We start from the raw sequence: 121,896 nt of genomic DNA on the forward strand, positions 1-121,896 counted from the left end.
CTTGGGTTCGATTAACTTGCTAGAGCAGCTCACATAAACATTTTACCTCCTAGATAACTGGTTTATTATGAAAGGATATAACTCAGGAACAGCCAGATGGAAGAGATTCACAGGACAAGGTATGAGGAAGGGGCTCAGGTTTTCCATGCTCTCTTGGTGCACCACTCTCCCAGCACTTCCATGTGATCACCAATCGGGAAACTCCAAATCCTGTCCTTTTGGGTTTGTTTGTTTGTTTTTGCACACCGCACAGCTTGTGGGATCTCAGTCTCCTGACCAGGGATTGGGCCACGGCAGTGAAAGCACCGAATCCTAAACGCTAGACCACCAGGGAACTTCCCCGTCCTTTGGGGGTTTTGTGGAGGCTTCGTTACATAGGCATGTCTGATGAAATCTGTGGCCATTGGCAAATAATTCAACCCCCAGTTCTTCTCCCCTCCCCAGAGGTGGAGGGGGCGTGGGGCTGAAAGTTCCAACCCACTAATTACCTGGTCTTTTCCCCTGGCAAACACCCTCCATCCTTAGGTGCTTTCCAAAAGTCACTTCATTAATATAAACTCATGTGTGGTTCAGAAGGGTTTGTTATGAGTATTAAGACACCTTTATCACTTAGGAAAGTCCAAGGGTTTTAGGAGCTCAGTGTCGGAAAGGGGCACAGGGACTGAATATATATTTCTTATTATAAATCACAAACGTCACAGTTTTCATGTTTAAGTTGTCAGGACATTAACTGGAAAACCACTCGAATGCACCTGCTACATCTCAATGAGTTCTTTACAATCAAGACTTGAGAAACAACCACAGGCAATAATATTAGGGAAGTAGAAGTGGGAGGATTACCAGTATTGATTACCTACTATGTACCAGGCACTATAAGTTCTAAATGCATTACCTCATTTATCTTTGTAACAACACAACTAAATGAGGTCAAAGACTATCAAAGGGTCAGTCAGAACAATCAACAGTGTTAAAGAACAATGACAATACGAGATATTAGAAGACCGCAACAGCCTAAGAGGATTGAGCACAGAAAGATGGTCCATGGGAAAAGCCTCAGAAAATGGATTTAAATTTTTCTTAATTTATATTTTGAATGGGTATTATATGCAAAATTCAAAAGGTACATAAGAGGGTTTTTTGTTTGTTTGTTTTATATAGTCAAAATAGTTTATCGATTGGGACCATAAGCTTTTCTTTCATAAGAGTTTTGTAATGGACATTTTTCATTTGTGTCTGCCCCACATCTTTTCTTTGTAGTTCTTCTATATTATGAATTCTCCTTTCCACAGATAGAGACAAACAAAGACAACACATATCCTAAAACCCTTTGCTGCTAGGATATAGACATGTGACTCTATTCCAACAAACCCCAAACTTAAGCAAGACTTGGGATACAGGCGAAAACTTACACACACACTATTCTCCTAATAAGTATGGCCCTGGGGCATTTGCTTTTCTGCAGGAACTGCAATGGGGATACTGGTGCTCAGCGCAGGTTTTATAGATGTTGAGCATCCCTTGGCAGCCACAGCAGGATTTCTGCTAGAACACCCCTGTGGTGTGTTTGGACATTTGTGATGTAGTTGGACACGTCTCCTGGCTGCTTTGCTTCTGACTGTATGACATGCAGGCTTTGTTTGTCGGCCCTCCCAGAAATTCTAGTTAATACTGTGCAATAATTTTTTACTGAAACTAGCTGGAATGGATTCTTTCTTTGAAACAGGTCCCAAGGTATTGGGAATCTGGGATGGACTAGGTGACCTGGTTGGATAAGAAAAGAGTAGGGATGTGATACAGGTAAAACACTGGCACCCGGTAGTAAAAGAGTCATGAAAACTATTGTAATACAAGTTAGGATGATACTGTTTCTTCCTTAGTTTAGGGAGATGCATCAATAGATTATATCTCAGGATGCCAAAATAAGAGTGAGCCCAGCCCCAGACCTCAACCTCCCCCGTTAGGCAGAATTTACAGGGCAGGAAGAAGAACCTGCCCTACATCTCCTGGGCTTCTCAAAGAAATCAAGGATGTAAAAGGGGGTCAGAGAGATGATTTGGAGAAAATGATTGAGGAGATCTTTTTTGAAGAGGCTTCTGCTCTGCTTTAAGTCCTCTCTCCTTTGGACAAAGCGGGGGTGCGGGGCGGGGTGCTAGGTGCTATCTCCCAACCTCAAGCCTAGTGAGAGAATTTCCAGTAGACCACAGGGTAAGTTATGAAATGAAGCCCCCTGCAGCTGGAAGGCATAGAGGACCAGGGTCTGACTACTGACCAAGAAAGCACAATCAAGTCATGGACTGAAGTCTAACTCCTCCATCAAAATACAGAATGTTTAGAAGGGTTAAGTGCTCTGGAGATACAGGACCCAGGAGGGCTGCTACATTGCAATCATCAGGCACTCCCGGAGTTTGCTGGCGCAGGGGATGAGATTTCCCGTAACTACATGTGGGTTAAAAAGGAGAAAGCCTTGGATCCTAATGATAGGTCTTTTTAGAAGGACGTTGGCAATAAAAGCTGAGCGTGCACTGCTGGATATCCAGGGGCTGAGGAAAGAGTTGAAAGGAACCATCCAGAATAGAGATACATCCACTGGAATCGAGGGAACTGCCGGAGAGGCGGCCTGTAGGGGGCGTCCGAAATTCCTATGCAACTGCCCTGAGAGACGAATCAGCTTGAGCATCCTACAGGCCCCCCAGGGGTCACCAGCTTTAATCATCTGCAAGGCCCAGAGAACACGAAGCCACCAGATCAAGTCATAACTCACTCGCCTCTTTCCCTCTCATCTCTACCCTACCTTCAACCTGAGAGAAAAAGAAAATGACAGCTAGCACGTAGAGGTGAAGGTAGTCAGGGAGAGCAAGAAAGGCCAGAGAAGCTGTCAGAAGTTCCATCCGGGGGTAGAGGAAGACCTTCTTCTCCTTCAACCCTGAATGAAGTTGAAAGAGTTGGTGGTAAATATAAAGTTGCATTTTGATTATATCATGAGTTGTGTTTATATTAGTCCATGGCTCCCAGTGGCAAAACACCAAAATGATCAACTATAGTCACACAGAATGAAATGCCAGTGAAAGCAAGGCTCTGGCAGGTGGAGAAGGAAGGAATAAAAAGGCTCTGAGGTGAGTCATTCCAGTTAACTGCATGATAGAATTTAAAGAAAAAAAATCACAAGCTTAGGCGTTTACATTCTCACTTCAGAGCACGGTCAGTGAATGAGAACGGTTCTGTGGCTTCCCTAAGATACTCTTGTATTTCTTGCAGGCACTGAGCGAATGCAGCTGCAAAGTCGGAGGCAGAGACGGAGTCTGAAGACCGACGAATTACAAAACAGATTGAGTTCAAGTCTCACCAGGTCTTTCAGGGCATTTATCGAGAAAAAGTGGCTCTTCCCCCGAGTACTGGAACGGACATATTTTGGAGGTGTCAGACAGCCCCAAGAATCTAAAGCCCTAGAACTCACAGAGCTTCCTGGACCAACAAAAGCAGCCCCTCCTCCCATTCTGATGAGGCTGGTCCTGTGCTGTTCAAAGACACCAGCTTCACTCGCTGGTCACCTTGCAAGGGGATGTCCTCATGGCCCACCCCTTCCTCTGTTCACTGACTCCAGACCCAAAGCTAGAGGCTGATTCTAGCACACCCTGAAATCAAAATCAGACCTAGGAAGAGAAGGCAGACACACCAAAAGCCTTGCAGGATTATGGGAAAGTATTCTGAGAGTGTTAGGAAGAGAAGGTCAGAATTTTAGATTGGATCAAGCTCATCTTACAGGTGCCCTCACCGAAAATGCTGGATACAACGTGCTAGATTAAACAACGGGAAGAGGCGTCCACTTCTTGACTGGTTGTCTGAGACTGAGTCTCAGCGGCGGCCTGTGCATGTGAGGTTCAGATGCCATACATTCCTTGATGGAGCATACAGAAGGGAATCCAAAGACTTACAGAGACAGGAATATGACAGTGGATTTATAATAGCTTTTAAAACTACTCACCCAGTTTCAGAAGAAAAATCCACTGATGAGAAGAGCATGAGCATGCCTGAAAAGTACTTGCCTTCTGTAGGCCAGGGATGATAGCAGGAGATGCCTCCATGGGAAAAGGTTTCCTGAAGGAGTAGATGTCAGCTTTAACCTTCACAGTGGGTCCACATTCCTGAAATAGGCAGAAGGCTTGGGTGTGATTCTCAGAAGGATTTGATTCTTAGGGATGGTGGAGAGTGCATAATAGATTGTAGGGTCTTTGGGGCTGAAATACATGGATACCAAAGTGTGACTAAATTTCTATAACAACAACAATAACAAAATCTAAGTCTGGGGAACAGGGTCTGATTTTTATCATGAAGATAGAGAGTCACAGTCCTTTACCCAATTCCCAGACCCAAGTCACTTAAAAGACCCTTGGAAAAAAGGGACACAAGATACTCTTTAGGAGTAACCCAGCAGGGGCAACACAGGTGTACACCAAGGTCCCCCTCCTCCACCAGGGGCACTGCGGGTGTACACCACAGGTGTACACCAAGGTCCCCCTCCTCCAGCAGGGGCACCGCGGGTATACACCAAGGTCCCCCTCCTCCAGCAGGGGCACCGCGGGTGTACACCAAGGTCCCCCTCCTCCAGCAGGGGCACCGCGGGTGTACACCAAGGTCCCCCTCCTCCAGCAGGGGCATGGCGGGTGTACACCAAGGTCCCCCTCCTCCAGCTGGGGCACAGTGGGTGTACACCAATGTCTTCCTCCTTCCCTTTAACAAATGCACTTGGAGCCACATACTAGGGTAACTGGGCCCTGGGAAAAGGGCTTGCATTGGTCTTTCAGGATTTTTATTATTATTCCCAGCTGATGCTAAGATCTGGAGGCTCTAAATGCCATTTGCGGTTCTCTGGTTGGTGTAAGGGAGTTTATGGAATACAGGTGCTAGTGGGGCTCACCCACAGCAGGACCATTTATAGTGGATCCTTGAATCCCCTCTATAGTTATTTCCTCAGTTCTTGAGTGCTTAGTTGTAGCCAAAGTACGGACAGAATAGACATACTGGGTCCCTGACCAGTGATGTGTTACAATGGTAGGAAGGGTCAAGTCAGGGGGTTAAATACACAGAAGTTGAAGTCAGACAACACGGGTTCAAATCTCAGTTACTGCTGAAGACCTTATGCAAGCTTCTTATATTCTCTTTGGCTCAATTTCCCCCATTTGTAAAATGATAGTCCTTACTTATAGCATTATTATAAAGATGAAATGAGTTAACATGTATGTACAGTGCCTGGAAAATAGTGTTTGCTATTATTACCTTCCCTGTTTTATCAAGTATATATTTATGCAGTTAACTGATTGTCTATTTTATTTCCTTCTGCTTTTCTCCTACTATGTTATATAGACTGTATTAATGATGGTTAATCTTAAAACTTAGTCCAGAGATTATAGAATAACAAGATGGGCTTGTTACTAAACTTGAGGAGGCATGCTCATTTCTCAGAAATCCTGGACTTGGAGTCAGATTCAGGGACTGCTAAGACTTTAGGGCTCTCCTTTTGGAGAGAGGGTGAGCATGTCCTCGCTTTTTTTGGAGGGGTGGGGGGGCTCATCGCGTGGCATGCGGGATCTCAGTTCCCTGACCAAGGATCGAACCCACGCTTCCTGCAATGGAAGCATGGAGTCTTAACCACTGGACCCCCAGGGAAGTCCCTGTCCTCACTTTTATAAGGAATGGTGGCATTATCTCAGGCTATGAGAAACTTCATGGCTTAAAGGTAGATTTTCTATGGATGCTTTGCTGAAAAAATATTATGACTATAGTGAATGTTCAATAATATTCATGTATAGGTATCCAGTTAGTTCTACTGAATTCTGATGGTAGTATTAAAATACAGAGTTCATGTAATAGTTACTTGTTTAATGTCATTCCAATGTGTTTTTTCCAACCCCACCAAGCAATTCTCCAGTTCTCAGCAAAGACTGACTGGGTGTCCTACAAATTTAACTCAATTCTGACACTACCTACCTGCAGATAGTGTCAGATCCTACAGGTTAAGGGCTCCATCCTATACACTGCTTCCACTTCAGATGCCAATCATGAGTCTAAGCTGTCACCTGTGCTTCTGGCTGACTAGCTATAAACCAAAGGTCCCCACTACCCCCTCCTCAGGTTTGATTAATTTACTAGAGCAGCTCACAGAACTCAGAGAAATATCTGCTTATGTTTATCATTCATTATAAAGGATATTATAAAGGATACAGATAAACAGCCAGATGAAGAGGTCCGAGCTCAGGAACCGGGGTGCACCATCCTCCTGGTATGTGAATGTATACATCAAACCAGAAGCTCATTAAATCTTGTTGTTCAACAGCTTCTATAAGGCGGAATTTTTATAAGGGGAAGGCACACCACCACATTTCCCTGTCTAGAGATCAGTGGGTAGAGCTGAAAGCTCCGACCTTCTAATCACAAGTTCTCCTGGTGACCAGCCCCATCCTGAGGCTATCTAGGGGCCCCTAAGCTACCTTATTAGTAAAAACACAGGTCTGCTCAGAAGGGCTTCCTTATGAATAACAAAAAACTCTCCTATCACTCAGGAAATTCCAAGGGTTTTAGGAGCTCTGTGCCCGTAACCAGGGATGAAGACCAAATATATATTTCTTAACATAGATCACCGTATCACATACACCCCAATGTTTATAGCAGCATTATTTACAATTGCCAAGACATGGAAGCAGGCTAAGTGTTCATCAACAGATGAATGTATAAAGGAGATGTGGTATATATATATATATATATAGTATTCCATTGTGTGTGTGTGTGTGTGTGTGTGTGTATATATATATATATATATATATATATATATACACACACACACAATGGAATACTACTCAGCCATAAAAAAGAATGAAATTTTGCCACTTGCAACAACATGCATGGACTTGGAGGGTATTATGCTAACTGAAGTAAGTCAGACAGAGAAAGACACATACTGTATGATATCACTTATGTGTGGAATCTAAAAATTAAAACAAACTAGTGAATATAACAAAAAGGAAACAGACTCACAGATATAGAGAACAAACTAGTGGTTACCAGTGGGGAGAGGTGGTGGTGGTGGGGCAAGATAGGGATAGGGGATCAAGAGGTACAAACTATTATGTATTAAAAAATAAGCTACTAGGATATATTGTACAACACAGGGGAGGTAACCAATATTTTATAATATAAATGGAGTATTACCTTTAAAAATTATAAATCACTATGTTATATACCCGTAACTTATATAATAACGTACATCAACTATACCTCAGTAAAACAAAAAATCACAATATCACAGTCATCCATTTCATTAGACTGTAAGCTCCATGAAGATCCATTTTCTCTCTTGTTCACCACAGTAACCCCAGAGCTAGTGCAGGCTTCTCTGTACATGGGATTCTCTCAATAAACATTGGCATAAATGACTTGATTTTGAATATGATAATTGTATTGTTAATTATCTATTGCTAGATAACAAATTGCTTCAGATTTAGAAACTTAATTGATGAAGCAAGTGGCCATGTTGTGAACCTCCCCCATGAAGAGGCCCACGTGGCAGAAACTGAAGGTAACTTCAACTGACAGACAGCAAGGAACCAGGGCCCTCAGTCCAACAACCCTCAAGGTGCTGAATTCTGCCAACAATCATGTGAGCTTATAAGTGGATCCTTCCCCAGTCAAACCTTGAGCTAAGATTGCAGCCCTGGCCAAGACTGATTGCAGCTTTCAGATGAGACCCTGGAGTAGAGACCCAACAAAGTCTTGCCTGGACTCCTGACTCACAGAAACTGTGAGATAATTAATGTGTGCATGTAATCACATGCATTCCATTACCTATTGATTAGAGACAAGTCACAGGACCTACCCACACTCAGAGGGAGAGAATTACACAAGAGCATGGATTCTAGGAGGCAAAGATCATTGGGGTCACCTTACAATCTGTCTGCCTCAGTGACTCACCAAATACCCTTATCAAATCAGTTAAGCTGTAGCCATTCTCTAAAGAAGGCCAGACAGTTAATGTCTATGAAATGCCAGAGGGTTCTCATTAGCTCAGCCCTTGTTACCCAAGTCCCTGCTATTGTCAAGTTACATAGGGAAGCAAAGGTCATCTTAAGATAAAAATATTCACTAATATCAAACTTGTTCCCCCTCGAAAATCACTTCTCCTCTTAATGCTAGTACATGTCCTCTTACCTCTTTTTGCCAGAGCGCCTCCTGCTAATTATGTGAGTCTGCAATGCAAATACAATCAAAATCAATTGCACGGGCACTTCAAAAGAAAATTATTTGAATTATCAGAGGCTTAGGAGAGGCCCTTGGGAAAACTGACGAAGCCCTCAAATAATTTTGTAAAAATAGTCTTATTTGGATCACGTTGGGAAATTTGAGTATGAAATATTATGTATCCGGTTGTCATACCATATTTGGAAAAATATTATGAAAAAATGTCAGCAAAATATTTTTTTTTCATTCTAAGAAAGTTGCCTAGATGCAAAATAAAGTAACCTAACCTTAAATATAAGAGAAAATCGCATAGTCCCATAATTTTATTTTTATTTGGATCTCTTGTGGCCTGGGTTCAAATCCTAGCTATGTCAATCACTAGCTGTGTGATAGGCAAGTTAATTTTTCTGTGCCTCAGATCACACATCCACAACATGGAGATGCTAGTAATAATAGTACCTAAATCACCTTGTACTTCATTTGACCCTAACGACAACCCAGGAGGCCAGTGTTGAGGCAGGTGCCCTTGACAGGGTTAATGACTGTGATTGGGTAAGATGACCAGAGGTCCCTTTTTTTGCCTCCAAAATTCTGGGCCTCAGCAGCATTAACCAGAGTGGCCAACTAATTAAGGTCAGGGGAATCCACACACTTAGGATAACTTCCTCATCTAAATGGTTTTTGAAAAAGTCCATCTAACATGAATCCACGTAAAGACCAGATGATATACTGTGCACGTCACAAGATATAAGAGCATTTAAGTAACTTTCAGAAGGTCAATAGATTAAAAGTGGTGTATTCAGAGCCAGGTGTAACTAACTCCAAAGCCCACGCTGATGCTTTTTTCATACCCTTCTCTTTGTACAGCCCCGTAGATAGCAGGATGAGCACCAGGGAAGAGTGATCCAGAATGGGAGAAATGCCCAGCGCTCAGAAAATAAGGGTCAGATCCCTAGCCAACCCCAGAAAATCACTAGCCTTGCTCCCCCACCCCCTCCTCTTCCTCAACTAACCCTTTCCTTCCTTAGCTCTCTCCTCCCTTCCCCATACCGCTTGTGTTCCTCCAGGCTGCTGCTTAAGAAGGTTTTTGAGATCTCAAGGGTAGGAAAAAAGAAACAGTCTAAATCAAAAAAGCAAATCAACATTGCACCATCTTCTAGCTGTCCTATCTGAACAGAGAGAGGAACTCAAAGCAAGCCCCAGGAGTGTTGAGTTCATTTTCAAAGCACATATAGTGTTCATTCTTAATAAACCAATGGAGTGAGACAGAATGTAGAGAGACTGAGGGAAGGGTCACTGCTTAACAGATCAATGCCACGAACAGAAGCAGCTGAGTCCACACGCGTACAAACAGATTGAGGTGCTGCATGGGTCTAGGAAGGGTCAACAGTACCTTTGGAACTTGAGGTTCCGAGCGTGAAGGAAGGTTCTGGCCTTCCCACTTGAAGCAAGTCACCGAGTCTCTTCTTCAGATGTGAGGTAGAGAATAATCAAAATCCTTAGAGGCCAAGCTGGGGATGGAAAAGAAAATGAAATGCTGAGATCCAAGTGGTGTTGCCTTGGAAAATAATCATTGTGAGGGAAGGGAAGTATTATTCCATAGCTGGTGCTGGGTACATTCTGAAGAATGAAATGAATTCCTGCCACTGTGGAAGTAGTTTGATTCCTCTTTGACTGAAACGAAAAGGACTATAGGTAACATGCTACATGGTATTTAATGGTAAGGCGTGAGAGGCAAATCTCATGAACAAAAGTACACGGAGCATTCCAAATCCTGAGGTTACATTACTCTTCTCAGTACAATGATGAAAGGGGATTAGAGAATATTTACACCCCAGAAACCTCAAAAAACAAGGAACAATAAATATCATCCAGGTGGGTCAACTATCTTAAGTTAAAAAATTCTTATCTCCGGCTTCCCTGGTGGCGCGGTGGTTGAGGGTCCGCCTGCCGAGGCAGGGGATGTGGGTTCGTGCCCCGGTCCGGGAGGATCCCACGTGCTGTGGAGCAGCTGGGCCCATGAGCCATGGCCGCTGAGGCTGTATGTCCGGAGTCTGTGCTCCGCAGCAGGAGGGGCCACAACAGTGAGAGGCCGAGGTACCGCAAAAAAAAAAAAAAATTCTTATCTCTAATAATCCTGCTCAATACAGTTTCAGTATTTAAGGGTAAAAAACTCTCCAACATAGTTAACAGTGTATTACACATTTGTTTAAACTCTTGAAAATAGAACCTTTGATCTTTAGTCTATGTCTACAAAGTTTGTAAGACATGTTTGTTACATACATTAGATTATAAATTATGTGTATTAGAATGTTACTTAAATTAGATTTTCTCACTGTCTCAGATCACATTCCCTAGAAGCAGAGCCTGAGACAGGGTTTGGGGTGCATACGGTTTAGTGAAGGAGGACTCAGGAGGAAGAGTGAGGGAGAGGAACAGGGCAGGAGGAGGAACTAAGCACGGGGAGGACCTCAGCCAGAGATGAACTTCAGGATGATTCCACGGGGAAGCACGGCAGCATAAATAGCATCACAAAGCTGATCCCACCTTGAGGCAAGGGGGTCAGCCTTTTGTACCCCGTGTCAATCAGTCACTGGCTGCTGGTTATGACCCAGGCGTCGGGAGGGGAATAGGTGTAATTCCCTGGGTGGAGTGGCTCCCTTTGGGCTGAGGGCAATTCTCTGGAGAAGGACGTATCTGTGAATGCTTAGCAGCCCAAACTCACAGTACCTGGGGGATGGATGCACGAGTCAGGAGAAGGTATGTGGCCAGTGGGCCAGCAGCATCCAGTACACTCACAACAGCTGTGAAATGAACTCACCTGCCTGCGATAAGCAACCCCATACCTAGACCCTCCCTAGCCTTCTATTAAGGAATCTTATCACTAACAATATGGTATGGATTTCTTGGGGGTCAGTCACTGGTATTGGTTTTCTCCATTTAAGCCTGTTTGAAATAAATACTTTCTCTGGTAGAGTCAAATCTAAATATAATGGGAATCTTCATTTTTCCACAGACGAAAGCAATTCAAGACGGATAAGAGTAAATAACAGGGCTTCCCTGGTGGCGCAGTGGTTGAGAGTCCGCCTGCCGACGCAGGGGACACGGGTTCGTGCCCCGGTCCGGGAGGATCCCACATGCCGTGGGGCGGCTGGGCCCGTGAGCCATGGCCGCTGGGCCTGTGCGTCCGGAGCCTGTGCTCCACAACGGGAGAGGCCGCAGCGGTGAGAGGCCCGCGTACCACCAAAAAAAAAAAAAAAAAAAGGAAATAACAATTTAAAAAATCAAACACTGGAAAACAGGAAGAAGATCTAATTAAATATGTATTATCATTCTCAAAGGAGGATGGTTTTTTAAGCCTGGATGTAAGGAAAAAATCATAAAGGAAAACATCAGCAGGTTTTACTGCATAAAAGCATAAAGCTTCTAACCATCAGGGGAAAAACAAAACCAGCTCTGCATAAACAAAATAAAAAGGTAAACAACAGGAAAGAATATTTCTGCAAATGTGAAAAGAAAATTCCTTGACAAATGATGGTTGCTAATTCAGCAAGGGTAAGATGTTCACAGCATGCTTATCGGCCAGATTCTGGAATAAAATCCCCACCCAGCAAAAGGGATTGAAAAGAGATTAAAATGTCTTTTTTTCAAGTGCCACACGTGACCAGCTATAACCTTGGGCAGCTTACTTCATTGTTTTTTATCTCAGTTTCTTTATCTTTAATATGGAGAAAATAATACTGCCTACATCTTTTTTGTTAGCATTCTTAGGGCTGCAAGAGCCAGATGTCCTACTAGGAATTAACTGTCCACACTCATAAAAAGAAGAAGTGTTAGAAAGAGAAGAAGGAGCTACAGGGGGTGACAGAGCAGAACTATTAGGGAAGAGTAAGTGGAGATGGAGTTGATAGAATCAGGGCAGCGTATCTAGCTAGGTTCCACCACGCTCTGGCATGAAACTACCTTTGGCAGAGCTAAAGCTCTACAACTTAGGCCAAGGAGTTGTTAGAGGACCCTTGATGCCCACGGAGAATTCCTTCTTACCTACTTTGAGAGAGACAAGCTCTCTTTCTTCTTCTCTGGCTCCCTTGCCATTAGGTGCTGTCATACAACCAAATTCTAGCTTATGGAGTATGAGTGGGAGTGACGTGTGCCATTTCTGGGCACACACACATCATACTCATCTATGTTCTCCATTCCTCTTCAACTGCTGGAAACTGGATGTGGTGACTTAACCTGGGCCACGCAGATGACAACAGACCCTAACACAGGGCAGAGCCACTAGGTGGAAAGAGCTTGAGTCCCAGAATTACTCTGTGCAGCAGAGCCACCTAGAATACCCACACTGGATATGTGGGATAAATTATGTGGGGTAATAATGTAAATTATTACATTTCATGAGCAGAAAACAAACTTCCTTATTCATGCCACTAAATTATTGGGTCTTGTTACAATTAAGTCTACACTCATTCAGCAATGCTGAACTAAGTCTATTGATAAATGCCACTTAAAGCCTTTCCCATGAAACACCCAAGGCACACCGGAACAGTGACCCTACCAGCAAACAGCAGGAGACAACACATGTAGGTTAAAGGCTACACAAACAATTTGAAGGCTGCTGCCCAAACATTTCCCGTCTTGGCCTGCAATAGGGGCTGGCAAACTTCTGAAAAAAAGGACAGATAGGAGATACTGTAGATGGCTTTGTGGGCCATACAGCCTCTGTTAAAACTGCTCTGCCTCTTTGTAGCACAAAGGCCATCATAGACAATACCTAAACGAATGGGCATGGCTGTGTTCCAGTAAGTGATTATTTACAAAAACAAGGTGTAGGCTGTATTTGGCCTGCAGGCCATAGTTTGCTGACTCCTGACCAGAAGGACCCCTGGAATTCCTGTTGTTAGAGGATCATTTGTTTGGCCTATACTTAGCAGAGTCTTATTAAAATGTACACATAGGCGGTAAACCAAAGCTTAAAAGGTGGCATTGTTTGCAGCCTTACATTGTACCTGATTGTCTTGAAGAAGCTATATTATAATGGGTTTGACATTCCTGATCAAGAGCCTAAAGTTAACCTTTTATAAAAATGATGGGCCTCCTATTTAATCAATTATTAACTCTTTAACTGCCCAGTTTAAAATTTTCTAGACTAGATAAGCATCAATTTAACAGGACAATATTGAAAATGCTCTTATCAATTTTATTTAGGATACTACTAGCTTTTCAAGATGGTGCCGAAAGTGAGGCAGGAAACCCCTGTCCCTCCCAAAGCTGAAGCCAAAGCAAACACTTTGAAGGCCAAGAGAACAGTGCTGAAAGGTGTCTTTAGCCACACAAAAAATGATCCACACCTCATCTACCTCCTGACAGCCCAAGGTACTGCAGCTCGAAGGCAGCCCAAATATCCTTGGAAGAGCACCCCTAGGAGAAACAAGCTTGACCACTACACCACTGTTAAGTTCCCTCTGACCACCACATCAGCCTTAAAGAAGATAGAAGACGACACACTGTGTTCTTTGTGGGTGTCAAGGCCAACAAGCACCAGATCAACCAGGCTGTGAAGAAGCTCTGTGACACTGACATGGCCAAGGTCACACCCTGATCAGGCCTGATGGAAAGAAGGCATATGTTTGACTGGCTCATGACTTTGGATGTTGCCAACAAATGGGATCATCTCAACTGAGTCCAGCTGGCTAATTCTAAATATATCTATATCTATATCCACAGATAGATATAGCTATATAATATAGATATATAAATATAGATACATATATATATATTCACCATGAAAAAAGATATCTCTAGAGAAAGTTATGATTGAGTCGTTGATTGACTCGCTGATAAGGGTACTTGAGATACATTATCTCCCATCATCACAATAGCTTCCAATGTGCCTTACCAAGGGGAACACTGAGGCTCAGAGAGGTAAGTAATTTTCTAAGATCATCCAACTGATACAGAGAGATGTGCCTAGCTTTGAAGCTTCTATTCTCATACCACCGCCCCTGGCTAGAAGAAGGAAGGGCATGGGCAGAGATTTTGATGGAAAACTAGAGGCTGGCCAGGAGAGGAGGCCACTGGGCTCTGGACCTAGAGGGATAGGCTTATGTGGTCAAGAGTATCAGGAAGCAGAAGCTTGACCACTGTGTGTTGTCAGTGGGTCATAACACGAATAACTGGCTGAATAGTCCAAGTGTGGATTGTTATAAGTACAGCACGTAGCCTACAAAGAGCAGCTATGAAATTATTACATTTACTGAGTACTTCCTATGTGATAGGCAGCATGCCAAATACTTTTCATGGACCCTATCATGTAATCTTCACAATAACCCTTTGAAGTAAGTACTATTATTATGATCTCCATTTTATAGTTCAGGAACTGAGGCACAAAGAGATTTAAGCAACTCGTCTAAGGTCAAAAGGTTTAGAAATGGCAGAGCTAATATTAATCTTGTCAGGCCTCAAAGCTCACATCTTAATCCCTTACACTATGCTGTTTCCTAAAACAGCAAATAATAAAATTTCACGCTATAATTATCCTTATCACTGTCCCTGTTCATTTCTCCAGAGAACTCTATCATAATCTGCAATGATGCATATTTTTGCTTTCTTTCTTGTCTCTTTAACTAAACAGTAAGCACTATGAAGACAGAACCCATGTCTATTTTATCCAACAGGGCCTAGTGCCTAGTACAATGCCTAGCACCTCACAGGTATTTGGTAAATTTTTGCTGAATGGATTAATGGGTAAATGATATGCCAACAGGGGAACTCAAGATGGCATAATACCTGTGCAGTGGGAAGTGGTTCTCTTCCTATTAAATGTCAAAACAAAGAAACAAACAAACAAAAAAACCAAACGAACCAGAGTTGAAACCATCATGCATTACTGGTGGGGATATAAAATGGTGTAGCTGTTTTGGAAAACAGTTTAGTGGTTCCTCAAGAAGTTAAACATAAAATTACCATATAATCCAGCAATTCCACTCCTAGGTATATACACAAAAGAATAGAAAGCAGGGACTCACACAGATACTTGTACACCAATGTTCATAGCAACATGATTCACAGTAACCAAAAGGTAGAAACAACCCAAACGTCCATGGATGGATAAACAAAATGTGGTATATACATACAGTGGACTATTATTCCACTTTAAATAGGAGTGAAATTCTGATACATACTGACAAATCTTGAAAATATTGTGCTAAGTGAAATAAGCCAGACATAGGACAAATATTGTATGATTCCACCTACATGAATAGGCCAGTTCACAGAGGCGGAAAGTAAATTAGACGTTACCAGGGGTTAAGGGAGGGTGGGTGGGGACTTTTTTTTAATAAACACAGAAATTTCAGTTTGGGATAATGAAACCATTCTGGAGATGGATAGATGTGATGGTTGCACAACAATGTGAATATACTTAGTGCCACTGAATAGTTAAAATGGTACATTTTGTGTCATGTATATTTTACCAAAGAAAAAGTCTCCACACGACAGAAGATGTGAATTTGCATTTGCCATCACGTCACTCTGAGGTCAGAGAGAATAGCAGGAGCCCTAGGGGTCCATGGGTCTCAGAGACAACAGCCTTCCTGAGGCCAGGGGTGCTGGTGTCCGCACTGCAGAGCCCAAGAGGACCAGGAGATGAGAGGGAATCTCTGGCAACACAGATGATACTTATTCTACTTGACAGTTAAATCTGAGCCTTTACTAACAGCTCCCAGGACATGCTCAGTCATTACAATACTGTCCTTGGCACCGGGAGTGGGCGTTTCAGTGCAAGGTGAATGGTAAACTGTGAAGATTCACAAGACCCTGAGGAGGAGAAAATTTCCATAGGGTGGGATGGGAACAGAGATGTTTCTTTTTTTTTCTTTTTTTTTTTTGGCAACACCATGTGGGATTTTAGTTCCCCCGACCAGGGATCGAACCCGTGCCACCTGCAGTGGAAGTGCAGAGTCTTAACCACTGGACCTCCAGGGAAGTCCCCAGAGATGTTTCTTTTAACCACCCCTGGTTTCCACCAATCCCCCAGTGAAAACGGATTGAAGGCTCACGTCAGAACCCACTGAATGAGACAGAACGTCGTCTGAGTGAGTCTTATTGATGTCAGAGACTACTGAACACTGCCCATAGTACTTTTTTGCCACTAATACCCATGCATGAATTAGCTTGCGAAGAAATAAGCAAGCTAATGACTTCCCATGACCAGAAGAAAGGTTCAGATGAATAAATTCTGTAGGGGAAAAGGACGTGGTTGGGAAGAAGAAAAGGTAGAACCAAAGTGGGCAGAGCTAGAGTAAAGCCCGAGAGAGTTGGAGGCCGGGCAGAGGAGGCCCTGAAATAACAAAAGGGATCCATGAAAGAAACCTCAGAGGGCATAGAAGTTGAGATCTTGATTCTTTCCAAACTGTAATGTTGTCCATGAAATTGAGCCATCCCTACTCCACAGACGGGTGCCCCTTCCTACCTAAACCCGGGGCCCCCGAAGGGGCCTGCAGTCATTGGTACATTTGGGCAAATATCTCTCTTGCTTTTCTGTCTCATAGATGAATATAGGTGGCACAGTGTAATGCCAAGAGGAAAATTGTCAGCACTTTGGAGCTAGTCTTGGAGATGAACGCTGCTTCTTTAACTTACTGGCTTAGAAATTACTTACCTCCCATGAGAGGCAAGTTCCTCGTCTATAGAACAGTTCAACTATTAAGGTAACACCATATGCCATGCAATAATACCTGTTAGGTAAGCAGGTAATACCTACGAGAAAATACCTGTTAAGGTAATACCTAATAGCATGACCAGCACACAGCTATATGTTCCATAGATGATCACTTTCTTCCCTCATCTGTAATTCTAGTCCTGAACTCTGCCTACCCCAAGTGAGCAGAAATTGCCAAGTTTCATTCATTGTGCTGCCTGGCTGTGAGCCATCAGAGGTCAGCGCCTCTCCTTCCTCTTGCTAGCAGTGTCACAATTTGCATCCTTTATTTTCGTGCTGCCCCTCCCCACCGCCCCCGAGGATCTCTAAGGACTTGGCAGACTCCAGAGGGGAAACATAAACCATTTTTATGTTACCAAAAGGGAAGTTAGGACACAATGAAAGATTAGCGGTTTTTCCAGAAAAAAATTAAGAGACATCCCAAATTGTCTTCCTTTCCCACAGTCCATCCCGCTGTTTGAATTGCTTCCCTGGACACCAAATGAAAGCAACTGGCAATCAGGGACCATGGTCCATAGGGAATGCTTATCAAGGGCTGGCTAGGGTCAGATTTTCAGTCGTCTCATATTCTGAAACCCTCTCAAACCGCCTGTCGTGAATGACAGCAGTTTCAGCACAAGAGTCATTTCATCCTGAAACAATTGCCAAGCACCAGGTGTACCCAGCCTGCGGCGCTGGATACGAGTGAGTGACGTGCTTCCTCTGATTTACATCTATCCCTTTGAGGAAACGCTCCTTGCTAGGTGATGTTAACCTCCTGTATCAGCCTCTATTTTTAGCCTCTGAATGAGTGATGAATCAGGTTATAATCTGACAGTGTGCTTAAAGACATATTAAAGTCAAATTAAATTACAGTGCCTCAGGGCTTCCCTGGTGGCACAGTGGTTAAGAATCTGCCTGCCAATGCAGGGGACATGGGTTCGAGCCCTGGTCTGGGAAGATCCCACATGCTACAGAGCAACTAAGCCCACGCACCACAACTACTGAGCCTGCGCTCTAGAGCCTGGGAGCCACAACTACTGAGCCCACGTGCCACAACTCCTGAAGCCCGTGCGCCTAGAGCCCGTGCTCCGCAACAAGAGAAGCCACCCAGTGAGAAATCCACGCATCACAACGAAGAGTAGCCCCCACTTGCGCGACTAGAGAAAGCCCGTGCACAGCAAGGAAGACCCAATGCAGCCAAAAAATAAATAAATAATTTAAAAAAAAATTAGAGTGCCTCAGACGTCACACATATTTCTAAAGAACAGAGCCAGAATGCATTATCCCTGCCCATTTTCAATCCACACCCATTATAACCTAAATTATTCTTATTATGTATCCCATTATAAATATATCAGATGGTTAAATATGACTCTATGATTAAGTTTCCTCCAATTTTAATCAAGCCTCACAAACGAAGGCAGCTCATTCCAAAAGCTGGAGATAGAAACGATTTCTCTTGAATATTATCATTATGCTGTGAGCTCAGAAACTGCTGGTAGAATCAATACTCGCGATCATTCAGATACACCTGGGACACCTACTACATGGCAGGCACTGCCTTGGGCACTGGGGAGACAACGGCAAACAAGAGCAAGACATAATTCTTACCCTTGTGGAACTAGATTAGTGAGGAGCTAGATATTAACCAAATAATCAAATAAGCAAGTGGTTAGGATTGAAATTATGTTAAGTTTCTGATTCTGTCTCTCTCTCCATCCATCTCTTAGCTCTGCTGTCTTCTGTTTGGCTTCCTCTTTTAGCAGCATCTCTCTATGTGACTAAGACAACCACTTGCAGCTCCTGATGATCCTAAAGGAACAGTTGTCCCTAGAGCTCCAGCAAAGTCCCAGAGAGGATGCTGATTGGCCTGGTTCAGATCACATGCTACTTCCTATAATGGTATGGAGAACTGGGAAAGTAATATTCTGATTGGCCAGCCCAGGTCACATGTGCACTCAATGTGGAGAAGGGAGGGGTGGTGTTAGTGTCCCTGGTACCATATGGCTAAGCAGGATTCCTAGGCATGGGACGCAGTAGTTTCCCAAGTGAAAGGATGATGGGCCAATGAATGTTTGTCCATGGAAGTGTCAGAAGGTTGATGTTTAAAGTCGGTCAAGCAAAAGAAGAAAAAGAGTAGCAACGTAAGTTATACTTTCTCTATATTCCTCTAAGTGCCAGGGACTGCAGCATGCAGCACAGTAGAAGGAGAGGGCTTCAGAACCAGACAGATGTGGGCTCATATCCTGCCTCCACCACATCTTAGTGGCTATGTGGCCTTGGGAAAATCATCTAATCCTCTAAAACAGTTTCTTCACTGGTAGCACGGGGATAATAATTCCACCCCAATAGGATTGTTGGGGAGATGAAATTATACAATGTAAACAAAGAGATGCAGTGATGGGAGCATTGGAGCTACTTGATGGATGATGGGTATTTAGAAATCTCCCCGAGGTACCATATTGTATAACAAATATTGTAGACAGGGTCCTAAGTTGTGGAATGGAGGGAGGGAATGGTGTTTGGAGGCAAGAGGAAGAAACAAAATATGAACAACTAAATAAACAAGCATACATTCATATTTTGAAAAATGCTCTGATGGAAATAAACAAGGTAATAAAAAAACAAGGGAAAAACAAATATAATAGAGTAATAAGAGTGGAGGCCTCCTTTAGATGGGATAGGCCAGGAAGGCCTCCTTGAGAAGGTGACATGTGAACAAAGTCCTGAAGGGTGAGAAAGAGATTGACATGCAAGCAGTTTAGGGAGAAGGTTCTAGACAGAGGGAACAGCAAGTGCAAAGGCCCAGAGGCAGGAAAGGGACAGGCGTTTTCAAGGAACAGAAGGAAGGACAGTGGTTGGAATGGTGAGATTAAAGAGAAACAGGAAACAGATCATAGTAGGCCTTTCAGGCCATAGTAAGAAGTTCAAGTTGCATACTGAATGATATATCTGGTTAAAAATTCTAATAAGATAATTAGGGTTGTTGGGTGGAGAATAGAATGGATAAGGGCATGTGTGGAAAGACCAGTTAGGAGACCATTGCAATCAGCTAGGTAAGAGACAGTGGGGACCTAGCCTAATGAGGTGATAGTGGAGATGGGGATAAATGGATGGATTAAAGACATATTTTGGGGGCTTCCCTGGTGGAGCAGTGGTTGAGGGTCCGCCTGCCGATGCAGGGGACACGGGTTCGTGCCCCGGTCCGGGAGGATCCCACGTGCCGCGGAGCGGCTGGGCCCGTGAGCCATGGCCGCTGAGCCTGCGCATCTGGAGCCTGCGCGTCCGGAGCCTGTGCTCCGCAGCGGGAGAGGCCACAGCAGTGAGAGGCCCACGTACTGCAAAAAAAAAGACATATTTTGGTTGTAGAGCCAGAAAGATCCCGAGATGGATTTGTATGTGGGAGATGAAGGAAATGGAGGAATTAAAGATAAATCTTGCCTCTGGGGGTTGAGCAACTACTTGGGCAAATGTGGGCCATTCACTGAGCTGGGGAAGCCTTGGGAAGAAACAGATTTAAGATATTGAGTTTGAGGTGCCTATAGGGACCCGGGTGGCAGGATGGATGAGACAGTTAGACAGACAAGTGTGGGTCTTAAGGGAGAGGCCAGGGCTGGGGTACAAATTTGAAGCCATGGGACTGGATGAGATCATCCAGGAAAGAGAGGAGATAAGAAGAGAGAAGAGAAGGAAGAAGGTCCCTGCATGAGCCTTGAGACTCACAGAGGAAGAGTCAGCAAGGAAGAGAAGCCATGACCCAGGAGAGAAACCAGAAAGTCACAGTGATAGAGGCCAGGAGAGGAAATTATTTCAAAAAGAAGGAAGCAGTCAACTCTGGTGAAAGCTGTTGAGAGATTAGTAATGAGGACAAGGAAATGAACTTTAAATTTAGAAACAAGTAAACAAACAGAAATCCACCCCTGACGGTGGTACTCTCAAATTCATCTTTCCAAAACAAATCTGATATTACTCCCTTGATTACAAAACTCAGCTGCTCATCACCAGGTCCTTAGCAAGGTACATTGGACCACTCCTTCCTAGCACGGCCTCCATCTGTTCTCATCCACTCCCCACTCCTTTGTCTGTGCTTCCTGGGAGCAGTGACCACAGATGGTCCTGCCTCTCTGAGCAGCCCCTGCTCTCCAGGTCTCTGTCCACCGTTTCTCAGACCTGCACTACCCTTCCCTTGCTCCTGGAGGATGCCACACCCCTGACCCAGCCCTGATTCCATCTCCATACAGTGCTGTTTGAGCCACAAATCCCTCCTTAGATCTCTAATACAGCACTCCTCGGACTACATTAGAATTGTTTTCCTATCCATGGCACCTACTAGACTATGAGTGAGATCCTTCACAGTTGGGACTTTGTTTGGTCATCTGTATGCTCAGCACAATACCTAATGCATAGAAGCTGCCTACCAGGTATTTGTTGAGTAAGTTCCCTAAAGACAAATAGACGTTTTAACTACTCTTTAAAAAAGCAAAGTTAAAATATATCTTTTGAGCCTGAATGCATATACAAGTTCCCCTCACTCAAAAAGTCATTAAAAAGGGTACAAAAACATGAACAATCCTGTCATTGGTTGAATAGTGCCCCCCCCCAAAAAAAAAGGTATGTTGGAGTCTTAACTCTCAGTACCTCAGAATGGGACCTTAATTGGAAATTAAGTTAAAACGAGCTCAGTTGGGTGGGCCCTAGTCCAATATAACTGGTATCCTTATAAAAAGGTAAAATTTGGACATGGACATGGATGCACACAGAGGAAAGACCATGTGAAGATGCAGGGAGAGCGCCACGTAAAGACAGAGGATCGGAGTGATGTGTCTACAAGCCAAGGAATGTGTGAGGCCACCAGAAGCTAGGAGAGAGGCCTGGAATTGTTCCTTCCCCAGCACCTTCAGAGGGAGCATGGCCCTACTAGCACTTTGATTGTGGACTTCTGGCCTCCAGAATTGAGAAAATAAATTTGTCATTTTACTCCATGCAGGTTTTGGTGCATTGTTTTGGCAACACTAGGAAACCAATACATCCCCTGACATGGAGGAAGCCCAAAATGTATTTTTTTTCGTCACTTTGGCACTCCATAAGTTGAACTCAACTCATTATGCTGAAAATTTTTTAAATACAGGAAAAAAGAAAATAGCACTCTCTTCAATTTTGCCAAACAGGGAATTAAGAAGAATCCCCAAAGACCTCACTTTAATCAGGTTTAAATTAATCTACACTTTGTATTTATAGTAATATTAAATTAACCAAATGCATTTTTAAAATAATATATTCTGAAGGATGGATATTGGATTATATTAATCTGAGTGCTCTATTTTTATTTAGTAAAAGAAAGTTATGCATTTTCTTCTGCTCATTTTATAACCCTGGGTGAGCTTCATAATAAAATAATATAGTCTCTTAATCAAAAAATACTCTATGAAAACGATAAAGTTCTGGAGTGAAAGAGTGAGATAGTGTGATGGTTAATTTTATATGTCAACTTGACTGGGAAAAGAAATGCCCAAATAGCTGGTAAAACATTATTTCTGGATATGTCTGTGTGGGTGCTTTCAGAAGGGATCAGCATTTGAGCTGGGAGGCTGAGTAAAGAAGATCACCCTCACCAGAGCAGGTGGGCATCACCCAATCCGTTGAGGGCATGAATAGAACAAAAAGGAAAAGGAAGGGCAATGTGCTCTTTGTTTAAGCTGGGATGTCCATCTCCTCCTGCCCTCAGATATTGATGCTCCTGATTCTTGGACCTTTGAACTCAGCCTGAATTACACCACCAGCTTTCTTGGATCTCCAGCCTGCAGACAGCAGATCAGGGGACTTCTAGGCCTCCATAACCATATGAACCAATTCCTATAATAAATCTCTTGAGATATATATCTATATATACCTATATCTATATATCTATATCTATCTATATCTATAACTATATCTATCTATATATATATCCTATTGGTTCTGTTTCTCTGGAGAAACCTGATTAATACAGATGGGGAGGTGGCAGAGAAATTATCATTGACTTAGTTGAGTAGAGAAGAGAAAAGTAAAGAAGCTGAGCTGATACTCTGGGGAGGCATTAGTCAATTTAACCAAGAAAACAGAAGCCACTTTAAGTGTTTAAACAGAAGGAATTTAATACAGGGGATTGGTGACACATAACGGAACAGCTAAGCACCAGACAGAACAATGAGGCGAACCTGAGATGAGCAATGGAAGGAGCCACTACTGCCCTTAGGCTAGAGCAGGTTTCTCAACCTTGGGACTATTGGTATTTTGGGCCAGCTGATCCTTTGGTGTGAGGGGCTGTCCTGGGCATCATAGGATGTTTAGTCTTTAGGTCTGGCCTTCAGCCACTAGATGCCAGTAGCACCCCCCCTCACCTAAGCTGTAACAACCAAAAATGTTTCCAGACATTGCTCAATGTCCCTTGAGTAGAGGGGGTGGGGAGTAGGCAGAAACGTCCCTGGGTGAGAACCACTCAATTGGAAGGACAAAAGGAGGAGGTGGTGTTACTGGAACTTAGGTACAGGGTCACCCAGGAAAAGCTGGAACCATGAAGCAAGAGGTCCATCCAGTGAGAGTTAGAGACATGGAGAAGAGGCCTCAGGCAGAGAGGGAGAGGGAGAAATACCCTGGCTTCTTTCCTATCCCCTCAATCTCCTGCGGACTGGCATTGGCCTTCTGAGATACAGAGCAGAGCAAGCAAAAGGCAAGGAATGGTTCTAAGGGTGCAGAATCAGTGCAGGGATTCCCTTAAAACTTTAGCACTGAATAAGGACAAAAATTTAAATTCGAGGTCCAACTTTGAGACTGGTGTTCATTCAGTGTGCCAGATCCCCAGATAATTGCTGCATATTACACAGAGGCAACTTACTGTGAAACCAAAGAAATCCCTCGTTTGCATGGGCCCCCTCCAAGGTGCCAGAAGGGCTCTAGTAATGTGTTCAATGGGGTCTCATGTTTTAGTAAAATCTGCATCACATTTCCCCTCATGCTGGGTGGAACTGGAGTGGGTGTGGGCACTTTGGAGATCTGGTTAAAGGAAATTTGAGATGGTATCAGCACTGCCTTTGGTCCTGAGCAACAGGAGCTCCTGCCCTGGGCCTCACACATCAGAGAGCCTCACTGTGACTCTCCTCCTGCTGCACCCCTCCCCTCTAGATGAGAAGTCTGCAGGGTCCAGGGGCTGTGCCCACCAGGAATTTACACCCTTCCCTTATTCCCATAATTTGAGTACCCAGGCCTACAAAATTCCCTGTCCAAATGGTCCTGAACCCGCTCCCAGGATCTACATGGGCCTCTCCCCTGAGTCCAGACTTCCAAGAGTGGACCATGCTATAGGAATGCACACCCCTAGGCCCAAGAAGTGGCCAAGGCACAGCAGTTTGCTGGAGGCTATGGATAAAGCTTGGTTGTATGGACTGGAGTGTCCACATATGTGAGAGGCCCTGCAGGGTGCAGAAGGGAGCTAGGTAGGAATGGGAAGAGAAGGGGAGTCATAAATAAGCAATTTTTTTTTTCAGATTATATCCAAAGTAGTAATTCATAAAGAGGAAGAGAGAAGTTTTGAATAGAAGTAAAGAATAAGCTTCTATATTGTTTGATATCTGTTTCTTCTTGATCTAGCATAAAATACTGACATCATAATCCACCAGAACAATGGGGTTATCAATGACAAACGGGTTAATGAGGGTCATTAATTCAAAAAGTACTGAAGAGTAGTCCCTGTGCAACAAAACTTGAAATATGCATGAAATCTTACAGCTTCTATATGAAAGAAAGCTGATGTAGGATTTCCCAAATTTGACAACAATTTAAAAAAATTACATGGTTTACCAGTAACCAGTTCTGAGGTTGAAAAACCTTTTCTAACATATCAATAAAGAAATTTATTCAACCATGCTAGAGGAAAGACTGAGTAATCTTTTGGTAGAAAATGATGTTACAAAATCATTGTCATAAGAAGTGTATAGAGGTATGTCACCAAACAATAGAGAGGATATTAGATGTGTCAAGCCATCAAATAATGAAGATATTATTTTTCTAGATTTTTGTAGTATTTGTCAGCCTTTTATTTTTATTTTATTTATTTATTTTTTAAATTTTTTGGCCATGCTACGCAGCCTACGGAATCTTAAGTTTCCCAACCAGGGATCGAACCCACACCCCCTGCAGTGGAAGTGTGGAGTCTTTACCACTGGACCACCAAGGAAGTTCCTGTCAGCTTTTTAAATTTTGTGACTGGCTGTAATTTCTTTTCCCATTTTATGTAAATATTCAACTTCATTGTTTACAATTTTGCATTCTTTTTCCTAAAGAAGGAGCCCACCTCCCTCTAAATTGTATAAGCTTTGGTTTCCACAAAACCCAGCTCTTCTCCGGCCTCATAATTTATTATGTGAGTTGTTTCGGTGTGGAGAGGTGAAGTAAGAGGGGCATGGGGCCTCTGTCTGGAGAAATTTATAGAAAATTATCTGAATGGGTAGCTCATCCTGACCCCCAAGATGTCAAGATGTATTATTTCAAGGTAAGTGAGTCAGTAACTGGCATTTCCCACACGCCATTTTCAGATGGCTGAATTACATCCTTGTTTCTCCTTGTTTTTGTTCTGTAGTCACGGTGGCAGTGATGATAAGAGAGTGAGGTGATGAGGGGCAGATGATTGTTTAGCTGTGACTCCACAACCTCTCACACGGTAGAGAACAAAGAAAGACAATTAAAAAAGAAAAAAAAAAAAGCCCACCAGAACACGCCTGCAATTCTGACAAAGAGCTGGTATCCGTTTGGGAGCCCCAAGGGCAATCCCAAAGTAGACAAAGCAGGGGTGTGGGTGGAAGGTCGCAGGAACCGAAGCAAGGTGGTTTCATTTGAGCCATGACTATTCGTCTCACTGAACAAAGAACAGGGATTAATTCTTAGTATGTAATTTATTATTTCTTTTAGAAGGAAGACATTTCACCCTGAAGAGTAATAGGTGTCTGAGTACTCACATTTCTTCGAAAATAGTTACTGGGATTTGCGGATGTAATTTCTACGTAGGTTGGTGTAGTTCAGGGACTTGTAAAAGATGGACTGGCCAGGCAAGGCTGCCTGTGCATTTTCCAGCAAAGGTTTTTTGATTCCTCAAAGGCTTTATGGTTAAAGTGGGTTGAACACAGGCTTATTATCATTTCTCCCTTCTACAATCCCAATAACATGACTGAAAAAGAATAAAATAGGAAAAATCCACAAGGACAAAAAGAATGAGAGATGATGGCAGCAGACTAGAGATCCAACAATTCTGGAGACTGTAGTGCTAGAAAGTGGGACTCAGCAGAAAGGGAAAGGTGGATCAGAAATACTCCCCCTACCCCTATCACTTTTAGGCCAGAACAGAACTCGCACAAAGTAATTTTGAACTGATATATTATGAGGCTATTTTCTTTTATAATATGAATCACCTAAGGTTAAAGAATGGAGAGCTTTCATTTACTAAATAGAGCGAGTTAATCAGGAGCAAGTCAGTTGTTACCCCAGATCCACCCTCTGTCCCTGGCCAAGAAGTTCTCTTTCTGGAGAGATGGAACCAGCAAATCTGGATTCAGAGAGGGCTTAGGTGAGATGTCAGACCAAAAGCAGATGTAAAGGTGGAGTCAGCTGTGTCCGAAACACATACGCTGAAGGAAGGGGGGGGACGATTTCCCCAGAGGAAAGTTGGGGTAATAGGGACAACAGTTCACACATACACTATGTACGGGGCAGTTTTTGAAACACTTTATACACATTAACTCATTTAATTCCTACAAGAACCATATGCTAGAGGTACAATTATCATTTTATGTACAAGGAACTCAAGGCACAGAGAGTTGAAGTACATCCTCCAAGGTCACACAGCCAGTAAGTGGCAGAGCAGGAGATGAACCCAGACAGTCTGGCTATATTGAGAGGGAGACGTGGATCCTGGGTGGCAAAACTGCAAAGGCCTACCACAGGGAGAACCGTGACTTATATTCCAAAATTTTCATAGATTGTGTGGGCTGTATGCAGTTTTATCATATTTCCAGTAGGTACCATGAGAGACAAGCAAATGACATAATGCCAAGCTCATTTGTTTTGAGCAGATCCTTTTCTGCAGTAGCAGGTCCCCCTATAGCTATAGGTCTACAGTAGCCTGATTAGTGATCCCCCAAAAGATGTCATGTCTCAATCCCTGGAACCTGTTACCTTACGTGGTAAAAGGGACTCTGCAGGTGTGACTAAATCAAGGATCTTGAGATGGGGATCCTCCAATCCTCACAGGACATTCCAGGTCCCTTTGTACTTCCTCAGCTCAGACCACTAGGTGAGGGGCTCACAGACTAGACACCCCTCTGCAAATACCACACACAGCCCACATCATGATTCCACTCACTGGTAAGAACCCGCTGACAAAGGTGAGTGGGACCTCAGATGGATCTGTCTCTGAGCTGGGATATCAACTGAAAGTTGGCACTGATTACACACCACATAGGATACAGAAAGCTCTCCTGTTAAAAACAGGATAAATATATTACATTTGTAGAGCTCAAACGCTGGTACAAATGGATTTTGTTCAGGAATCGGAATTTCTAGAGTGCCAAAGATGTTGCTGTGGTTTCGAGGAAAGAATCGTGAATAAAGCTTGGCTCAGCTGTGTCTATAAAAAGGATGAAACTTTATTAGCCGTGGATGGGGACTGGTGGGTGATCAACAGTCCACCTGTTCTCTTGGTAGAAATCATGTCTATTCGTGTTTAAGCGATTTTGATATTGTAAATTATAATCCTAAAATGACCGTTGTAGCTGGGGAAGGAGGAAGGAACACCACTGGGACACCTGAATGAGCCACCGGAAACTTGAGCAGATGGAAGCAGCAAATAATATAAGCCGGGAAGGGGGGGCCAAGCAAATCACTTGTCTGAGGGTATGTCAGTCATTTCAGATCTGCAAGAGGACTATGAACACAATGTGTTCCTTAGACAAGAAGCAGAAGGTTATTGGGTGCACCCGTAAGTCAACCAGGAAAAGATACACTCAGCCAGGAGCTGCAGAGAGGCATCTGAAAGGCTATGACTGCTGGAGGAGCTAGGCTCAGACCTTGACTTAGAACACTGATAGAAAAAACATAAGGTACATGGTCTCTCCATCCCATGCCCACGGCAGACATCACTAAGTGATCACTGCACACTTTCTTGCTGAAGCCAGAGGCAACCTCAGAATCTTTCTTAGCACAGATCTCAGTCCTAATACTTATTGATCATAGTTGACCGGCAAGATAAAATCTACTTGCTATCCCTGGTTTAGAACAAGAGGTAAAGGAACCAAATGTTGGTTAGAATAGAATCTTCATTAGTATCTTTTTTCTTTTTTTTCAATTTTTTGGCCGTGCTGCGCAGCATGTGGGATCTTAGTTCCCCGACCTGGGATTGAACCTGTGTCCCCTGCAGTGGAAGGGAGGAGTCTTAACTACTGGACCACTAGGGAAGTCCCTGCATTAGTATCTTGAAAAAGCACTAGGGGCAAGTTGGGTAGAACAGAGAGATCTGGGCAAGAAAAAAAGAAAGGACTTCAGGGGCTGAAGCCAAGGGGGCATCTAGGAAGTTGCAGGAGATGACACTAGCCAGGCTGAAGTCTGGATGAAGAACTTAGCAAATACTTCCTCATGTCTCTATGGCCTAAATGGGGTCATGTGCCCATCCTGAACCAATCACTGTAGTCAGATGTGGGCTTTGCTGATTGGTTTCAGTTAATCAGAGCCCACCTGTGGAGCGAAGGGCATTCCCACCTAAATCTCATGACTAAGAGTCAGGGAGAGGTGGCTCCCCTAAGGAATTGGGGTACTCCTACCATGAAGGAAGAGACTCAATGCTGAGGAATAAACAATAGGTGTTACCTACACTACGTAGGATTTACAAGGACTGGAGTTGGAGAGCTCTTCTTGAAGGGCAGGTGAGGCATCCATAAAGTAGGTGCAGAGTGGCCAAAAGCCCACAGAAATAATTTCTGGGGACCAGGTGAGAAGTTCTTTCCTCCTCTAAAAAGACCTAAGGGACTTCCCTGGTGGCGCAGTGGTTAAGAATCCGCCTATGAATGCAGGGGACACGGGTTCGAGCCCTAGTCCGGGAGGATCCCACACGCTGCAGAGCCACTAAGCCCCATGCACCACAACTTCTGAGCCTGCACTCTAGAGCCCGTGAGCCACAACTACTGAGCCCACATGCCACAACTACTGAGCCCGCGTGCCACAACTACTGAAGCCCACACGCCTAGAGCCCGTGCTCCTCAACAAGACAAGCCACCGCAATGAGAAGCCCGCACACCGCAACAAAGAGTAGCCCCCACTCGCCACAACTAGAGAAAGCCCGCGCACAGAAACGAGGACCCAACACAGCCAAAAATAAATAAATAAATAATAATTTTTAAAAAATAAATAAATAAAAATTTTAAAAATGAAAAGACCTAAGAATCCATACCTGCCACAAAAATGAGGAAGCAAGTTTAGATTGCAACTCAGAATGTCCCCAGACCTACCAAAGGCGCCAACTTGAATTTCCTGGGCTAAGTACTTTAGGCCAACTTTCCAATGTCATATGAGGATGACACCTTGGAACCAGCCAGGAACTAGGTCCTACGGCCCAAAGACAATAACAGCAAGTGCTTTCTGCAACCCTGCACAAACCCTGTGTTTGTAATTTTGGTGCCCTGGATATTTCCCCAAAGTGCGCAGCAACAAATTCCTGAGGTCTGAACATCCCAAGTGCTTGCCTCCTATAAAAGGAAAGAAGAAGGAAACTGGGGGATTGTGTCCTATTTCTTTGTCACTCCTGGAAACAGAAAATCTCCCAGGGCTGGAGAAGGGGTTGTGGCAGCTTTGAAAAGAAAGGGAGTTTGAGATATTTGGGATGCATGGAAAAGAGGAAAGGTGCAGAAAGGCAGTAATGAGAAGCAGATTGTGGGTTCAATGGGCAGAAAACCCAGGGGTTACAGAAGAAGAAGAATTTGTAAATAAGAAGAAGGCCATCAATGGAAAGAAAGCTGTAAGTTTGCTGCAGTTTCTTTACAAATGGCATGAGTTATGGTAAGTATCTTTCAGGTATAAGCATTAGAAAACCTTCTCCAAATTGGCTTAGAAAGAAAAATAATTTATTAGTTCACATATTTGAAAGGGACAAATGTAGAAGGGATTTTGGGCAAGATTTGATCCAGAAACTCAAAGGATTCTGTTTCTTCCCGTCTCTACTCTCTTCATCCTAAGGCTGGCTCTTCTCATTGTTGCCAGATGTCTACCAGTAGCTCCTGGGGGAAAGGGGACATGCTTCCTCATTAACATCAAACAGAAGAGAAAGGACTCTGTGCCCCAGAATCCCTATCAAAGGACCACTGATTGGACTTGCTTAAGTCCTGTGACTGTCTTTGAACCAATCGCTGTGTCTAGGAAGAGAGAAATCAGGTTGTAATCAGAGGTGGCTGTGGAGCCCCTCACGTCAGTTCTGCATGGCTGAGAATGGTGTAAGAGACCGTTTCCTAAAGTAAACAGGTTATTGTCATCATGAAGGAAGGGGAATAGAGGCTGGACAGCCAACAGCAGGTCTCCTCTTATCACACTTACAGAGAAAGGAGGAATGTATTTAGAATAAAATCAAAGATAAAGGCAAATAGTAAAAATCTCTCTTCTGGAAGTGACTTTTTTTTTTTTTTTTGTGGTACGCGGGCCTCTCACTGTTGTGGCCTCTCCCGTTGCGGAGCACAGGCTCCGGATGCGCAGGCTCAGCGGCCATGGCTCACGGGCCCAGCCGCTCCGCGGCATGTGGGATCTTCCTGGACCGGGGCACGAGCCCGTGTCTCCTGCCTCGGCAGGCAGACTCTCAACCACTGCGCCACCAGGGAAGCGCCCTGGAAGTGACTTTTGCTTTAAAAAAAAAAAAAAAAAAGGCTGATGACTGGAAGAGAAGGTATGATTGTGGCCATGCTCAGCTGGCTAGCAGCTGCTCCATCAGATGAAATGAGACACAGAATAACAACTCACATGAATAATCTCCGAAGATGGATCTTGATATATATACTTAACCCCACGTTCTTAGAAGGACTCAGGGGGCACACCCCAAAGAGGGAGTTAGTGTTCTGTTAAATTCTTGCTTTATTTAGTTACAAAGATGGTTTCTCCCTGAAACCTAGCACTGTATTAACATTCTGCATGTTCATTCTGGTGAAGGAAGAGGGATCACTATTCATTCACTATTCAGTCACTGACGTACTTCCCAAGTTAAAAAAGACATATAATTAATAATGGTAGAGCAGCCCAGTTAGAAACTCTAACAAGATATATAACATGGAAGCTAGAGAATGAGAACAGTCATTCCTTTGTGCCTAGAAGACAACAGTGAAATAGATTTAGTAGCATGATGATTGTTCAATAGATCTTTTTTTCCTCTTTGGTTCATGCCAAGGGTCCATGAGACTGAGAGAGACAATGTATTTATCTGAAACAGAATTCTCCAACCACTACGTCAGAATATAGCAACAGTTTTCAAAGTCTTGATTGGTAACGAGGTGACTGTTTAAATAAATTATGTTATATCCCTACAATGGAATTCTATTCATAACACTTAAAATGATGCTGTAGGTAGAAATGTATTAACGTTTTTTTTTTTTTTTTTTTGCGGTACGTGGGCCTCTCACTGTTGTGGCCTCTCCCGTTGCGGAGCACAGGCTCCGGACGCGCAGGCTCAGCGGCCGTGGCTCACGGGCGCAGCCGCTCCACGGCATGGGGGATCTTCCCAGACCGGGGCACGAACCAGTGTCCCCTGCATCGGCAGGTGGACTCTCAACCACTGCGCCACCAGGGAAGCCCAGAAATGTATTAACTTTAAATGAGGTTCAAAAATATATGATTTGGTAAAAAAGCAGGTTAGAAAACAACATGGAGGTTATAACCATACCTTTTATTTTCAAAAATATTAAAACATTATATTTTGGCACAGAAAGAATGAGAAGATATACTTTAAGGTGTTTCCAGTGGTTTTCCCTAGGTGATGGATCATGAATATTCTTTTTAAATCTTTTTTTTCTTGTTTATATTCTCTAAATTTTCTATAATGTTTATTTATGGCTTCTGCAATAAAAATACAGCAGAGATATTTTGAACTAAAAAATTATACCCACTACATCTGTAACTCTTTCATTGTACTTATAGTTTACTCTTTAAAAGTGTGCTATTCTTCTCATAAGCAGCCAGAAGTCCTCTGTGGCATGAGGTAGGGGAATAAATGCATGCACGCACATATAAATGAGTGAATGAATAAACACAGCACCAATTAGAGCAGTAAAGGAAACTCTGGGGAATCCCAAGGCCGACCCTCTGTTCCCTCACTTCGATTTCATTAACATCTAAACGAGATCCAATTTCAGGTGAATAGTCCCAGCCACATGGGACATTTTAGTGCTTCTAGGTCTGGAGATGGAGTTTTCTTGCTCCCAGGAGAGGCATCTCAAGAGTATAGATTCTCAAACTCTAGTAGGGGGTCCGTCACCTCCCACTCTGGGCCCCAAGTGGACTTTCTCTTCCCATAATCTCTAGATCCCACCAGCCTCCCGAGGTGGGGCCACATTTGGTCTTGCCATCACTCTGAATCTTAGGGGCTCCTGGACCTTCACACTCACGCCAAGGTTTCTGGCGCTGTCCACTGCTTCAGACTCGTTCTCTAGTACTGCCACCCTACGCAGCCAGCACTGCTGCAGCCACCATGCTCCAGATTGAAATCCTTCCCCTTTAGTCCTGAGCAAAGATGCAAACTCCCTCTAAACAACCTCCAGCATCTAGGAACACAAAGGTCCCATCACAGACCTATTCTCAGGTAGGAAGAAGGTGGACACGTCAAGGCCCATCTCAGTCTCACGGTACCCCTCCCTCTTTCGGCTCACTGGCCTGCTAGACTTGGGGAACACGAAGTGACAAAAATGGAGGTGAAAGAAACTCAAAAGCCTGCAAGTAACATAAACGTGTTATCTACAAGTTGCTGAGATGCAGTGGATTGTTGCCAAGGGTAATACAGGCCCAGTGTTGATAGGTTTGTTTTTCAAGAGAAAGCAGAAATCTAGATTATTATGTGTAATCTCCCAATTTTTAAACATGGGCCACACGTTCTATATTTTTAGCCCCAAAATAAGCCTGTCCTGGTTAGGAATTCTGTTCAGCTGCTAGTAACACAGATGAGAAATAATACGGCTGATGGTAAAGCCTTAGTTCTGTCTCACCTGAAAGAAGTTCAGAGGTCAGCAGTCCAGGGCTGTGGGAAGCTCCATAAGGTCATCATGTTTGAATCACTTGGCTTGGGTTTCTTTCTAACAGTTGCTAGAATACACTGGAACTTGAATTCAAGGTTAACTAGCTGAAGATCCCTGGGCACAGCCGTTTATCTTTCTATGCCTGTTTCCTCATTTGTAAGATGGACCAGAACAGTACCTACCTCACAAGGTGGTTGTGAGAATCAAAAGAGATAATACATGAAAAGAGCCTGGAGCACAGTGGGCCCCATAAATGTTGTGTAAGACACAATGAGCCCCATCCCCACTCTTTGACAACCTGGACCCTTCTACACTGTAATGACAAAGCAGTCCTTAGATATGCAAAGAGAGCTGGGCATAGGATAGATAAGAGTTGAATTGTTCTGTATTTTAAAATAAGAAGAACTCAGTTTCCTTTTTTTTTTCCCCCATCTTAGAGCAGGAAATGACAGGAAAGAGAAGGGAAGAGAGGAGAAACAAGCAACATAGCAGAGTGCAGAAGGACAGTTACGAATATCTGATATTAATTTTGACATTGATAATCTTTTTGAAACGTAAGACCATCTGTCACCCCAAATCTTTAAAGTCTGTTAGGCACTAAAATATCTATCATGAGTAACTTTTAAAGGAAATATAAGAAGGGGGTGAGTACTACGGTGTGTTGATGTAGGATACAAATGGACAGCACGTATAGGACTGTATATATATATATTTTTTGTGGTACATGGGCCTCTCCCTGCTGTGGCCTCTCCCCTTGCAGAGCACAGGCTCCAGACGCGCAGGCCCAGCGGCCATGGCTCACAGGCCCAGCCGCTCCGCGGCATGTGGGATCCTCCCAGACCGGGGCACGAACCCGTGTCCCCTGCATCGGCAGGCAGACTCCCAACCACTGTGCCACCAGGGAGGCCCAGGACTGTATATTCTAATGAATGAACTAATTCAACAGAAATGGGAAGGACTGGAAGTTTGGGGTTAGCAGATGCAAACTATTATATATAGGATGGATAAACAGTAAAGTCCTAGTGTATAGCACAGGGAGCTATATTCAATATCCTGTGATAAACCATAATGGAAAAATATATGAAAAAGAATATATATATGTATAACTGAATCACTTTGCTGTACAGCAGAAATTAACACAACACTGTAAATCAACTATACTTCAATTAAAATAAAAAAAAGAAAGAAATGGGAATCTGAGGCCAGAGGTTAACCTGCAACAACATAAACTCCTCCCTTCCCCAATCCTTGGATAGACTGTCGGACTTTCTTCAAATGTAAAAGGAGGGGTGAGAGTTTTAAGTCCATTTCATCTAGATCTAAAGGAGCAGGAATACCCTAACAGCCATTTGACTTGCACAGCTATTACCTACCCTCTCCCAGTCAACCATACTCCTCATGACCCTTAACAAAATTGAACGGGAATCTTCTGACATTGCCCCTACATTCGCAATAATCTTCTTCAAGTCAGGAAGAGCTTGAGTTGACTGTAATTCTAAAGGATGAATGGATGCTGATGGTGTTTCCTAGCAACAGCTGAAAAGAGATCAATATTATGTGATCTAAGCGCCATGAGTAGAAGCAAAAGATCCACTGAGACACAGTCAGAAGTAACATGGATTAGGTACCGACTGTCAGACCAGAACTGGCAATTGTAAGCTGATCTAACGTTAGGAGGCTGCACAGATGAAGCAAGAGCAAGAGCTGAGTTAGGCTAAAGGAGGCCTCATAAAAGGGACCCCCAAATCACAACGCCCCGTCAAAGCGCAGGTTTGGCACGACAGCCTTCGCCAGAGAAAACCAGTTCATCTGTCGAAAACTGAAGGTCATAGAAGGCTATCAAATAAATCTCTTTGATCTAGTTACAATTACATTTATTCCTATAAAGCCACATAGTATTAAATCAGACACTAATAATCATATCTCAGAAGAATAAAAACGACTCTCAAATGCTACTCTGTTCGTACATGTGGAAAGCACTGATTGTTAACCAAGTACCAGCTGAAGAATACTAATGTTCTATTGCATTTGTCGGGGGTACTTTTTACTGTCAACACAAGAAATTCAGCTTGAACTTCACAAGCAAAAAGGGGATTGGGGGGAAGGAGTAAGTAATGGAATCAAAGAAGGTATCTAGGAATTACAGCAGCTCTGAGGAGCTAGAAACCAGGGATTAACACGCCTGGGACTCTTTCTCTTTCTGCTTTTATGGGTTCTTTATTTCCTTGGGCTTTTCTCTGAGGCTAAATCATGTCTGGTAACAACCCTGGAGCTCTATATAGTTTTGTGGTCCCAGGAGGAAAGAGAACTTACTAGCTTCACTTAGAAAAAAATCCCAGGGGAGGATTTGTTACCCTAGGCTGGGCTGCATGCCTTCTCGTAGGCTACTAGCTGGGGCCAGGACGATGGTGCTAGCACTGGTCAGGCCTGGGCCACATGCTCATCCCTGGTGTAAGGACAGGAGGTAGGATACTCTGGTTAGCAGGGCTGGGATGGGAAGAAGTCCCTCAAAGAAAGGGGATGCTGTATTCTCCAAAAGAGAAAAAACTGGCACCGAGCAGACAATAACACAGGTCCACCACATTTATTGAACTGGCGATGAGAGTGATTTTCATAACCTGCTAGTATCCTTAGCTTGTCTAAGTTGTCTTGGCAAAGGCAAAACATTACAGGATCCACAGCTGTCTGGGATGTACTATGGATTCGGTTAAACCTTCCTAAATCATTTATAATTAGCCACCACAGGAAGTGGGGCTTCAGCTGTACATCTCTGAAAATATCAAATCCCATTTTTCCCATAAATAAAAGGAAGGTATGATAAAGATAAAATCTAATATAACAGCTACATTTTGAACTTTGTTTCCAAATAGAATATTTACATTTATTAGGGATTTTTTTAATCAGTAAAATAATTCAAAATTGAGTTGTTATTAAAATTTAAAGGAATGTTACATAAAATAACTTAAAAAAGTATCTCTCATTCTTGTACAGTGATCAGTATTGATGTTTAGTATTAGTTGAACTAGTTAATATTTATGATTCTATTTATTTAAAATGAGTAATAGTAAAAAGGCCTAAAATTGATCATGCTTTCGAGAGTTGTAAATCAGTAAACTAAGTTATTACTATGTAAACATTTTTGTTAGGTTTTTGGATCTTTTGCCTATGGTTCTACCAAGATAATTAAGGTAGGATGATAATAATACTAGTGGCTACTAGGTGTCAGTTGCTTTACCTGACAACTCTGTTAGGAGGGTTTGATTATCCCTGTTACAGATGAGGAAACTGAGGTCCTAGAAGCTGTTAGTTGCCCAAAGCTAAAGTTAGTTGGCTAAAGGTCAACACTAGAGTCAATTATCTCTCCAATCTTACCAGGCTGCTTCCCTAATTCAGCAGTGCTGGAAAGAAGAACAAAACTGTGTGGGTATTTGTTAATAAAATAGGAGTCTAACAATTGAGTGTCTGAAACAATTCTTGAATCATAAATTGTATAAATGTGTCTTATAGTTGGGCAAAAAAGTTAATTTCTAAGATTTCAAAGTGTTCTCCAAAAACCAGAGTAGACACATTTGTGGTGTGCAAAATGAGACAGTTGCTAATTCTAGGACCCTAAGAGAAATCTCAACATCAAACTTGATACGAGAAAACACTGATCAACAAGAAAAGAAGGCAAGGAAGCCGTTACTCAGTCAAAAGTCAGGGAACGACTGTGCCCCAAAAGACCACGAAAGAAAATGTGAGAATAAGATCTTAGCTCTTCTTCACCGATGGGAAACTAGAAGGGGGGTTTTAATTTAGGGTGTGGGGACTGTAAGGGAGCTTGGGCGAGCACAGCTATATGACAAATATTAATGTCCATCGCAATTCTCAAACTGAAAAATTCAGGTCAGCCTGGAGGTGAAGCTACCTCCAAAGGCAGCAGCCTTGTTTGGGACTTGCTGGTAAAGCCCTGCCTCAGCAAGGGAAGTCATCTGAGGCTACAGAGACATCCACAGTCCAAAACAAAGAGACGTCTGTCAATAGAGAACAGACTTGTGGTCGCCAACGGGGAGGGTGGGGGAGGGAAGGATTGGGAGTTGGGCATTAATAGATGCAAACTAGTATATATAGGATAAATAAACAACAAGGTCCTATGGAATAGCACAGGAAGCTATATTCAAGATCTTGTGATAAACCATAATAGAAAAGAATATGAAAAAGAATATATATATGTATAACTGAGTCACTTTGCCATACAGTAGAAATTAACACAACATTGTAAATCAACTATGATTCAGTAAAATTAAGGTAAAAAAAAGAGGTGTTTGTCAAAGTTTCTCTATATTTTAGGACAAAGCCCCAGTAGATTTTTCTGAGATTCTACCCAAGCCAGAGATTCTTCCAGCCTCTTCTATTTGCTAACCAACTTTTGTGTGGCCTCATAATGCTCAGAAGCTTGGCATCCCTATCCTCTTTTTCCTCCCCCCGCCCCCGCTTCCTTTCCACCCCCCAACTGCCCACCAGACCTCTACTCCAAGCCTCATCCACCCTCAAGCCACACTGCACTTACCTTCAGGTAATGGAATTTGTAGAAAGAGACTCAGCTTGATCTATATTAAGCACAATTGCAAAAAGGTGGACTAATCATATGGTACTTGCCCAGGGACAAGGTAGTTTTTAGGAGGATCTATAGTGGGGTGAATGTCACCTTCTTTTATGCTGAGGACACAGGATTACTGTCAATAACCTATTAGAATTGAGTTTTTAAAAAATTGAGATAACAGTCAAATAGCATAAAATTCACCTTATAAACCATTTTAAAGTGTATAATTCAGTAGTTTTCAGTATATTTACAATGTTGTGCAAACACCATCACTATCTCATCCTAGAACACTATCTCATTCCATCATTCTCCTTCCCTTCCAGAAAAAAATCCCAGGCCTGTTAGTAGTCGATCCCAATTCTCAACCCTTTTTTAACTCACATGTCCTAACAGATTTTTACTGAGTTTTGTTTCTTGTAGTTTATATTATGAAAATAATAGGGTGAATTGTTTTATTCATTTTTCCAGCACAAAATTATGTTTTATTATTGTTTGTGCTTTTTCAAACTATAGGTGCCTCCCAGATTCTGTTGAGCAAACCTGTCTCCTGTGGGCATCCTCTCTTAGCAACTGGATTTGGCTCTATTAGATTCGATGATATTTGTGAGAGGTACATATTTTGTGTGGATGGCTTTTGTATGGTCAACTGCTTCTTCCATGAGTAAGTTTTTGTTTTTTCTACGTAGCTCAAGTTAGAGTTAATATTCCTAGTGATTTAGACGAAACTCTTAACATTAAAAATTTATGGATCCTACTTGCAAAAAATTGCTTTTCATAAATGAACTATTTTTCATGATAACTTAATATGTAAATTTCAAATTAGGACACAGATTTTTCTGTCACATATTTTTTTCATCCTCTTTCTATTGCTTTGAAAGGAGTATCATAAATCCCTTAAAATCTTGGGGTTGATGCTTAGCCTTATTTATTGAGGTAAAAATGACTGTCCACTTTTTAGCAATTTTATTGTGGCTTAAAGTTCCAAGTCCAGGCTACATGAAGTCAGATCTGCAGACCTTTCTAACCGGAATCATCCAGTAGAACCATAACATACATGAATTTTAAAGACCTGGATATATCCTCCAATGCAGACACTTCATGGAATGTGGGCATCCACTTCAACACAAACTTTAAGTTTTTAAAATAAAGTTTTTTATTAGTTCATAGTACTAAATCCTAACAAACACTACTGGCCTATAAAATACCCATATTTATGAATCAAAAATTCCTAATCAGGGTCACATCTAATAAGGAAGACGATGCATACCAATAACAAATTTCATTACTACAGAGGAGAAGTAATAAAGTCATAAGGATGTTATAACCGTGAGGACATTCAGTTCCAAGTGAAAGAAGCCTAAATCAATCTAGATTCAGGAAAAAACCAAAACCAAAACCGAAACTCCCCCCAAAAAACCAGGGAAATCTAGTGGTTCACGTAACTGAAAAGTCTAAGTGAATTCCAGCCTCAGGCACGTCTGCAGCCAGGTGTTAAACACTGTAATAAATCTGTCTTGTGCCTTATCTTGGCTCCACTTTCCTTTTCATTGACTTCACTTTCAGGCTCCCTTCCTTGGTGCAGGGCTCCCCAGCCACATCTGGCATCTATCCTCCAAGTTTCAAGTGTTACAGAATGAGGAATTCTATTTTCCAGTGTTTCCAACTAAAGTCCTGAGTTTCACTGGTCTCTCTTCAGGCACTTATTCATTCCTGAACCAGTCACTAAAGCCAGTGGGATACAATACTGAGAATTATTAGAGAGTGGGTACATATCCACTGAAATATGGACTGAAAGCAGGGGAAGGATGGTCCTCAAGATAAGTCAGGATTCTATGCCAGAAGAAAGGAAAAGGGATGCGGGGCAAGCACAAACAGATGCCCAGACATATGCCTTCCAGGAACTGGATTAACTCCCCCATACATCTTGGTGGGTAAACCAGAAGTGACGTGTGGCACAACTCCAGGGGACACCATTCATACTGTACTCACGTAGGTGAAATGCGCAACACAGTAGCGGTTGTGTGTCCCCTTTGCCCTGGGACAGGAGGGCTAGATCGACACCAGACATCAACCTGGGAAACCACTTTTCTAAGGCCAGTACTGTCCCAAAGAATTTGTTAGACAATCTACCACTACATGTTCACTTCTGTAATTCCATTATTTCCCTAAGTCTTAGACAGACATTACTTTCCTGGAGCCAGTGCTAACAAATGTGGCTTGATTACGGTGCGCTAATGACGCAACTGCATTTCATACTTGTGGACCTTGGTACCAGTGGCTAAATTAACTCATATTTGAGAAGAATGTTATAAACAGGTTTTTTCTGTGGAAGCATGATTTAAAACAGGGATGCAGGCCTAGAGGTCTTTGCAAACCGATCACACAAGTGATTACAAACCCTTGATATAATCACCAGCCTTTTTGGAAACACAGCACGACATCATGGCAATTACTGTACTTTTTTCTTTCTCCTATAAAAATCGCTCAATGGGGCTTCCCTGCTGGCGCAGTGGTTGAGAGTCCACCTGCCGATGCAGGGGACACGGGTTCATGCCCCAGTCCGGGAAGATCCCGCTGGGCCTGTGAGCCATAGCCGCTGGGCCTGCACGTCCGGAGCCTGTGCTCCACAACGGGAGGGGCCGCAACAGTGAGAGGCCCGCGTACCGCAAAAAAAAAAAAAAAAAAATCGCTCAATGAAACATTTTCAGTTCTCTATTTATAATTATTTGCATGCTTTAATGTTATTCCCAAGTGCTTTTACTTCCTAAAATTTTAGAATTTGCTATTCAGGGCTGCTGCTGTTTGACTTCAGTCATCTCACCTCTAGCAACAATATTAAATCTGATCAATACTGTTTTACTTCAGGTGATAGCAGGCGTTCAGTAAATGCCGAATACACAGATTACTTCCTGGAATAAGTTTGTTCATGTCATTTCTCAAAAAGGAACGATAAATACTATGAAGAAAATAAAATAAGCAAATTTATATAAATAGAATTTTTAAATAATAGGAAGTTTCAAGGGAGCTACTTTAGATTACATGGACACAGAACATCTTGCTGTGGAGGTGATATTGGTAAAGTGAGACATCAGTGATACAAAAGAGGAAGTAACACAAAGGTGTTACTATTCCAGGCAGAAGGAAGAGTAAGTGCAAAGGCCCCAACACAAGAATGAATCTGGTTCTTTAAAGAAAAGAAAGAAGGCTAGTGTGACTGACATGTGGTGTGTGATAGAGGGAGAAAACAAGAAAGATGATGTCTGAGAAATAGGGGCACGTCAGGAACACAAGCAGGGGCTCCCACAGACATTGGTTCATTGCTTCTTTTCTGTGAAGTTTTCTGCGTTTCTTGACCAGGGGGAGGGACTCTTCTGTGTATGACAAAGCAGAAGGCATTCTAAGCCCATGAATGTTAAGTGTTGGCCAAGGTATGATAGGATCCACACTGAGAATAACTGCCTATTTCCATGGAAACAGATCATAGCTCTCTCCAAAATGGAAGAAGTCCAATGAAATGAACTTGTCACCAAGAGGCTGCTGGACTTACACGTGTTTTACATTGGGTTCCCCCAGAGGCTGACACTAAGACAAGGATTTGTGCTCAGGAGGTGATCCCTGGAAGTACTTGGATGCTTTGTTCTAAATCTTCTTAAGTTCTAGGTTCCATCCTCAAGGTTCATTGGCAAAGCCCTTCCCAAAACTTTCACACCAATTTTCAATGTTTTTTTTTTTAAGCCTCTGACCATAGAGCCAGTGATTGTTTTAGAGCCTGACTCAGGTCATGCTTTCTTCAAGCCAAGGTACATGACAAAATGATTTCAATTGCTTGAAATCCTGCCTGATGAGATTTGCTCTGTGCTGTCCTTCAAGATAACCGCGAATAGGGGCTGCGGTATACAATAGTACACTTCCAGCTGGTAGTTCATATTGTTCAACATCTATAAGCCAGGCTTGACTTTTTCCATTCTCAATTAATTGGCCAACAACTCTCCACAAGGGCAAAGGGACAGACTGCTAGGGGCAGAGTGGGAATAGGGTAGTTAAAGGCACAGAGTGGGGAGAAATCTGCTTACACAAAGTTAAAGCGCCTTCATGACCTGCTCTGGTCCCATCTAACGGAGTGCTACTGGAAATGGCAACTTTATGAGTAGGTGGATTAGATAGCACCTTATGTCTCAGGGTCTCCAACATACCAGTAGCAAATGGGAGCTGTTTTGCAAAAGGAAAATGATAATCTTCCTGAAGGGGGTATGGCCTTGTTCCAAAATCCTGTGGGCTTCCATTGTGATTCTCCTGGAGAGACTTGTTTCTGACTTCAGTATAGTATTCCAATCTTCCAGACACTTTGAGAGGGCTGAGGAGCAGAGCTTCTTGGACCACAGCCTGGGCCACCTAAAAAGACTGGTTTTGCACTGCCAACTTTTTAGGTCACCTGGTAAAAAAATAAGTGCAGAACACCTGTATGCTATTTGCTGTCTCTAAAATCCAGGGCACCTCGGGTACCGCGCCTTTCTTACTTGTAGAACAGGCAAGGTATAGCAATTTGTCCGTAACACTGAAGGGGCTATCTCAACATGTGCTAGACCACTGAATCCCTGAGAAATTCACTAGGGAGTCAAGTCCCTATATTTCTATGAGATTCAGATTCTATACTTGGCATATTTGTATCTTACCAAGGCATTTGGGTATCTGATATTTCCTGCTCTGCATCAACATAGTGGACTAATGTGACATCCTATGGTTTGGTGAGGCATTAAATGTCCTCGTGTAGCAAATGGCTAGAATTGACATCCATTGGACAGATTTGTCAAGCTATTTCTGTCCCTGCCAGGTAAAAGCAAACAACTGCTGATGGACTCTACAAACCAAGATGGGTAGAAATGCAGTGGTTAGACCAATAGTTAACATATCAAATGCCAGATACTGTATCAAGTTGCTCTAAGAAAGAGAACATTGAATAGCATCTACAATTCAGATCATCTCAAGATTAAGTCTTATCTTATAGGCTGCTGTCATCCTCCAAGACCTATCAATCTTTCTCACTGGTCAAATGGAAGAACACTGTATATTTGGGGATGACAGGAATGACCACATTTGTATCTTTCTACCCTTTGATGGTTGTATTTAACTCTGTAATAACCCCAAAGATACACTGCTTTTTCACTTATTATTTTGGTAAGGAAGGAATGCTCCAGTGGCTTCCCCTTGGCCTCCTACCAGAAGAACACTTACTCTCCTCAGGGCAAGGAGCCAACGTTGAGATTCTGCAAAGGGTGTCCAACCACCTACACTTAGGAACCGAAGAAATAAAACAAGGGGTGGGGGAAAGGGAAGGAGTTCAGTTGTTCCCATGGGCTTATGGTGAAATGGGGTCCAATCTGCTGCCCATAGCCTGTATTTTGATCAGTGGGCCATGGTGCTCTCAATCCCCCCAAAATTGGTGCTAATTTGGAACAAGCATCCACTGAAACTTTGGATATTTCTTTTTTCTAAGTACACATATCTATTCATATCACACAGCCCTTAAGTCAAGAGTTCTAGCCCTGAGAATTAACTCAGGTGTGAGAATTAAGAGAGAAGCTGTGATCTAGCTCGATTCAAGTGACTATAACCCAGACCTGCAAAGTTGGCTTTAAAAAAAAAATTGGATTAAGAACTAAGGTAGCTGCCTGTTGCTTTCATTCCTAGAGGCCCTACAATAACTTTACCACAGTCAGAGATTGTTGCAGATCAGACCATTTCCTAATTACCACCTCTGTCCACCTTCTCCCTCCCCATGAGAACCACACCCATTTTTTTTTTCTAATAGGTGAACCTCCAGCATACCCGACCCAGAAGGAACTGCAGCCAGGACAGAATTTCTAACTGCTCACAAGTTTCCCTTGCCAATCTATTCCTAATAGCATTAGAAAGCAACGTTTTAGGCCCTGACAGAAAAGTCAGTGAAGTGGTAGACAGAGCATATGAAATCTCAGTCTAGCACAGGCCAGCTTTTAGTGTGTGGTGCTGCACTATACCGGTCAATCAGCAAATTGCAGACAGCTCCCCAGAATGACACATTGAACATAGTTATCTCCTGAGGGCACCAAATTCAACCTGAATTCAACCCTAAGTAAGGGATACTCAGCAGTGAGGCTGTGGGAAAACTTTAATTTCTTATGATTAAGTTTCAGAACTCTTTTTCTTCAGAACTAGTTTGGTGTGTTTTTTTCTTTCGCTCAGTGGTTTCAGAACCTTGGCTGCAATGGAATTATTGAGGGGTGGGGAAGGTAGAAGGGGAGGCTTTAACAAATATCGATGCCTGGATCCCACCCTCAGAGATGCTGGTTTAATATCTTGGGCCACTAGAGCTTAAAAAACGCCCCCAGGGGGCTTCCCTGGTGGCGCAGTGGTTGAGAGTCCGCCTGCCAATGCAGGGAACACGTGTTTGTGCCCTGGTCCGGGAAGATCCCACATGCCGCGGAGCGGCTGGGCCCGTGAGTCATGGCCGCTGAGCCTGTGCGTCCGGAGCCTGTGCTCCGCAACGGGAGAGGCCACAACAGTGAGAGGCCCGTGTATCGCAGAAAAAAAAAACAAAAACAAAAACAAAAACAAAAACGCCCCCAAGTGACTAATGTGCAGCCAAAAGACATTCTAATTCCTTCCAGATATCCCTATACCAACAGTTAGCTCCCTATTCTATCCCTTAATTTTCACATAAGAAACCTGAGTAGTTAGCCAGATCATACACTGCCCTGGGTTTCACAATGCCTTGAGTCGAGATTTGGGGATTAAGGTTCACTCTCTCCCTTAAGTTATCCAGCGCCCTTGAAAGCAACCATCTGGCTCCAAAATCCTTGCATTCTTTTTCCATCACTAAATTGTTCTATGGTGGCTGCTAACCAGTATCCAAGGACCTTATCCTCAGGGGCCTCGTGGATCCTGGCGACTAAGGACAAGAGCTTGATAAGCTGATTACTGCAGCTGCTAGCTTTCCATCCAGAATACAGAGGGGAGGTGGCACTGCCTTTTCATCCTACCCAACGTAACCAGTTCAAAGATTCCTTATTTCCCTGAAGGTCTTTTGCCTACAACCCATTCTTTGGAACCAATCTGGACATTAGTTAAAGCTCTTTTGTTTGCAAGCAAAAAAAAAAAAAAAAAAAGTCAGTGATCTTACTTAGCTTAAAGAAATAAAAATATATTAGAATAGATGGATCCTGGGATAGTTCACAGATGCAAATAAACTATGAAAGAACCAAAACTCAGGAAATGGGACACCTCTGATAAACTTCTCCTTGCGGTGCTACCATAAAAGTCATCCAACTCTGATGTCTCAGCCCCTCTGTCTCTCAAGTTTCAAATTCCCACGGGAAAATCTGTTTGGCTCAGCTCAGCGTTAGGTCTTCCCCTATCAATCAGCTGTGGCAGCACAGCAGGGCTGAAGCACAGACGCAACCACGCAGGCAAGAGGGAAATGTAAATGACGTAGCCGCCCCAACAGAAGTCTACTTCAATTTCCCACGTTTGTGAGCTTCTATTTTGCAGTTGACAAATGACAAAGTTAAGGGCAAAAAAGCACAACAGACATTGCTTAATCAAATAACTTTAATCAAGTTAACAGCAAGCAGCAGAAGTACAATTACAGGAAAAGCCCCATATTTTACATGTAAATTGTTTTTCTTTGTCTTTACTTGTAAGGTGTTGAAGGTGGGACCCACTCCTGAATCTTCTTTCTAGTGGTGGAATAAGGTACGTATTGTTGTGGAGTGCCACTCACGTTGAATTTATGGTTTGTCCAGATGAATTTACGAGCAGTAGGTGGTTTTGTTGTTGGAGGATCATCAGTCATAGAGTGAAGCCAACGATGCCTTAAAGAGGGAAAAAAAGACAATTATGAACAGGCAGCATAGTGTAGTGGGAGGAGGGTTAAGAGAGCAGTTCTCGAGCTACTGTGTTGCTTGAGCTCAAATTTCAGCTCCATCACTAACTAGCTGAACTTTTCTACGCCTGGGTTTTTTCATCTGAACATTCTTACTAAGAATGGTGTAAGGATTAAATGAGACAATACACATAAAGCACCTAGAAAAATTCTTGTGCATAGTAGGTACTCAACAAATGTTAGCTATTGCTGTTATAATTATTGTATTTCATCAAATCTAGGACACCATCCATTTTAAGATACACCATTATTTTATGTATCTCTAAGAAAGAAAAAATCCTGCTAACTAAACTATGACACTATTGATTATAACATGTATCCTAATTTTACGCATAAAAATGTATTTTAGGTCTTCCCTGGTGGCGCAGTGGTTGAGAGTCCACCTGCCGATGCAGGGGACGCGGGTTCATGCCCCGATCTGGGAAGATCCCACATGCCGCGGAGCGGCTGGGCCTGTGAGCCATGGCCGCTGAGCCTGCATGTCCAGAGCCTGTGCTCCGCAACGGGAGAGGCCACAACAGTGAGAGGCCCACGTACAGCAAAAAACAAAAACAAAAACAATAAAAACAAATGTATTTTAGAACTGATGACGTACAGTATTACTGTTAGATGCTAGAGGCTGATTCCGGAGTTTCAGGATGCTCTGGTTCATGAAGCTCTAGTTTGAAACCTATGAGGCTCCTGCTGAAAAAGAGGGTCTCTGCATGCATCTTAAATCCAAGCTTAAGTCCGAACACTGGAGGACATACAGTTTGTTATAATAAAATTATTAAATCACAGCCCAAAGTTCATGAGTGTTTCAGCTTCAAGTGTTCGTCAAAAGATGTTTGCTTGGAGGTGCCAGAAATCTGGCCTAAAGAAGAAAGCAAGGCGTTTCCTTGGAGTATAGAGAACTGTCTCTCTAATAACAGAGAAAAGAAAGAATCAAAGTCCAAGGGACAAAGAGTAGAACTGAGCAGAAAGCCAAGCTGAATTTATAAGGGAAAGGAAGGGGAGAGAGAATTCATAACAAGACTCAGAGCTCACAAGACAAAGATGACCCTATGGGAAAAGGGAATGAGGTGACAGGCACAGAATTGCAGTTCCAAGAAAAAAAAAAGGGGGGGTGGAGGATTGCCCAGCTACAGAGGAAGGGGCAAGTTTCAGTAAAATAACTAAGACTAAAGCTAATGAGAAAAATTTATGATACTATGTAAGTTTAAGAATATTTGCTAACAGGGCTTCCCTGGTGGCATAGTGGTTGAGAGTCCACCTGCCAATGCAGGGCACATGGGTTTGTGCCCCGGTCCGGGAGGATCCCACATGCCGCGGAGAGGCTGGGCCCATGAGCCATGGCCGCTGAGCCTGCACGTCCGGAGCCTGTGCTCCGCAGCGGGAGAGGCCACAACAGTGAGAAGCCCGCGTACTGCAAAAAAAAAAAAAGCATATTTGCTAACAGTAATTGATAGATATAGCTAGGTAATTGGCTAAGACCTATGAGAGTAGAGATAAAATATTATTACTGTTGCTATATTTGTGTCTAAAGATAATTATATCATGATCAGCTAACACAATAAAGAATGAAGAAGTCTGTACACACTGGGCTGGTTTCTCTCTTACATCCTCCAAAGGAAACTGGATTAGTGAAAAGTAACCTGGACCAATAAACAACTACTAACATGAGCTCTGAAACCTAGCGAGGCAGTGGTGGCGAGACAGGCTCCACGAGCTACTCGAAGGCGGGATTAGCTGTCAAAACCAAGGCTCTTATTTATCAAGGGGCTTTGTGTAAGTTCAGGCATAGAAGAAATATTTAACTTTTGCCATTTGAGTCAGCTTAAGTAACTAAAGAAGATTTGTATTCAAATAATTGCCATCAAGATTCCTGAAAGTTAAAATATTTAAGGAACCACAGTCCAAAGCTTTCATAAGCCTATTTAGTTACTTAACTGAGAGCTCATGGAGAAATAGAAAACGTTCAAGGAAACTAAAAGAGGGGAAATTCTCTGGTGGTCCAGTGGTTAGGACTCAGTGCTTTCATTGCCTGGTTCAATACCTGGTTGGGGAACTAAGATCCTGCAAGCTGCATGGCATGGCAAGAAAGAAAGAAAGAAAAGAAAGAAAGAAAGAAAAAAAGAAAGAAAGAAAGAAAGAAAACTAAAAGAAATTTTTTACCACCAACACATAAAATCTGAAAATATTCATCCAGTAAGGCTACTGGCCAGAGTTAGGGAATGACTAAACAGCAATTTATTCTCATTATGTTAGAATAAGAAACTATAAAATAAGAAAATGTTTATAGTATGCTAGGCTAATATAACCCTTCTGTTATATTATTAAATAAAGCCTAAAGAAATAATACCTTTTAGATTTCCACACCAGAGTTTTTGTAAAACAGGTTTTCATCTGGGTCATTTTTCTTCCAATTAATTAAAGATGCTAATGGACTAAGAGTATTGTCTAGAAAACTGTGTTGAGCTGGCATCAGACCCACTTCAATTTTATATCACTGTTATTATCTTACAGGACAAAATATAAAATTACTTAAACTTGATAAAGTCAGCGTGACTACAAATAAGGAGACTGGCGGAAAGGCAAAAAGTTATAAATACTAAAGAGATAAATATAATGAAAATAGATTACACTTTGGAAAAAACTCAGTACTCAAATACATTCAAGTGTGTCAAAATCTTTTTTTTTTAAATTAGTTTATTTATTTTTGGCTGTGTTGGGTATTTGTTGCAGTATGAGGGCTTCTCATTGCAGTGGCTTCTCTTGTTGAGGAGCACAGGCTCTAGGCACATGGGCTTCAGTAGTTGTGGCACGCAGGCTCAGTAGTTGTGGCTCGTGGGCTCTAGAGCGCAGCCTCAGTAGTTGTGGCGTATGGGCTTAGTTGCTCCACGGCATGTGGGATCTTCCTGGACCAGGGATCCAACCCATGTCCCTTGCATTGGCAGGCGGATTCTTAACCACTGCACCACCAGGGAAATCCTCAAAATAATATCTTTTTTTTTTTTTTTTTTTAAGAGAGAAGGCTTGAATTTTTTTTTTAAAGAAGATGTTGGGGGTAGGAGTTTATTAATTAATTAATTTATTTTTGCTGTGTTGGGTCTTCGTTTCTGTGCGAGGGCTTTCTCTAGTTGTGGCAAGCGGGGGCCACTCTTCATTGCGGTGCGCGGGCCTCTCGCTGTAGAGGCCTCTCTTGTTGCAGAGCACAAGCTCCAGACGCGCAGGCTCAGTAGTTGTGGCTCACAGGCCTAGTTGCTCCATGGCATGTGGGATCCTCCCAGACCAGGGCTCCAACCCGTGTCCCCTGCATCAGCAGGCAGATTCTCAACCACTGCGCCACCAGGGAAGCCCTCAAAATATCTTTAATAACAAAAATATTAAATCACAATTACAACACAACTCAAATGGAAATAAATCCCATAAGTGGCTGATCTAATTCTCAGTTATATACGAGGAAAAACTGTGGAAAGGAAGAGGAAAAGAATACTTTCCCCTTCTTTGAAAATATACTACTTCACTTAAGTTTGAGGTTGTTAGCCATTCAAAGTACAAAATGGAGCGATTTATTTGTGAAGAAAGAATTAAACAGCCTAATAGGAAATTTAAGAAATAAAAATATATACCATATAAAATATATTTTAAAAAAATCACTGTAGGGACTTCCCTGGTGGTGCAGTGGTTAAGAATCCGCCTGCCAATGCAGGGGACATGGGTTGGATCCCTGGTCCAGGAAGATCCCACATGCCGTGGAGCAACTAAGCCCATACGCCACAACTACTGAGGCTGCGCTCTAGAGCCCACGAGCCACAACTAATGAGCCTGCGTGCCACAACTACTGAAGTCCACGCACCTAGAGCCCATGCTCTGCAACAAGAGAAGCCACGACAATGAGAAGCTCACGCACTACGATGAAGAGTAGCCCCCCACTCACCACAACTAGAGGAAGCCTGCGCGCAGCAACAAAGACCTAACACAGCCAAAAATAAATAAATAAAATTTTAAGAATAAAAAATAAAAAATCACTGCAAATGAAAACAGTCTTTAAGATGGATATTAATAACAAAGATAAAAGTTTAATTTTCCCTTTCAGAAAATTTCCAGAAATAAAACATTAACAAATAACAACCAACAACAACAAAAATATAGGCAGTTTTGAATTTTTTCCTTGGATAGTATACATTATTAATTTTGGGAATCAAGGCTGGCTCCTATGTTCATGTTTCAGATGGTTTCACTTAACATTACTGAGCCAAGAAATACTAAAGATTTTTCAATTTTTCAAAAAATGTAATAGACTAAAAAAAAAAACCCGCTCCAGATTGTTTTTTGATGTAAAAATATTCATTATACTAAAACTATTATTACTCCATCCCACTTTAGTTTACAAAACATTCTCATGCATATCACTCAGTCACTTATTTAATACTAAGTATTTCATATTTTAAAATTGTGGAAACAGAATTGAAATGACTTTCCCAAGGTCCACAGCATGTATGTTACACACTGAGGCTTGAACACAGTTTCCCAATGGCTGAAGAGAATATTTTGATCAGGACCTTGATTACAATTAATAGATGAAAACTGGTTGGGATTATGATAGCACTTAAATATCTGTCAAAATCCTGAGATCCATCTAACCACAGGATAAGACTGATACACTTAATGCAATAAAAACCAAAGACAGTTCATTACAAGATAGCCAACTCAAACTTTGTTAGCTCAGTAATTATTCTTTTTAATTAAATGCAATCTGAATCAAAATCTCAATAGGGTTTGACAATTATAATTCTAAGGATCAGCTGCACGTCTATCTTAAGAACATTCTGAAAACTCACAACAATCAGGAAGGCCAGTATTACCAGACATTAAAGTCACAAACATTAGAATGGTATAAAAATTGGCACAAAAATTTTGTACCAAGATTTTGGTACAAAAGTACAATAATAAAACAGAAAAAAATCCCCCAGACTAAAGGATATATAAGGTAAGTTTGGCATTTCAAATCATTGGGGAAAGTAAACATTTCTCAACAAATTATGCTAGGATAATTAATTTTGTTGAAAAAAATTATTAGGTTTCCCCAGCCATATATCAGGATAGATTGCAGACAGATTAATAGTGCACTGATACAAATGTGTGAATATTTATATTCATAAGATATATTGATATTTATAGAATATGAAGGACCATTTTCTAAGCTTAATATCAAAGGCCAAAGCCATAAAGAAAAAAATGGTAATTTTACTACATAAAAATTGAAGTGTTTATGTACTAAAACTCTGAAAACAAGATTAAAAAATAAAAGAAACAGGGAAATATTTGTAACATACAGAAAAGTAGTTCATCTATCATTACAAATCAGAAAGAAAAAGTCAAACATCCAATAGAAAAATAGATAAAAGGTGTTAAAAGATAAGTCATAAAAAGAAAAAGTAAAAATGGCAAACAACAAAAAGGAAGTTTAATCAAGGAAATACAAATGAAAACAAGATATAACTTTTTACTTGCTAAACTGGCAAAGATTTTAACAAATAATAATAATACCCAGTATTTGTGAAGTTACAGAGAAATCCAACTCATATACAGCTGAATGTATTTACCCTGAGAATGTAAATTGAAGGTAATTTGGCAGTAGGTACCAAACACTTATACAACACGTACACTTCTGGATGCAGCAATTTTACTTGTAGGAATCTGCCATAAGGAAATAAGGATGTGTGGGAACAGGCTTACATACAAGGATGCTGACCAAAGCTTTATATATAACAGAGAAAACATGGAAAGAACAAAACCAAGAATAATATAGGGAATACTTAAATAACTCAGGGCACATCCACATGACAGAATATTAAAGCCTCATTAAATATTACGTTACAGAGAATATTTTATGACTTGAGAAAATGCTCACCATATGTTAAGCTTAAAAAGCAGGTTATTTAGTTAATTTACTTAATGATACTAAATAGCATTTATAAGTCATGGGCACTGTTCTAAACACTTTACAAATACTAACTCATTTAATTCTTAACTCTATGAGACAGATGTTATTATCCCAATTTAATAAATGAGGAAACTAGAGCACCGAGAGTCTAAATAACTTGCCCATGATAGTGATGCTAGGATTCAAAACTGGGCTACTTCTTCAAAAAGTAACCCACTTACATGAAAAACAAAAACAAGGGATACATATGCATAGGAAAAGAGGAGATGGAAAGAATATGTATCAAAATATTAACAGTAGTTTATCTTGGTGTGGTAGGATAATAGGTTACTTTTATTTGCTTTGTTATTTTCTGAATTTTCTGTAATAAACATGTACTGCTTTGTAAGATAAAACAAAGCTATTAGAAAGAAAAGTCCTTCTAATTCAAAACAACTAGAGATGGTTTTAAAATCCTGCTCAATTCATCTGTCATTTATTTGAGACTCTAAGTAGGTTCTTCGACTTCTAACCTCATTTCATCCCACTTTAAGCCATCACTTAAAAAAAAAAAATCACTCTCTTTAAAGTACTAAATGTTTTAGTAGCAGGTAGACTGTTTCTCTCAGTCTACCTTAATGGAAATTTTTCCTACGTCAATTCCACCGCACAAACGTCATTCACTACAGTTACATAGAAAAGGTTCAAACTGTTTTTTTTAAATCTAGAAACCTCAAATTTTTCTATATGACTATCTCTAGCATATATTACATATATAACATCTTATGGAAAAACCCAAACAAACTTTTTGGCCAACCCACTGGATGGCCAAAAATAAATTGCTAACCTGTGAACACAATACAGATTTATTCTGGAAATTGGAATCAAGAGTAGTTCCTTGTTCACCAAAAGTAATACATAGTTTATTTCCACACTCCAGGTATAAAATTTTCCAACAACTCATCTTTGTAAAATGTTAGAATCAGAAGCACTGAATAGTAAGTGAAATGTGTTAAACAAAAGCTGAATTTTAAAAATCAAAACAATCTTGTCTTCTGCTTATAATTAGCACATTTTAAAAGAGAAAGGTTATAAAGTAACATTCTGTAACACAGGAATATCTACTTAAACATGCAGTTTATAGTTTCTTAGAACATAGCCTCTTATATTCTGATTTTCTGGAGCAGAAAATAAATATTAGGAAGGATCTATTTTGAAAAGAAGCTTGCAACACATTGTACTGAATAACACTCATTTTAATTCAAATCAGAGTATTTTACACAACACCTACTACCTGAAAAAGGATAGATTAAGCAGATACATCAAGGGGAAGAAGACAATATTCTCTGGCATTGAGAGATGGCCATTTATTTAGGAAAATAATATTTTAAAAGACTATAAGATACAATTCAGTGGAACAAGGTATTAAAAAGGCCGGGTTGAAGTTCGAGTGGAATTTAAAGGTAAATATGAGCTTCAAATTCATACAAAAGCTATAAAAGAAGTGACAAGACATACCATTTTTGGATCAGCTACCAGAAGCAAATAAAATTACTGTATCCCAAAAGCAAAATAACAGTTGTTTCAAGTAAAACAGTATGTCCCCTTTTATTCAACAAATATTTACTGAGCAACTACCATGTGCTAGACACTGGTTTAGGCGTTAGCAACACAACAGTGAACAAAGTTCTTACCATCAAGAAGTATGGTAGTTGGAGAAACAATAAATTAAATACTACGCAATAAAATGCCAGGCAGAGATAAGTGCTACCAAGGAAAAAACGAGAGCAGGGGAAGGGGACACAGTGTGAGAGAAGGACAGGGCTCTTTTAGCCAGGCAGTCTGAGCATGAGCCATGCCACACCTGGGGAAATAGCTAGTGCAAAGTGACTGAGGTGGGAGTGTGCTCACCGCTCGAGGAAAAGCCAGCAGACCGATGTGGCTAATAAGTCAAAAGTTAGCAGGGCAAAAAAAAAAAAAAAAAAAAAAAAAAAAGTTAGCAGGGCAGTGAACAGGGCAGTGTACGCAGACCTGGAAGGGCCAGGATCACATTCCAACTCCTTGCAGACCATGTAAGGAGTTGGAATTTTAACTCTCACCATGATGGAAAGCCAGTGGAGAGTTCTGAGCAGAGGTTTGATGTGATGCGAGTTACATTTTAAAATAATCACCCTAATCACTTAGTATGTTGGGAATACTGGTGTATTGTAAGAATGTAAGCAAACCAGTTGGGCAGTTGTAGAAGTCCAGGCAAGAGATTACTGTGGTTTGGACTGGGGTAACAGACACAGGTATATCAAGCATGGGATATATTCAGAAAGTAAAGCAGAAAGAACATGCTGATAGGCTGGTTATTAGAGAAAGAGTTGAGGAGGACCCTTAAATTTTTGGCTTGCATAAACAAGAGTCATTTAAGGGCTTAGGGACATTTTGCTTGATAGGTTCATTAATCTACCTACACTGGGCATTTGAAGATATTTAAAAAATCAAATATATTACATTTATAAATGTGCCCTAAAATGCTTAAAGGGATGTAATTAACTAAACTTGCAAATGGAGATAACTCTTTAGGAGAAATTAATCCTTTCCATTAAAGTTTATCAAACATTCACCAAAGAACAAGAGACTATGATTGCTCTTTATCTTTCTGCAAAAATACTCAATTTACTAATCTTGTTATCCTATTTATAAACAGAATCTCAAAGCTTAAGAACAACTGTGTTTTAAAATTTGCAGCTATAGTAAATAGAATATTCATTTTAAACCCAAACTGCCATTAATCCTGTCTATATACAAAGCCCCTAAGATACTAAAACACTCAAACTGACAAGTAGAATATGAAGTGAAATGGGGAAAACATCTGTGATATATTAAGTGAGGGGAAGGGGAAGAGAAACAAAATATTGTGTATAATAAAGAAATACATATGTATACACACATATATCTATATATAGTTATTTCTAATCACAAACCTTCTTCTAAAGAAGGTGTGACCAATAAACTATAACCTGTTCTCTACACTGTGAACCTTTAAAAACATTCCTTCTCTACTCAAAAGCAGACACTCAGGTATTTGTTGAATCAGTGAACAAATGTTAACAGCGCTTATTTCTTGGCCAAGGAATTAGAGTTTATTTTTGTTTGTACCTTGTATTTCTCTGGATTTTCCAAGTTTTCTATAACAACTGTACATTTTTATAATCAGAAAACATATTTTAATGATGGTTATAAGGACTGTTTTAATAGCACGGAAGATCGCTTATATTATCTACAGAAAAAGCAGAAAATAAAACTGACTGATTATGAACACAACAACTACACAAAAATTTATTTAAAAGGACTAAAGGAAATACGCCGAATGTTGACAGTGGTTGCCTCTTAGGGGTGTATATGGACTATCCCTGCCCCCTGACAGATTCTTTGAAACTTTTCTGATCTCTCCACATTTTTTTCAAGAACAGATTCCATTTAGATTCGATGAAGTTCATATTGCCAAATCCATGTGGACACTTCTCTGTCCTTATCTTACTTAACCTCTCAGCAAACATCAATAGTTAGACTTCCCATGTTTGTTGAAATGCTAACCTCTCTTGCCTTCCTTCTTACTTTGCTAGTAGCTACTATTCTTCTTTGCTGGCTTGACCTGTCCTAAGCTCCAGATTTATCTATCCTGCTGTTTACTTAACACAACCATTCATTTGGATTTCCGACAGGTATCTCAAACTTAGTACACCCAAAAAAGAAGCTTCTGATTCCTACCCTCCACCCTCACAACCTACCCTTCTCCCAGTCTTCCCATCTGAATGAATGGTACCACCATCTACCCAACCTCTCAAGCCCCAAATCTAAGAATCATCCTTGATTCTTCTCTGTCACCTCCAAGTAATCCTCCTCATCTGCCACCTTATTCCTCTACAAGGCTTCTAGAACATATTGTCAACTAAAAAAAAGCTGACCACAACGATGTTAAGTATCCTAAATAAATTAACCCTACAAGAGAAAAACCGTTATCAATGTCACCATGGCACTGGAAAAATCTTCAAGGGCAAAATTAAGTTCTGTAAAAAAAAAAAAGCAAAAACTTCTTAACATATGCTGTAATTTTTTAAAAAAAGTACTTATGCATTACTTGAGTAATTTAAACATTAATTTTAATAAGAAAAATTAATATATGAGGTGAGACTAGTGCACTACACGGAGGAAGGAAAGACATATTACTTAAAATGAACAGAAGGTGCCACCAAGTGGGAAAAAAGTACATACACGGTAAAGAAAAATCCAGGCGAGCCATGGTTTTTTTTAACTTGGTTCAAAGGATTTCAGAGTTCCAATACTCCAAACCACACACACAAAAAACTTTGTTTCGGGCTTCCCTGGTGGCGCAGTGGTTGAGAGTCCGCCTGCCGATGCAGGGGACACGGCTTTGTGCCCCGGTCCGGGAGGATCCCGCATGCCGCGGAGCGGCTGTGCCCGTGGGCCATGGCCACTGAGCCTGCGCGTCCGGAGCCTGTGCTCCGCAACGGGAGAGGCCACAACAGTGAGAGGCCCGCGTACAGCAAAAAAAAAAAAAAAAAAAAAAAAAAAAAGTGGTATAAAATAGTACTTGTAATCTACTGAAATACTTTGAGTATTCTATTCAATCAAGTTAAATAAGAAGAAATTAAAATCTCATTGCTGACCCCATAAATGAAGAAATTGAAGGGACTATAACAAAGAAAAATAACAGACACTAAGTTATAGTATAGTATTAGTCTACCAGTTAGTATTCATTAAAGTGACTATAAACTCCAAGAGAGGATCATATATTTTGTTCACTACTATGAATATATAAACCCATCAATGCCTGACACATAGTGGGGTGCTCAATAAATATTCATTTAATGGAATGAACTATATGTAAGCTGGGTGCTGTCCTAGGTTCTAGGCAATAATTTTTTTTAATTTTTTATTTTCAAGGTTTGTGTAGCTCCCCTGCCCATCCCAGACATTTGCACCACCATGAATACTTTTTGTTTATCTATTGGTAGACCTAACAGCTTTACCGACTGCTGACACATTCAAAGAAAATGAAAGCCTTGAGACAAAACAGACAAACCCACAAGATTTCTAATGTTCCCACAAGATCAGGGAATGTTACGTGAGCCCCAGAAGTTCATTAAAGATATTCCCTTGTTCTACCAAAAACACTGATGGCTCTGAAGAGAAAGCCTTCCCCAGGTGAGACTATGTAGCTACTGAACAGACTCAAAGACCATCATAGGCCACACTGGGCACCAGAAAACTCAGAAGGACAGAGGACAGGAACCACAGCTTGCCAGCTGGGAAGCATCAGGTGTTCCTCTCACTGGGAGACTTTGCAGTAGTTCATGCAGGTGACAGCCCACCTAGCCATCCAGGAGCTATTTTCTTTGACTCCCTAGATGACAGAGCACAGGCTCAAGGGAGATGAGAGCCACATCAGGCAGGTGCAGGAGCTGCCCTGACTTAAAAGCTTCATGTCCACAAAAGCTAACATCTCTACTAACAACAACTCTATGGGCGTGGCTTCAGGATTGCCATTGCCACAAGGGCCAAGCTAGTTCTAAGAGCAGCAAGACAGGGAAGCCCAAACATAGCTAACTCATCAGGCATTTATAAATCCTCTCAATCTAGATGCAGTTTACCAGTCAGGAATCAGTTTTATCCAGCAATGATTGATACAATCTCATCTGGTTTCCAGGGTAACATTTAACTGAAGATCAGATTCTCTCAAACCTTTTACAGATGATTTACGAACACTGCACACTACACTAGGTGAAATCTCATTTCAAGTCCCATCTCTAGCACCAACCTCTATTCTGACCTCTGGACTAGTGTTTTCAACTGTCTACCCACCACGTTCACTTGGTTGTCTAACAGGCATCTCGGAGAGAACTCTTGATTACCCCTTCCATTCTGCTTCCCCCATCCTGCCTGCTCTTCCTCTTCTCAGTAAATGTGCCACAAATAGTTCAGGCCAAAAACACTGAAGTTACCCTCTTCTCTCAAAATCCAAACCATCAGCAAATCCTGTTGAGTCCATCTTACTTCAAAATATGTCTCTGCGGTAGGCAGCCTCTAAGACAGCCTCCAATGACGACATCCTCCTGGTGTTCACACCCTTGTGTAATCCCCTCTCGAGTATGGGCTAGACTTACTGACTCATTTCTAACAAACAGAATACAGCAGCAGCGTGGGATGTCGCTTCTGAGATTAGGTTTAAAAAGACTGTGGCTTCCATCCAGGGTGCTCTCTGTCATTCACTTTCAGATTGTAACTCTGGGAAAGCCAGCTGTCATGTCATGAGGTGGCCTTGTGGAAAGGCCCACGTGAGTGTTCTCGGAAGCAAGTTTCCTGAGGTCTGTCTGCAGACATGTGAATGAGTTTGACAGTGGATCCTTCCAATCAAACCTCGAGATGACTGCAGCCCCAGATGATATCTTCTTTGTAGCCTTGTGAGATTCTAAGCCAGAAGCATCCAGCTAAGCTGTACTCAAATTCCTTACCCACAGAAATGGTGAGATAATGTTTATTGTTTTAAACTAAATTTAAAAAATCTATTACACAGTAGTGGACAACTGATACAATTCCAAATCTCACAACCTACATTACTGACACCTTATCCAACTTCCATCATCTCTGGATGGAGCTGGCCCAGACAACTACATAAATAGTTCCCTAAGTAATCAGCCTACTTCCACAAGGCTCCCTTCCTCTATTCACAGCAATCACAGAGATGCTTTAAACATTTAAATCAGAGTCCAAGAGCCATTAGGTGGGGCCAATCAAGGTAGGCATCTGTCTTTGCATGGCATGGGGGGTGCCACGAGGTGTGTGGCAACAGCCCAGTAAGGTGACAGAGCCTGAATGGGGGGAGGGGTGTGGCAAGCTGATGTGGGGTGCTAGAGGCAAAGTGAGGTAAGAAGGGAGGCCAGTGGTGGGGAGGTGGGAAGGCAGCAATGGGAACTTTGTTACCTACAGTGGAATTCATCAAATAAGTAACTCTTAAATAAAAGAGAAACAGATACATATACAGAAAGGGAGAAAACTAGAACATAACCTGCAGTGTTGGACTGGATTCAGTGGCATTGCTGTCAACTTATGGTTTTCAATATATAAGGTGAAAAAGAGAGATATAGAAATAGAAATGTACACACACAATCATTACAGCCATCTGAGCTTGTCCACTGAGATGTCCCAACAGAAATGAACATACCTTGCACTCAGATATTAGTTTCTAAATACTATTCTCTACTGAAAAATAGCAAGCAAGAAAATAAAACAAACACAGGGCTCCTCAGAGAAATGGCTGTTTTCATGGGTGGGGCAGGGAAAATATAAGATGAACCTGGAACACCTTTTGTCAGAAAGCAAGAAAGTGCTCCAAGAATGAGGGGGATATTTCAAAAGGACCCCAAATGCAGACTGAAAGGGTTCCCACTGGTCAAACTGAGTTCAATTTGAGCAATAAAATAACGAATTATAGTAATGGATTACAACACATTGATTAAAATGACAATTCATATTGATATAAATAAAGTTTGACGAGTAACTGGATAGTTGCATAACCTCAAAGTATCTCCCCACAAAATGCCAATTAACTGTAAAGGGAAAATGAGTAACTTTAGAATGGAGAAATCTGGCGCACACACCCTAATCAAGTGATAGAAATTTTCAGTAACGAGATAAATCAAAACTAGATGCCATTTAATAGAACACAACAAGACGAATCTGACACTGCTTCTGTGACATTCCTGCCAAAGATGCATAGCCTCCATCTGGTCATGAGGAAACACTGCAAATCTATACCGAGGGGCATTCTACAACACCACTGGCCTGTAATTTTCCAAAGTGTTACGATCATAAAAATCAAGGAAAAGCTGAGGAACCAAACCATGGTGAAAGAAGCTAGAGAGAAATGAGGTCCACATAAAATGCATGACCAGATTCCCTTGCTATGAAGACACTGCTGGGACAACTGATGAAACTTGAAGAGGGTCTGATGGTTAGACAGCAGTGGTGTATCACTGTTAATTTCCTAACTTCGATGGTTATATTGTGGTTATGTAGAAGAATGTCCTTGGCTGTAGGAATCACACTCTAAAGTATTCAGCCATGACATGACATCATTTTCGCAACTCTGAAATGATTCAAATACTTGTAACTTTTCAAAAAGTTTGAGATTTTAAAAAAATTGTAAAACAGGTCACATCCTACCTAACCTTCCAGTGACTTCCAGAGAACTTTAGGAAAAAAGCCAACGGATCTAGCCATGGTTTACAAGATCTACATGTAGATGTAGCTATTGAAAGCCCTAGCTATTTCTCCTACCTCATTTCCTGACATCTTCCCCTCACTCATTCCATTCCAGCCAAACTGGCCATATTGCTGTTCTATGAATACAAGCAATACATCTCAAACACACAGGACTTTTGCACCGGTGGTTTCTGCTGCCTGGGGCTCTTCATCCCCCACCCCACACTCCTCCCCTCTTCAAATGTCAGTCCCTCAAAGAAACCTTCCCTAACGCCTATATAAAACAGCCACCTCCCCTACAAGAGAGGGCCACTGCTCTTTATCCCTTTATGAATTCCTTCCATTTACTGTTGCCTAAAATATATAACACATTTGTTTTTCTGCTTCCCTTCATGAGAGCAAGGACTTTGTTTTACTCACTGTTGTATCCCCAGTGCCCAAAATAGTTCTTGGCACCTGGTAGGTACACAATAATTATGTAAATGAATAAAGATGACAAATTGTATTTGTAATTCATTACTCTATATGTAAGATAATACCTGGCTCTCTAATAAAAGATAAATCAACCCAACTTCAAATGTATTCATGGATCAAATCAAAGGTAAGGTTAGAATTCTACAATGTATTGCACTCACTCAGCAAAGGGGGTTCTGAGAAACAAACAGCTGAGCTTATCCGAACCACTTCTCCCTACAGAGACTCATCACAAGCCTTTAAGCTTCCCTTACAAGCAAGGGTCATCAAAGGTACTCAGACCTTAGGGGGCTCCACTCCACAAAGAAACTCAGCTTTGTATCCTCAACTGCCCTCAGGCATCACCCCAGCAGGTGATGTTATCTTCTACAGCTTTCAGCTTCTTTTTTTATGTGATCTCAGATCTTATATATAAAAGGACTTACTTGGCTGCATAGTACTTTTATCATTTCAGATTTTTAACTAGTTAATAGTTGAAAATGTGTTTCAGCCCACATAATTTTCCCTCCCCCAGCCCCCAATCTAGATGGGTGCTTTGAAGGAGATGGCCATCAGTCTGAACATGGCAGCCCACAGGCCTTCCACACGCTCTTAGGACCAACTCCTCCCCCAAAACAACCAAACAAATGAAAACTAGCAGGATACCTCGCCTCCTAAAGCCAACACTCCACTTTGAGATCTTGGTCTCAAACAGTGCCAACGTATATACAGAATGCCCCTTCGAGAAAGCAGACAGCTCCAAACCTAAAATCACAGCTCCTCAGATTTTAACAGACCATAGGTTATTATTTCCCATTAAAAAGAGCACAAAAATCCAGCCTCAAATGTAACATCAGTGCTGCTTTCTCATGTTAAGAGCCAATGAGTTTTATTAAAGACAGAATCCAATACTGTGGTCTTCAAACTACATCACCGGGCTTCCCTGGTGGTGCAGTGGTTGAGAATCTGCCTGCTAATGCAGGGGACACGGGTTCGAGCCCTGGTCCGGGAGGATCCTACATGCCGCGGAGCAACTAGGTCCGTGAGCCACAACTACTGAGCCTGCGCATCTGGAGCCTGTGCTCTGCAACAAGAGAGGCTGCAATAGTGAGACGCCTGTGCACCGTGATGAAGAGTGGCCCCTGCTTGCCACAACTAGAGAAAGCCCTCGCACAGAAACGAAGACGCAACACAGCAAAAATACATAAATTAATTAATAAACTCCTACTCCCAACATCTTTAAAAAAAAAACATACGCCCTTTAAAAAAAAACTACATCACCGACATGAGTATGAGTAAATGCTTCTAATTAGTCCAAGTAGTGGACCAGAGGTAGGCGAAATCTTACAAACATATTTTGCTTAGCTCACATACTATTTTAAAAAATTATTCTGTCCAATCAAGTAGCCTATTCAATTTATCCTTTTAATTTAATTTTTTATAGATTTAATTAATTAATCATTATTTATTTTTGGCTGTGCTGGGTCTTCATTGCTGCGCGCAGTCTTCCTCTAGTTGCAGCGAGCGGGGGCTACTCTTTGTTGCAGTGCGCGTGCTTCTCATTGCGGTGGCTTCTCTTACTGCAGAGCACAGGCTCTAGGCGCGCGGGCTTCAGTAGTTGTGGCACGCAGGCTAAGTAGTTGTGGCTCGGGGGCTCTAGATCGCAGGCTCAGTAGCTGTGGCGCACGGGCTTAGCTGCTCCGCAGCATGTGGTATCTGCCTGGACCAGGGCTTGAACCCATGTCCCCTGCATTGGCAGGTGGATTCTTAACCACTGCGCCACCAGGGAAGCCCAGCCTATTCAATTTAAATAAAATAAATTCACTTCCTTAGTTGCATTACCCACATTTCAAAGTGCTCTGGGCCACGTGGGGTTGGTGGCTACCCTATTGGACAGCACAGATATAGAACATTTCCATCATCACGGTAAGTGCTATTGGACAGTGCTGTATTTAAACTGACAAATTCTTTAAAATAAACATTTAAAAACAGCAAGTCTCACAAAGAAATACAGATTTCCACTTTCTCTTGAAAAATCATATGTAGGAACCCTTCGCTGAATTCTTACCTGATGGAACTAGAGAGAGTGAACAGGGCCGCTGCCCTCTTTGATGGCGTATGTGCTTTTCAGTTCAATACAGTCCCCAATAGCCCCAACTGTCTCACATCTGTACTTCCCTCACTTATGTTACATGCCTGGATTTCTACTTGAGCCTTCAGAATGAAAGTGAATACTCTGAGATTATCCTAGTTTCTACTCAATAGAACACAAAACTATTTCTGATGATCAAGTTCAACTAAAATAAAATATCACAGCTAACCTGATACTTATTTTTAGTTTTTTTGTGTGAGATTTTCTAGACCAACTAGAAAGGCTCTCTAGAGTTTAAATGTGTATCAATCAACAACCTGTGAAACAGATATAAATACTTGCTTTGAAATAGTTTATTAAAAATTTGGTAATTCAAGTAAGAGCATTTAAAATTTCATTTCAAGATAGGCATATTAAAAATCACAGTTTTTACAGATCTAAGGAATTTGGGGGCTCTCAATTTACAGATGAGAAATCCAAGCTCCAGAGAGGTTAAGGAATTAATGCTTTAAGTCAAACTGCCAAATAAGATCAGAGCCAGAGTTCTTTGAGCCTTTCTCTTCACTATGGCCAGGTGATACTACAGCACACTGTTTTCCCTCAAAGACAGACACACTATTATATATCCCAACATATAATATGATTGGTGACACCCCTCCATCAAGAGATAGTCTGTAACCTCTCTGGCTGAACATGGGCAGAGTTTTCTAATTGCCTTGACCAAGGGAATGCGGACTCAGTACTGGATGATTTCCAAGACTGAGTCAGATAAGGCCACATGGCTTCTGCCTGGTCTCAGAGCATTTGCCTGAGCAGGCTCAGGCTACCGGAGGGTGTTCCAATCCAACACCCCAGCCATGCCCCCAGCTAAACAGCCAGCACCAACTGCCAGACACCGAGTGAACACACCTTCAGACCGTTGCCAGAGCTGCTCCAGGTCTTTGCTCAAACCCTCCAACCCCCACCTCTGGCAGGAGTGTCCTTGCTCAAAACCTGCCACCCCCCTCCACCTCACCCCTGCCTCTAGCAGGAGAGAATATGAATCCTTCAGTTAAAGGGTCCAGAGATAAGAAAGGAAGCTACAAACAAAAACCCAGATGGAACCAGATGGCACCAGCCAATGAATCTGACTTCCAACAGACCCAGAGTCTGATTATACACTGATTTTTTCTACATTAGCATATTATATGACACACCTACTGGCAGCCATGACCAGACATTAAAGACCAAAAAAGGATCAAAAGGGAGTGGCACCCCACACCCTGAGGTTGTGGGGAGCCCTGCCCTTCCCGGTACACCAATGCATCTGCCTCCCTATCACTAGCCTCACTCCTCCTCCCTTTGTCTTTACTCTATAAAATTAAATCCCTCTTGCCACCTGGGCGAGAAGTTGATCTGTGAACATAGTTCCCACTTCTCCATTCTTTGGCCACTGAGTAAAGCTTGTGCTGTGTCCATCTAAATCAGGGTCCACAGGACATAATTCAGTAACAAGATGATTCTACTATCCAGCCTTTGAGTCTTCCACTTGAAGCCTCAGACATCCTGGAGCAGAGATAAGCCATCCCTGATGTGGCTTGTCTGAATTCCTGACCCACAAAAACTATGAAATAAATACTTATTGTTGTTTTAAGGTACTAAGTTTTAGGGTAACTAATCATGCAGCCATCGCAATTGGGACAGATGTTTTCAGAACAACATTAACTTAAGAATAAGTTAACTTAAGAATTAACTTAAGAATAACTTAATAATAGATATACAACAAATATTTGTGTAATGAAACAAATATTGCCAAGTGAAATAAAATAAAATGTTGATATAGCTCACCATTCAGGGGGCACCATGCTTCCATCCACATCCCAGAATGTGTTTTTGCCATTCATTTCAGTAGTATATATAACCCATCGGTGACGGCCTGGATGGAAAGATCAAAATGTAGTTTAGAAGAGATGTGAGGAAATAAAAACAACCTTTTTAAAAAATTATAATTGCGTAACATCAAAGAAGACAACCTTTTTTATTAAGAAAAGACTTTTATATGCTCTTACATAAGAGAAATGTTAGAGAACTAGAGCCCTGGGTGTATTACTGAAGGGAAACTCCAGGAAGTGTATGGCAAGCTTTTATCAACAACCTAGTGGCCGCCTCAGCAAAACCCCTGCATGGGGACTGAGACTCACTCTGTGGGTAGGGCTCAGCCCTTTCATGGTGGAGAACCCTTACTTCTCCCCCAGCTCCCCCTCCAAGGGGGTATCAGAGAGGGAAGGGGAGGGAATACGTTTCCAGCTGTTCTGGGTATTCAGGAGAAAAAGTGCTCCTCCTAAGACTGGGGCAGGAGAAATGTATTCACAGCAATCACACTTCAATTATATGTTTCCATATAAATATTTTTAAACAAACCACGAGATCCTTTCGGAAACTGGTGATTATTACATAATAAGCAAACACTATATATGATGGTTAGATAAGCAGAACATCTCATGTTATCAAAACAGTATGCTGCATTCTTTAAAAAATTTCTGTGAAAAAAAAAATAAATAAAATAAAATAAAATAAAAAAGAAACAAAGAAGAAAATAAAGAAAAGAAAAAAAATATAAAAAATTTCTATGAAATAGTTGAGAGCATAACCACAATTTACAAAACTGTTAGGCAAAGACCTGGATTTTAATGAAGAATGTCACTTTTTCTTTTTTTTAATTTTTATTGTGGTGTAGTTGATTTAATGTTGTGTTAGTTTCAGGTGTACAACAAAGTGAATCACTTATACATATATCCACTCTTTTTTAGGTTCTTTTCTCATATAGGCCATTACAGAGTACTGAGTAGAGTTCCCTGCACTATACAAGACTGTCACTTATTATCAGTGTATATTAGGCAAGTTTTATGAGACTCAGTCTCTTTACCTATTAAAAGTGTATGATTAGGGCTTCCCTGGTGGCGCAGTGGTTGAGAATCTGCCTGCCAATGTGTGGGACATGGGTTCAAACCCCGGTCAGGGAAGATCCCACATGTTGCAGAGCACCGAGGCTCGTGCGTCACAACTACTGAGCCTGCGCTCTACAGCCTGCATGCCACAACTACTGAGCCCACGTGCTACAACTACTGAAGCCCACGCGCCTAGAGCCTGTGCTCCACAACAGAAGAAGCCACCACAATGAGAAGCCTGTGCACCACAACGAAGAGTAGCCCCCATTCTCCGCAACTAGAGAAAGCCTGTACACAGCAACGAAGACCCAATGCAGCCAAAAATAAATAAATAAAATAAATAATTTTTTTTAAAAAAGTGGATGATTATACCTACATCTTAAGGTTGCTATGAAAATTAAATATCTCACACACACAACTAGTTCAGTACTGGGCACGTAAGTACATAATACACATTAATTCCTTCCATCTCTTCTTCATTGCCTTCATCCCCACAGAGGGAATACAGAATTCATCCCTGTAATGAATTTTAAGCCAATAAGCAAAACGTAATCTGCATTTACAGAGTTTTCCTAGGTAAACATATAATCAAAAAATATCGACTAATACTATTTAAACATGAACTTATCTATTAAAGAGATTGAAAAGATTTCAGCTAGGATTTGTTTCTTTTATGAGAGAAACCAATCTTGAGAATAAGAAACTAAAAGTAAACTATAATCTTATGAGGCAGGGGAATATGAAGGCAGATGGAGGAAACCTTGGGAAAGGTTTCATAGAGTTAGGCCATAATGACAGAGCTGGGCTTCAACAATCTCATTATATATATATATATAAATTTTAAATGTGCATACTCAGACTCAGCAATACCACTTATAGGAATTTATTTTTAGAATATTTAAACAATTGAATGTAGACATAGTTACAAGCAAGTTCACTGCAGCACTGTCTCTAATAATAAAAAGTTGAAGGCAATGTAAATGTCTACCAATAGTAAACTGTTCGATAAAATAATGGTTCTTCCATACAGTGGAATAGAGTGTTGCTATTAAAAAGAATGGTGTGGGGGCTTCCCTGGTGGCACAGCAGTTAAGAATCCACCTGCCAATGCAGGGGACATGGCTACCAGCCCTGGTCCGGGAAGATCCCACGTGCCGCGGAGCCACTAAGCCTGTGCACCACAACTACTGAGCCTGCACTCTAGAGCCCGCGAGGCACAACTACTGAGTCCACGTGCCACAATTACTGAAGCCCGTGTGCCTAGAGTCCATGCTCCACAAGAGAAGCCACCACAGTGAGAAGCCTGTGCACCGCAATGAAGAGTAACCCCCACTCCCCACAACTAGAGAAAGCCCATGTGCAGCAACGAAGACCCAAAGCAGCCAAAAATAAATAAATAAATTTATTTTTTAAAAAAAGCATATATTTTCTCCCTGTGAGGATATCAAACATTGTTCTGCAACTAGAGTTTTTCATGTTACACATATTTTTGATATATTTCTATACAACGAAGTATTCTAAAATATGTACAATTCATCAGTATCCAATTGATGCACAATTAATGTGGCTTTTAGAATTTATTACTAAAACAATGCTGCAATGGGTGTCTTTGTTTTGCAAGAATATTTGAGGTGAATTCCTAGAAGTGTTGGGACAAAAGATATGTACAATGTACATTTTAACAAAATTTACCAACTGTCCTCCAAAAGGACTATGTTAATCCATATATTCTTATGGCATTTCCCCAGTTGGAATTTATCAGATTGGCAAATACTTCAAAATTTGATAGGTGAAAAAAGATAACGCTGTTTTTTGAGCTGCATTTCTGTAATTACAAGTGAGGATGAGAGGGATAAATCAGGAGTCTGTAATTACAATATACACACTACTATATATAAAACAGATAACCAAAAAGGACCTACTGTATAGCATAGATATCTATACTCAATATGTTGTAATAACCTATAATGGAAGAGAATATAAAAAAAAGGAATTAAAAAAGTGAATCACTTTGCTGTACACCTGAAACTAACACAACATTGTAAATCAACTATATTTCAATAAAAATAAAAAAAATTTTTAAATAATGTATTCTTTTTAAAAAAAAGTGAAGATGAGCACGTTTTCATGCCTTTGTTGGTCATTTAGTTTTCTTTTCCTGTGAATTATCTTTTTCTTTTTTCTATTGAGTTCTTCATCCTTTTACAAGTACTTTGTAAAAGTTCCTTGTACATTACAGAAAACAAAGTCAAATCAAATCCCAATCTCATTCCCATTATTTATACCAAAAAATACTGAACTCACCAAAAAACTGCTTGTTGTCTTCGTAGTATTTGTTTCCATATTTGTCTTCCCCCACTAATGTGCCAACCCTCACATCATTTGCCCTGGGAATGTCCAAAAGAAAACAGACATTTTAGGAAGACTGTTCATAACACACACATAAAGTGAGAATGCCAACTTTCACAAACATAGGCAGCTGTGCCAGCTAGAAAAATGAGGAGGTGCTGGGTATGGTCACTGGTTGTATACTTCTAGCGTTCATCCCCACATTCACGGCCACTCATTGTCAGAGAATCAGCTTTCAGGTAAGAGCTCTAGAATCCCTGCTCTTGTTGTCCTAGTACCATTACAGCACAAGAAAAGAGAAACTGACCTAACTGGTGTGCCTAAAGTACACTAAATAGATAGATGCAATATCGTCAAATTACAAGACTACTTTTATCTACTATCCCTAGGCCATGAGGCAATGGAGTTAGCAAAAAACTTCAGGAAATCTGGAAGCTCAAGTATTTCACTGTGCTCACCTCGCTCAACTCCTTACAGTACATGGAAGGCAAGTGAAGGCCAGCGAAGGAGGAAAAAAAAAAAACTTTCCCAAGGTCACGCAGTGAGTGTTTGGCAATGCTCACTGCTCTCCAGGAAGCAGAGCAGGGGTGCAGCCCATATGCTCTCGCCTCCACGTCATGGCTCTGTCTCTAGAGCCGGCTTTGGTCCTGTCTCCGGGAGACCCCTAGACAGAGACTTCGGCCCGGGGGAAGCGGGCAACGGCTGTCCTTGAGAAAAGCTGCGGATTCTCCAAGGTGACCCAAGCCCAGGCCACTTTCCAAGAAACCAGCCAGCGCAAGTCCAGCCCCAGAGGCCAAGAGCATGCATGGCTCTGGCCGCTTACCTGAAGAAAACCCGTAGATAGCCGCGGAGGCCGCCGTGTCCGCTGACCTGCTCCAGCCCGCGCTTCAGGACCTGCAGCAACTCCATCTCGTCCCGCAGGCCCCGCCTCTCTGGCGCGCTGCGGAAAACCCACCGGGGGGAAGCGGCCACTCAGCAGCAGGGAGCCGACCACAGAAGGTTCCCTCGCACGCACAGCACGCGGAAGTGGTTTTGCGCATGCGCCGGTCTGGAGCGCGCGGGTCTGGAGCTCCCCCGTCAGGCCTCTTCCCGCTTTCCAGAAAAGGTGCGGTTTGTTGATTTCCCTCCGAAGCAAAATTTTCAGAGATTGCATTTAGAAGGCAGGACATGCAGTGGAAAGCTCACCTAAACTAGGCTTTCCCAGGTGAAGGTTCCTCCTTTGGGGACCTCAGTTTCCTTACCTAAAGTGATTGCCTGACTACTCCAAAAATCCTTTCTAGAGCCAAGATTCTTTGGAAACAAGATACCATTAAGGAATTCAATATTAAGCACGAAATGATACTGCACATTCAGAAGTAAGCACATTCGACACCAGCGTTGTGGTAGGCGACTGAGGAGGAGGAATAGAAAAGTACGAGATTAAATATCTACTCTCAAGTATTTAATGATTTAGTTGCAAGTTTAAAATTAAAAATTTAGATATTTAAAGTGTATTTGAAAAATAATCCAGGCATATTTAAATTTTTTAAACAATAAAGGGAATGAAATGAACGCTATTATTTATAATTTTCTAGCAGCTAACTTTACAACTTTAAATATGCTTTAAAACCTGTATTTCTTGATCCATCAGTTTGGAAGTCTCTGATTGCCAACTATTTGAGATGAGAAACTTAGCACATGGTCACTTCCTTCACCTCATCCCATCCTTTGCTCTTCCAGACTCGTCTACCATATCATTTCTTTAAAAAGGTCAAGATTTATATTCTAATCCATAACTGAAAGTTTTCATAATTGTCTAAAGAGTTTTATAAATTGAAACACAACATTATTTCTTGAGAGGACCAAGAAATAAGACTGGACCCAGAGAAGAGATGTAATTTTATGCTACTAAATCTTCAACCCCAAAAGAAAAACCTCCAAATATTAGGATCAAATTTTCTTTTCTTAGATTCTATCAGTTGCTCAAAATCCAATGTCACATTGGAATTTATTTTATGTTGAACTGTGGCTTGTTTTCCTGTTTAAAAAAACCTCTATCTGAATTATTCCAATATATATCTAAGAACTGTTTTAAAAACATAAGAATATTACCATTATCTCACCTCATATTAAGGTGAGAATATTACCATTATCTCACCTCATATTAAGAAATTATTAATAATTTATTAATATGAAATATCCTCTGAGGAGGGTCAAATTTCCCCAATCGTTTCATAATTTTTTTAGTTTGTCCAAGTAAGGTCCGTATGTTGATTTTCTTTTAAATTTCTCTTAACGTATGGGATTCCCTTATTGTCCACCCCCTTTTTTTGTCTTTCCAATTTATTTGACAAAGAAACTGGTAATTTCTCCTGTAGAGTTTCCACTGTCTGGATTTTGTTGATTGTGTCCCTGTGTTCCTCTATCCCCTGTATTCCATATGTTAGTAATTAAACCTAGGTGCTTGACAAAATTTGGGTTCTTTTTTTTTATATATACATTTATTTATTTAATTTTTTTTTTTTTGGCTGCATTGGGTCTTCGTTGCTGCGTGCGGGGTTTCTCTAGTTGCGGCGAGCAGGGACTACTCTTCTTTGCACGGGCTTTTCGTTGCAGTGGCTTCTCTTGTTGCGGAACACGGGCTCTAGGCACACGGGCTTCAGTAGTTGTGGCTCACGGGCTTCAGTACTTGTGGTTCGCGGGCTGTAGAGCGCAGGTTCAGTAGTTGTGGCTCATGGCCTTAGTTGCTCCGTGGCATGTGGGATCTTCCTGGACCAGGGCTCAAACCCGGGTGCCCTGCATTGGCAGGTGGATTCTTAACCACTGCGCCACCAGGGAAGCCCTGGGTTCTTTTTTTAGTTGTTAAGTACATTTTCATAGGTGATGATATCCTTCTATTAAGGAGTACACAGGGTGTCTGCTTGTTTCATTTCCTGTGATTGTAGCAGCCACTGCTGAGCATTGCCTAAATAATTTCATTCCTTCTTTATTTATTAGCTACAAATCTATAAAGAGAAAACCCCTCAACTGTTTGGTTCCTGAAATACAGTTCATACAGGAAAGGCAGGAAAGATGCATGATTCTCTCCCTTATTTAACAGTTTTCAAAATTACAATTTGGTTTCCTAGCATCTTTGAGGGGTGTGTGTGTGTGTGTGTGTGTGTGTGGTAAAAAACACAGAACATAAAATTTACCACCTTGATTATCTTTAAGTATACAATACAGTAGTGTTAACTATGTGCACATTGTTGTGCAACAGATCTCTATTTTTCGTCTTGCAAAACTGAAACTCTGTGCCCATAGAACAATACTCCCCTTCCCCTCTACCCCCAACCCCCAGCAACCACCATTCTACTTTCTAAGTGTTTGATACCTGCTATAAATGGAATCATGTAGGACTTGTCTTTTTGCAACTGGCTTAAGTTTCATCCACGTTGTTATCATGTGACAGGATTTCCTTTTTAGGCTGAATAATATTCCACTGTGTGTACATATCACATTTTCTTTATCCATTCATCTTTTGATGGGTGTTTTTAGTTGCTTCTACCTCTTGGCTATTGCAAATAATGCTGCAATGAACACGGGAGTGCAAATATCTCTTCTAGATCCTGTTTTCAATTCCCTGGGATATATACCCAGAAGTGTGTGTGTGTGTGTGTGTGTGTGTGTGTACACATACATACACACATATCACATATGCTGGATCATGTAGTAATTCTTTTTTTTTTGAAGAAGCAACTCCACAGTTTTCCATAATGGCTGCACCATGTTACATTTCTATCAACAATGCAGAAGAGTTCCAATTTTTCCACGTCTTCACCAACACTTGTTATTTTCTGTTTTTTTATTGATAGTGGCCATCCTAATGGGTATAAGGTGATATCTTACTGTGGCTTTGATTTGCATTTCCCTGATGATGAATGATGTTGAGTACCTTCTTATATGCTTGAGGCCATTTGTATTTCTTCTTTGGAGCAATGTTTATTCAAATTCTTTGCTTCTTAAAAAATTTTTTGTTGTTGTTCTTGGTGGTGGTGGTGACTTGTAGGATTTCTTATACATTATGGATATTAACCCCTTATCAGATACATGGTTTGCAAATATTTTCTCTCATTCTGTAGGTTGCCTTCTCACTGTTGTACTTTGCTGTGCAGAAGTTTCTAAGTTTGATATAGTCCCATATTTGTCTATTTTTGCTTTTGTTGCCTCTGCTTTTGGTGTCATACCCATGAAATTATTGCCAAATCCAATGTCATGAAGCTTTTCCCATAAGTTTTCTTCTAGGAGTTTTATAGTTTTCTGTCTTATGTATAGTCTTTCATTGATTTTGAGTGATTTTTTTTTTTTTTTTTTTTTTTTTGTGGTATGCAGGCCTCTCACTGTCGTGGCCTCTCCCGTTGCGGAGCACAGGCTCCGGACGGGCAGGCTCAGCGGCCACAGCTCATGGGCCCAGCCGCTCCGCGGCATGTGGGATCTTCTTGGACTGGGCACAAACCCATGTCCCCTGCATCGTCAGGCGGACTCTCAACCACTGCGCCACCAGGGAAGCCCCCAGAGTGATTTTTATATTTGGTGTAAGGTAAGGGTTCAACTTCATTCTTTTGCTTGTGGATATCCAGTTTTCCCAACACCATTTGCTGAAGAACTATCCTTTACCTATAGGGTATCCTTGGCATCCTTGTTTAAGATCATTTGACCATATACTTGAGAGTTTATTTTGGAGTTCTCTATTCTGTTGCATTGATCACCATACTGTTTTGATTACTGTAGCCCTGTAATAAAATTTGAAATCAGGAAATGTGAGGCCTCTAGCTTTGTTTGAAGCCATCTGGGCTTTTCTTTATTGGGAGATTTTTATTACTTATCAAATGTCCTTGATAGTTACAGGTCCATTCATATTTTTTATTTCTTCAAGATTCAGTTTTGGTAGGCTGTGTTTCTAGGAATTTATCCATCTAGTTTGTTGGCATGTAATTGTTGGCATTATAATGACTCTTAAAATCCTTTATATTTCTGTGGCATCAGTTGTAATGTCTCCCTTTCATTGCTGATTTTTGTTGTCTTTTTTTTCTTAGTCTAGCTAAGGGTTTGCTAAACTTGTTGATCTTTTAAAAAAAACAACTCTTGGGACTTCCCTGGTGGTCCAGTGGGTAAGACTCCACGCTCCCAATGCAGGGGCCCTGGTCAGGGAACTAGATCCTACGTGCATGCTGCAATTAAGAAGTCCACATGCCACAACTAAGAGTCCACATGCCACAACTAAGAAGACTGCATACCACAACAAAGATCCCATGTGCTGCAACTAAGATCCAGTACAGCCAAAATAAATAAATATTTTAAAAATGTTTAAAAAAATCCTCTTAGTTTCACTGATTTTTTTTCCTATTCTTTATTTCATTTATTTCTGCTCTAATCTACTACTTCCTTCCCTCTGCTAACTTTGGGTTTGGTTTGTTCTTCTTTTTCTATTTTCTTGAGGTGTAAATACTGATAGGGAAGGACTTACTATTGCCATTTTGTTAATTGTTTTCTGCGTGTCCTGTTATTTTGTTCCTTTTTTCCTCTCTTGCTGCCTTACTTTGTGTTTTATTTTTTGTAGTGACTTACTTTGATTACTTTCTCATTTTTTGGTGTGTATCTTCTATAGGTATTTTCTTTGTGTTTACCATGTCCTTAGCACTTTTAAAGTATCATTATGAACTCATGGATTTAAATATGTTATGTTGCAATCTATTACAGTTACTATTCTAATTAATTACCAAGTTATCTTATCTCTGGCAATTAGAAACCTCTTCAGATTGATGCTTGAGTCCTTGAGACACAACCCAGTGATTTTTGTTAGCTTTCTTCCTTCTGGTGTGAGATGTCTCTATACTTACCTTGAAAGTATGTTTCCTGCCCTAGATCTACAATCAGCTATTTCTCTAGGGAGACCTTCCCTAGGGTTTTTTACTTGTTCAAACCTTAGCTCTATCACTTCCTAGCTAGCTATATTGGGCACGTTGCTTAGCATCTATAAACCTCAGTTTACTCATTTGTAACACAGGGCTAATAATATTACCTACCTCAAGGGACTTTGTGAGGATTAAAAAAGAGAAGGCACAAAAAATACTTAACCCAGTGCTAGTTCTCAATAAATGTTAGTTTGATAAATTACTTCTTAATAACAGAAGAGGCATATGCCTTCTTGAATAAAGTTTTCACAGATTATTTTGATTTCCTATCCTGTGCTTCTAGGTGAATGAATCTTACTACATCTTTGATCCTACATACTTTTCTTTCTTAGAATGCCATAATTTGTTTGCTTGTTTTTGTTTTGTTTGTATTTGTTTTGGTGGAGTACATTATTGAGGCATTCTTTTTCCCAAAAATGCATTTTGGAAATAAAATTTACCTCTTTATTACCTATAGAGTTCTAAGTTCAAAATGATTTTTCCATATAACTTAGGAAGCATTGGTACATTGACCTCTAATATCTAATATAGTTGATAAGAATCTTGCTGCCAATCTGATACTTATTCCATTGCAAGAAATGTGTTTTTCAAATATTTCTTTCTCTTTAAAGTTCTGAAATTTCATGAGGATTTATCTTGGGCTTTTTTTGGTTGATCCTTGTTGGAATTCAACACTGTCTTTATGGAGATGTGTCATTCTTAGTTATAGAAATTGTTCTTTCAATAGTTTTCCCACTCCATCTTCTGTTTCTTCTTTTCAGAATCTGGATATAAGGTAAACACTGGCCCTTCTGGATTGATCTGTCGTATCTCTTAACTTTACTTGCATATTTTCCATTTCCACCTTTGTGGTTTACATTCTGAGCCACTTTTTCACCTTTGTGTACCAGTTCACTAATTTGTTTCTTATTTAGGTACAGTATATTCAGTCTTGATACACAATTTTTTCCCCAGTTCAATGCTGATAGTTTTGATTTCAAGGACTCTTTCTTGATGTCTGATTGCTCCTTTTTCATAACATCCTGTTCTGATTTTTGTCATTGACTTAATATTATTACAAAGCCAAAAAAAAAAAAAAACCAAAGAGATATGCAGAATCCATTCAGATAATATTGCCTTGCTCATGTGAACAAAAATATTGCCAGAAATCTTTATTCTATCTTCCGCAATCTAATCTGCTGTTTAGCTCATCCATTTATTTTTCTTCTTTTAAATTTAGTTCATTGTACTTTAGTCCATTTATTACTTGGTTGAAAGAATCATAAAGGTCTGCCTCTGGACCCAATTTCCAACTCCCTAAAACAGTTGGGAATTATTTCAACTCTTTAGCTGCTTATCTTTTTTTGTTTTGTTTTGTTTATCTTATATTCACTACCATATCTAAAAATTACATGCTTATATTATTTCTAGATTTTTCTGATTTTAGGCATTATCTGACTTCCCAACATAGAAGACAAGGATATAGCTGTTTTGCAACACACACACACACACACACACACACACACACACACACACACACACTCTGTCCCATTCTCCAATATAGTTTACTGAATTTTTTGGTACGTATCCATGTAAGGGCCAGTTTATGCTTACAACTTCTCAAGAACTTACTTCTCTCCCCTGGATACAGGGAATTTTGGAGATCTGAAGGTCTAAAATTACCTAATTTTTTTAAACAAGGCTTATTTATTTTTTATCAAATATTGTGAATAATACATACTAAAGTCTAAGTCTAGGGCTTCCCTGGTGGCGCAGTGGTTAAGAATCCGCCAGCCAATGCAGTGGACACAGGGTCGAGCCCTGGTCCAGGAAAGTCCCACATGCCATGGAGCAACCAAGCCCGTGCACCACAACTACTGGGCCTGCACTCTAGATCCCACGAGCCATAACTAAGGAGCCTGCAAGCCACAACTACTGAACCCACGTGCCTAGAGCCCATGCTCCGCAACAAGAGAAGCCACCACAATGAGAAGCCCGCATACCGCAATGAGGAGTAACCCCTGCTCACTGCAACCAGAGAAAGCCCGTGCACAGCAATGAAGACCCAACGCAGCCAAAAATAAATAAATAAAATACATTTATTTAAAAAAAGTAATAAATAAAGTCTAAGTCTATTTAATCTTAAGAATGTACAACAAAGCTTAAGAAATATAATACTATCTGTAACAGATTTTCTTAAAAAATGGCTGCAAAAAAATTCTGGTTCCCTATACTCTTCCAGAATTTTGCCATTCCCCATCAAGAGGAACAGTTTATTTCCCCCTGAATTTGGGAGGCCTTTGTGTCTGCCTCAATGAATAAAATTATATGGAAGCAATGCTGCTTGGTTTCTGAGTGCTGTGGTCTGGATGTGTCTCCCCAAAGTTCATGCTGAAATCCTAACCCCCAAAGGTGATGGTATTAGTAGGTGGGGCCTTTGAGAGATACTTAAGTCATAAGGGCTGACCCTCATGAATGGTAGTAGTGCCTTTTAAAAGAGGTTCCTTAGCCCTTTCCACCATGGCAGGACACTGCAGGAAGTCAGCAGTCTGCAACATGCAAGCTGGCCTTTACAAGAACCTCACTGACCACGTTGGCTCCCTGATCTTGAACTTGCAGCCTCCAGAACTGTGAGGAAACAAATGTCTGTTGTTTATGAGCCACCCAGTTTATGGTATTTTATTATGAATATGACAAAATCATATGGCTACAAAATGACACAGCTAGAATTTAAACTCAGCTCTACCTCTCTGGCTTCCACTGGCTCTCTATATCAACACTTGCCCCAAAAGCCATGTGGAAATTACCCTTCATTTCTCACAAAATGGAGCCCATGTCTGTAGCTGAGTAGTTTTTTCAGCTTTCTTCCTGCCCACAGAAGTTTGAAGGTCCAAAAGCCTTTATACTTTGCACTGTTCTGTATCTTTTAGCCCAAGGTGACACAATTGTTTTAACTTCTTGCAGTTTCTTATGTATCAATTTATAAAGCAACCCCATTAGACAAAAGGCATACAAACCAGCAAATCTTGTCAAGATAAGCCTTTGTCTATACTGGGCTTCTAGTGAGGCTGCCGAGATACATCCTTTTCTAAAAATGGCTACAACACTTCTGGTTCCACATACTCTTCTAGGAGTTTGCCACTTCTGCACAGAGCTTTGTGACATCTTTGATGCAGAAATCAGAGCCAATATGAAAGCCTTCTGGTTTTAGCCTCACCTGAAGTCCCAGCAGATAGCCACTACATGTCTTCCAGACACATGTGTGAGTGATTCCAAAGATTCCAACCCCTGCCCACTGAGCTGACCCAGCTGTGGCTGCATGGATCAGATAAGCTGTCCCTGCCAAGCTCTGACCTTGCAGATTAGAGCACAATACATTTTGTTGTTTTAAACCACCACTTTTTGGGGTGGTTTGTTACAAAGCAATAGAGAACTGGAGCACCACGTACACTCTGGTAGCCCCGTGTCCTACCCTATTTGCATCCTGCTCCTACTCCTCCAGAAGTAGTACAGGCTGTTTTCTTGCTCTTACAATGCGAACATGAACATTTTTGTATGCCTCATGATACACACATAAGAGTTTCTCTAGGGCAAATAACAGATACATGCATGTTAAACTTTACTATATAATGTAAAGTGACTGGAGATGATTGTTATCAACCGACACTGCCACCATCAATGTACAAGGGTTGCTCCATACACTCTACACTTGGTATTGCCAAACTGGGTGCAAATCAGGTTGCTTCTCAGATTTACCAGCTGAAGCTAAGTCTGCTGAGTTGATCACAACTAATATTTTTTCCAGCTTTCAAAATCTTGTGGCTCTCATTTCTCTCACAGTATTTTTGTGTATATGAGATAATGCCTTAAAAAAATCCTTGGCTGTGCTTCAATGTACTTTTAGGAAGGGGTTTGAATCATGTATGTGTTGAAGGCATAGTCTTTCACCATGGATTTTTAAGATTTCACCAAGTTTTTTAAAATTTCTAAATGTTGCTTCTGCTTGCTTTAACGTCTGTTTGGTCATCTTTGTTGTTCCTGTTTCTTGCGTACTTTTTGATTCCATTTTTTTCTTCTTAAGACGTATCATGTGCAGTTATAATCATGTACAATTTCAATATCTAACATTATCATTTAGGGTCCATATATATTGCTTATGCTGGCTCACTCAAGTGGCTTGTTTCCTTGTGAGTTTGATAATTTTGTGAGCTCATATTTGGTTGAGCTTAATCTGTGACAGTTGAGGTTCTAAATTAGAGTTCAGCAAACTACACCCCAAGGGCCAGGTCCAGTTCACTACCTGATTTTGTAAATGTTTTATTGGACCACTGCCATGCTCACTCATTTATGTATAGTCTATATAGCTGCTTTTGCACAACAGCAGGGTAGTTGCTTCAGACATGGTAAGGTCCTCAAAGTCAAAATAATGACATTCTGGCCCTTTACAGAAAAGTGTGCAAAACTCTGATCTAAATTATGAATGTTTTCTCCAGAGATTTTTATTTGCTTCTGCCAGGACCAGGGAGGGTTCGTGACCTGCAACAACCTTAGCTTCTTTGAGAACTCATGCCGCTTCTTGTGAGCCCAGCAATAGATCAGAGGCCTTCAGAGTATCTATTCCACAATACTGCTAGAAGCAGCAATACATTATCTTCTTTGATTATACTGTTCTGATTTCAGGAATGGTATGGATCTTCTTTCATTTAACGGGTCAATCTTTCAACCTAAGAGGCACAAGTCCTGTGGAACTTTTCTTGTATTATTTAATAATTTCCTTACTTCAAGTCTTTTCTCTTAGATTCTTACTATTAAAATGTTAGCCATCCTGCTCTGATTCTCTAATTTTGTCTTTTCTCATTTTCTATTTCTTTGTCTTTTGGTTATACAGTCGACCCTTGAACAACACGGGTTTCAACTGTGTGGGTCCACTTACACGCAGATTTTTTTCAATAAATACATACTATAGTACTACAGGATTTGCAGTTGGTTGTATGCCTAACACCTGTGTTGTTCAAAGGTCAACTGTACTTTCAGGGTGCGTTCCTCAACAATTTTATCTTCCAACCCTTCTAATGAACTGCTTTGGCTATTATTTTAAATTTCCAGAAAATTTGCTCCACATTTTCCTTTTCCTTTTCAAAGCATCCTGTTTTCATTTAATGAATACATCTACTTTCTTTCAAAATATTAATTATATTTGGGGGTACTTTACTGATCACTGCATTGTATCTGCCCCCACCCATCAGATTATATCTGATCTCTTATGTATTAGAAATTTTCCTCAAATATCTGATGATCCTGGTTCTATGTTCATATTTAATAGTAGGCACTAGAAAGCTGAATGGAAACCTCATGACATATATGACTTGGAAATACTGGGACTCACTGAAGAGTGATAAAATGGCAAGTAGTCTTCTTATCAAGGCACAACCAAAAGCGAGTGTCTAGAGATCTTTTCTCTAGGGTCGATTAGTTTCTCCAAAGAGAAAAATCCTGGCAGAGAAGCCTATACCCAGTAGGCAGCATTCTGGGAACATGCTTAGGGCACCCATATTCAATGCAGACTTCCACTTAATCCGTATTTTCAACACTATCTAATCCAAGCCTTCTGTTATCTCTGGTATCCTATAAATCCTATGATCTTCTGGTTTAGTTACTCAAGGTTATTAACCTCTGGCCTCCTGCTTGAAAAGGCTGAAGGATTAAAAGTGGTCACCTGGGGACTTCTCTGGCGGTCCAGTGGTTAAGATTCCGCATTTCCACTGTAGGGGACATGGATGTGATCCCTGGTAGGGAGAACTAAGACTCCGCATGCCGCGGCCAGAAAAAGAAAAAAAAAAAAAAAAGAAAGAAAGAAACTGGTCACCTGACTTAAGTAAGCATAGAGAAAGATAGTTCAATGATTCTGTCAACAGATTTGCAACCAATCCTTTTTTTATGCCCCAAGTACCATCTCTGAAAATGAGCACTTGGATCCTCCGGGTACTGAACGTTGTTTCTGGACATTGGTATACTGGCTTCTTCTCAATGTACCACCTTTTGCAGGCATTCAGTTTCCTTGGTTCTGGCTCTGTTAAGTCAGTCTTTCTTTACCTGCATTTTGTTTTCCAAAAATTTATTCAACTCTCTTATCCTTTGATTTCTTCTCTCCTGTTTCATTTGTCATTGTGTGGTTACACTTTACTGAGATTTCAGGAGAGAAAGATTTTTAAGGAATAGTCAAACTGCAATATTTGCAAGTCTTCAAACTGAATTGTAAATCATCCTAAAATACTGGGATATGAAAATGTTTTCCATACTCCTCCCTTCCTGAAAGTACTGTAATAAATCTTACCAGAGATTTCTTAACAATGGAACAAACAAACAAAAGGATGACCAAACACTGAAGAAACAGGACTCTGAAATCAAATATATTGGCAGAAAACAGAAATTTGTAATGCAGGTCACATTTTAATATAGTTTTAAAAAACACTTCCAAATATAACTATAATCAGGAAAAATACCTGAAACATGTATCTTAATTAACCATTAGTACATTATTTAAAAGAATTTTTTCTTGAATCCCTGGCTTACTTCACTGGGTTTATAAAGATATAAACCTACTGATTATTCCATCTAAGTATTTTGTACTAAATGTAGTTTTCCCAGCTGATAATTATAAATAAACCTGTTGACAAAATTCATGTTTTAAATAGGGAAAAATGTTTCCCTTAATAAGTTGATAAAGACTGTAAATTGACTTTAAAACTTCTTATTTACTATAAAGTAACTATTAGTAAAATCCATATCCTTCCCCCAAATTCTGCTTCTCTTCTATTGCAAAAATCTTTATAAAAAATGTACTGAGTGCAATAAAATCTCCATATTTAAAAAAAAGCCAACAAATAGACATACCAAAATAATTCATCATGAAATTATAGCAAAGAAATATTTAACAGTATTAGGTTTTGCTAAGGAAAACATTACTGTGGAAGACATCCAAGGAGCCTAAAATGCTTCTGCTGTGGTAGTAACAAGGCAGCACTTCAGGCTGATGCTCACACTATTGTTAAAACAGCCCTTCCCCATTTTACAGTGAAAAATCAGTGCATATTCCTTTATATGCTAAAAACCTGAAGTCTTAAAAAATTATCAATTGCTTTAAAATAATTGTCTAACTCATCTTGAAAACACAGATTGGCTACAATAAATCCATTATTTCACAAAGTAGGTATTTCTAATGACCTAAAAGAAATTGTCTAAAACCCAGAGAAGGGTCAGGAAACTATAAATGCAGGTCAGAAACGAGGGAGAGATGATAGACGCTTTCTGTGGAATGGAAGAGCAACAATTTTAATATCTATTTTGAAATATTGAAACATTTGGGGCTCAATCAGTCTCTGCTACTTTTATAAAACAGTAAACCAAAAATATTAAAACATGAACCCTCTTATTCTCAAAAACAATTTTCTGCTACATACATAAATAAAAAGTGCTTATAACTAATAATATACAACACTAAAAGGATCACAAATGGCCTATGTCTCATTGCCAGCAATGAGAGTGATATATGCTAATGCTGCCATGATATGTACAAAAGACAAAAAAATACCTATATTCACTTATTATTTCCTATAGTTCTAATGTTATCATAATACCACTGAGCATAAAATAATCTTCTTTTGACAGGTAATTAAAACAAACAGATTATAATATAGAAGAGTAAAATGCAAGAAAATCCTCCTTAGGGGTTTCTGACCATTAAGTGTTTGTAGTAGTTCATAATGAAGTTAAACATGAATAGAACACAATTCTGGGAAAAAAAGAGAGACTTATTTATTTGTTTTATAAAATAAAAGGAGATATCTTAGTCAAGAGGTGACGGCTCTAGGTGTCATCTCAGCCAAGAATAAATTCATAGTATTTTTTACTCACTCAAATAAGACAGGAAGGGAAATTCTAATTCCTGCTACCTGCCTAGTCACTTCAAAAATTCTTCTTAAGGAAGATAAAAATATCTTGGTTTTTGGTTACTCTTTAAAGTAAAAACTTCCAGATGCCCTGGAAGCAATGAGTTCAATTTGGTGTCTTCTTGTGTTCCAGTAAGAAAGAACAATCAGTTTAAACTGAGATCTCAGCTTTCAAATGCTGTGACCAATTATTTGTGAGTTATAATCTGCAGGTTCCATTTTTAAAATATGTGGGATGACACTGTCAATTCGCACATTGCCAATGAGACCTTTGAAAAACAATTCTTCGGTGATAGTAGCGTTCATCAACCTCAAAGCTGGCAATCTGAGTAGTAGTCTGGACAACCTCAAAAGACAAAAGGAAGGGGGAACAAGGCTGTAAATCAAAGAGTGATTTAGTAGAAAGATATAAGTAATTTCTGCATGAATACTGTCTGTGGCCTAATTTAATAAAGATCTAGTTTTCAGAACTTAAAATAAAACCTTTAGGGCTTCCCTGGTGGCACAGTGGTTGAGAGTCCGCCTGCCGATGCAGGGGACACGGGTTCGTGCCCCGGTCCGGGAAGATCCCACATGCCGCAGAGCGGCTAGGCCCATGAGCCATGGCCGCTGAGCCTGCGCGTCTGGAGCCTGTGCGTCTGGAGCCTGTGCTCCGCAGCAGGAGAGGCCACAACAGTGAGAGGCCCGCGTACCGCAAAAATAAATAAATAAATAAATAAATTCTTTAGTATTCTCAAGCCTTAGATTGTATGACAATCACCTGGATATATATGCAGTCTGTCAGACTTCATTGGAAAGCCTTGCTCTTAACTGCTATGCTGTGCTACCTCCAGTTGGTTTTACGGACCATGGAACTAAGTTATTAAACTGTGGATCAAGTTATAAATTTAACAGCTTAGGAACTCATTCGAGGTTATAAGAACAGCAATGTTTTATGTTATCAGGATACATGAGGCTCAATGATTACAGTTTTCTTGGTTTTGCTTTTCAAAAAAGTACTGGGAATAGTAAAATAGGCAATAGTTGTTATTACTGGGAAGAGCATAAATTATGGAATCAAAACCATTAGATCCAAATCCTGATTCAATTACCCCTTAGCTATGTGAATGCATGTAAGCCATCACTCCCTGTCTCTTTCACAGTGCTGTGACAATCAACAAAATGATCCTTGCCAGTTTCTGTGCTAGTGAGGTTCTTAAAGGCAGGACAATGTCTTGCGTGAAAGTACATTATAAGCTGAAAACTGCTATCTAAAGATAATGTATTATTTTAAAATAACTAGGAATGTAAGAAACTAAGAAAGAGTTCCAGAGGTCCAAGAACCTGGAACCTAATCGAACAGAGATGAGCAAGCAGCTGTTATGTCAAAAAGGAGGAACATTTTAAATACTGTATTTATTTGTATAATGAGGTATAAGACAACTTTTGAAACTTTAAAAAATTGAAAAAAAAGTCATAACAAAACCAACACCAAAAGAACCACCTTTCTGAAAAGTTGGTGGCACATTTATCCTTCCTCTTTTCTAAGGCCTTCGACTCTTAACACTTGAGAACAAGTGAAACCAGCAGCCTCAGAATTAAGTAACCTTTCTGTAGCCATGCACTCCACTGCTCAAACTACTCATTTCCTGTCTGTTCCCACCAGCTGAGCTATATACACAGAATTGGTAGGAGGCGGCATAGGAAAACTGGTTAGATAAACTACAGCTGATTTTCATGATGGATCTGACTTATAAACATGTTATTTAACATATGTAAAATATTATTATATGTAAAATATAATAAGTTATGAAGTTTGAAGTATGTTAAATTAATAATACTAGTAAACACATTTATATAGCCCTTACTTTGTAAAAGGCACTACTCTAAGCTCTTTGACTATATATTAACTGACTTAATCCTTATACTAATTATAAAAGGTGGGTACCATTATCTGCATTTTACAGGTAAAGAAACTGAAACAGAAGTTAAATAACTTGCCCAAAGCCATACTGCTAGTAAGTGACAGGGTTGGGCGTCAAACCCACGTACTCTGGCTCTGATGCCAAATGCTTAGTTACTCAAAAATTGAGTTTATTTAAAAAGTGATTTTTTTCCTGAAAGAACAATGGTAAATACCTTGTTAGAAATATCATAAGCCAAATTCCAAAATTAATTATCAAATAGTCTAATGGTGTTTTATTATTCATCATTTTTCATCCCTTTTACTAATAAAATCCATTATTTCAACTGAAGAAAGAGTTTGGGTGTGAGAGTCAGACTACCTGGCTCTGCTGTTTATTGTGTGACTTTGAGCGAGTTACTTAACCTCTCTGTGCTAAAGTCTCCTTACATAAAATATTATATGTAAAGTACTTGCAACACTACACTACCACTTTTAATAGCATTAACTATTTCAAAGGTCAAAGTTGACTAAATTTAATTACACTTGGAATGGAAAATAATGAAATAAGATTCACAAAAAATTTTAAGATGAATTTAATTAAACAGTATTTAACTTCTAGATACCTGTAGGTGTCATCTGGATATGTTTTGGTTATATAATCTTGGAATTCCACATAAGCCTTTTCCTGAAATTTCTCAATCTGTTGCATGTTTTCTAGGCCTGGATGATCTGAAACATTAAGGAATATATTGTTACTTTAGTTCTGAATACTCATTTAATAAGGCACCAAGTGGAGATGGAAGGGGGTGGGAAAAATAATTCAGTCAAAGAAAAAGCCCCATCATATGTGTGGCTCTTTCATTCCACAAATAATATATTTAATAACCCAACCACTAAACACCAGGCATTGTACTTTAAACCCTTAAAACTATTTTATCTCATACATGTATCCTAACATCTAATAAAAACTGAAACCACTGGGTTCAAATAAAATAAATAGGTTTTTCTATTCCAAAAGTGGTGGAAGGGATTTTGATCAGTTTGCTTTCAACAGAAACAAAAAAATGACTTAGCTTAGTTAAAAGTATTTTTTTTTAACATCTTTACTGGAGTATAATTGCTTTACAATGGTGTGTCAGTTTCTGCTTTATATAACAAAGTAAATCAGCTATACATATACATATATCCCCATATCCCCTCCCTCCTGCGTCTCCCTCTCACCCTCCCTATCCCACCCCTCTAGGTGGTCACAAAGCACCGAGCTGATCTCCCTGTGCTATGTGGCTGCTTCCCACTAGCCATCTATTTTACATTTGGTAGTGTATATAAGTCCATGCCACTCTCTCACTTCGTCCCAGCTTACCCTGTGCCCTCCCCATGTCCTCAAGTCCATTCTCTATGTCTGCGTCTTTATTCCTGTCCTGCCCGTAGGTTCTTCAGAACCATTTTTTTTTTAGATTCCATATATATGTGTTAGCATACAGTATTGAAAGTATTTTTAACCAATGAAATATCTGCAGATTATATTCTTTAAAATTTTTAAAATTAAAATAATATATATTTTAACTGAAGTATAATTGACATACATTATATCTGTTTAAGGTATACAAGATAATGATTTGACATTTGTATACACTGCAAAATGATCACCACAATAAGTCTAGTTACCGTCTGTTACATTCAAAGTTGCAAAACATTTTTTTCTTATGACGAGAACTTTTAAGATTTACTTTCTAGCAACTTTCAAGTTTATAATATAGTGACTATTGTCACCAAGCTGTAAATTACATCACTGTGACTTATTTATTTTATAACTGGAAGTTTGTACCTCTTGATCCTCCTTCACCCATTTCACCCACCCCTCATGAAGATTATATTCTATATTTTTTTAGTAAGAAAACCTTCTTTTCACCATGGTTAGGTTAAAAAAATACTTACAAAATTATGAAACTCTGAACATCATCTCTATCAAAAGAATATACCAACATGAAATAATCTATATAAATATTTCACTAAAATGGAAATGTTAAAAGAATTTCATAAAACTTATGCCTAAAATATGGAAAGTGCTGCCCTGACTGAAGAGAATAAAAAAAGTAGCAAATAGAAATAGAATACTTAGTAAAACAAAATTACATTATAATTCTATTGTTGAATCTATGTTCTTTCAATTTTAAGGAAAATGAAAGTGGCAAATTGGTTGTGATAAAAATGGTGATACATGTTATTAACTTACCTGAACATTAAGAGAAATAGTACAAAAAAGCTTTAATTATCTTACTGATATCATTGAAGGTAAGAAGCAGGTTTCCTCAGATAATTTTATCATACACAGTAACAGAAATACATACCAAAATGAAAAACTACAGAGCCTAAGAGAACAGCCAATTTTTCGTATTCTAAAATTGATTGTTAGCTTTACTGTCATTTTACTATACATGAAAACTAGAAACTGGCAGAAAGATAAGAGATCCATTTTTCTATTTGCTGGAAACTCTAATAAGATGTTTGGAAATTTAACCCATTAACAAAGCAATCCTCACCTCTCTTTTTGCCTTTTAATGATGCCTAGCAAAATATATCTAAACATTCAAGTGTTGAACAAGACTGAAAGTCTATGATGTCATTTCACTGATTTCTTCAATTTTCCTTTTCATACCCACATGTCTAACATCCATAAATTTCACCAATTTAAAGTATACAATTCAATAGTTCTTTTAATATATTCACAGAGCTGTGCAACCATCACCGCAATCTAATTTTAGAACATTTTTGTTCACCCCAAAAGAAACTGTACCCATTAGCAGTCACTCTCCACTCTCCCCTCTCCTTAGTCCCTGGTAGCCACTAATCTCTCTACAGATTTGCCTATTCTAGACACTTCAGATAAACGGAATCATATAATATGTGGTCTTTTGTGACGGGTTTCTTTCACTTGCATACTGTTTTCAAGGTTCATCCATGGTGGCATGTATCAGAATTTCATTACTTTTTATGGCTGAATGATATTACATTGTATCTATATATTATATTTTGTTTATTCATTCGTTTGATGGACACTTGGGTTGTTTCCACTTTGCATCAATGTACAGTTCCAAGCAATGTATGAGGGTTCTAATTTCTCCACATCCTCAAACAGTATTTTAAAGAAGAAGTAAATGTTTATATACCTGGACTGAAGAGTACTATTGCCTTCAGGTAAGCATATTCATATCCATCAATGCAGAGTTTTACCATGCTGTTACAAAACTCCTGTAGTTTGAAGATGTGTTCCATCAATAATTTTCTTCTTTCTGTTGACATTTTATCTTTAATTAAAAACAAAGAAACAAACAAAAGCTTCCAATTTTCAGCAAAAATGCATGACTATTTTTATGCAATATATTTCTTTCTAATTTCCAGCTCTGTATATAACCAATTTTTAAAATGTTTAAAATTCAGTATCTCTGCAAGTTTAAATGAAACTAATTAATGATCTTCAGACGTTGTTCAAAAAAAACAAAACAGGCTGTTAATATAAAATACCCTAAATGTAATGTTTCCTTTCAAGATATACCTTTGAAAAGATAAGCTATAAAGACTAAAAAACTGGCCAACCAACCAAAGTACAGAAGACTCAAATTTTGGTAACAGGATTTTATTTAAGCTTATATATTGGTTGAAATAAATAAGCAAAACCATCTAGATTTTTAAGTTACCCATACTACTACAACAAAAACAAATAGCAAAAAATACTGCCAAGATCAAAGAAAATCTGAGTAAAATAAAATTTTATAACTTTTAAAATTTATTGTGTTTATATAGTACTGCCTTCTGGTAGATCTACTGTTGATGAGATTTTAAGGTTATTTCTCTGCCCTTAAATAAGAGAAGGAAGCAGATATTTTAAAAATAATGTAAAACAATGGGAAATGGAATATGCAAAGGAAGTAAATGTAATTCTCAACTTATAAATTATTCCTGAACTCAAAAAAGTAGTTCTTCCCACTTGAGGATGGGGCACCTTCTTGGTTAGTCACAAGCCATTCTGAAGCTAAACATTTATAAATCAGTGCCTGCCTGCCTGTCTCTGCAAATGAATGGGAGTTGTAATCACCTTGGCATCAAGAAAAGGAAAAAGACTTAGGATTGTTCTGTGACTCTTTAGTACCGTTTAAGTGAGAGAATACATCCTGATGAATTGATTAAAAAAAAAAGTTTAGCCTATCTTGGGATTCAAAGGGCTACAATGAAGAAAGGCAGTTTAAAAACTGGTGGGGGGACTTCCCTGGTGGTGCAGTGGTTAAGAATCCGCCAGCCAATGCAGGGGACACTGGTTTGATCCCTGGTCCGGGAAGATCCCACATGCCGCGGAGCAACTAAGCCCGTGCACCACAACTACTGAGCCTGTGCTCTAGAGCCCACAAGCCACAACTACTGAGCCTGCCTGCCTAGAGCCCGTGCTCCACAACAAGAGAAGCCACCGCAATGAGAAGAGTGTGCACCGCAACAAAGAGTAGCCCCTGCTCGCCGCAACTAGAGAAAGCCCACGCACAGCAACGAAGACCCAACACAGCACCCACACCAAAAAAAAAAAAAAAAAAACTGGTGGGAAGTATACATTTATAAATATTTGATCATCTCTATATAAACTTACCCTGGATTCTTTGGAATGTATATCCAAGTACAAAAAATGCACGAGGCCTGATCAGAAATAGCACTTAAATATGCTTGTTTCAGTTTTGTTGTGCTCTCATTTAAAACTATTTTGGGGTGATTAATGAATGAGTTTATCAAAATGTAAAAATTATCTAAAGTAAAAAGAATGTTGGTATCTTTTAATACCTAATTTTAAACATAATACTATAAAACTGATGCCCCCCCTTATATCCTAGCAAAGGAAATAAGTAAGGTGCTTTTTACCTTGTTGAAGGCTACTGTGAAGACAATTGACAAATGTCGCTAATATAGTTGCTACATTCATCACTTGCCAGCACTGGGCAAGACCAAGAGTAAAAAGTTCATTCCAGTAGGCTTTCACCAATAATATACTGTTTTCTTGCCTATAAAAACAAAATAAACAAATATCAAATATTAAAATACATTTTATAAAACTTTACAACTGACTCATATATTTAAAAATACAATGTTACTGAACTAAAATTATTCTAAATGGCCAACCGGGAATGGACTTGATCAATTCTTTATTTTGTGTACCTGACTTTAGTTGATAAGGTTTAGAAATTTAATTTGCTAGTTCATTAATCAATCAGCCAGTTTATAAGAACAGTTGCAAGTAGTATTTCAAACTAAGTGTTGGGGCTTTAAGCCCACATTTCATGGAAACAGATGGAGTAAAGGTGTTTAAAAAAATTAAAAGCAAAAGCATATATTTAAAAACCTTCTTAAAAAGGGCAGTTAGAATTATCTGATGATAGATAACCAACCAATTTCCTGGGAGAATTGGTTTATTCTATGTTTCAGATGAGATATAAGTATCCCATAAATGAGACACCAAAGATTTTGCTAGGAGTAGCAAAGATAAGAAAGGTCAGAAGGCTTTTCCTGAGTTTCTGAATAAAAAAATCTCAGCAGCTTGAGCAAGTAAAACAAGTACTGGAATAGGAGTCAAGTCACCATGGTTATAAAGCCTAGATCCACTGACTGAAATTAGGCAAATAAGAGTCCTGGGTCTCAGCTGCTTAACTATATAAAATACAGAGACACTATATGCCCTATATCTTGCTCAAAGAGTTGTTATGAGACACAAATATAAGAATTATGTGAATAGGCCATAACAATAAAGTATATGCCAGGTACTGTTCTAGGCACTGGAGAAAAAGCAATAAACAAGATGAATAAAGTCTGCCTTCATGAAACAGAAGGGAAACATAATAAAAAAAAATCACTTCAAATATTTTATATAAATATTATACACACACATATATATGCGGTTATACAAACATTAGTTTTGGTAATGAAAATTCTACATTACTATAAAGTAGGATGATGCATTGGAAAATGGGGTGGGAGTAGAGAGAAGGCCTTTCTGAGGGGCTGACATCTAAGTAGAGAAAGATGGGAAAGAACTTAAACACAAACAAAAAAACCCTAGAGAACTAGTATTCCAGGAAGAGGGAAGAACAATAGTAAACTTGTTGAGGTGATAACCAGCATGTAGTAGGTGTTCAATAAAAACTGATGACTGAATTACTAAATGCTGCCCTCCCTTCTTGGAATGTGCTTTCCCCAATTTGTTTTACTGGCTAATTCCTATTTATCCCTCAAAATATAACTCAGAGCTCACTTTTTTTTTTGCTGTGCTGCACAGCATGTGGGATGTGAATTCTCCGATCAGGGATTGAAACTGTGCCCCCTGCAATGGAAGCACAGAGCCTTAACCACTGGTCCGCCAGGGAAGTCCCAGAGCTCACTTTTTAACTGAAACATTCTCTTACCACATTCTTCTCCCCAAGATAGTTAATTACACCCCTTCAGTGCCATAAATACACTTACATTTTATACTTATTTCATGGTATTCTAATTTATTGGTTTAGGAATCTGTCTCCTATACTGGATTAAAACCTCATTGAATGCACAGACTCCTTTATTCATTTCTGTATCTCAGTGAACAGCACAGAAGACAGCAAATAAAATGAATCTGCAAATGATTTCTGATTATAGGGGATACAGAATAGGCAGAAGTGAGAACTCACAACCATTTTCCATTTAAGTAATCTTTAAACCAAGAACTATATACTTTATTATAAACAAGGTAACAAAAGAATGAGATTTCTTTTCCCTTTCTCTAAAGAGATTTAAGGTGCTAAGAACATCTTATAGGAAATATGTACATCCTGATAAAAGGCACTTAAACTTTTTTCTTAATAAATCTTTAAAATTAGGATAATCGATAGGATAATCAGCATGTTTAACATAAATCGTTCATCAAGTTAAGGACCATAGCCACCTTTACAACATTACATTTTATTTAAGAATTGAATATATTCAAACAAATGCTAATATTGTCAACTTCAGAGTACAGAAAGTAATTTTTTTCACTGGGAATTATTCAGGTGAAATTTTATCTCCAAGCTGATCTCTCATTTCCATTCAGTATCTGAGAAGAATTACTTGCCATAAGAAATTGGCTATCAAAATCTATTTGAAAGTAAAGTTTAAATGAAGAGAAAATCAGTATTTTTAAATCTCCATATAGGGCTTCCCTGATGGCACAGTGGTTAAGAATCCACCTGCCAATGCAGGGGACATGGGTTCGAGCCCTAGTCAGGGAAGATCCCATATGCCACGGAGCAACTAAGCCCATGTGCCACAACTACTGAGCCTGTGCTCTAGAACCCACAAGCCACAACTACTGAAGCCTGCATGTCACAACTACTGAAGCCCACGCTCCACAACAAAGAGTAGCCCCTGCCCCCCACAACTAGAGAAAGCCTGCGTGCAGCAACAAAGATCCAACACAGCCAAAAATAAATTTTAAAAAAATCTCCATATAAAAATGATTAAAATTTCAATCTTGGAAATTCCCTGGTTGTCCAGTGGTTAGGACTCCGTGCTCTCACTGCCAAGGACCCGGGTTCAATCCCTGGTCAGGGAACTAAGATCCTGCAAGCTGCATGACCAAAAAAATAAAAAATAAAAAAGAAAGAAAAAAAGAAAAAGATTCAATTTCAAACTAAATCAAATGAAATAAAAGATAACAAGATATTACTTTCATTTATCAGAAAAGATGGATAAAATCCAGTATTCAGAAGGGTGTGAGGAAATAAGCATTCATTCTCATTCATTGCTTGTATGAGCATAAACTGACTGAATAGCTTTCTGGAGGACAATTTGGTAGTACCTGCCAAAAAACTATAATGTATATACCCTCTTAGACTCAACAATTCCACTTGTAAGAAGCTATTTTGTAGAAATACTAACACAAGTAGGAAAATATATATATATAATGCTACAACGCTTACTGTAGCTTTGGATATAACATGACCACCAGAAAACACTAGCCAACAACCCAAATGTTTACTAATAAGGGATAAGTAAACTATAATAAATCCATAAAATGGAATACTTAGGTAGCCATTAAGAAGAATAGGAGAATACACGTGCTGATATAAGATGTCCATTATATAAGTGTAAAAAGAAAGGCAAAGAATAGGATGTGTAAGTGTTTGTGTATTTGATTGAATGTGGCATGGAAAAGATCTGGTAGGAAACCAAACTTTAACAGTGGGGTTAGTTACCTCTGGAGAGTAAAGTTTTACTTTATATTGCTATACGTAAGTATTACTTTAACATTTTACAAACATGAGGAAAAGGTTAAAAGCAAACATGATGGAAAAGTCTGAAGTAATTCGGTTTTCACCTTAACCACTGATTCTGAAGTTTAAAAGAGGAAACAGCTAACCAAGGTAATCAACCAGTGAACAAAGAACAGGGAAAAGAACAGAGCCAACTGATTAAAAAAGCCAAAGTTTTTAATGGCCTGTGCTACAGCTCTTAGTAAGAAAATATGTTGGCATTGTTGAGGAAGACTCAGAGAAAACGTTAAGGAGTATCAGTGCAAAGGATGAGTACCCCTAAGGAAAAAAGATGAAAAGTGGCAACTGAGGAATTAACTACCAGATTATTTTGTTTCCAAAGGAAAAGTGAAAGAGTTAAATGCAGAGATCAATTATAGAAAGATATCTATTTACATTTTTTTAAGATTTTTTTTGATGTGGACCATTTTTAAAGTCTTTATTGAATTTGTTACAGTATTGCTTCTGTTTTATGTTGTAGTTTTTTGGCCACGAAGCACGTGCGATCTTAGCTCCCAGCCCAGGGATCAAACCCGCACCCCCTGCATTGGAAGACAAAGTCTTAACCACTGGACCTCCAGGGAAGTCCCTCTATTTACACTTTTTATCCAAAACATAAAATCCTTGTAGTACACTTAGCTACATTGTTCAAGTATGTTTCTTCAAAGTTCATTCAGAAAGAAAAACAGCAAGTCTCCTTTAGAAAGAAGGTTCCTAAGAGTATGAAGGAAAGCGAGCATTTACTATCTACTTTGTCAGCAGCACTGTGTTGAAGAAGTTTACACCGATCAGCTCCCTTAAGTAGCATGAAGCATTTCTGCTAATTTACAGATGTAGAAGTGGAGCCTCAGTTAAATAACAGAGCTAGCAAACGAATAAATCCAGAATTTGAACCAAGGTGGTCAAAGTCTACGCTTTTTTAAAATAAATCATTACAAATTTTAGGAAGTAAAATGCTAAAGTCACATTTCTCAGCAGAGACCTCCTCCATTCAAGGCTAATATCTGTGGTGTAAGGGCATGTGTGTTGCCAGTTTTTTCTTGTTAGGGAAAACAAACAAATGACGATTGTAGTCACATTATACCACCTATTTTCAAAACACCTTTCCTTTGAGAAGCAAAAAGAGCTGGGTAGAGGAGGCAGTCAGGTGCAACGCAAGTGTTAATAAATAAAATAAGTTGCATAACAGTAAACATAACTTCTTTCACAAATAGATATAGGTATTTTCCTCTAACAATTGTACTACATTGTTAATGTTCATTAAAATATGTATGTAGTACTCATAATCAGAGATCAGATCATCGTTTACACTATTTATTTTGATAAAGGAATATGACTTTTGAACTCACCTATACCTGGGGATAACCTAACCATTTGGCTTTATATAAGCAAGGCATTATACTTTACCTGGTAGCATCTGTTTTTTCCTTAGGGAAAAGTAGTGATATGGCAAGAGAACTGGTTTCAAACCCACAGTTATAGTAAACATTACTCTGTTTCAGTGGGATTTTAAAAGAGTCAACTTTCAGGGTTAGCATTTAATGGAAGGTTTTTAAATTATTCAGTAAAGTCTCCTGTAGCAAATGGTGATAGCTTGGAACTTTTGGTTACAAGAATCTAGTTAAAGCAGACTGCTGCCTTTACTCCAGACAAATCATGTCCAGTGCCCCTCCCCCCAAATGAGTCTATTACTGTAGTCACTTACCTAAATTATGCAGATAGAACTGAAAAACAACTGAATTCCTGTAAGTATTGAAACTACAAATCTTAAACAGAAAAGTAACATCCTTGTAAAACAGAGGAAGATTGTAAAATACAAATAGTATTAACTACCCACTGTATAAGAGTCTTTAAACTACTGTTCCCCTCCATTAAATTGACCAAAACAAACTTGACTTTTAGAAAATGAGTAACGTTGCTTTGTTTCTCTCTGTAAAATTAGGGCTTTGTTTCCAAGTTTAGTATCCAGAGATAAAAATGAAAGCAATGCCAGTTTCTAGGAGACTCAGAATAGCTTTTATTACAGCATAAAAGAATTTCCCATCATTAGTACTTAGTTGTCATCCATCTGATTAATTCAAACTATAAATTATCTAGATAGTGATAATAAATAAGAGTTTACGTAGCAATTAATGACTTCAAATGCTACACAATAGTTAATTCTAATTGCAAAGAGTTCTGTGGCAGTTATATTGAAACTGATTTTTCAATACAGATCACAGGGAATTGTGGCTGCCACTATAAAATTATAACTGGAAACTCCAGGCTTCATTTCTGGTTTCTCCAACATTCGGACTATTTCTATAGGATAATCACACTCAATTTAACAGACATACTTAAGATCAATGGTGTTATAACCAACTCAAGGAATTCAAATCACTCCCTGCTACATCTTTCCTTTTGTTTTTTACTATAATAATTGATAACCTATTATGAAAAATATCACCAGGTTACTTTTCAAGGCATATGTATGCCAGTTACAAGCTTAAGGAATCACGTTTAATGCTTTAAAATAAATAAACTGTTAACATGTAAATTTACATTGTATTTTAATTTTTTCTTAAGCAGACTGGAGAAATCCTAAAAGTTAAATGTTATTTTGAGAGAGAGGGCTATCAATCATTTTAAATTGAAGGTTAACCATTCTAAATCAGGCTTTTAGTCTATGCAACTATATTATTTAAGTACATGATTTAATGCATGGTACATCCAACACTGATTAATAAGTCAAATTATAGTGGGGTTCTATATACGCCTTTTACAGTCATGATTCAGATATATTTTTTAGTTATATTCAAAATATTCTCTAAGGATAAAGAATGAGCAGTTATTACTCCTATTTGGCGAATGGGAAAACAGATGTACAGGATATGAAACTGAACTGTTTATGAAATCATATTGTAGAGTAAGGTCCTACAACTCAAACAATACTTTTCTAACTATGGGCTTAACTTTTTCCATGGTCTCTTTGCTTCTTCATCCCAGTTACTTTAAAGCAATATAAGTAAATCTGGCAAGCTTTAGATAAAGCTCGGGTTCCTTAGAGTAGACCATTTTCCATTACCATCTAATTCAAACAGAGTACAGATGTGCCCTTTAGTGGCAAACCAAATTTCCAAATCATCACAGTGGTGGTATGGGATAATTTAAATTTTCTTACCCTTTTTGTTGGGCAACCACATGATTCTCTTTTCAAACATATTCAGTGTATACAAGTTTCAGCACCTTATTAACAAGCCTGAGGTGACACTGAAACAGTGGTGGTGGAGGGAAACAACAACCCCAAGACATCCCTAGAGCCTCCCTAATTTAAGCCAATCAAAGATGGCCTATTACAGGGCTTCCCTGGTGGCACAGTGGTTGAGAGTCCGCCTGCCGATGCAGGGGACACAGGTTCGTGCCCCAGTTTGGGAGGATCCCACATGCCGTGGAGCGGCTGGGCCTGTGAGCCATGGCCGCTAAGCCTGCGCGTCCGGAGCCTGTGCTCCGCAGCGGGAGAGGCCACAACAGTGAGAGGCCCGCGTACCGCAAAAAAAAAAAAAAAAAAAAAAAGATGGCCTATTACAAATGCTGGCCATGATTTATCAGCTCCACTGCATTTACTTCATTCAAATTATTAACTTAGTCAAACTGGGAAGTTCAGATAATCTTCCACATAAAAATAATATACAGTAAATACCACCTGCCATGATTCATCATATAAATGACAAAATTTCAAGTTATAATGTTATATAATTTCCCCCCCCTTTAATCAAATCCTCCCAAAATAAAAGTTCTTGCCTAATGTACGTCTGTACTAGAAAATCACACTTATATTCAAGGACTTCAAGACACTTACCCTAGAGCCTGGAAGGAAGGAATCGAAAGTGCCCAGTGCATTGATAAGAACAGCAGTCTGGAGGCAGACTCCCCAATGTAGTGCACATTCAGGTACTCAGGCATAGGAGATGGCATGGTGAGCTAGTGCGAACAGGGACTGAGGTAAGTTATCTTACGTCGGACAATTCTAAATCATCATTTCTTTGAAAAACTTAAATGTAAACATATCAAATAACTAATATATTAACCCAAAGGCAAATCCTGAAATAATCCAAGTCACTAGATTTTACAGCTAAAAATAGGATTTAGAATAAATGAGAAGACCACAGTTTCTAACAAAGCAAATTCAGATAAAGCAGAATTCCACTTAACAAATACCAACCATGACATCTGGTTGTTTTTTAAAATTTATTTTTTGTCTTGGTCTAATAACATGTCTTTTCCTTCCCTCCCTTCATTAATAGTGATATACAACAAATTCAGTTTAAGGAGCAATCCTTTATGTTAAATGTCCCTTTCATTTAGGCTACGGGGATAACAAATTCAAATGCTTACAGGGTCAGGAGAATAATGAGTGAAGTGAGCCTGCTGATGCCATTTGGAAAGTGCATATTCCCAGATAAAGGGCATGACTGTGACTTGAATTCAACACACTGAAAACTTATGGGAATTTGGGCTCAGTACTACCAGCTCTTTCAATTTTTCAAAGAGCAGCTTCTTTGTAAAATCTCCCCATTTAATCTACAGGTAAAACAAAATGTGTCTGTGGCCATAATGCTCACAGGCTATCTATCAGTCTGTACTGCAGACCGTAGGTAATTATTTTAAATGTGTTGGAAATAAATATCCTACATCAAAATACTTCTAAAAGCATTTTTGAAAATCTTGTTAAAGAGAACTTTTATTGCTATAAATGAAATGTAATTTCATACATAAGAAACTTTTTTTCTATTTTAAAATTATTAAAATGATCAATAATATCAAGCATAGGTGATGATACAGGGAAACACATACTTCTGAGTATTGGTAAAGTGAAGGGCAATTTGGCTGTATCTATCAAAATTTTAAAATTGAGTTTATCCTATGACCTAACCGTGCCACTTCTAAATCTCTATTCCAAAAAGATACTTGCATACATCCACAAAAAAGCACATATAAGGATGTCCATTTCAGCACCACTCTTAACAGAGAAATTAAATGCTGGCAATAACCCAATCTTCTATCTCTAAGAAAAAGAATAATCCATGCTATAAGGTACCCTGTAGGCATTAAAATTAGTAAGATAAACTGAGATAGCATAGGAAAAACATTTCACAGACATCTACGTAGAAAAAAACAGCAAAATAATATGTAGATGACCCAATTTATGTTAAAAAGAGAGTATGTGTATATACATATACATTTTATATGTATTATATTATATATATGTGACAGGAGGAGATACACCACACAGTTAACAGTGGCTACCTCTATAGTGGGATGGGTGGATACGTCCATATGTATTTTTCTGGGGATGGCATATATAGCTTTTATCAGATTCTCAAAGGTGTCTACGATGCCAAACAGATCAAAGGTTTTCATCAAAATGATATCAAAGTTCTCTGGAAATGTTATATAAAAATGCAAAAAATATTAACTTCCTTTGTTCAATATTAGCCATAAATGGTTTATCTACTTATAAATGGTGTCAAGTAATAAAACAACAGGGCAACTGACAGTTGAAATTCCATGTGTGAAAAGATAATTTTTTAAATGTTTAAGAAATGTTTACTGGAGCAGTAAATTAAAATAATATTACTTAAGACAATTCTTAAAAGAACTGTAGGTAAGCAGATATTAAGCATGATAAATATAATTATTAGGATGCAACGGTTTCTGCACATAAGTATATGAAAAACAAATTGGGAACTATCATACATTTTCAGGACTGTCTAAGGTGAGTAGAGGAAAAAAAGCCTGAAAAGTCGGGGATTACCAAAGATTACTAGTTTTAAGGGGGGGAGGAATAAGATGCAAAAACAAGATTACCCTTTGCTAAGTAGTTTAAAATCACTTTTAAACAAATGAAATACTTATAATATGTAAAAACTGGATATAAGGGCTAAAAGTACAGATGCACCCTGATTTACACAACAGTGGTGACAACGTTGCAAAGTCTCTGTTGCTCTATCATAAAACTGAAACCACTTGCAATATATACTAGAAGAATTCATTATTCAAGACTGCCATGTTGTATTATTTTATATAGAGAGGAAATGGCTTGTAATTTATCTATTTTACATACTTAATTTTCTTAAAGCAAGATATACCTCTAGCAATATCAATCAGAAAGCCAATGCTAGCTGAAGAAACAATTTATTCAACAGGTCTTTTAGACTGAAAAGACAAAGATTTCTTCCTCTGTACAGAGAAGGTAAATTTCTACTACAAAGGTGTTAAAGTTTCCCAAAAATGCCTGTGGATTTTCAGGTTTATAAATTGAATTAAACACATTTTTCAAATTATGCACATTTATTATATTAAGATGACTTTTAAAAAGAGTGTTGACATGAACTAAACTTGGCCTCCTATTTTAGAAGTAATTACTTGCCTGCAATTACCTTTCTAGCAGTTCTGAAAACAGGCTGAATGATACAGCTTCTAAAAAGCTATCTGGGGACTTCCCTGGTGGTGCAGTGGTTAAGAATCCGCCTGCCAGTGTATGGGACATGGGTTTGAGCCCTGGTCTGGAAGATCCACATGCTGCGGAGCAACTAAGCCCGTGTGCCACAACTACTGAGGCTGTGCTCTAGAGCCTGCAAGCCACAACTACTGAGCTCGCATGCCAAAACTACTGAAGCCCACGCGCCTAGAGCCTGTGCTCCGCAACAAGAGAAACCACTGCAATGAGAAGCCCGTGCACTGCATCGAAGAGTAGCCCCCACTCGCCACAACTAGAGAAAGCCCCCGCGCAGCAACAAAGACCCAAAGCAGCCAAAATAAATAAATAGATAAAAATAAATAAATAAATAAAATAAAAAATCATTTGACTTGAATTAGCAGACCTGGATTCTATAATACTTTCAACTTGTCATTAATTAGCTGTGTGACCCTGGATTACATAGTAATTCAGCAACCATATTACTGCATCTTTCACTGTGATCCACTAAGCTAGGTGTTGTAGTCTCAACAGAGGAATAAAATGGAAACTGAATGAGCTATAGAGAGGGCCAAGAAAGGGGCAGGCATGTCTGAGAAACGATGGGCAATGGAAAACTACTGAAGAATTTTAGGCAGCACAGAAGCATAACTGGATTGTTTATTTAACAAATATCACTCTGCTACCAGTGCACAGGACAAGATGAGGAGACTGGAAGCAAAGGTTAATTACTATTAACAGTTTAAGTAAAAAATTTGTAAAGGAATGAAATATGGCAGTAAAAATGAAGAGGAAGCGAGAAATTCAAACAATAGAATGGTTAGGATTCTGTCATGGAATGGAAGGTAGTGAGGTTTGGGGAGAATGATAATGTCTCCCAAACATCAAACATGGTGACTAGAAGGATTGTGATTCTAATATTGAGATAATGAACATCAGAGAGGAACAGTTTTAGAAATACCTACCTCTGTCTCATATGCTTATTTTTAAATGGTAATTCTATCCACCTTGATTATTTGTATAGGAAATTTAAAAAAATCAAGTGGAATAAAGTATATGAAATCACACCAGAAACTAAAGTTTAATAAAAATGTTAAATATTACTATTGTTCTAGATTCTTCAGAATCAAAATGCAAGTTACATATTAGACTATTTCTTCTTAATGTCTAGAATGCTTTCAATAAGACAACGAAAGCCTCCAAACCTCTTCTCATTTACAAAACGACAATAAAAATCCAAAGCTTCTCAACAGACCGTGGTGAGGCTCAAATGAAAGAATGTGCATGAAAGCAGGTGCAAACTGCACTGTACACAAAAATGCCAGAGAGAAACAAAATGCTAGTTAGTTCAGCAATTGAGAGGACTGAATTTTTGATTATAGATATCAGGGCTTGAAACTCATGACAATAAAATCTCAGTGAGAGAACTAATCATGACAGTACCAGGCTGGGAACTCACTGAAAAGTAAAACTCAAGAGGCTGTAAATAAGAATCAGAGAAGAAAGGAGCTGTCCTTTCCAGGAGAGCAAGAAACTTCATAGTGCTGATTCTGAGGATACCCAGAGTATGGTGGGTCAAAGACAGAATGAAAAAAACCAATTCTAGAAGGGAAAAAAAAGTTCTAATTTCCCCAATTCACCTGTCCAAAACAAATTTTTAAAGAATGACACTGATTATTCCCACTGCCTGTTCTTACAGCCCCCATAAATTTTTTTCTTGTAAAGTACAAGTAAAACATTTCTAATTTTTTCCATGTAAATTATCTTTGGTGAAATGTTCCATAAAGACTGGTTTCACTGATATGTTTTATTGCCTATATCAAATTACAGAATTATTTAAGTCACTGTGAGGTTTCTCTGGGCCATTTCTACAAGTCAAATTTTACAAGAATAAATTTTATCATATGCAGTTCTGGCCAGTGTTAGATTTATTTTGTGTTCATTATTTCTGCCAGTAGCACACATATCTATTTGATAACTGTGCATATTTTTATAAGAAATCCATGGAAATTTATAATCTATAGTAAAGTTAAGAGCAACTACCCTCAGGTATTCCAGGACTGCTATGCATTGCTAATTGAAATCTCCTAAGTACTTGCAATCACTTGCATATGATTCGCTGACAGTACTCAGAGCTGGCAGAGCAAAGATAAAGAGTGGTTAAAATGGAGGGGTCAAAACAGCAGGGTCTTAATGTAGGGCCTCAATGGTCAGCCTATCTATAGCTGTGGTCCAAATATTATTTGAATGACAAATCAAATGCCAGAAAGTTATTTTCTAATATTCTACATGCATTGTTTCTAGTATTCCACATGTATTGTTTCCATCATAAATTAACATATTTAAGGAAGCAAAAAAGAAATTACAAATGTATCTTCTCCAAGTGGTTAAAGTACAAAAAGTTAAAAAACAGAAGTTAGAATTAAATAATTTTAACCTTCTTAAAATAAAGCTGAGAGCTTCCCTGGTGGCGCAGTGGTTGAGAGTCCGCCTGCCGATGCGGGGGACATGGGTTCGTGCCCCGGTTCGTGAAGATCCCACATGCCACAGAGCAGCTGGGCCCATGGGCCATGGCCGCTGAGCCTGCACGTCCGGAGCCTGTGCTCCGCAGCGGGAGAGGCCACAACAGTGAGAGGCCCGCGTACCGCAAAAAAATAAAATAAAATAAAAAATAATAAAAAAAATAAAGCTGAGAGCTAGCTAATTGGGGCAATATATAATTAATTGTGTTCTTTGTAGTTACTTGGTAAAAGCAGAATATCTGGGTCTTAGATAACTGGTTTACACTAAAGTAGTAGCAGCTAGGCGCTGGATAAACCAGTGGATTCAACACAGCACAAATGCCAATACTTAAGTTAAAAATACCACCATCAATAAAAATATATTTAATAGAGTCTAAATGAAAAAAATGTCTAAATGTTCTAAAAGCTAACTTTTATACTCTTAATCACATTATTTGATATAATGACTATGATTTATAAACAGGATGTTTTATTGAGCCATTATTTTGTATGTTTTAGCTGCTGTCTCAAATTCTATCAGGGGTATTTCTGACTTTAAAAGCACAACAAATATACTTTGATTTTTGAAAGGACAATTAAAATCAAAATGGTAACCAACATAAAAATTATGAAATATATATATATATACATATATATAGAAATACCCTGAAAGCTACATGTGAATCGCTGAGAAGTGGCCCCTCTTTTTCGATGTAATTTATGCTTGAGTCTCCAGCAATTAGATGTACGTTTCCTTCCATGCCCTCTACTGAGCTCTGACAGGCTGTGCTCTCTCCAGGATTCAATGCTTTTGCAAGAGTGTCAAATGCCCTATAAGGAGACATCAGAAGCTGTGAGCTTGGCCAATCTCCACAATAAAATGAAAATTCTATATAAAATTCTGAAGTTAAGATTTAGGCCTTAAAAATTGTTTAGAAAATAGAACTTTGGTGTATCACTGAGCATTCTATTTCAGTGATGTCTTTGACTCACTCTCTCCAAAAGCAACAAATTAAACTTCAAATATATCGTATGAAAAACTATATTATTATATTAATGTATTTTACCAGAGGATTAAAGTCTTTTAAAAAAACTTATGTAATTTAAGGGGAGAAAAATTCTTATGCTTTGGTATGAAAATATGCTTTTACAAGTTATACGTTTGATACTACAAGGTATCAGCCCATTTATTTTACATACATAAGTTATTTAGAAAACCAAGGGCAAGAACTTATGTTGACTTTATTGTATTCTACACAACACAAAGTTAGGTTTTAATTTTGTTTAAAAATTCAGAGAATACTTTAAAACTTATGGTAACACAGCTATATCTGAACTATAAGAATTTGAGATCAGGATGGCAAATAATATTAGCAAATTAACTAGTCAAAATAGCTCCCCATATTTTACAATGAAATACCTTCTACAGCTCTTTAAAATCTCATATTTAACAAAGTACTTATTTGAGACTCTTAAATGCAGTTTCTTCAATATTTCAGAAGATGAATAGTGTGAAAAAAGCCTGAAAAAATCTGGTTTCTGCATCCTAAGTATTAATACCAAAAGAAGGAAAAGTAGAATTCTGATACGAGTTTCCTGAAGTGTAAACTTAAAATCGTAATTGATTCCACTAAGTTTTTAGAATCTATTTTCATCACTAGAAATTGGTGGGGAAAATGAACATGACTGCCTAGAAAGACAAATATTTAACTTTAAATACACAAAAGATAAAATCTGGCAACTAAGATATCTGAAAAATCAGACGCAAATTATCATCTTTATTGAAAAAAAAATTCCTGAATTTTATGACTACATTTCTAATCTTATCTTATTCACTTATGGCTCACTGTTGACAATGTAACCTGCTGGACATTTTATATTGAATAGAATTTTTCAATTAAAATTTACTTATGCCTTAAGTTTTCTAAGTCTAATAGAAATATGTTTTTTGAAACTTCTATAAATAATATTTAACATAAACATATTTTAAGAAATACTAAAGGACACTTGAGCAAAAGGACACATAATCAAAACAGACCTTACCTTGAAACATCACCATTAGTCTGCATTTCTTGATGAAATTCACACAAAGAGGTATCACCATTGCTTAAGCTTTCAATCATAGACATTTCGTTACTATTTTGAGAAAGATCTTTAGTTTTTCCAAGGTTTGCTAATGATGTAACCACACTTGCCAATGTACTTAAATCTCCCTGACATGATTCAGCCTTTAAAAAAAAAAAAAAAATTAAAATTCTGCAAATTTGTTATCAGTAAACTTTTAAATCTGAAATACCTAATTCTAGAGTATGAAATGCCAAAAGAAAAGTACTCTAAGATAAATGAAATCCAAAAAGTAAAATCAAAGAGCTCTGAGCTTTGAGGTAACTTGAGGAAACTACAAGTTTAAAAATATCAGGTACATTTCCTAGGAAATGTTTATACAAAAGTTACCTTAAACTAAAAACTGCACTTACTGGCTGATCTATCCATGTAACAATTGCTTTCTCTGTAAAAGGACATTACATTAGATGATCTTTCAAGTCCTTTTTAGCATTAAAATTCTGATAATATTATTACAGTAATTTCCAAAACTTATTATACAAACTTTAAAGTTATATCGGATAAAATTAATGTTTTATTAATGAAAAGAGAAAAAAAAGGAAAGTGGATTATTGAACAGACTTCTAGGATGCCAACTTTTACCAGCCACTGTGTTAAATACATTGAACATCAGGCACTGTGTAGCTGGAAAGTCTCTTTACATATTTAAGATATTGGGCTTTTGTTATACATTGCACGTTTTCCTATTTGTCTTCAGCTTTTATTTTTGTTAATGTGTATTTTTATGCATATAAACTATAATTCTTTTATGAAAAAACTTTCTATCCTTAACTCTCTGACTACCCAGAAATATAATCTGTACAGGAAAGGCAGGTAAGTGCTTGATTTTTCTTCCTTTTACTTACCTATTTTTAGAGCAATGAATCAATGCCATAGCAACCTCTCACGATGAAGGATGAATTCTGAGTATCATTTTAAATTCAGATTTTTATAAATTTTATGTGCTTCAATTCATTAGTTATTCTTTTATAAATGCTCTAATTATTCTACCCTAACCTAATGAAAGGCCCTTCGTTGCCTTCTATGGCCTATTGATAGGACCACAGATGTTTAAAATTATTCATCATAGCTTTTTTTTTTTTCTTCCTTTTTTGGCTCTATTGGGTCTTAGTTGCAGCATATGGGGGATCTTCATTGAGGCACGCGGGCTCTTCATTGTGGTGCACGGGCTTCTCTCTAGTTGCAGCATGCGGGTCTTCTCTCTCTGGTAGTGGCGCACAGGCTCCAGGGCACGTGGGCTCTATAGCTTGTGGCACGTGGGCTCTAGTTGAGGCGTGCGAGCTCAGCAGTTGTGGCACGCGGCTTAGTTGCCCCATGGCATGTGGGATCTTAGTTCCCTGACCAGGGATCGAACCCGTGTCCCCTGCATTGTAAGGCAGATTCTTTACTACTGGACCACCGAGAAAGTCCCCTCATTATACCCTTACGGTTTTTGTTTTTAGTGTTATTAATCCTAAGAGGATAGATATGTTTCCTTGAATTTCATTTCTTTTTTTTTTTAAATTTAAATATTATTTATTTATTTTTTGGGGCTGTGTTGGGTCTTCACTGCTGTGCGGGGCTATCTCTAGTTGCAGTGAGTGGGGGTTACTCTTCATTGCAGTGCACAGGCTCTCGGAGCACGGACTTCAGTGGTTGCAGCACATGGGCTCAGTAGTTGCAGCATGTGGGCTCTAGGGTGCGTGGGCTTCAGTAGTTGTGGCGCATGGGCTCAGTAGTTGTGGCTGGCAGGCTCTAGTGCACAGGCTCAGCAGTCGTGGCTCCCGGGCTTAGTTGCTCCGTGGCATGTGGGATCTTCCTGCCCCAGGGATCGAACCTGTGTCCCCTGCATTGGCAGGCAGATTCTTAACTACTGCACCACCAGGGAAGTCCTGAACTTCATTTCTTCTATCAATTCTTTAGTTTATGCGAAATTGATTTCACTGAATAGGTAGGCAAGTAAGTTTTGTGCTCTCCCCAAATTAATGAATGGTCCTAGAATCATTTACTCAGTAATCCACTAGTTACTGAGTTTCTTACAGGATTGCTACTTACATGTTTTTTACTTAATCCTCACAACCCTGTGAAATAGGAATCATCATCCCTTTATTATTGATAAGAAGAATTACCCATCGTCACTCCAGCAGTAAGCAGTGGAGGCAGGATGGGAAGTCAGACTGTCTGACTGGAAAGCCCATGCTCCTAACCACTGCTCCAGCCTTCTTTTATATATATGAGTAAAAGGAGTTAACATTTTTAGGTATTCTTATTTTCAACTAAAACTTAAACACTTATATAATCTCTTCCATTTCATAACCTATGTATCTAACTAGATGTTTAATGTGGAAAGATCTCATATTGTAACTTGACAGTTTTGGGACCATTCGTCAGAAACTAACCGCACAAGACTGTTAATACAATTTAATATAAAAACATATAGAAAACTACAGTGTCTGGGCAAATAGTAATTTTTCAACAAAACTTAGTTCTCTTCCTTTCCTAATGGAGGTAATGTCAATGAAATTGTAACCACCATTCTAAGCACAAACCATGTAGATAAGGATAAGTGAAATCTTGTATGTAATTCCTCACGATGTATATTTATGGTAAGATACCAAATCTCCTCAATTAATAACAACATGCTAAAGCTCAGCCTGTAAGGTAGACACTCTTATTATCCCTTATTTTACAGATGAGGAAAGAAACTGAGGCACTAAGAGGTCAAATAACTTGCCCAAGGTTATGCAGCTAGTAAATGGCAGATGAAATTTGACTCCAGAGCACAAGTATTAAGAGTGCCTTAAAGTATCAAGCAACAAATAACAGCATAAATCTGGCCATATATAGACTGAATAATCTTATGGGGCATATGAAACCAGATCACATTATAGCCTGAGAGAAACACTATTCATAGTCTCTCTGAAATCTGTCTTCAGGAAAAATGTTTAACACTAGAGAAACTCTACATGCTGGATCTAAATAAGCAAACCTTTTTTCTTTCAGACGCCTTGCTCAATAAAGAGCTGCTCCAACTCTCTAAGAGAACCCAGATGACCTGGATACATAATATGAGAGCTCATGCAACCCTACTCCTATTTTTGACTCAAGTCAATGTTTTGAGAGGTGTGCTAGGAATTTCTCTTCACCTGAAATATTTTAAGTATTTTAACACTAAAATCTGTAGGAGAACACAAAAGGAATATAAAGAATTTTATACTTACACATTTCTATTTCTGAGGACTTTTATTTCAAGATGAAAGAAACCTGGAAGAGGGCTTCCCTGGTGGCACAGTGGTTAAGAATCTGCCTGCCAATGCACAGGACACGGGTTCGATCCCTGGCCCACGAAGATCCCACATGCCACGGAGCAACTAAGCTCGTGTGCCACAAATACTAAGCCTGCGCTCTAGAGCCCGTGAGCCACAACTACTGAGCCCGTGTGCCACAACTACTAAAGCCCATGCGCCTAGAGCCCATGCTCTGCAACAAGAGAGGCCACCACAATGAGGAGCCTGCGCGCCGCAACAAAGAGTAGCCCCTGCTCACCACAACCAGAGAAAAGCCCGCGTGCAGTGAAGACCCAATGCAACCAAAAATAAAATAAATAAAATAAAATAAATAAATTTATATATTAAAAAAAAGAAACCTGGAAGACATTTAAATGTTTGCCATTTTCACATTGAAGCTATAATTGTTCTAGTAGAATAATGAACATTTCTACTGATAAAGTTAATTTGTATTACCAGGACTCGCAAAACGGAGGCTGCTCTAGTGACCTGGTCCACTTCACAAACCTAAACCTAAGTCAGTTTGCACTTAAAGGAAACACCTTTCAAGGAAACCTATCATACACCAGTCACAATCCTCCTGCTCCAGCTTTAGTGAGCTCACCTTACTCTAGACAACAGGACTCGATAGATTCACAAGAGAATCCCCAACCTCTGTGCCAATTAAGCCGTTTCCTCACTGCTGCTTCAAATGCTCTATAAAACTCACTCTTGACTAAATTTCCTCTGGAAGAGTGTTCCACTGCTTGTGAGCACTGTAATCTGCTAATCCATGGATTGTTTTCCCTTAAATAAGGGACATTAAACTCATCACTAAAATCTTTTAGTTTTGTCATTTGACACTACCAAATCGTTGATGATAATTTGTTAAAAAAAAAAAAAAGCAATTTGTAACAGGGAATATTTAAGACCAAATCTATTGGCCAAATTGATGGAGGAGAAAAGGAAAAAAATTTAAAAGCTTAAAAAAATTTAAGCTTTAAATTAATTGTACTAAACACACCTTATCTGGTGTCATCAGCATAGTTGACTCAGTTTTTAGGCCAGACTGATGAATATTCACAAACATTCCTGAATCTAACAGTCCTGCTGACCTGTAACAAATAAGTACAAATTTTAGCCTTAGTTTCACTGGGAAGAAAAACAAATTACCAGCTCCTTAATATATGTGGTTTTTGGTTGTTTTTACTATACCTTGCAGTTTCACTATCTGTTACAAAAGTTGGAGTTGCAGCTAATGGGCTTCGAAGGTCTTTTCGAATGTAGATTTTTTCTGTTGAAGCGGCACAGTTGGAAGATTTTTCTCTTGATACTTCAATGGGTTTTCTTTCACACTGAACAGCTACAAAAATGTGTCAAACTTATATCACAATGCAGAATTTACAGGCAATTACAAATGTAAGCTTTAGGTCAGCAATGCTGCTAATGGGAGACATGGTTACTGTAACTGAACTCCAAAGATAACCATCAATCTTTAGCAATTATTTGCAAGTTCAACAAAGTTGCTTCAAAAGAGTAAAACTGGCCAATGTGCATCTCTTGTTCTCTTTCCTCTCCCTGCCCCAGCCGTGGCAGAAATGTAGAACTCCTATTTTTTAAAAGCTCACTGTCAAAAAGGAAACCTGAAGTTAGGAGTCCTTTAATTACCTATATAAGAGTATTAAAAAATGAAGTAATATTTAACCAACTGAAAACAATACTAATAGAGAACCACAAATAGACCGAAGTTAAATCTTTTTTCAGTTAAGGGCAGGGAGACTTTTGAGAAGCAATTCAATTGCTTAGTCTTCATTTATAAAACAGAGGTAATATATTTAATTTATTTTATAGCAATTTTATTTCATGATACTTAGGAGGTGGTATACTGTAGCTGTTAAATATACATTTTCTGAGAAAAAATAAACTGCCAAGATTAAAGTCCAAGTTCTGCCACTTATTAGTTGTGTGACCTTGGGCAAGTTACTAAATTTCCTCTGTTCACTCAAATGTAAAATGGATAACAGCAGCATCTACTGAGAATTTTGCTGTGAGAACAAATAAGTTAATTCATACGCTATACACAGAGTAAAGCATAATGAGAACTCAATACTAGCTATTTTCATTACCTTATTAATCACTTTAGTATTGATAGTTTAATCAAAAACTAAACATGTATCTATTACCATGTTCAAACTAAAAATACATGCCTAGCATATAGTCACTCAATAAAGATTTGTTGAATGTATAAAAAATACATACATATTCACATATTTCTATATTTCTAGTTGGAAAACTTTAAATTAAAAACCATATATATTTGACATATTTTAACATGTTAATTTTAACACACTTCTAAGAGTGTGCCTGAATTCTTAAAAAGTATTCTCTCCTTTAAAGCTAATACATACAGTCTTGTTTCATTCCAAACGCAATACATCTTTGTAACCTGCAGTATTGACAACGATTTCGATGGTGTTTATTAATAATACAGTCCTTTGATCCTCGACATGAATAAACTAAATTTTTTCGGATACTTCTTTTAAAAAATCCTTTGCAGCCTTCACAAGTTACTGCTCCATAATGACGCCCTAAAGACAAAATGTTTAAGAAAACACAAAAGTCACATATTTCAGCACTGAAATGAAATAAGCCCATTTCTTCCCTTTAAACATGAGATGAAACTGAGATTTCTGAGTATATGACATAAAAATTTTTTTTAGGAATTACCAGAGAATGGCGCAAACTTATTCTCTGATAAAATATATTACAGTATGAGTTTTTAAATTTTGTAAAGTAATCTTAACAATGGCATGGAAAATTTGGGAAGGAGAAGAAACAAAATCACCCATAACCCCATGATATAAAAACTATTTTCACTTCTGAGATCACTTACAAATTACAGTTCTGTTATATACTGTAAAAAGTTATTTTATTCTAAAAACTTTGCTCCAAAAAAAGAATATAATGTCAGTTAGTATTTGAAATCTAATAATCTTTCCTCATTGTGAGTTCCACTTTTAAATTTCTGGAGAAATCTGTTATACTTTGATAAGCCTATCGTTTCACAAACCATCTCTTTGGCACAACTATTAACAAACTGAATATACTCCTGGAAAAGCTCTAGTGGAGGTTTTTTTTAATGAAGCTATGGAAAAGATAAAAAAGATTAAAAAAAACAAGCCGGGCCCTTAAACTTATCCCACTGGCACTTGTGAATCTATATGAATAAATATGGGTGTGTATTTCTGGCATGAAGGAACTAAAATGGCATAACCCTGAGTACTAGAAATAGGCTTGGAGAAGTGCCTGCTCAGCTATGCAGAGCATTACACAGAGGTTAACCAGAGCCTTTCCACCTCAATAATCTGTTACTCTGTATTCCTGGAATGAGAACAGGACTCAACAGGTAGATTAACAACCTAATTATACATGTTATTAAGGATCACAACTAATTTTTAAGCAATTCCTTTGACAAAACTGGTTTCACATTCAGAAAAATTTCCACATGTTCGGTTTACTTTCAAAAAGTGAAACTGTCTTTCATAACTCTTTGAAATATGCATTTTATGTCATTGCAAGATCACATTAAACTGCACTGAAATAAAAAACCTTTAGGAGAATAAAAAGCTCTGGGGAAAAATCAGTTAAATTTCATAGGCTACAAATATGAATCATAAAAACAACCTGCTTCTTTTTCTTTTTACTTTCAGTAGAAGAAACATGGTAATGAGATAGTTATTTTAACAAGAGAACACATATAGGAGGTTATTTTTAATGTTACCTGATGCTTTGTCTCCACATACTACGCAAAGATCAAAAACCTTATTTGGTCCTTGTTCGGAGGAAGAATTATCTGTTAAGAGCTAAAGAAAACCCCCCCAGACAAACAAACAAACAAAAACACAATAATTTGTTGTTACTTAGTAATATTCTCATGTAAAAAATTAAAAGAACATTCAGTCAATCTTACTTTTTGCTTTCTTTTTCAAAAGTTATTCTAAAACTTTGAACTCTATTAGGCATGCATCGATTAAAGTATTCTTAATTTTCTTTACATATAGATTAAGACTCCCATGTTATAAAAAGCACAGACAGAAATAATACCTTTTTAATTTGTTCAATAATAATTTGTTCCATAACAATTTCATTAAAGTAAACAGTCTTAAACACACAAATACATGAGCATTTTTTACTGTATCTCACCCATTACGTATTTATTATTCATATGGAACACATTAAAGTACTGCAGCAGTTATCAGTCCTATCATGACATTTGTCTTTGAATAACTCAGAACATTTCCATATGGAATGACATGACTAAAATAAGCTATAACAGCATAAAAACATAAATCTGAATTTTTTAAATAGAAAAGGAGTTATAAAGAAAAAAATATGTTAAAGCATTTACTTATAACTATGGAACATGACTGATATACAAAGGTATAAACTTTTCGAGCTGTCTAAGGTTTGAGTTAGGTGTAGAGGTTGAGAGCATGGACTCTGGAGTCTGTTAGTGACAGCAAGTTAGTGGGGACTAAGGTTTGAGTTAGGTGTAGAGGTTGAGAGCATGGACTCTGGAGTCTGTTAGTGACAGCAAGTTAGTGGGGACTAGGTGGGATGGCCTTGGGCAAATCACCAAACCTCTTCAAATTATATTAAGAGCTCATCACTAGGTACAGCTAATGTAATACTGGCAAAGAAATACTAGTTTCTTCTTTCAGGTTTATCCTTCAATCTTTCTGTCATTTTTTTCAATCTTTTGAAATGTGAACAAATTAAATTCAAGCCAAAAAATGCATCATTTAGTAAACATCTTCCCCTGTTTTAAAACAGCCCACAAAATAAACCTCTACTTTGACTCTTTTTCTTCTCTTAGGGGTGTGAATGCCTTCAGGAATAATTCTGATTTTAAAAACTTTAAACAGTCATTAAAATACCTGTCCCAGGGAATTCCCTGGCAGTCTAATGGTTACGACTCCGCACTTTCACTGCCAAGCGTGCGGGTTCAATCCCTGGGTAGGGGAACTAAGGTCCTGCAAGCCAAGTGGCACAGCCAAAAAAAATTTAAAAATAAAATAAAATAGCAGTCCCTTACTATGTTATAGTGGCATCATTTCTTCTTATATCACCATAAAAATCAGTCTTCAATGAAAACTTAAACAAATAAATGAACAATTTCTGGTATTAGATGTCCTTTGAAAGCATCTATGACAAGTATCACTCTTTTCTTTAATAGCATATCTATTGCAAATGGTGCTAATATTTTATCTGCTATTATTCCTAAGGGTGGAAGAGACACTGAGAGGTTAATGGGCTTGCCCACATCCCATCTTGGTCACCAGACCAGAAATCAAATCTTTTTGGTCCAGGAGATTCTATCCTATACCTGGTTTCTCTTTCATTGCTCTCAGAGATGATCCATAACATAGGCAAAGTACCAATATCATCTTAATTTTTAAATAGAGAAAGTCTTTTGAAAAAGAGTAACTTTAGAGTGAAGAAATCTTCTATCACCTTTTAAGCCAGGTGATGTCACCAGTCATAAAACATGATGATAGTAAGTACCCTTGATATGATATGATGAGAATGGCACTTAACCTCTGTGATCCTCCTCCCCAAAACCCACAACCCCAGTCTAACCATGAAAAAAAAAAAAAGAATATCAAAGTCCCACAATGGGGCAACCTATAATATACCTGACCATTATACTTCAAAACGGTCAAAATCATCAAATACAAGGAAAGTCTGAGAAACTGTCACAGCTAAGAAGAGTCTAAGAAAACATGACAAATGTAGTATGGTATCCTGGAACAAAAAAGGATATTAAGTAAAAATTAGGGAAAGCTATGGACTGCAGTTGATGTATAAATACTACTAGTTCATTAATTATAACAATTGTATCACACTAATGTAGAATATTAATAATATGAGAAACTGTGTGTTCGGAGATTATATGGGAACTCTCTATACTAAATGCTCAATATTTCTGTAAACACAAAACTGTTCTTAAAAAAAAATCAAGTCTGTTAATTAAGAAAATAAAGAAATTAAGGTATGGATAATGTTATACATTTTTTTAGTGACTTCCGTCTTTCTGATAAGATAACTTTATATATCCTATCCATTTTCTACCGTAGCTGTTTCTAAAAATAATATAAATTATGTAATTGGAAGAATAATAGAACCGATCAGGATATATAGGCATAATTTTGTATCTTACGAATTTGGAGTTTTTCAATCCTAAAAGGGATTTTCTTTGATCAGTGTTTTCATCACAAAATACAGAACCCAATTTTAAGTTGGCATTCATTCTCCTCAAAGTCTCTGGAGGCAAACTTAAGGGTTCATTGTATTTGTATTCAAACATAGCAACCAGTGGTAAAAACAGCTGCATAACCATGACAGACTGCTTGCTACATCAATGAAGATGTAGTTGATTGACAAAAGAGGAAGCAAGAGTGACAAAGCTGGCAGCTAGAATATCAGCTTCTTGATCTGGCAGCTGCTTGTTCAAGGCACAGGCATCTTCGTCCTGGAAACTGCAGCTATAGAATTCTATAGATGCTCCTGATTTGGAAGTTTCCTAACTGTGCAGATGCAGAAGGTCACTTAGAAGAAGTTCTAAAGCATGTTCCAGTAGTTATTCTTGGAAACCTGACCTACAAGTGTTTCTTCAGCCTTTCTAACAGTTCTTTGAGCTCTCTACATTCTTTGTTAAATCCTTTCCTGCCCAAACTAGCCAGATTGGCTCTTACTGTGAGCCACTAAAAACCCACCAAAATATATGGGTGTGAGGATGTTTGAGGAAAAGAATAGTGGCTCATAGGCGAGGGCAGCACATAATTTTATGCAAGATTTTTTCCTATTGAACATGCAGGACATAAAGTCTTAATGTCAGGACTTACACTTATGATATGCTTTTTATGTTTTTCAAGGGTAAGATAAAAAGAAACTAGTTATTTACCTGGAGGTGTTGTGCAGACAAATCAGGAGTTGTAAAAATAAACTGGTTGACACCTGTTGCATCTGGGGTTGTGAGGAAAACTTTTCCTGGAGTAGAATCTTGCCTGGCCAGAATGACTTTGCTTGGAGTAGAGCCACTGTGATTTGTCAGAATGAACTGTTTGCCTTGGGTATTATGATCAAGTGCTGTCACAATCTGGATTTTCTGGCCAGTCTGCTGCTCTGTAACAATCTAACACAATCATGTCATTAGTAATCAAGTCAACTTAATCTTTTTTCTTCTCTAAGCACAATTTTCTCATACCTTGAGACAAAGCTAGACTAGAAAAGCATACCATTATATACATACGTTCAGTATAATACACATACACACACCATTAAATCTACCAATTCTAATTCGACATCCTATCCTACAGAAATAAACAAATGTGCAAATAAAGCTACAATAGTAAGAACACATGGATCTCACTATTTTGATTCCTTCCCTTCCTCTCCTTTTCCCCTTCCATTTACACAAACATATATTGGGTACATTCTATTTGCCAATCACTGTTCTGAGTCCTTGGATACAGCAATAAACAAAACAAAATTTTTCTTTTATTTTAGTGAGGAAAGGCAGATAAAAACCAAATAAGCAAATAATATTGTCAGGTGGTATTAAGTGCTACAAAGTAAAATAAAGCAGAATAAGGTGAGAATCATTGATGGAATGACAGTGATAAGGAGATGACATTTTTGCACAGACCTGAGTGAAGTAGCAGACCAAGGCTTAGAACTAGCTAGGGGAAGTGCATCCCAGGTAGAAGCAGCAGCCTGTGGGGCAGGAAGAGTGTGTTCCATACATCTGAGGCAAGAGCACACCGAGAGCTGTGTGAGTGAAATAGAATGGGAGAGAGAGATTTATGGTAGGAGGTGGGATCTGAGAGACAAAAGGGGCCAGACTGAATAGGACTTTGTAGGCCATAAAATGACTGATTTCCTACTGGATGACATGGCGATCCACTGAAGGGTTTACAGAGAAGAGAAGTGGCAGGATCTTTTGCAAATAGGATCATTCTAGATTTAGTGCGAAGACCAGACTATGAATGTTCAAGAACAGAATTAAGGGAGACCAGATAGGATGCTATTGCACAGATACTGGCAGCACTTGGGTATCGTATATGGGCAGAGATATAGGCTGAGATCAGGGTAGCAGCCATGCTAGTGGTGAAAAATGATTAAATCTGGGATATTTTATAAGGGAGAGCTGACAAGATATGTTGATGGATTGGAAGTGGAATATGAAGAAAGAAGAGTCGAGGATGACTATAAAATTTTGGCCTGACCAACTGGGAGGACAGAATTGCCATCTACTGAGATGGAGTAGTCTGGGGAAGAGCAAGTTCATGAACAAAAAGAACAGCCTAGCATTGACGGTTTTTGTTGTTGCTAGGCAAATATTTTACAGAATAAACTCATTAAGCCAATTAAATTCCTTGATTCAATTTTAAAATGACAAAGCTGATTTGTTTCCAACTTTTTTCTATTTCTCTGAAATTATTTTCATCAAGACTATTTTCTATGCAAAATTTACAGCAGAGTTCTGAATCACTAATTAGTTACTGTCTAGAGCAGACGGTATTGATTATGGCTGCTGCCAATTTGAGTTTCCTTTGTCGACCATTATTTCTACCATATCCTGTTTTTCTGGCTGCAGTTTTAACTGTTGTCAATTTTATTTTGCATAGGTTATTTCTACCAAGTCTAGTCTCCATCTTCCTCTCTCACAATTTCTGCAATTTTCAATAACTATAAAATGTGACTTTGAATCAGTTCATCTATAATTTTATCATGTAAAGTTTATGTTGTTGTAAATTTTATTTTAGAATATTTCTATCAGAAATATCCATTGTAAACTGAATAAAAAGCTAATGGCTCACAGTTATTTCTTAGAGACGAGCATCAGGTACATGCAGGGTCCAACTGTTATTGGGTTGAAACCCTTTGCTTAGATGGGTAAAAGTATGTTTACTGCAGCATAATAATTATAATTGGAAACTGAAGCAATCCAAATGGCCTTCAATAAGGACCAGTAAATAGATTATGGGGAAAAAAAATAGATTATGGAAATAGTTCTCAGGTCTCAGGACCCCTTTACACACCAAAAAAAAAAAAAAAAAAAAAAAGTCACTGAGAGCCCAAAGAACTTCTGTTTATGTAGGTTGTATCTATTGACATTTACCGTATTAGAAATTCAAATAGAAAAATATTTTTAATATTTATTAATTCATTTAAAAATAACCCAGGGACTTCCCTGGTGGCACAGCGGTTAAGAATCCGGCTGCCAATGCAGGGGACACGGGTTCGAGCCCTGGTCTGGGAAGATCCCACATGCCGCAGAGCAACTAAGCTCGTGTGCCACAACTACTGAGCCTGTGCTCTAGAGCCCGTGAGGCACAACTACTGGAGCCCGCAAACCTAGAGCCCATGCTCCGCAACAAGAGAAGCCACTGCAATGAGAAGCACGCACACCACAATGAAGAGTAGCCCCGCTTCCTGCAACTAGAGAAAGTCCGCATGCAACAACGAAGACCGACCCAATGCAGCCAAAAATAAATAATAAAATAAATTTATTTAAAAAATAAAATAAAGAAAACAACCCATTAAATGTTAACATAAGTAACATATTTAATGAAAAATAAATAATTTTCCAAACAAAAGAAAAATCAATGGGAAGAGTGGCAATGATTTACATTTTTGCAAACTGCTTTAATATCTGGCTTAATAGAAGCTGGATTCTCATACCTACCTGGGCATTCAATCTACTGCAATATGTTGTTTTGGTTAAAATATATAAAGAAAATCAAGCCTTACATTTACTAGGTAAAAGAGGGAAGAATATCTCAACTGTTTCTTCAAACTGTGTAAACTGTTCTTTAATATGACACCAAAACTTGACAAGTGATAGCTTTTTTAGAGGTTAGTTGCAATGTGGAATCAGAAACTATATATTAAAATCTATCCGGCAATGTGAATCCTTTACTCATGAGTGATTGTGTAACATCGTGCATTGGTCATTTGGGAAACACTGGTTCAGTGAGTTATGTACACCTTTTAAATGTTGACGTATTTCATCATACAATATCACATGACATGCAGCCTCTGGAAAATTGCACCATATACTTGTGAGAGAATGATAGTGAAAAGGCAAATACTGTAACATTTTAGTATTATTATGAGAATGGTTTTGACCTTACTGACTCTCTGAAAGAGTTCCTAGATGATACTTTGAAAACCTTTAGATTATGGTACCTCTTACTAGGACATAACTTTTAAAAAAAATGAAGACCTATCTATTGACATGGATGTCCTTCTACTGGTCTATTAAACCTCAGATTCCACACCTGTCAGAAACATTCCCTGGCTAGATCCTCACTCTACCACAACTCTTCATTAGTTGTTTTTCTTCTGTGCTCCCATAACACCCTATAGAATTATCACAGCACTTAACATATCCTATTATGATTGTCCAATTATTCAACTGTCTCTCACTAGATCAAAGCGAACTTTTTATTTTTAGTTTTTTTTTTAACATCTTTATTGGAGTATAATTGCTTTACCTTGCTGTGTTAGTTTCTGTATAACAAAGTGAATCAGGTATACGTATACATATCCCCATATCCCCTCCCTCTTGCGTCTCCCTCCCACCCTCCCTATCCCACCCCTCTAGGTGGTCACAAAGCACAGAGCTGATCTCCCTGTGCTATGTGGCTGCTTCCCACCAGCTATCTATTTTACATTTGGTAGTGTATATATGTCCATGCCACTCTCCTCTCACTTCGTCCCAGCTTACCCTTCCCCCTCTCCATGTCAAGTCCATTCTCTACGTCTGCGTCTTTGTTCCTGTCCTGTCCCTAGGTTCTTCAGAACCATTTTTTTTTTTTTTAGATTCCATATATATATGTTAGCATACAGTATTTGTTTTTCTCTTTCTGATTTACTTGATCAAAGTGCACTTAAATTCAAGGGTATCTTTTATCTCTGTACCACCAAACCCTAGCATATACTACACTTGGTATAAATAAGTTTGGTGAAGCAGTGAATGAACGGTAAACTAGACATACCTCTCCCATCTGTTGTTCAATAATTTGATGTGCAATTTCTTCTATGGTTGCCATGATTTAATTGCCAAGTGTCCTGCCAAAAGTAAAAAGATGCTTTTTTACAATTATACCCATAAAACGTATTTACTGAAGAATTTAAAAATGGAATTATGTTAGGATTTGCTTCAAAATATTCCAGCTGTGTGGGTGGGGGTGAGAAGGAATAAACAAAACAAGAATGGCCACATGCTGACAATTACTGAAGACTGCTAAAGTTTATACAGTGTTCATAAAACTATTCACTGTGCTTTTATAAATTCTGAAAACGTCTATTAAGAAAACCCAAACTATTCAATACCAAACAATTTCACTTTTCAAAGATACTGAAGCCTAAGCTGCAGACCTGATATAGATTAGGAGTAGTTTATTAACTGAATAAGGGCAACCCAGCCTGTAAAAAAAAAAAACACATCCTTGTAGTCATTTAACACACTTTTAAAGCAGTATATTGTAAACGCCGACAAAATAACTGCATTCATTCAGAGGGCTAGATTTCTCTAGAATTTTGTGATTGTTCTTCCTTGTTCTATTAATTTGAATTTTAATGTAAAACTGTCTTCAAATGGATTTGAGAGCCAGTAAGATTAATGGGTTGACTTCGGCTTTTGCTTTTTCTCTGTATCAGGTAGTCAAGAATACAAAAATTATTTCTGACTTTATCATATTATATACTATGATAAATTCACTAATATTCTGTAATTATAATTAATATTAATTGCCGAACTGTCTGAATTATTTCTTTCAATTACTTTTAAAACCTTAAATCCTTCAATTACTTGTTCTAAAAGCAATACACAATATTTAGATTAATTACTCAACTCTCTCTCACTAGATTGAAAAGTAGTGCCCTCAACCTCTCTGGAACCAACCAAGGAGACAGTTACTTCCCAGGTCTGGGTCCATGATGGCAGTGGCAGCCCTCCCAAACTCTGACCCATCTTTGGGGGGTCATTCTTCCCTTTTCTTGAAGGATAACACATGTTCAAAACTGAATAGCTCTATTGCCCATCCAGTAGAGTCCCAGAAATCCAATAGCCTTCATTCATTTCATCCCATCTCTGTCCCCTTCAGTCCAAGATGGCAGCATTTCTGCTGGCATGAAATTCCCAGAAGTCTTGCTGCCTCCCATGCAGTTCATGGGGGTCCAAGCCATCAGACAAGAGTCCTGAACAGATCTCTTCTGGATAACTCCATCTCTACTCCTGGCTTGTGCTGTATGTAGATCTCAAGGACACTGCTAATGTTGCAGTCTTCTGAACAAGGCCGCTTATTTTCTCCCACAAGAAAAACTCTTCCTCTGAGATTCATTTAAGCCAGTTACACTACAGTTTTTAGTGACTTTTATTGTCATTCATTCATTTCTGTTCCAATTTCATTACTCATTGATGATCTGACACTGATTGTTGTCCCTTTCCTGCCATTCTCCCAGTTTCCTGACCTCAAAGTCCATTAATGTTCACCCAAATGCTACTTTAATATTGTGCTGTCAGATTGCTCTAACATATGTATTTAATAAAATTTTAGCTCTTAATATTCTTCAAAGCCTTTCCTTTAACTATAGGACATGAGGTGTCCTTTTTATGTATTTGTTTGTTTATTTATTTATGGCTCTGTTGGGTCTTCGTTGCTGTGCATGGGCTTTCTCTAGTTGCGTCGAGCAGGGGCTATGCTTCCTTGCGGTGCACGAGCTTCTCACTGCAGTGGCTTCTCTTGTTGCGGAGCACAGGCTCTAGGCGCGCGGGCTCAGTAGTTGTGGCTCGCAGGCTCTAGAGTGCAGGCTCAGTAGTTGTGGTGCACGGGCTTAGTTGCTCCATGGCATGTGGGATCTTCCCGGACCAGGGCTTGAACCCGTGTCCCCTGCATTGGCAGGTGGATTCTTAACCACTGTGCCACCAGGGAAGCCCATGGACGTGATGTGTCATTTGTTAAACCTTACATTCTAGCCATATGCACTACTTGTATCCTTGAATTTACCATGTTGCTTCGTGTTTCCATGTCTTTGCTAATGGCTTCTCTACCATGAATGCTATGGAATCACTAGATCAACATGTTTGTTTTCCAAGACGAAATTTAACTCAAAAAACTGAGGAAAAATGAGCATTCTTTACATATTGTTGATGTAAGTATAAATTGTTATATTTCTAGAAAGAAATTTGCCTATGTCTATGAAGTGCCTTAAATTGTCTATAAAGTGCCTTAAAAATGTTCATACTCATTGATCCAATAATTCATTCAATATTCTTCCATTCAACAAATACTTGTTGAGTGCTTAATATGAGCCAGGCATTTTTCTAAATGTTAGGGATTGAGCAGGGAGTATTAAAACAAACGTCCCCTTGTAAAATTTATATTTTGGTGGGGTGAAACAGACAACAAATTTCAGCTACTCCCAGAACTGACTTTCCTGGATGATTATTTAATATATACAAACTGTGCATATGAAAAGCCCCTAGAAGGCAAGAATCAACTTTGTGTCAGCACCTTTGACAAATAGCAAGATCTCAGGATGCTTACAGAACTGAAACGCATCCTCAGTCTCCTGTTTCAGAAGTACCAATGTCTCTTTAATGGTCAAAGAATAAAGTTTCAGCCCTTCTCCTGGTATTTTTTCAGTATTTACTGAGCCCCTATAACATGCCTGCCACTGCAGACACAAAGCAGCATTCCTTTATAGTCTGACTTCCTCATCTTCTCATTTTATCTCCTACCAGTCCCAGAGGGGCCTCTGTTTAGGACAACTGGAATGTTGTTTATTCCCCAATATACAGTGCCAAGCTCCTCTTCCCTCATTTAAGTTTCCCACCTTTAAAACTCACTTCTAATTTTTTTTTGTTTTTAATCCAATCTTTCTAGATGAGTACAGCATTTATTGTGTATACTAAGGCTGTTAACAAGGCCTCAAGAACAAACTTCTGTTTACTTCTAATACTGTATGCAAAATTTTATGGGAAGGTGCATTTTTCTAGCGAGAGTCCATGGCCTTCATAAAAGATTTTAAGAGGGTGCAGAGGGTCCTATATGACTTTTAAAAGTTACATGATTATATATACTGTTAATCCTTTATAATATGCGGTTTCTTTTGTCTTTTCTATTCTCCAGGAGTAGGAATTATATTTTGTGTAGCAGACATACAAACAGTAGATATTTTGGGAATGTCTGCTGCCTTTGATTTCCTAAAAAAAGACTGAGATGTCCCTACAAAGAATGATGAAATTACATTTTATGCGATCCACTTTTTAATAAGAATAAATAGAAATATCTCCTTTAGATCTACCAAATTGACACACAAGCAAAATCTAAAATCAATCATTGTGTATCAACCAACCGCAGAGCAGTCACTGTTCAAAATCCCTCCAAAGTCGAAGGCCTATTTACAAGTTCCGGAGGCACAAAATCCCTAAAGGGCTTAATTTCAAGTCCTTTTGCTTTTCCTTTCCAGTTATTATTATTATTTTTTAAACAGCTGACGTATTTAGTGAAGGTTACGAGACAGGTTTGGCAACATTTGTCATTCGTAAAACGGCATCTGCTGGAGTCGGAGGTACAGTTTCTTAACAAAAGAGCTACTGGAAGCTTGGACATGCCCACTGCACTGAGGACCCTTGGCCGTTCCATTTTATTTCTCAAAAGATACAGGTCCAAAGGCAGCGGCCACTCCCGCCCCCGTCGGTCGTGAAAGTTGAGAGCATTATTCCGTCCGTCCTGTGTAAGCACGAGTACTAGCCAGAGGCTCGCGGTGAAAGGGATCCGGGCCTCGGCTCGCGACCACTCGCAGCCAGGCCGGCCTCTCAGCATCCCGCCGGCGCTCGAGCCCAAGCGGCGCCCCGGGCCCGGGGGCGGCGCGCGGCTTCCTCAGGCGGGGGAAGCGGCAGCGCCGCCGAGACGGAAGCTTTTCCTGTAGGTGAAAGGTCAGAGGCGCCGCGGGAGAGGCTGCAGTGCGCGCCGAGCCGCTCGGGGACTCCCTCTTGCGCCCGCCGCCCCAGCCCCTATCCGGGCTCCCGGCCCCGCGCCGAGCTCCGGCTCCGGCCTCGGCCTCTCTCGGAGCCCCGGGCACTCGGTCCCGCTGCTGCGGCCGCTCTCTGCGCTCCCAGCCCGCCCCGAGCAGCGCGCCGCGGCACTGCCGGAGGGCGGGTTCCACCGGCCGAAGCCGCAGGCTGTTGGGAACGCTGGGGGCGCGTCCGTTGGCACCTGGGAGGAAGGGACCTCCCCACGGTACCCGCTCCGGGCGCCGCTGCAGCCGCTTTTCTCCTCACCCGTCCCTTCTTACCGGCGCTTCTCCGCCGAGCTACGTCCTTCGCCGGGCGTAGACGACAGCCCCGCTGCAGCTGCTGCTGGGCGGCGGGGGGGGCTCCGGGAAGAGACAGGTTGGAGAAAGCTGAAGGGGGGAGGGCCAAAAAAATGGGGGCAGGGAGCTTTCTGGGTTTGGGTATTTGGGGGGGGTCAGAGTTCGTGACCCCTCCCTCAGATCCTCGGTGCGCGCTCCCGTCCGCGCCTGCGCACGAGTGCAGTGGAGAGGCGGGGAGAGGAGGTAGTGACGTTCCCCGAGTAGAGGGATGAGAGAACCCAGCCTGTGGAGGTCGACTGTCCCCTATCGGATGGGAGGGAGAATGCTTTGCCGCGGCTGCGCGTCCCTATGCGGGACTTCGAGAAGCCGCGTGGCCTTAGCGTTCCGTTTGCAAAAGGCGGTCGTTAAACGAAGTTT

At 39.4% G+C, this 121,896-nt stretch overlaps 2 protein-coding genes across 4 annotated transcripts; both read right to left on the minus strand.

The window, feature by feature from the left end:
• Positions 1 to 45,370: 45,370 nt before the first annotated feature.
• On the minus strand, positions 45,371 to 68,728 carry NDUFA12 (NADH:ubiquinone oxidoreductase subunit A12). The gene is made up of 4 exons (XM_082666379.1): positions 68,543 to 68,728; positions 67,675 to 67,757; positions 64,271 to 64,358; positions 45,371 to 45,645 (listed from the first exon to the last, which is right to left on the minus strand). Exons 1-4 carry the CDS (start codon positions 68,626 to 68,628, stop codon positions 45,465 to 45,467), a joined length of 438 nt encoding a protein of 145 aa, XP_082522505.1. The 5' UTR covers positions 68,629 to 68,728; the 3' UTR covers positions 45,371 to 45,464.
• Positions 68,729 to 80,151: 11,423 nt separating this feature from the next.
• On the minus strand, positions 80,152 to 121,660 carry NR2C1 (nuclear receptor subfamily 2 group C member 1). 3 transcript variants are annotated; one of them, XM_082665130.1, is made up of 14 exons: positions 121,462 to 121,660; positions 117,156 to 117,228; positions 113,054 to 113,284; positions 109,871 to 109,952; positions 108,498 to 108,677; positions 107,305 to 107,452; positions 107,114 to 107,204; positions 102,764 to 102,948; positions 101,386 to 101,551; positions 95,601 to 95,722; positions 88,368 to 88,507; positions 86,636 to 86,758; positions 84,089 to 84,194; positions 80,152 to 81,926 (listed from the first exon to the last, which is right to left on the minus strand). In XM_082665130.1, exons 2-14 carry the CDS (start codon positions 117,207 to 117,209, stop codon positions 81,752 to 81,754), a joined length of 1,803 nt encoding a protein of 600 aa, XP_082521256.1. In that variant the 5' UTR covers positions 117,210 to 117,228; positions 121,462 to 121,660; the 3' UTR covers positions 80,152 to 81,751. The 3 variants fall into 3 exon arrangements, with proteins under 3 accessions (XP_082521256.1, XP_082521254.1, XP_082521255.1); XM_082665128.1 differs by having other exon boundaries at positions 86,636 to 86,773; XM_082665129.1 differs by lacking the exon at positions 121,462 to 121,660 and adding an exon at positions 118,014 to 118,113 and having other exon boundaries at positions 86,636 to 86,773.
• Positions 121,661 to 121,896: the final 236 nt, after the last annotated feature.

This window comes from Grampus griseus (genome assembly GCF_964374135.1).
Source record: "Grampus griseus genome assembly, chromosome: 11".
Taxonomy (NCBI): Eukaryota; Metazoa; Chordata; class Mammalia; order Artiodactyla; family Delphinidae; genus Grampus; species Grampus griseus.

Bases quoted from the DNA above. Each gene is read 5' to 3' on its own strand.
- NDUFA12 (XM_082666379.1), bottom strand. From the start codon at position 68,628: ATGGAGTTGCTGCAGGTCCTGAAGCGCGGGCTGGAGCAGGTCAGCGGA. The intron at 67,758-68,542 runs GTAAGCGGCCAG...GGACATTCCCAG, and splicing joins TATCTACGGGTTTTCTTCAG to GGCAAATGATGTGAGGGTTG. The intron at 64,359-67,674 runs GTGAGTTCAGTA...CTTTCCATCCAG, and splicing joins AGACAACAAGCAGTTTTTTG to GCCGTCACCGATGGGTTATA.
- NR2C1 (XM_082665128.1), bottom strand. From the start codon at position 117,209: ATGGCAACCATAGAAGAAATTGCACATCAAATTATTGAACAACAGATG. The intron at 101,552-102,763 runs GTAAGGTCTGTT...GTCTCCTTATAG, and splicing joins ACTAATGGTGATGTTTCAAG to GGCATTTGACACTCTTGCAA. The intron at 95,723-101,385 runs GTATTTCTATAT...TGTTCGCACTAG, and splicing joins ATTCACATGTAGCTTTCAGG to CTCACCATGCCATCTCCTAT.